General features: G+C 46.6%; 2 protein-coding genes across 2 annotated transcripts; one reads left to right on the top strand and one right to left on the bottom strand.

The window, feature by feature from the left end:
* Positions 1–13591: 13591 nt before the first annotated feature.
* On the top strand, positions 13592–112550 carry METTL9 (methyltransferase 9, His-X-His N1(pi)-histidine). Its single transcript, XM_082261992.1, has 5 exons — positions 13592–13927; positions 36481–36671; positions 41097–41306; positions 44647–44831; positions 111706–112550. Exons 1-5 carry the CDS (start codon positions 13766–13768, stop codon positions 111906–111908), a joined length of 951 nt encoding a protein of 316 aa, XP_082118118.1. The 5' UTR covers positions 13592–13765; the 3' UTR covers positions 111909–112550.
* On the bottom strand, positions 46865–81918 carry IGSF6 (immunoglobulin superfamily member 6; the record flags this gene model as incomplete). The annotated part of the gene is made up of 6 exons (XM_082261993.1): positions 46865–46989; positions 48571–48651; positions 55959–56012; positions 57474–57577; positions 60882–61190; positions 81855–81918. 6 exons carry the CDS (start codon positions 81916–81918, stop codon positions 46936–46938), a joined length of 666 nt encoding a protein of 221 aa, XP_082118119.1. The 3' UTR covers positions 46865–46935.
* Positions 112551–121341: the final 8791 nt, after the last annotated feature.

The following is a 121341-nucleotide window of genomic DNA, read 5'->3' as shown; positions in this document are numbered from 1 at the left end:
CGCAAACGCGTCGCCTGCCCCATTGCGTCACATCCTGGCGGTGACGTCAGGGAGAGGCCATTTGTGTATGGTCAACACTTGGCCAACACTGGATGAAGACTGGCTGCGGCCAAGGTCCACCGGACACAGCAGCGCCTCTGCCTGGGCCCACGTGGGATGCCAAACCCCACCCCCCCATAGCCAGCAATAAGTCCGGCGCCCCATAGTGGACTACATGGTAATTTTTTTTTTTCTTTGAAGATGATTTTTTTTTTCTTTTAAGATGATTGGGGGGGGGGGGGGGGGGGAAGGCGCCGCCGCACCCCCTATGGACCGGCCGCCACTGTTTGGGGTCATTATCATGTTGAAGGAAGCGGATCATGCTCTGCTTCAGTATGTCACAGTACATTTTGGAATTCATGGTTCACTCAATGAACTGTAGCTCCCCAGTCCTGGCAGCACTCATGCAGCCCCAGACCATGACACTCCCACCACCATGCTTGACTGTAGGCAAGACACACTTGTCTTTGTGCTCCTCACCCGGTTTCTGCCACACACACTTGACACCATCTGAACCAAATAAGTTTATCTTGGTCTCATCAGACCACAGGACATGGATCCAGTAATCCATGTCCTTAGTCTGCTTGTCTTCAGAAAACTGTTTTTGGGCTTTTTTGTGCATTATCTTTAGAAGATTATCTTTAGGATGACAGCCATGCAGACCAATTTGATGCAGTGTGTAGCGTATGGTCTGAGCACTTACAGACTGACCCCCCACCCCTTCAACCTCTGCAGCAATGCTGGCAGCACTCATACGTCTATTTCCCAAAGACAACCTCTGGATATGATGATGAGCATGTGCACTCAAGTGTGAATGCAGCCTAAATGAACTACAAGTCCTGTCTTCCACTGTGGCAGATGGCTTGTAGATTTCAATGGACTACGAGGGTGCTGATGAGCAGCCTCGTTACCCAGTCACTCTTTCTGCAGCTCTGAAACTGATAGCCTATATGGAAATGCGGGCACAAAGCTGTAGGAAGGAAATGCAGGAGCCTGGCATTGTTCCTGCAATCCACTGATCGCTGCTGCAATGCTCTGCAGACTCCTGGAAAAAATAAATATAAATACACATTTTTTGTTACCTCCAAAAATATATGCATTTATTATTTTTCTTAAAAAAGTGAACTTGCCTTTTAAGAGAGATGATTGCATATCAGTACTTTCATTTTATATTGCACAAATCCAGCAAAACTGCTAATTGGTGGTTATAGTGGACTCATTCTATACATTTTTTTTGTCCATTACCTGTACCATAACCTTGTATACACACACAAATGGAGGGAAGTACAGATAGATAATGAACATGAATATTATTTTGCAGTAGTCACTGACATTCTTGAGAACATTGATGTGTCTATTTTGTATGTATTTGGAAATGTTAAAAACAATGTGAACTTATTTTGTGGTTTAAAAAAAAAAAAATTCTATTTACTTTTTTATTTGCTGTTACTTTTGGTGAAATAAAAGTTATAAAATTTTACATTTGTGATGTGATCTTTGAGCCATTGTAAAGGTGATTCAGTGTGTAATATTATATATTATACTGTGTATAGATGAACTTGTGTCTTTTTTCAACCTGACTAACTATGTATACTGAGTATTTTTTTTTTTTAGGTCTCATGCACACAGGACATACACTGAACAAAATTATAAATGCAACACTTTTGTTTTTGCCCCCATTTTTCATGAGCTGAACTCAAAGATCTAAGACTTTTTCTATGTACACAAAAGGCCTATTTCTCTCAAATATTGTTCACAAATCTGTCTAAATCTGTGTTAGTGAGCACTTCTCCTTTGCCGAGATAATCCACCACCTCACAGGTGTGGCATATCAAGATGCTGATTAGACAGCATTATTATTGCACAGGTGTGCCTTAAGCTAGATACACACTATACAACTTTTGTGTTCAGATTTCCTTTAGATTTACCTTCAACTATGTAGTGCAGGGGCCTGCCTGATTGCATACAAATTAAAAGTGCTTAGATTTGACCTCTTCCACCCCTTCAACCTCTGCAGCAATGCTGGCAGCACTCATACGTCTATTTCCCAAAGACAACCTCTGGATATGATGATGAGCATGTGCACTCACCTTCTTTGGTCAACCATGGGGAGGCCTGTTCTGAGTGGAACCTGTCCTGGTAAACCACTGTATGGTCTTGGCCTTTGTGCTCCAGCTCAGTTTCAGGGTCTTGGCAATCTTCTTATAGCCTAGGCCATCTTTATGTTGAACACCAATTCTTTTTTCGGATCCTCAGAGAGTTCTTTGCCAGGAGGTGCCATGTTAAACCTTCAGTGACCAGTATGAGAAAGTGAGAGCGATCACACCAATTTTAACACACCTGCTCCCCATTCACACCTGACATGAGTCACATGACACCGGGGAGGTAAAATGGCTAATTGGGCCCAATTTGGACATTTTCACTTAGGGGTGTACTCACTTTTGTTGCCAGCGGTTTAGACAATAATGACTGTGTGTTGAGTTATTTTGAGGGGACAGCAAACTTACACTGTTATACAAGCTGTACACTCACTACTTTACATTGTAGCAAAGTGTAATTTCTTCAGTGTTGTCACATGAAAAGATATAATAAAATATTTACAAAAATGTGAGGGGTATATTCACTTTTGTGAGATACTGTACTATCACCAGTCAGTGTCCCTGGTCACCGCCACACCAGTTATATAATAACGCTGTACTGCATTGGTGACAGTATGTAAAAAATAAAATGTGGAACAAAAATTTTTTATTCATTTTCCAAACAATTACAACTTCAAAAACTCGCCATGCCTCTTACTAAATACCTTGAATTGTCGACTTTCCAAAAAGGTAATTTGGTGGGAATTTGTGCTGTCCTGGCAGTTTCGGACCCCAAGAAATTAGATAGACCGTCAGTACATCAGAATTGATTGATTTTCAGATATATACTATAGTTTGTGGACTCCAGGTGCAGACTGGCAACTTTTGGCCCAGAGGGCAAGTACTGTACAAACTAGAGGCCCATGGGGCAGTGACTCGGCCCCCCTCCCACTTTCCCTCACCCCCCTCCCACTCTCCCAATGCTCCTCCTGACCCCCATTCCAAGCTGAAGCCCTGCTCCAGTCATTCTCTACTTACCATCTGAATCCAGGTTCCCGACCTGGCCAGCAGGGGGAGGTTGGGGAGAGCTGGGACAGCTCGGTTGGGGCTGGCCGGGGCAGAAGAGTCTCCAGTGGGGCATGGAACCGGCCTCTGCTCAGACACAGTTTACACCATCCATGCTGGGGAGGGGGAGGCCTGCCCTCTGTCCTTGTCTTCAACCCACACTAAATAGGTCAGGGTCAGCGGCAGGGACTCTACTTCTTTTTACCAGGAATCCTTTAGGCATGTCTGTGGCAGAAGTGTCTGCTGCGATCTCCGAGAGCAGAAAATCCTGTAAGCTATCTGGCGCCTGACTTACCTCTCCTGGTGTGCCTATTCCACTCTCTTCATGCCCTACATGCCATCCGGGAGGTCACAGAGGGGAAAAAGTTTTGGTTCCCCCTGGACGCAGCTATACTTGAGGCCCTGTCTCCTGAATCGGATCGGCCGAATCCGCCCCCACGTGCTGTCGATATGGCCTCGCAGACGGATTCAGAAGGCGCTCCTGCTGCCCGCCCGCCTGGTATTCCAGAGGTGATGGTGGCTATCACAGCTTGTCAAACGCCCCTGACTACTAAAATAGAGGCCGTTCAGCTGGACGTGGGCCTGCTGCGCCAGGACTTTGATAAAATCCACTCCAGACTCGCCTCCGCGGAGCAGCGACTTGGCCACGTGGAAGACGATGTGGCCGAGCACTCAGCCGCCCTGCGGGTGCTGCACACTAAAGTGAGGGCCTTGGAGTATCAGGCGAAGGATGCCTAAAATAGGAACAGGCGCAACAATCTCCGGATTGTGGGCTTGCCGGAGGGTGTGGAGGGCAATGATCCGACGCTTTTTGTAGAGGACCTGCTGAAATTGCTGTTGCCTTCTGCCCAGTATTTGCCGCACTACATGGTGGAGTGTGCCTATCAGGTCCCCCCGAGACCAGGCACTGAAGGCTCCCCTCCTCGTACGATAATCCTGTGCCTCTTGAACTTCAGGGATAGAGAGGAGACCCTGCGGGCGGCCCGGGCTGCGGGCTCCCTGACCTACCTCAACCCCAGCCTGATGATCTTCCCCGACTACACCGTTGAGACGCAGAAGCTGCGGCGCTCCTTTGATGCTGTTAAGGCGGCCCTGCGCACCAGAGGAATTAAGTACAGCATGCTCTTTCCTGCTAAACTTAGGATGATTGATGGGGAGACCACTTGCTTCTTCACCGATCCTAAGGAGACCTCGGACTGGCTGGAGTCGCTGCCACCAAGAGTGTGAGTTGTTGGCCCCTATGTTCCACTAACTTTTGCCCCCTGTCTCTAGGCGCTGTGGACGGATCTTGTGTTTCAGCTTCCCCTCCTGTGACTTGGGGTCCCGGGCTCATGTTCTTACACTTCGGGAGATGATCCTCAGCTATCTGACTATAATTTACTTTGCTACTTCTTACATGATGCCCTGAGTCTGTCGTATGGCTCTCTGTTGCGAACCCGGGCCCCCCCCCCCTGTGTCCTTACCCGCCCATGGTGCCTGGACTTTATGCATCCCTGTATTGCTACTGTTACATCTTTCACCTTTGTGCTGCATCCCTGCTGTGCTGTTGAACCTCTGCGCCCTTGGTATACCCAGGCGATCTTGACCCTGTGATCCTGGCTCTCGGTCACTCTGCGCGGCCGCACTGAACTGGCACTTGCTGTACTTCTATTTTCCCACTAACCTTGCGCCCGTTGGCACTTGGTTTCACACCACCTGTTTTTTGTTCTTGGAGTTTGAGGATCCATGCCTAACTCCTGGGCCGGAGTCGGGGGGGGGGGATCCAGCTGTTGCTGGTCTAATTGTGTTATGTGAATCGTTTTTTTGTTGTCTGTTTTATATCGCTGTTGCTCTTTATGGTCGGTATGGTGTGCCTGCTTATCTTTTTATACTGTGTATTGTGAGGGGTTCTCTGGTGTGCGGTATGCTTCTCCCCCTGGCGACCATGGCATGGTGGGTTGGGCCTCCCATTCCTGGTGTCGCAACTCTTTCTTGCAGCATGTTCCTGGTTAACGTGATCTCCTGGAATGTGAGGGGTATGAACTCTGCTGTTTAACGCTCTCTGGTCTTCAACTTTTTGCGCAGGTTCTCCCCTCACATTTGTATACTCCAGGAAAAGCACCTGCTGGGCTCTCGCACGTTGGGTCTGAAGCGGGCCTGGGTTGGCGCTCACTACAATGCCACTTATTCCAACTATGCCAGGGGGTCAGCATCCTCGTTCACAGATCCCTGCTGTTCCATCTCTTGGAAGTCAGGACTGACCCAGGCGGCTGTTATGTGCTGCTGCATGCTACGATTTACTCCCCCAGCCGAGACGGGTTTTCTTTACACTCTCATGCAGTTAATTATTTCTTATGGTGTCTCAAATGTTTTAATATTAGGGGATTTCAATATGTCTCCCTCTCCGGATCTGGACCGCCTTCATCCTCCCTCCGCCTGGTCTGATGGGCTGGCGCGTTGGATGACCACGTTCTCCCTGGTGGATATCTGGCGCCATTTTCACCTGTCTGAGGGAGTTCACGTGCCACTCGGCCACCCACCGGATCTTACACATTGACCTAGCCCTGGCTTTGGTCGAGGCTTTGCAGCTGGTTGATTCTGCCGCAATACTTTCTTGGGGCGTCTCGGACCATGCTCCTCTTCTACTTACCATGCGGTTATCAAGTGGGTGTCGGAGGGGTGGCTGTCCAGATACTGGATTATGGAGCCCACGATACAGGTGGCTATGCCAGAGGAACTGTGTCAATATTGGCTATGCAATGCTGATCACATTGACCCCCTCGGGTTGTGAGAGGCCTTTTAAGGCTTGGCTGCAGGGTGAATACATTGCCCGCATCGCTATGGTCCTGGCAGTGCGAACTCAGAGAACTTTCTGTGTGCAGGTCTGCCATGACACAAAAGTCTCTCCTCTCGACAGCACAACGTATATTTGAATATGGTGACAAAAGCGGTGACTTCTCGTCTGGCTGTCGAGGTAACAGACTGTTTCCACCCATATAGGTCGAATCCGCTCAGTGACGGGTGACCTGTTGACGGATCAAGACGCTATCAATAGCCGTTTCAGACAGTATTACCAGATCCTCTACACGTCTAGGGCGACGTACGGTTCCCACGATCTGGACCGGTTCATTGACGCCATACCTATTCCTGAGCTGGACGAGGCCTCTAGGGACAGGTTGGATGGCCCCATTACTCTGTAGGAGCTTGAGACTGCTCTAACCCGCATGCAACCCGGGAAGACCCTGGGCCCGGATACCAATAGAATTTTTCTCCTGTTACCAGGAGTTGTTGGTGCCCCGTTTGATGGAGTTGCTCTGTAAGTTCGAGGAACTGGACGCCTGGCCGGGCCCGCTGTCTGAGGCATTGATTGTGCTGATACCCAAGCCCGGCAAGGACGCGGAAGATTGTGCCTCCTACTGCCCAATCTCGATGTTCAATGCCAATGCCAAACATTTTTGGCCAAGATCTTGGCCCTCCGTCTGGCCACGGTTATCGAAGACCTCATACATGTAGACCAGAACGGTTTTATGCCAGGAAAGGGTACGGATATTAATATCCAATGACTCTTCCTCAATCTATCCTCTATGCATCTCTATACGGGTCGGAGGGTGGTGGCCTCTTTGGAAGCAGAGAAGGCCTTCGACTCTGTCGAGTAGCCTTTTCTGTGGGGTGTGCTGCGCCGCTTCGGTTTTGGCCCTAAGTTCTTGCGGTGGCTGGAGTTGCTATACGCCAGACCTGTGGCACGGGTCCACACCAATGGTAGCACCTCAGATGTGTTCCCGCTGGCTAGGGAGACGAGGCAGTGCTGCCCTCTGTCACTGGGGCTCTTCACCCTGGCACTGGAGCAGCTGGTTATACTGCTCCGCCAGTCCGACGAGGTGCGGGGTTGGCAGATTGGCCCCTGGAGGAGAAAGTTTCACTCTACGCGGACAACGCACTCCTGTATCTAGCTGACGCGGATTCCTCCTTGCGGGCCGCGCTAGCCATCTTCGAGACTTTCGGTTGTTTCTCGGGCATTCGGATTAATTGGAGTAAGTCGGTGCTATTCCCGTTTGACCCTGACGCCCAAACCCTGGCCGCCCCTACCCCTCTACTCTGGGTCGAGGAGTTTAAATATTTGGGTGTTCGGATCACCGAGGACCTGGGGGCATACCCCGGGAACAATATACAACTTGTTCTTGCATGCCTGCGTGAGCGCTGCGCTACATGGGCTACCCTACCTTTTAAACATCTTGGGCTGCATCAACATCGTTAAAATGATTTTCCTGCCGAATTTCCTTTATGTTTTTTGCAACTCCCCCTGCTGGATTACTAACACCTTTTTTAGGGAAGTAGAAGGCTGTATTAGATCCTTCATTTGGGTGGGTGCGCAGCCTCGCTTGGCGAGGTCCACTATGCAACTCCCAATCGATTGTGGGGGCCTCGTGCTTCCCAATTACAAACTATATTTTTGGGTAGCTATGTTGGTCACCATTCGTTGGTGGTTCTTGGGCTCCAGGTTGAATGCAGCGATCTGCCTGGAGGCGGCTTGCTTGGGTTCTTTAGCTGAGCTCAGTAATTTGGTGTACCGGGGCTCAGGCGCATACTCTTCCCTTCCATTCCCCACCAGGGCGACCCTACGGTTATGGACGACAGCCTGGGCCTGCTTTCTCAAACCTAACACCTGGACTCCCTATCACCCCCTGTGGGGTAACCCCTCGCTGCCCCATCTTTGGATGCTTCCCGATCCGCAACTCTTGGCTCGGTATGGTATACAGAGATGGAAAGATATCATGCCCTTCAGGGTGCTCCGCTCCCTCCCAGACTTGAAACATTCATTTGGCGTGCCTTGCTGGGTGGGCTTCCGATATCTCCAGTTGCAACATGTGATCAGGGCCCAATTCCCTACCACCCCTGTCACGAAGACTGACCGCCTGGAGGACATGGTGGCGCAGGCAAAGTTGCCTAATCCTCTGTCGGCAGTCTATGCTACCCTGATGAGAGTGGACTCGCCTGGGTTAGAGAGGTTCTGGCAGCGGTGGCTGAATGATATACCTGACCTGGACAGGGAGGACTGGGAAGACAGCCTGGGGAACTGCTCCAGACTGATGAAAGCGTCCAGAGACAAACTTATTCAAACAAAGTTCCTGCACAGGGTGTACTACTTGCCCCAGAGGCTGCACAGAATATATCCCACTAGATCCCCTGTTTGTCCTAAATGTCTGACCGCAGAGGGTACCTACTTTCACATGTTTTGGACAGGCCCACGGACGGCCTAGTACTGGGGGACAGTAGTTGATATCCTCAACACCTGCCTGCAGCTATCTGTCACCTGCACTCCGGGGCTGGTGCTCCTGGGCATTCCAGATACTGTTAAACGCTCCAAGTACACTAGAATATTGATTTCCCTTCTACTCTAGAAGGTTTTGTGGGAGGCCCTCGTTAATGGGGCTCTGCCAATGTATAAGCTAACCTATATTAATAGAAATTGCCCCCTGAAATATGAAAAAATTTGGCAGCCTTGGCTGGACTGTTAGTTTTATTACTTTTTTTTTTGTTGTTTCATTTCCTTGTACCTGCCTTCCACACCTTTTCCACTTTGTATTGATCTGGGACGAGCCCCCTGATCTGGCTCTTGAGTTTGCACATCTGTTTACCACCTGTATGTTATGATGTACACTAGGGCTGCAACTAACGATTATTTTGTCTGTCGAATAATCTAGCGATTATTTTTCCGATTAGTCGACTAATCTAACGATTATTTTTATTTAATTTTTTTGCTTAATCTAGTGTTCCTTTTTTAATTAGCTAATTAATCCTTTGAATAACTTTACAAAAAATGATACGTACAACTTCTAATATAATATTTCAACTTTTATTAAATTTTTTCCAAAAAATATTTCAATGTGGTTGAAGTTTTTACAGTATACAAAAATGAAGTGGCAAAAATAAAATGTAAAAAGGGAAAAATTTCTGCGCTAAAGATAAAATTATATGAGTGAAATAGCATACAAGCAAAAGTGCTGGCACTGATCTATAGAAAACGATCCAGTAAATATATGCAAAAATGTGCAACGCTAAAGCAACAAGTGACATAAAATCAATAATATGACAAACAAAATTGTGTGCACAATCAAACAGAAGGCACAAATAGTCCTCAAAAGTAAAAGTCCATGAAATAAAAAAAGGTGAAAAGAAAGGGGTTGACCCAAACGTGAATAAAATAAAGTTCCAATAATAAGGTGCTACACCTGCAGTGCATCACAAGTCCCAGCAAGTATCAGATGTTCCAAGTGGTTCCTTCTCTTAAGAGACAGCAGGAAATGACACCCGTGTGTGAAGGGATAAGAGGGCTGCTTACCAGAGGTCCATGGCCATTCAAACTAATGAATTGGCCCCAAAACAGCAATAGGCATTGGCACTGGTACAGGGTTCCGAGCAAGCACTGTTCACATCCCAGATAAATATTCCTCAAATCCAGTAAGGCACCAAACAGGATCAATTGTAAATGGCATTTAAATGAAAAATAGAAGGGGGGAAACACATAGCGTAATCCAGTAAAAACAATAGGAAGGCTTTATTAAAATTACACTTACAAAAAGGAAGCAGAAACGATCGTGGAAACCAGATTCCAAAGGTTAGTGGGAGGATTGCGGCGTCCCGCGTCCTCACTGGTACAAACGAAGACGGCACGAGCAGGGGGCTTGTTGATGTCACGTGTGACTCTTGATCTTTTCATATATCTCCTGCGCCCGCTGAATGCCTGATTCTCCTCCTCTCCCTCCTGCAGGCATTCAACGGAAGCAGGAGCTATATGGAAAGATCAATTCCTCTTTATGCAGCTGTCCCACCGCCCCTAATATACAACTTCCTTTGCTGGCCCCCCAGTGCTATTCAGCACCCCCCCCCACCCACCCCAGTGCTCTTCAATCCCCAGTCTCCAGCCCCCCCAGTGCTCTTTAGCCCCCCTCCCAGTTCTCTTCAGCTCCTCCAATGCTTCCTGGCTCCCCCAGGGCTCTCCACCCCCCTGTGCACCCTGCCTCCCCTCAGTGATCTCCAGTTCCCCCAGTGCTCTCCACCCCCCTGTGCACCCTGCCCCCCCTCAGTGATCTCCAGTTCCCCCCGGTGCTCTCCACCCCCCCTGTGCACCCTGGCTCCCCCCTCAGTGATCTCCAGTTTCCCCCAGTGCTCTCCACCCTCCTGTGCACCCTGGCTCCCCCCCCTATCGGTGATCTCCAGTTCCCCCCACCCAGTGCTCTCCACCCCCCTGTGCATCCTGGCTCCCCTCCTCAGTGATTTCCAGTCCCCCCCCCCATGCTCTCCACCCCCCTGTGTACCCTGGCTTCCCCCCCCTCAGTGATCTCCAGTTCCCCCCAGTGCTCTCCACCCCCCCTGTGCACCCTGGCTCCTCCCCTCAGTGATCTACAGTCCCCCCCCAGTGCACTCCACCCCCTTGTGCACCATCGCTCCCCCCTCAGTGATCTCCAGTCCCCCCCTCTCAGTGCTCTCAACCCCCCTGTGCAGCCTACCCCCCCCTCAGTGAGCTCCAGTCCCCCCCCCTCTCAGTGCTCTCCACCCCCCTGTGCACCCTGGCTCCCCCCCGTCAGTGATCTTCAGTTCCCAGCCAGTGCTCTCCAGCACCCCCCCTCCACCCCCCCCCAGTGCTCTCCACCCCCCCCCAGTGCTCTCCACCCCTCACACTTTCCAACCCCCCTGCAATGCTTTCCAACCCCCCCCTCCTTTAATTCTCTCCAGTACTCTGCTTCCTCTGTGCTCTCTATCATGTCTGCAGTCTTTGCCCACCTCCTGTATCATGTCTGCAGTCTCTGCCCACCTCCTGTATCATGTCCGCAGTCTCTGACCATCTCTTGTATCAGGTCTGCAGTCTCTGACCATCTCTTGTATCATGTCCGCAGTCTCTGACCATCTCTTGTATCATGTCTGCAGTCTCTGACCATCTCTTGTATCATGTCTGCAGTCTCTGACCATCTCTTGTATCATGTCTACAGTCTCTGACCATCTCTTGCATCATGTCTGCAGTCTCTGACCTTCTCTTGTATCATGTCTGCAGTCTCTGACCATTTCTTCTATCATGTCTGCAGTCTCTGACCGTCTCTTGTATCATGTCTTCAGTCTCTGACCATCTCGTGTATCATGTCTGCAGTCTCTGACCATCTCTTGTATCATGTCTGCCAGGGCCGGCCTTAGGTGTTCAACCGCCCTGTGCGAGCTGATCCTGTGGCGTCCCCACCAGCGCCCTGCACATTTTTTCTTGCACTTCATTTGACTTTTCTTTTTTATGATCACTACAAACTTAGCCCCCCTTACATTAGCGACCCCCCTTACATCAGAGACCCCCCAATGGAGCCCCCCTTACAACAGAAACCCCACAATGGAGCCCCCTTACAACAGAAACCCCCCACAGAGGCCCCACTTACATCAGAGACCCCCCACACAGAGCACCCTTACAGCAGAGACCCCCCAGCCCCCACAAAGAGCCCCCTTTACATCAGAGACCCGAACACAGAGCCCCCTTACATCAGAGACCATCCCCACACAAAGCCCCTTACTTTAGAGACCCCTCACACAAAGCCCCCCTTACATCAGAGACCCCAATACAGAGCCCCCTTACATCAGAGACCATCCCCACAGAGCCACCCTTACATCAGAGCCCCCTTACATCAGAGCCCCCCACAGAGCTCCCCTTACATCAGAGCCCCTCCACACAGAGCTTCCCTTACATCAGAGCCCCCCACATCAGAGCCCTCCCACACAGAGTCCCCCTTACATCAGAGACCCCCCACACAGAGCCCCCTTACAGCAGAGACCCCCCACACAGAGCCCCCTTACATCAAAGACCCCCCACACAGCGCCCCCTTACATCAAAGACCCCCACACAGAGCCCCCTTACATCAGAGACCCCCCCCACACAAAGCCCCCTTACTTTAGAGACCCCTCACACAAAGCCCCCCTTACATCAGAGACCCCAACACAGAGCCCCCTTACATCAGAGACCATCCCCACAGAGCCACCCTTACATCAGAGCCCCCCCATAGAGCCCCCCACAGAGCTCCCCTTACATCAGAGCCCCTCCACACAGAGCTCCCCTTACATCAGAGCCCTCCCACACAGAGTCCCCCTTACATCAGAGACCCCCACACATCAGAGACCCCCCACACAGAGCCTCCTTACATCAGAGACCCCCCACACAGAGCCCCCTTACACCAGAGACCCCAGGCCCCCACACAGAGCCCCCTTACATCAAAGACCCCCCACACAGCGCCCCCTTACATCAGAGACCCCCCACACAGAGCCCCCTTACGTCAAAGACCCCCCACACAAAGCCCCCTTTTAATCAGAGACCCCCCACACAGAGCCCCCCTTACATCAGAGACCCCCCCACACAGAGCCCCCTTACAGATCAGAGACCCCCAAACAGAGCCCCCTTACATCAGAGACCCCCCACACCAAAGACCCCCCCACACAAAGCCCCCTTTACTTCAGAGACCCCCCACACAGAGCCCCCCCTTACATTTGATGCAGGAGAGAGTTTACTTACCTTAGTATGGAGGCTTACCACGAGAAGAATGGGCGGGAGGAGGAGGAGAAGGGGCGGGAGGAGGGGGAGCCGACGATCTCTCCTCTGGCGTCCCTGGCCTGGAGAGGAGGGGATCTGTCAGTGGCGGCGGATCTGAGGCTGAGTTGTGTGTGATACACAGCTCAGCCCTGCAGCTATAGAAGACACAGGCACAGCCGCACAGTGGGAGGTAAGCGGCGGCCGTGGCCTGTGTTAACCCTCTCCATGCCGCGGTCGCCGCTTACCTCCCACTGTGCGGCCTAATCATGTACGAGGTGCGATGGCCGCACGGCGCCCCTTTTACCCATGGCGCCCTGTGCGGCCGCACAGCTCGCACACCCCAAAGGCCGGCCCTGATGTCTGCAGTCTCTGACCATCTCTTGCATCATGTCTGCAGTCTCTGACCATCTCTTGTATCATGTATGCAGTCTCTGACCATCTCCTGTATCATGTCTGCAGTCTGATGGGGGGCTGTGAAATATGTGCAATAAATACTCTTGAAAATGTTAAAAAATGTTGTGGGTGTTTTTACATTTTAAACTTGGGGGGGAGGGGGGGTACCAGATATAGGATCCGCCCCGGGTGCCAAATGGTCTAGGTACGCCACTGATTTTATTTTATAATTGTGCTTCCACATAGTTTATTCCCCTTCCTATGCTGGTATTCTACCTCTGTACAACCACCAGCGACTAGTGCAAAAGCTGGCCTAGATCGGCCTCCTGAACTCCTCTCACAGCGCCCTCTCTGGCGCTTGTCGTGTATCATTTTGAAATCTTCGCCGACCACCAGCGAGTAGAGCATGGAGCTGGTCTAGATCGGCTTCCCGAATTCCGCGCTGTGATCACAGCGCCCTCTTTGGCGTTTGCCGTGTATAACGTTGAAAACTTTCCGTGTGGAAACACCGCCGATGAACAATCGTTCCGCTCTTTCTCTGGTCGCCCCCACTCTTCATTCTTGCCACCTTTTGCTCTCCTCCCACCTTGTCTGTCTTCCTCAGGCTGGTAATGTGTGCCATGGACGGGCCGGAGCCTAAGTGGCCGCTGCTCAGATGAAAGTGTTTGCATGCTGGGTGCTCACCTACGTGGTCTGCCTGGCCGCGGTGAGGAAGATGTGGAGCAGCCGGTACCTGAGGAGTCACCTGAGCAGATCCCTGTACATGAACATGCTGAGCCACAGCCAGTCCCCCCCGTACTGGGAGGGGGGCCACCAGGTGAGGGCCATGGGGGAGGGGGAGGGCACAGCATGGCTGGACTGGGCTCCTCACTGAGTACACACAGGGGCCATTATTTCTATATCTCCCTATTTATTTCTACCATTCTGGGGGCTCTGAGGGGACAACTTCCTTCATTTCAGGGGACAGACCTAGAGTGCTTGGAAATGATTGTCTTCTGAGCTATACATATCTATACAGGTGTGTGTCTGTGTATAAGGGGGGGGGGGTGTATTTAAATAAATATAATTCTTAATGGCACCCCCACGCGTTAGCTGCTATGGTGCCATTTTGCTGCAGCACCATGCGATTCAGTACAACGCGGTTTCTAAAAATGGACTTCTTTCCCCACAGGAAGGGCATTCCATTGAGATGAATGGGTTGTTGTACCTGTGACGTGCATGGGCAGACACGCTGGCACATAGGTGAACGGAGCCTAAGGCCGGCCATACAGGGAGCAAATTTCTGTCCTGCAACCGCGGGTTGCAGGAAAATAAATTTACTCAATTCCCCCATCAACACAGACAGTAATGCGGGAATCCCTCCTGCCGAGCCATTGTCTTCTCCTGGCGGGAGGGCAGAGGAAGCCATCCCCACCAGGAGAAGATATAGTAGCCGTTAGCGATAATTGTGGGTAAAACCCAGCATGACGGTTGTACCCAAGTTGATCGATCACCTTGGTACATTCAACCTGTCCATACAGGATTCAAATCGTGTATGGTCGGCCTAAGGCCTTTATCACACAGCTGGTAAAAAAAAAACAGGCGATTGGTCCATGTTTTTTACCCCCCTCGACTGCCCAACTACAAGGGACACGACAGCTGGGCGGTGCACATGTTATGAACGTGATGCTTTGCTTCGTGTAAGTGGCACATTTACTCAGCGTGCCAAGTCTGATAGGTGGCACCGCCTGTCAAACTTGCCCTTTGAGGTCAGTGGGACTGTGCTGCAACCGTGAGCTGGGTGCTTGGCTCATGGTTGCGGCACGGTATTGCCATACAAAATCCACCTTGGGATTGAAGAAAAAACAACACAAATTCTAGAGGCAGCAGAGTCACGGCTGATCTACCTCCCTTTATAAAGATCTGAGTACAGCAGTATTGCATGCTATGGACCTGGCCACACAGCTGCATTTTGGTCTGTAGTGTTTAGCTCTGTAAACCAAAACTAGGTAAATCTGCATTCATGGATTCCTTTTTACTCTGTGCGCATGTAAATGTCTGTATGACTGTGCACATGTTTACAGCGTAAAGGCCCGTACACACGATACGAAAATTGGAAGGGAAATTTCGTCCGACGAAACGATCTGCCGATTTTCGGATTGTTAGTATAGTGCTTTCGAGAGCCGATTACAGATTTTCGGACGTCAAAAACTGGATTTGCAGGCTATAAAATGTTTATCGTACCATCCAATTTTCGTTTTAATTAGTACAGTTTTCGTCTGAAAAAAATCTTAAAAGCAAGACTAGGCATGCTCAGAAACAGAAGAACACATACAAAACAATTCAACACATGACATCACTTCTGAAGTTGAATTCTGTCGTACGAGAATTTTCATATGAAAGTAACCTCTTCACTTTCGACATGGGACAAGCATGCAACAAAAAACGGATGGCAGATCGTTCGATAATCTGATCGTGTGGGGCTTAATGCCTCGTACACACGCATCAATTATTGACGGGAATTTTTGGCCAACATCCGATCGGCCGATTTTCGGCTTGTTATGCCCTGTACACACGTGCAGATTATCTGAAGACTTTTTTCTGTAGACTTACCAAAACCATATAATATGAGGTCAAACCTAAACACTTTCAATTTGTATGCAATCCGGCAGGCCCTTGCACTACATAGAAAAGGTAAATCTGAAGACAAAAGTCTTCAGATAATCTGCACGTGTGTACGGGGCATAGTATGATGCTTTCGACAACCGACTGCGACTTTTCGGCCGAATAAAATCTGGTATGCAGGCTATAAAATTTTTGTTGGCCGTCAACACAACGGCCGATTTTCCGTCAGTCAGTACAGATTTCGGCAGACAAAAATCTGATGAGCAAGATTGGGCATGCTCAGAGAAGAAAAAACACACGGAAAGTAAACCAACACATGACATCACTTCTGAAGTAGATTTTTGTTGGCCGAGAAAATTTGTGTGCAGTCTAGGCACATTCCAACCAACAAAACACCACTCTGGACAAAAGTCGGACGATCGGTCGGCCGATAATCGTTGCGTGTGTACAAGGCATAAGTCTTGGCTCACAGTTGTGTAGATCAGGAATACTTGAAAAATTGCACTCGTTCCCGACCCACAGGCAAAATTTGTTGCTTTTAGCAGATACGTGGGAATGCCTTTTAATTCTTAATGGCACTCCCATGAATGGTAAAACACGCACAAAACTGCACGGTGTCACAGCACCATGTGATTCCGTGAAACGGCATTTAAAAAAAAAAGGGCCTGGGACTTGAAATGAATGGGCTGCCCTACCTGCAGAACAAAGGTGAGCGTAGGCTCAATGGGCCGTATGTGCTGTTGCCACTACTTGTTGAATTCAGTGCTTAAATGTTTTATTACATTTACGTGATAATTTATGTTTTTGAGGTTTTTCAAGATGTGCAAAGAGAGATCACACGCACAAATCAAACTTTATATAACAAGAATACGTAGCTATAGATGCCTTCCGCTAAGGAGTCTCCTGTCTGTATGGCGTGGCTTGATAATCAAACCAGACACGTGCTAATAATGCAGCTCTGGTACAGGGTTAACCAATACAAGTTTTGGCTGTAGTATACAAAGGACTAATGGACAGTAGTAACTAAATATAATTCTTGGAGAAGTAGTATTCACGTTTAGGCTCGGTTCACACATCTGCGTTTGCAGAAATTGCATGTGATTTGGAGCGCACTGCGATGTCTGTGCGATGAAAATTCAGCCATACAGATAGTATGGCTGAATTCGCATCTAATTCAGCACAAACACACACAGGACCCTTTTTTGGGTCCGCAGCAGAATCGGATTGCATGGTGGTGAATGTCAGATCGCACTGCGATATGTGAACTGATCTGGGGGTGTCGTTAACTTTGAATTGATACCCCCAGCGATTCGCATATGGCAGTGTGAACTGCCTGTGCTGGGAATGCAATGCGGGAACCCGCAGTAGATTCGCAGGGTTCCCGCATCGCATAAGTGTGACTTGGGACTAAAGGAATATAGCCCACATACCTGTACAGGCTTGGTCGTTTGAGCCGTTCATCATGACATTCCTATAGTGTGCAGTCATGTAGAGTAACCAAACTTAGAATGCATTCTTTTGTATTGGCGAGTCAATAATAATAAAATAATATGAAATTACTCAATCACCGACATGTAAACATGAACTACATATAGGCAACTGAGGTAGCGCAGGAGCAAAAGGCTTGGCCTCAGCAAGGTTATTCTACGCCTGCACCGCCGCTGCATGAATGACTCGTTTTAGGGGGAGAACAACAACAGTATGTAATCTGTATAAACCCCTTGCATGCATAGGGCTGCAGGGTGGGGATTGGCTGTGGGCTTTAAAGCGGTAGTATACCGATTTTTGTGACTTTTACCTACAGGTAAGCCTATAATAAGGCTTACCTGTCGGTACAATTAATATCTCCTAAACCTGCACGGTTTAGGAGATATTTGCACTGCATGCAGCCGCTGACGCGAGCGGCGCATGCGCTCTGAAGGTCCGGCGGACCTTCAGAGTTCCTTGTCGGAAAGTTAATCCGCCGCGCGCATGCGCAGGAGTGACGTCATCACAGCTCCAGCCACTCACAGCGCCGGAGCCGCCGATCCCGGAAGAGACGCCGAGGGATCATGTCCGCTCCCACAGCGGTGTCCGGGGGTCCGTGTCGGGGCTTTGTTCTAAGGTAAGTATTTCATAATGAGCTAGTATGCGATACTTACTAGCTCATTTTGCCTTTGCCTTGCAGGGCTTTTTTTTTGAGTATACTTCCGCTTTAACAGCTTCCTGGCGGGATAGCCCAGGCAGGTTTGGACTCATGTCCATTTACGCCTGAGCTTATCACTAGTAATCAGTGGCTGCACAGACGCAGAATGTACACTTCCTGGCTCCTATTGACATAAACGGGTGTCTGTGTGAGCACAGATGCAAAACAGACCCCTTGTGCCCGACCATGCAAGATCCTGTATAGATGTAATATGTCTGTGTACGGGCCTAAGTGTGCCAAGTAGTGGTTGTGTAAATGCTAAGTTTTTTAGCATTTGATAGATTTTTTTTTTTTTTTTTTTGCCATCTGGGGCCCATTGGGGGGAGGGGGGGGTCCCTTTTGACCTTTAGACACAACAGGAAGTGAGAGGAAAGCTCTCCAAAGTAAGGAAAATCCCTTCTTAGTTGTTACTGGAACAAGTGTCATTGTTGGAATATTTCCCATCTATTCTGGTGACAAAAAAAGAAGGAAGTGTGTGTACATGAGAGGAGGTGCCTTCTGAGGATCCAATTGTGTCCTTCCAAAGAGATTTCCATGTATGGGCAGTGGTCAGGATGTGTCTTACCTTTCTGTATCAAACCTCTGATGTGCTGTGTTCTCAATTCAGTATCCCATGCCTAGGCAAATTGTCATATATCCCAGGAGTCTTCAGGAGGGGAAAAGGGGTTTTCACAGCTCAGCACACTCTCCTGCATGCATACTTGAACTAAGGGCAGGAAGTAAATGTTACATGAATCATTTGCCCTTACTCAAAATGGCCATGGCCAGAAATGCTAGGGGGTGTTTTTCAAAGTGATTTCTCACCAAAATAAAGCATGGAGACATGGATGGATGGGGGTGTTCGCTTTGAATATTAAAAATGAATAAACCAGTTCAGGACACAAAGGTTTTACCCTTTTAATGACCAGGGCACTGCGTTACTTTAACTGACAATTGCGCGGACGTACAACGCTGTACCCAAATACAATTGATGGCCTCCCCCCCCCCCCACAAATAGAGCTTTCTTTTGGTGGTATTTGATAACCTCTGTGATTTTTATTTTTTGCGCTATAAACCTAAAAAGAACGACAATTCTAAAAAAAAAAAAAAAAAAAAAAAAGATATATTTTTTAATTTCTGCTATAAAACATTCCCAATAAAATAAAAATTAAAATCAAAATGTTTTCCTCATTTTAGGCCAATATGTATTCAGCTACATGTTTTTGGTAAACAAAAATCGCAATAAGCATATTTTTATTGGTTTGCACAAAAGTTATCGTGTCTACAAAGCAGGGGAAAGATTTGTCATTTCTATTTTTTTTCTAGTAATGGCGGCGATCAGCGATTTTTAGTGGGACTGTGACATTGCGGCGGACAAATCGGACACTTAACTGACACTTTTGAGGGGAACAGTGACATTACTACAATAATCGGTGCTAAAAAAATATGCATTGTTACCGTATTAATGACACTGGCAGGGAAGGGGTTAACACCAGGGGCGATCAAAGGGTTATGTGTATCCCTTGGGGATGCTTTCTAACTGTGTGGGGGATGGACTTGCCCCTTTGCTGGATGAACACAGAGACCTGTGTTCCTAAATAGGAGGAACATGGGATCCCTGTGTTCATCACTGGCTGTTTACATTGGCAGACCGCCATTCTGTCTCCATGGGGAGCGATCGCAGGTGCCCAGCAGACATCGCATCCGCTGGACCTGCTAATTGGCTCCCCCCCCCATGGCCAATCGGCACGCGCTGTCTCACAAAGCGACGTACAGGTACGTAGTTTCTCGGGACAGAGTCAACCTGCCGCAGTAAAAGTATGGCGGCTGGTCTTCAAGTGGTTAAATAGTGTGTTTGATTTGGGCTAAAGTACTATCTCGATCCAGCGCTGTGCCCATCTGCAGTGGTGCTGGTCTCTGTTCCTCTCCTCATAGGACTGGCGTCACAGATGCATGCGCACTGCGCTCTGAGTGGACAGCACACTCGAATATGCTGTGCATTGAGAGAGCTGTGCTGCAATCGTAACTCTCGCACACGTGCAAGGGTGGGACTTTATCGCAGCTCAGCAATTGCAGCCCCAGAAGGTTTAACCCCCTTAATGACCAGGCCATTTTTTTGCGATACGGCACTGTGTTGATTTAACGGACAATTGCGCTGTCCTGCAAAGCTGTACCCAAATAAAATTGTCCTTATTTCCCCCACAAATAGAGCTTTCTTTTGGTGGTATTTGATCACCTCTGTGGTTTTTATTTTTTGCGCTATAAACAAAAAAAAAATCTGGTAATTTTGAAAAAAAAAAAAAAAACTATTTTTACTTTCTGCTATAAAAAAGTTTGGTGCAAAAGTTATAGCGTCTATAAACTATGGGATAGATTTATGGACTTTTTATTGTTTTTACTAGTAATGGCGGTGGTCAGCGGTTTTTAGTGGGACTGCGACATTGCAGCAGACAAATCTGACCCTAAAGCCCCGTACACACATACCGATCGTCGGCCGAACGATCGGCCGTCTTTTGTCCAGGGCTGTCGTGTCTGTTGAAAACTGCAAAAGACTGCACATGAATTTTGTCAGCCAACAACAGCCGACTACAGAAGTGATGTCATGTGATGGTTAACTTTCCTTGTCTTTTTTTCTTTTCTGAGCATGCCCAGTCTTGCAAATCTGCTGTCTGTCGGCCGAAATCTGTACTGACTGGCGAACAATCGGCCGTTCTGGTGTTGGCCAACAAAAATTTTAATGCCTGCACGACAGATTCTGTTCGGCCGAAAATGCGCTGTCGGCTGTCGGAAGCATCATACTAACAAGCCTACAATCGGCCGAATATTTACGGCCGACAATCGGTACGTGTGTACGGGGCTTTAGTGACACTTTGTGGGGACCAGTGACACCAATACAGTGATCAGTGTTAGCAAAAAAAAAAAAAATGCACTGTCACTGTATAAATGACAGGGAAGAGGTTAACATCAGGGGCAATCAAAGGGTTAACTGTGTTCCCTGGGTGTGCTTTCTAATGCTGGCCATACACTAGCTAAAATATCATTCAAACTCGTTTTTGAATAATGAACACTTGGCCGTGAGAGCAAACGATTTTGCCATCATGCAATGAATTTTGATCGATAATCAATGAACATAAATGAATCAGTTTTTAATTCGTTTGTCACATTTGCCAAGTGTAAATAGTTCTGATGAGAAACACATTCATCTTTCAATTTATTGTTCATTCGGCAGAATTTTCCAAACTGTTCCTTTCGATTTTTCAGCTCTGAAAAGTTAAAACTAATTTTCTATTTGTGCTCATTAACTGGACAGAAAAACAAAGGAACCAAAATTTATAGATTTTCAAACGATTTTTCAGCTACTGTATGGCCAGCATTAAACTCCATTCACACCTGAGCATATCATTTTCAGGCTTTTGTTTTGCGTTTTTCAGGTGTTTTTTGTAGGTGTTTGGAGGCAGGCATTGACATCGGACCAAAAATGCTTGTAATCTGCCAAAAAAGCTCATGTACTTTTTTGAGGTTCAAGCATTTTGCTTCAGGCGACAAAACGCTCATATGTGAACATGGACTATTGAAATGAATGGGATTTTGCTTGTTGAGCGTTTTACGAGCTGAAAAATGCTCGGGTGTAAACGGGGCCTTACTGTGTGGGGGGTGGACTGACTGGAGGAAGAGAGACATCTGTGTTGCTGATTAGCAGGAACACAAGATCTCGCACTCTCTCTGTGACGGAATGGTGGTCTTCACCGTTCTGTCTCTCCTACGAACGATCGGCGGGTACCACCAGACCCGCTGATTGGCTCCCACTGTGTACAATCACAGCGGTAGTGCGGCACCTGTGTCCCAGAGCCGATAAAAGAATCGCGTACAGGTACATGATTTCTCGCTTAAGGGCTACCCTGCCACAGTAAATGTATGTGGGCAGTCCTTAAGTGGTTAAAGCAGAACTAAACCCTCCTATCGTGTTCAGCCAAGGAAGCTGCCATCTTGGCCTCTGTTTAATCTTCATCTGCCATGATGCACATGTGATCAGTTATGACAACAGACATTTGGTGGTTAGATAGTTTGGTTGAGAGCACAAACAAATGTGACAGTTACATTCCTGCCACGTCCTGGAATGTAACTGTTTTTTTAAACTGTTAAATTGATGGCTTTAGTTCCGGTTTTAATGACAATTTAAAGTCCAACTACAGCTAGTTTTATTTAAAGCGGAGTTCCAGCCATTTCACTCACCTGTCCAACGGTCCAGCGATGCGGCCGCCCAAAGCCTCGATCCTCTCCCTCTGGTCTCGGCGGCGCCGGCATCACTGCTGTGGGCACCCGGCTGTGACAGTTTGCGGCTTCACAGCCGGGTACCCACTACGCATGCGCGAGTCGCGCTGCGCGTCTTGATTGGCCGGCAATCTTCTGGGACCTCTGACATGTCCCAGAAGATTGCAGGGAGGGAGGGGGAGAGGAGAACTTCCGTTCAGGGCGCTCCGAGCGGAAGTGGGAGCGGGTACCTGTCAAAACTAGGTACCCACTCCCCCCCCCCCCCCCCCAAAAAAAATGACATGCCAAATGTGGCATGTCAGGGGGTTAGAATACCTAAAGCGGAAGTTCCACTTTTGGGTGGAACTCCGCTTTAAGCAGTTACAGCTAAGTATTTTTTCTCCTTCAAAATAAAAAGGTTCACGCCATCTGAAATAAAGCGGACTATTGTAAACTCCTCTTTGTGTATAATAGTTAATTAATAGCCCCAAGCCCAGGAACTGTCACTTTTGCTGGACAGCTTGTTCATGAAATAAAAAACAATTTACTGAATGCTGTCTTTACATTTATTAACGATACGATTATCAGAATACATTATTTTTCACTATAGTGGACATATAAGGAAAGTTTAGGCCTCATTCACACTGGCACTGTCAAACGTGTGTTTATGTGCGTTTCATGTAATGGTGCCATTCCCACCGTGTGTTTACCTGCATTTAGGTGCAATCAGTTTAGTTGTGTTTAGAGAAAACATATTGCTGCATGTCCAGAATTGGGTTAGAAACTACAAACCTGCTTTAAAACAGGAGCATTTAACTGTTGTGGGAAGAAAAAAAAAAATCTTGAAAACAGAGTTCCTGAACGTCCAGTTTACATCTGTTTCTCACATTTCCCTTGTTTTTCATTTTTTTTTTTTTCTTTTTTTATTTTTTCTTATTGTTGAAGAAAAAAAGCATTGGTGAGCAACAGTATACACCAAAAATGTTTCTTGCCTAAAAAATAGCATGAACAGAGCAGATGTATAGGGGCTGGCATCTGTTTGTCTCTACAAATGGAAAAGGATTTTTTTTTTTGTATTCATATAGATTAGGATGTAAATAGACGTACATCTGTATACATCCGAACACTCCTAGACAAACATTGTGGTTCATTCTGGATCTGTAAGAAAAACTAGCAAACAGATCTAGACTTGGCACCTGTGTAAAAGAGCCCTAAAAGTTTATACTTTCCAGATAACTTCTGCATTCAGGAGAGCCAGTGTGACTGAGGCCTTAGTACTACCGTATATACTCGAGTATAAGCCGACCCAAGTATAAGCCGAGGCCCCTACTTTTACCACAAAAAGATGGGAAAAATCATTGACTCGAGTATAAGCCTAGGTTGAGAATGCAGGGCGGCGGGCATGGTGCAGGAGAATGCAGGGTACTGGCATGGTGCAGGAGAATGCAGGGTACTGGCATGGTGCAGGAGAATGCAGGGTACTGGCATGGTGCAGGAGAATGCAGGGTACTGGCATGGTGCAGGAGAATGCAGGGTACTGGCATGGTGCAGGAGAATGTGGGGTACTGGCATGGTGCAGGAGAATGCAGGGTACTGGCATGGTGCAGGAGAATGCAGGGTACTGGCATGGTGCAGGATAATGCGGGGTACTGGCATGGTACAAGAGGAGTCGGGGTTGTGGGCATACTACAGGAGATGCAGTGCTATGGGCATGGTACAGGTGGACCATGCCCACAGCACTGCATCCCTTGTAGTATACCCGCAGCCCTGCAGAATGGCAGGTAGTGCAGCTGTTTCACTTACCTGTTCCAGAGGTGCCTTCATTTTAAAAATGGCGCCGCCCGGCGCCGACACGTCATTGCGCACGCCCTGCCGCCCCTCGTATACTTTCGGCTATTCCCGGCCTCTCCCGAGCCGCGGCGGCGCGTGCGCGGTGACATGTATGCGATGGGCGGCGCCATTTTTAAAGCTTAAGCCCGTCGGAGCGGCCAGGGACTTTTTTTTTTCCTTGACTCGAGTATAAGCCGAGGGGGACGTTTTCAGCACAAAAAAATGTGCTGAAAAACTCGGCTTATACTCGAGTATATACAGTAATCATTTTCTTTCTTTATGTTCACTGGCTAAGAAAAATTCTGCATTTCTTAAATCTCAGGGCTCATACACACTGCAGCTCAATTTGAGCTTTTATTTCTCTGCCTAAAATATTTTTTGCGTGTTTTTATTGCGTCTTGTTGAGCTTATTCGAGCTTTTGTAAGCATAAGCAGTTTCACAAACCCTCCTCTCAGCTAATTGTTCCATTTTGGGTTTTTTTTTTGCGCTTTTTCATGTGTTTTTTGGGTGCTTGGGTGTCTTTTCTGCTCGAAAGCTCCTCTCAAAAAATGCGAGTTTGGTGGGTTTTTTTTTTTTCTGTCTGTAAGTCCATATGCCTGTAAACGGAAAAAGCCATAGTGTGCATGGACACATTGGGAAACATGGAGGGGAGTTTCCAGGCAGAAAAAAATGAAAGCTCAAAAGCCTGTAGGAGCCGCTTATTTGAGATTCAGTGTGCATGAGCCCTAATGATTGCCCATGTAGCCCTTATTATGGTTTTCTAACCTGCTGAGCAATCACAAAAGGAAGTTGGGTCATTACAGGGAGCACAGACAGTTCTACTTTCAATTTTTACCAGTAGACCCTGTATAGACTGATATCTGGCTGCATTTTGGTTCCTTCTGTATAATTTACACTGCAGCATCCTTACATTACATGTCTTTACATAATGAACAAAAATAGGTCAGAATCATTTTATTAGGTTCAAAATTCCAGTTAGAAGTTTTAAACTGAACTGTACCGTCAGTGTACAGTCATCAATAAAGAACCCAGTGAAATAGAAATGCCATTTTGTGTCTACATGCAAAGGAATGTGGTAGGTACATCATAGAACACAGTAAAGTCATGATCGATTGATGTATGCAGTAACAATGTGTAGGGTATGTAGGCAACATAGACCAGCAAGTGATGTTACAATGTCATTGTTTGCCAGAATATTGCTGAATGAATACACGCTGTGCTGCTCATTGTCTGGCCGAAGTGCCTCGTATTCATCACTGGCGTGCTCTACTCACCAGGAGGACACAAGGGGCATGCATACTGTCTAATCCCTTCTCCTCACTCCTCCCCACCCCCAGACTTCATCTTAATATTCATTACATCAATGACTCAACATGTTTAATATTCTCAAGCCTGCCTCCTCTTGTGGTTTTCAGAAGTGTGAAAATTTTAATTGTACATATTCTTATACTGTGTGTGTGTTTTTATATATATATATATATATATATATATATATATATATATATATATATATATATATATATATGATCTCTCTATCACACACACACATTAGGTAATGATAGCCATCTCACTTTCTCGGTCTTATGGGGTAAAAGTATCACTGGATTGAGGGCCCACACAGTAGTATAGGTTTCAAACTGGCAATAAACCATTGTTTTTTAGTTTCAAACCTGAAAAACCAAATTGCCACAACATAAATCTTACATTCGGTATAACTTACTACACAATTCAAGCCCCTTTCTAACAAGGAAACTGACCCGTTGTCTAGCTCCATATTTCCAATACTGCCACCACACAGTGGCTCTTTGCAGGCCAGCATAGCCTCTGTCTACCACAAGTATTTAGAGAGTCTAAGCAATGACCAGTACCACCTAAACTGCCTTTCTCTGGAGTTTCGACGCCTATATGTCCCGGTTCACACATATGCGATTCAGGAACCCTGCAAATCCACTGCAGGTTCCCGCATCACACTCAACTCGCAGGCAGTTCACACTGCCATATGTGAATCTCTGGGGGTGTCAATACAAAGTTAGTGAGACCCCCAGATCAGTTCGCATATCACAGTGCGAATTGTCAGTTCGGACATGAATCGGATCGCATAGGTGTGAACACCCGTGCGATCCGATTCTGGTGCGGACCCAAAAAAGGGTCCTGTGCAAGTTTGGTCTGAATGCGATGCGAATTTAGCCATACAATTGTTTGGCCGAATTCCCATCGCACAAGCATTGCATGTGATTTGCAGAGCGCAGCGAATCACATGCTATCTGTCATCGTATGTGTGAACCGGCTCACAATCTGTATGGCTGAATTCTCATTGCACAGACATCGCATGTGATTTGCAGAGCAGTGCGCAGCGAATCGCATGCAATGTACAGCTGTCATCGCATATGTGGGAACCGGCTCTTGGAGAATAATCTGTTAGAAATGTAAACAACGTGGGTTCCGTTCACATTGCCAGAACACGCCACCACCACATGCTCTGGTGAGATGCGGTGTCATTGATTCTGGTTGGCACCCCATTGCCCTTTACAACAGAGGTAGCTGCAGCACAGCATGCATTTTAGCCAAGTGCACTTCCAGGAAAGTTGCTGGTATGTTTTTGGCCCGTTGAGGTGCGTTACCAGCCCATTCATTTTGAATTGGCGGCCTAGCACAGCATGCTTTGTCCTACAAAAACATGAATGTGCACCTCAGGGGTTAGGTGTGACCCTAGCCTTGTGCGTGCATTCCAGTGAATCTCTCACAATATATGTGTGCATGTGTATCCACGCCATAATGTGCAAAGGATTTGGGCTAACAAATGCTTTAGAAAAAAAAAAATGCTATGAATATTTTTATTCATCAACCAGAAATTTCCTAGATTTGTTTTATAAATGGACAAAAGCTATATTAAATGTTACATTTTGGTATGACTATCTGTTAACATATAGTCATACCTGTTCCAATCAACTGTTTAAAACTTGCTGCTTTTCTACTATAGACTTTTAGCTTTTTACTTCTTTGTTCCTGCAAGTAAACCTAGACTGGTTTGACATGCAGACTATATGGGGGTCATACCCTTTTTTGTATAATTCCTTGTTCTTATTTCCACTGCAGATAGCTCTTTAATATCTTGGACATGTGTTTTGGGTTAATTCCTGATGCAGAATGAAGCTAAGGGTCCTTTCACACGGCCGCTCCGTGTGTCCGCAAATCATCCCATCCGTTTGCGGATGATTTGCGGACATAATGTAAGTCAATGGCATTGCGGATGTCAGCGGAATACCATCCGCTGACATCCGATTTTCCTCCTTTCAGTTCTGTTCCGTTTTTTTCGAATGGAACAGAACCCTATTTTTTCTTCCGTGTAAAAAACGGAAAGGAAGGAAAATCGGATGTCAGCGGTGTCATCCGCTGACATCCGCAATGCCATAGACTTACATTATGTCCGCATATCATCCGCAAACGGATGGGATGATATGCGGGCACACGGAGCGGATGACACAAATGTCATCCTCTCCGTGAAAAAAAAAAAAAGTCCCGCAGCGGACTTAAGCAGCGGAGCGGCCGTGTGAAAGGACCCTTAGCTTCATTCTGCTTTAGGAATTAACCCAAAACACATGTCCAAGATATTAAAGAGCTATCTGCAGTGGAAATAAGAACAAGGAATTATACAAAAAAGGGTATGACCCCCATATAGTCTGCATGTATAGTCTGCATCAAGACTGATCAGGTGTCTCGCTCCTGGTGCTGTATGATGCCAGTACCTCTTAGCAGTTGGGGGGCTAACAATCAATTTTGTCCATATTACCAACTCTATTTGCAACCCCAGGCCTACAAAGAACCTCCACTGTGATACACGGTTACCTTTAGATATTTACCTATGTACCATTCTCCAGCCCGTCGTCAGAGAAACTGCATTTTATTAGAGCCAGATATTTTAGTAGAGCATAATTCTTCCTGCTGACATCAATGATTAGACCTAATTCCTGCAACTTTTAATTTTAATAACATGCTTTTTTGGAGTAAAAATCTATCTAAAGATAGTGTTTTTTTTTTTTTTTTTTTTTTTTTTTTTTAGATACATTAATAATTTAGTTTGTTCAGCATGAAATAGAGCTTACTTTTGTAGCATGAGGTTGTATATTCTACAATATTTATATTTCTGGTAAACTCATTCAATCTGCAAGCTGAGATGACATGCATTGCATTGATGCATTCACACAATTTTACACTACCAGCAAGAATGAGTCCTTACATTTAAAGAGCACCAGTCATTTCAGATCCATCATGGCAGCGCCTCTTAGTGGGCATCAACTCACCTGCTACTGCCATGTCCCCCCCACCTTGTGTCACTGCTGCAACACCAGCCATCCCATAAAGTGAATAGGACTGTCAGTGAGTCAACAGCGGGTCAGAGATGACAGTTTGTTCTTGAATAATTATGATTTAAATCAAGCCTTTTTACTAGTGACTTAAATCATGATGCTGCACCGCTCTCTTCCTGCTCCATCCTTGGGGCGTCTTCATCCCTGCTAATCACATTCCCCATGATGATAGTGGCGCCCCGCAGCCTGCCCTGTATTGGCAGCTGAGTTGAAGCACCTGTCACTGAGAAAAGCCCAGGGGCCAGGACAGAATTTCTAGCCATGGCGACCTGGCGCCTGGGATTTGTCAAGCCCTGTAATAAATGCACCTTTTTTTTTTACCTGCAAAAAGATGTTCATTTATTATTTTTGTAAAAGGTGAATTAGCCTTTAACAGCCCTTCACACAGAAATGCACTGCTCTGTTCAGCACAAAGATCCCCTGCTAAATTGGGGCAGAATGGGACAGATGTCACTTTTATGACCTCTGTGTCAATTCAGTTTTTCTGCATTTTGACAGCGAACCTTTGCAGAACTGTGTCCAATCTGTCACGTTTAAGTCCAGAAAAATGACGTTTTTTTTTGTTTTTTTTGGATATGGACGGACTTGGGGTTAGGTGGATGTAAACAGACGCATGTCCATTTTTATCCACCTGCCATAGACTTGCATAGAGCTTCTAGTCAGGTCCTCCTGAAAGACTAATGGGTGGACCTGATCAGAAAGTCAGTGTGAAAGGACTCTTAAAAGTGTTACCTAATCCACAACAGTAAAATCAGTCAGTATATGCAGTAACTTGTTTTACTTGTTATACTCACTGTGGAACCTAAGGGGTTAATCCTCTGCATCGTGTAATAAAGGCTGTGTGATCCTGTCTTCTCTGATCCTCCTTTCACTGTCTCCAAAAAATAATCTTATATTTATAGAAGCAGGGGACGGGCTGCACATGCTCAATTTGGTGTGTATTGCTAGAGAGTTTTTACTTTTCTTGGGAGAGTGCATGTGATCAGCACAGGGCCCAATCAGCACGGTCCTGACAGAGGATCAGGGGAGAATCAAAACTCCTCCTACAAGATTTACTAGGAACTGATAGAAGTCACAAGGCTGCTATACATTGCTGATGGGAAAAGGTATTTATCCGTTTATATTTACTAAAATAATTGTATTTCCATGTTCTGTGTACTGTGGGAGACCAGTAATAGTAAATGCAGGTTCTGGATTTAGTAACACTTTTTAGTGCCGGTTCACACTATTGCGATGCGGAAACACTGCGAATATACTGCGTGTTCCCGATTCGCATCCGCAGCACAGGGAGTTCACACTGCCATATGCGATACGCTGGGGGTGTCAATTCAAAGTTAACGACACCCTCAGATCAGATCACATATCGCAGTGTGATCTGACAGTTTGCACAGCTATCTGATCGCACTAGTGTGAACCACCATGCAATCCGATTCTGCTGTGGACCAAAAAAAGGGTCCTGTGCGTGTTCGCTGCAATTGCGGTGCGAATTCAGCCATACAAACTGTATGGCTGAACTCGCACCGCACAGACATTGCATGTGATTTTAGTAGCGGTGCGCTCCGAATCATATGCGATGTCTGTGATCGCATTAGTGTGAACCGGCACTTAAGGTTATACTTTAGGATTTCTTAGGACCGGATTAGCATTTTTATAACAGGAAAGGTAAGTAATTACAAACTTTTTCTCTTACGTCCTCTGACAGTCGCCGCCCACTCATACAGTCTTCACCAATGGGTATTAACCTCTTATCCATAGGAGCAAGCTAGGCATAAGACTTGTTAAAAACAAAGTAATTTACATAGACACACCTATGGGGGCTGTCCCACTGGTCCAATACCCCCCCATCCCAACTCAGTTTGTCTTCTGCCTAGTTAGGAGTAAGATAGGCTTTCCCTGTGCTGGGGCTACAGTCTCAGCCTTCTTTTATTTCTTATGATTTTATTTCTGCAAATGCGTTTTTTTTTTTTCTTTGCATTACTAGCTGTTTATTTATCAGCGTTTTTAGTTAGTCACTTCTTCAAGATGATGACGGCGTCGCGGAGCTGGGAGTCGCACTGGTTGTCCTTGTATCCCAGGACAGAGGGCCTTATGGAATCCCAGGCCGCCATCGAGCGTTTAGCAGGCTATGCGTACGCCCTGGCCTCGCAAACGACCCATCCCTGTCCTCAGGGATGAAAGCCTGCGAGGTGGCCACCTCGCCTGGACGTCTCTCCCACGGTTCTGTGCGTTGCTAGCGTCCTGCGTTTTTGGCTGACGGCACCCCCGCCATCTGGGGTGGGAGGTTTCCCATCGATGTGAGGCACCCACGCCATCGGGTACGGTAGGTACATTTTGTGTGGGGCCTCTGTCTGGGGCTGGCAGTCCTGTGTGTCTGTGGTATCCCCTAATGTCTGTGCGGTTTTGGGGCTTCCTTTCTCCCGGTCCCTGTGGGGACTCTAACTCAGCTAGTTCACTATGTGGGGTTGTTTGTGGGGGTCCCTCTCCTATGTGACACTTTATGGTGTGTGTGGAGGTGCAGACACGTGCAGCGACCGCTGCAGGGTTAAAAACCGCCGGTCCACCATTTTAGGTGTGGGCAGCATGCTGGTTTCACTGTGGGCGCTTCTGCAGCGATGTATGTAGTGTATTTTGGCGCCTTACGGCGCCATCTTGTGTGCGGCAATGTGTTCTCCTGAGCAAATGGCGGTGGCCATTTTCCCGGAGCCTCCCATTGCTTTCTATGGGCAACCATGTTTCTCTTACGTCCTCCGACAGTCGCCGCCCTCTTCATATTCGTCACAATGGGGTATTAGACTTTGCTCCGAAGGAGTAGCTAGGCAACAGAATATGTTAATATAAAAGTTTTAACACATCCCACCCCCAGGGGGTGGTCCCCTCAGTCAATACCCTCCTACTTCCTGTATCCATACTCCAGTTTCAATGTCTAGCTTGTCAGGAGTAGCTGGATGTCTCTATGCTGGGGCATTTGTCTTTTTTGATTTTGTTTGAGTTTTTTCTCTCTGTTTGCTTAGCTGTTCATTTTGTCAGCGTTAGTTAGTTCTTCTGATCAAGAGGATTCGTGCGGGCTGGGACTCGGGCTGATCCCCCTGGTCGCAGGTTGTGGGTCAGTGGTTTTCCCGGCCTGCCATTGAGCGTTCAGCCAGGTATCGCTCCTGGCACAGTGAAAGACCCATCCCTGTTCGGTGCAGGGATGCTTGGTGAGGTGGCTACCTCACTGGACGCTGTGTGGTTTCTTAACCCCGGTTTCGTGCGTCCTGGATGCGACTCTCTTAAGGGGGCAGTAACCCTTTCTTGCCAGCGTAAGTTTTGTGGGGCAATGGATTCTCAGGAGGGCAAATTTCCTGCCACATTGGTGGGTAGCCAGGGGACTGCTGTTTCTCCCCCAGGGGGGGATTTGGCTGTGATTGTGGCTAATCTTGCTGCCCAGGTGCAAATGTTGGTGGCTGCTCAATCCACAAAAAGGTCCAGAGTTTCAATTTCCTCTGGTTCAGAGGGTGATGGTGCGGGGGCTGATATGGCCGGGGTCTCCTTGTCGGGGTCCCGTTCCTCCCTGGATCTTGTGGGGTCCGAGGTGGAGGCTGAGATTGAAGGGGTGGATAATTCTCCCCCTGGCTCGTCTGAAGACCATTGTGACGAATATGAAGAGGGCGGCGACTGTCGGAGGACTCAGAGAAAGGAATTTTACAGGTAAGATTTTACAAAAATTCAGTTTTCCTTTGTCTGAAGTCCTAGTTCAGCCTCCTGCGGTGACATCACTTTCTCTTTCTGTACAGAGGAGATCGGCAGGCTTGTGGTAACACTTGTGGGGTCTGGCTTTGCTGTTTTTTTGTGGGAATACCTCTGGCTGTCAGCTTATTCCTGTTTGGGGGTCTGCTTGCAGAATCCTTCATAGCGGTGTACTGCAGGGGATCGCGGTGCGCTTAAAGGGCCAGTACCTTGGGGGAAAAAAAGTTTTTTTATTATGGAGTCCCAGGACAGCAAATTTCCCCCAGCTTTGGTGGATGATTCAGGTTCCTCCTGAATCTTCTGCTCTGCCTGCTTTGACTGCCGCACTTGCGACTTTAGCGTCTTAAGTGGATCTTTTGATGACTGAACAGGATACTAGAAAAAGGCCTAGCCTCTCTTTCTTCTGAATCTGACATGGTTGCCGTAGATAGTGTGCCCCTTGAAGGGTCTCGGTTTTCTCAGTCTGAGGGGGAGGCGGAGGATGCGGGGGTGGATGATTCCCCCCTGGGACGACCGGGGACCGCGCAGCTATGGATGCGCTGATCATTGCCGTTAAGGAAACGCTACATTTAGAGGATGAGCCCAATCCTCCGGGAAAATGGTCCTCTTTTGGTACCTACAGATCCCGTAAGGCAGCGCAGTTATTTCCTTGCCCCGCTGAGTTCCACGAAACTGTGAATGAACAATGGCGCAACTTGAAGCGCACTTTTGTGGTGCCAAAGAAGTTACAACTCCTCTACCCCTTTGCGTCTCCTATGGATTTGCGCTGGTCTGTGGATCACACTGTGGCCAGATTGAACAGGGCCACTCTGGTACCCACCGAGGATTCTCCGGTTTTTAAGGATCCTACGGATAGGAGGCTGGAATCTCTTGCCCAACATTCCTATATGGTGGCGGGTTCCATGCTGAAACCTATTTTCGCCTCTGTCATGGTGGCTCAAGCCGTGGCGGATTGGACTAAGGTGCTCCGACGCACCCTTGTGGCTGATTCTGCCCCCCCCCCTACTAGCTTGGGGATGGTGGACCAGATTTATCAAGGGGTCATGTATTTGTGCGATGCGGCCTTGAATGAGGCCCCATTAGCTGCGCTCTTATCTAGTGTCGCAGTACTTAATTGCCACTTGATTTGGTTAAAAAGCTGGTGGGCCGACCAGACTTCCAGGAAGACGGTGTCTGACATCCCTTATGCTGGGTCTCGTCTTTTTGGAGAATCCCTGGATGAATTGGTTAAAGGTCTCACTGGGGGCAAGAGCACTCTGTTGCCCCAGAATCCTGGGGGTAAGTTTTTCCGCAGTAAGCGGGGCCCCTCCTTTAAACCAAATCAGGGGTCCTTTCGTGCCTTCAAGGCGCAGGACAAGGGGAAACCTTTCAAGGGTCGGGGTGGCCAGAGAAAGCCCTGGGCGGGCAAGCCAAAAGCCGCCCAGGCTGGTGCGGCCGGCACAGTCTGCCTCTGCCTGAAGGGGCGCCCTCACCCGTTTCAGGGGTGGGGGGACGTCTGCGCGGTTTCCTTCAACCTTGGCTGCTCCGGATTCTGGACAAGTGGGTTCAGGAAATCATTAGATCAGGTTACAAGATCGAATTCCTTTTGCGACCAGGGGACAGATTCTTTCCCTCAAATCTTCATTTGACCCCAGATCGGCGGCAAGATCTTCATCGGGCGGTTCAGGATCTACTCGCCCAGGGGGTAATCGTCCCGTTTTACTCGAATCTGTTCACTGTGCCCAGAAAGGAGGGCAAGGTGCGTCCGATTCTGGACTTAAAAGCTCTGAACCGCTTTGTGCGCGTTCAAAAATTCCGCATGGAATCGCTCCGTTCGGTGGTGGCCTCCCTGAGTCCGAGAGATTTCCTGGCTTCTATCGACCTAAAGGATGCGTATTTACACGTCCCCATGTTCGAGGGTCATCAGAGGTACCTCCAATTCGCTATCGCGGAGGAACACTATCAGTTTGTGGCGTTACCTTTCGGTCTCGCTTCGGCTCCAAGGGTGTTTACCAAAGTGCTGGCTCCTGTTCTGGCCTATTACGGGCACAGGGCATTGCGGTCTTGGGTTATCTGGACGATCTCCTGTTAAGATCGAGTGCCAGTCAGAGCCTGCTGCGCGATCTGTCCACTACGGTTCAGACGCTCCAGGAGTTCGGATGGACCATCAACGTACAGAAGTCGACTTTGTCTCCTTCGGTTCGTCTCCCATATTTGGGAATGGTCTTGGACTCCGCCCAAGCGAAGGTGTTTCTGCCGGAGGACAAGCTCCGGACCCTGCAGAGCGAGGTCAGGTCCCTCAGGGACAACGATTCCTCGTCGCTCAGGACCTGTATGCGGTCCCTGGGATTGATGGTGTCAGCCTTCGAGGCGATACCGTTTGCACAGTTTCACACGCGGTCTCTCCAAGCGGAGATACTGGCCAGGTGGGACAGGCTCCCTCAGTCCTTGGACCTGAGGGTGTCTCTGAGTCACCAAACCAGAGTGGATCTTCTGTGGTGACTTCAGTCCCTGGCCGTAGTGGAGGGGAAATTCTTCCGTCCGTTGCTGTGGACGGTGATTACCACTGATGTCTGCCCAGGGCACTTGGTCGGTGGAGGAATCATCCCTACTGATAAGCATCTTGGAATTGAGAGCGATCAGGCTGTGCCTGCTCCATTGGTCGGATCGTCTTCAGGGCCGCCCTGTACGGGTGCAGACGGACTATGCCACTGCGGTGGCTTACATCAATCACCAAGGGGGCACCAGGAGTGCCCGGGCGGCTCAGGAAGTGACCAGCTTTCTGTCCTGGGCCGAGACTCACGTCCCGGCAATTTCGGCAGTTCACATTCCGGGTGTGGAGAACTGGCAGGCCGATTATCTGAGCCGCCAGACCCTGGACCAGGGAGAATGGTCCCTGCACCCGGAGGTTTTCCAAATGCTGTGTGCGAAATGGGGGATCCCCGGATGTGGATCTGTTCGCGTCCCAGCTAAACAACAAGTGGGAAGTTTAGTGGCAAGAACGCACGATCCTCTGGCAGACGCCTCGGATGCGCTGGTGGTGCCTTTGGCACCGGTATCGTCTGATGTATGCCTTTCCCCCGATTCAGTTGTTGTCCAGGTTCCTGCGCAGGTTGGTCTTGGAACCGAAGTTGGTGATTCTGGTGGCCCCGGACTGGCCACGCCGGTCCTGGTAACGCTGACATCATTCAACTGGCCGTCGAGCCTCCGTGGCGGCTACCGTTACGAGATGATTTACTGTCTCAGGGACCGATCTTCCATCCTGCTTTACAGTCGCTGGCTTTAACGGCATGGCTGTTGAAAGCCAGGTCCTGAGAGACAGGGGTCTCATCTGAGGTCATTCCTACTTTGCTCAAGGCTAGGAAAGCCTCGTCCGGTAAGATCTATTACCGTACCTGGAAGGCTTATTTTGCCTGGTGTGAATCCAGAGGCTTCCCTCCTCGTTCCTACTCGGTGGCAAGGGTGTTAGCCTTCCTACAAACTGGTGTGGACCAGGGCCTGGCGTTGTCCACGATTAAGGGCCAGTTGTCTGCACTGGCCGTCCTTTTCCAGCGCCCATTGGGGTCTAACTCTTTGATTCGCACCTTTATTCAAGGTGTGCGTCACTTGGCCCCTCCTCGGAGGGCGCGCCTACCTCCTTGGGACTTGAACTTGGTTCTGTCCGTTTTGCAACGTTCTCCCTTTGAAAACATCAGGGAGATTTCATTGCCTCTGCTGTCGTGCAAGGTTGCTTTTCTGGTATCGATCATTTCTGCACGCAGAGTGTTGGAGTGGGCAGCCTTGTCTTGCCGCTCCCCTTACCTGGTGGTTCATAGGGATAAGGTGGTCTTGCGACCCAACCAGTCACCAGTTTTTATTCCCAAGCGACAGGGTCACATTGGGAATAAAAAAACTGCAGGACTCTTCTTGGACTACATTTACACTGTTGTGTGATTTTGTTGCAGTTGTGTGTAGTTATGCACACACTTGTGATGTGAGTGAGGCCGTCTAGTTTCCCTTTTACACTAAACTGCAGCACGTAAATCTAAATGAGCCACATAAGAAAACATTTTTTTTTGGCTGGAGCTACACTTAAAAAAAATTACCTGTTCTGACTTACAAATTCAACTTAAGAACAAACCCAAAAGACCCTATCTTGTTTGTAACCCTGGGACCGCCTGTATTACAGTTGTCTCTAGAATGGTCGGGAAAATCTTCCTATAGAGAACACCTATTTTGGGAAACCATTCCCTAATCTATCTAAAACAAATCATTTAGGTTTTACCCAGATTTTAATAGCCTCCAAACCAGAGAATTTTGTTCCTGCAGCCATAACCTGTTTGAAAACATTTTTTCTTTTTTTTTTCTCTTTTCTTTTTCTCCTTAATTTACACAATGTCTTGCCATAGTTCCTTTTTATTTCATAGTGTTTTTAAAATGCTTTGTTCTTTTACTTTTTTTTTTTTCAGTGGTACTTATGTGACACTCAGAAGTTAAGCGAAGTCCTAAGGCCAGTGTTTTCTCAGAGTTATCTAGACGAAGGAACCCAGACATTCCTTGACAGGAGTATTGAGAAATCCGGCTGGCTCTCTATCCAGTTGTATCATTCCTTCATGTCTTCTGTCTTCAGCATGTTTATGTCCAGAACCTCCATCAATGGGTAAGTGTTGCCTTTCTCAAACACCTTTCACCATGCTCACAACCCAGAGTACAACTGTAAATGTATGACTAACTGTATATTAAAGGGTATCTTTATGCCCCTTTCACACAGGCTTTCCGATCTGGTCCGCTAGTCGCTTTTTCAGGCGGACCTGATCGGATGATCCATGCAGCCCTATGGAGCAGTGGATGTCAGCAGAGTCATCTCCGCTGACACCCACTGGTAGCCGATCCAATCCTGTCTGGGAAATCCAGACAGATGGAAACCCTATTTCCTGGAGGATTGGATTGGATAACATGGGATGAAAACAGACAGGCGGTCCGTTTTCATCCGATTTCCCATAGAGGAGAGCGGTGCCCTGACAGCTCCGTCTCTGCAAAGTAAGCAGAAACGGAGCTGTCATCCGCCTGCTCAGCTGGGATCGGCGGATCGATCCCCGCTGAGAAAAACTGAGTCCGAATGGGGGCCTAAGTCAAAACCTTTTCATTTAGTTTTAATAGTTTACAGAACACACATAACCCTAGTCAAGTTTTTATTGCAAACCAGGTTCTGCCTAGGAAAATGCACTGCCTATTTGTCTTGTGACCATTGTCAGAAGGTTTTAAAAAATCCCAAATTTCTTTATCATACATTCGGGGACACAGAGTATCTTCATATGCTTTGCGATAGGGTTATGCTGCCACCTTTGGGTGATTTGGACACTAACAAAAAAAAAAAATCCCTCTCAGCAAATGACAGTCTTCAATTTTTTTTTGTTAATGTCATCTGGCTTCAGTAGCTCAAGTTTATAAAGCTCCTACCTTGTCTTTGGCTCATACAAAGTTTTACCAACAGGATGTTTGGGCTGTTTGTATTTAAGCTGTGTGCAAATACGTATAAATACAACAGCTGAACACCCAATCACAATCCCAGGTGTGTGCTATAACGGTGATAATAAATAAGAAGGGCAGCGCCTTTTCTAATCAGCTGGAAAAGTGGAATAGATTTTATTTATGATTTTATGATATCCAAGTTGTTTTTGATATCACTATCTGGTTAGCTTTGGTGCACACAAATATTGTATATTAGGCTGAGTCGAATAAGTTCTGTACTTATTTATTATCAGTAAGGTTCTGTTCTGGTTTAGTTTTTTTTTAGGGCCAGTTGGTTTGTTGCAGCGTTACCCTCTCCTCATATTCATTGCTTTGGCACATCTCTTCCTAATAAATATGAAGATAGTCAGAGTCCTGAGATGTATGATAAAGAAAATTTTACATTTTTGGTTCACCTGTAAAATCTGTAAGAAAGGTTCCGCCCCTCTTCCTTTTTTGTTTCATGGCTTGCTACAAAAGCAGAAGTCTTGCCTTGCTGGGAGGGGTTATGCCTAGGAGGGGATTTTCTGTTTTTTGCTAGTGTCCAATCACCTAAAGGTTGCAGCATAACTCCATCTTAGCGCCCATTCACACTGGCGCGACACGACTTGCTGGGGCAACCTGTGAAGTCTGTGCACCGCGACCTCTGCGCGACTTGCACAGACTTCATATCATTGAAGTCAATGCAAGTCGCCTCCAGGTCGCCCCAAAGTAGTACAGGACCCTTTTTCTAAGTCGGAGCGACTTGTGTCGCTCCTATTAGAACGGGTCCTGTACTACTCAATGGCGAGCGACCCACCGCGACTTTTCAGGCGACCAAGTCGCCTGACCAGTCGCGCTAGTGTGAATGGGGTCTTAAGGATTTTACAGGTAAGTCAAAAATGTTGATATTGCTGTCTAAGAGTGGATTTCCCCTAATTTTAGAGATGGTCCTCTCTACCTTCTTGTCCTGCCTTTTTATAAAAAAAAAATAAAAATTTGCTCATAGATACACTTAAGGTTGTGTTTTGCAGTTAATTCTAGTGCAGACATATGCTTACTGGAAATAGTTCTGTGGTCCAGGCTGGCCAGGAACACCTCTGCATCCTATTTATTTCTACTCTTATTGATGGTTTTTTTTTTTTTTTTTCTTTTGCTGAATGTATTTAAAACGCGAAGAGCTGACTAGTCAAAGAAACAGTCCATATTTTGCTTGCTGCTTTCTTCTGCCACAGGGTAACAAGATGCTAAAAATTTGAACGCCTTCAGCTAAACTCTGGAGTCCTACAAATAACCCCTGTCCCCATAACTAATCAGTGGCATTAAAAAAGCTCAATCTAATTGCCATTTTCCCTAATCATCTTCCAGGACATCTACCTGATCGATGATTTGCTCCACCTTCCACAGAAAGCACAAACCAAAAAGTGGTTAAAGGCTCCTCCAACCCCTTTGTCCTTAGTTTGATTGTGGGGGAAGGATAACTGCGCTAACTAATCAGTAAAGCAGCAACTTAAATTGTGACAAACAACTAAACAAATGTGGAAAACGTAAGTTGCGCTAATGAGTGATAGTGACAAATATAGACATAAATTATGAATGTATATCAGATCATGGATAAAAGTCCACATAAACTGTCCAAAAACTAGAAATGTCCAAAATATCAGGAGTTGATCCAGAAATCCGGAATCATCAAATGGCAATTAAACCACCAGATATATAATCTCCTTACCAGATAGAGGAAGGAAATTCGCTCTAAAAACACCAGGTGAGATGGGTCCAGCAGTCTCTAGTTCAACGGACTTATATGGTTTCTCAGAGTGATGTATCAAATACATGTGAAGAAAAAATAAACTTCCATAGCATAATACTGTTTTAATTGTAGAACACCAAAACTGTGAGCCACCACCAAGCTAATACGGAGTAAAGGTGAGGAGACCGATTACCACACCAGTATCAATCCTGCTTACCAGATGGTAATAGATGAACAGCGGAAACATAACCAAGTAGCCACCAAGAAAGTGAAGTGAAAAAACCGCCACCAATAACACTGTCGCTTACCAGATGTTATAATTGTGCAAGCCAAACTGTCACAAAGGATGATGTTGAGAGTGTAGCCTCAGATATCTAATGCGCTGGTGCAAGTAGACAGCCAAACCGAAATGAAGCCTACCACCAAAAACACTGCCGCTTACCAGACTCAAATGGTTAACAAGCCAGACAGTCTCCAAACGTCTTCAAAATTGTCCAGATTTCAGACCGATTCTTCCGAGTTGAAATAGACCAAAAAGGGGGACAGAAAGCGCTCGATAGTGTAAAACCAACAAATGTATTAAATTAAAAAAGAGAGCAACTTACAAATGTAAAAGTTTGAGAGCGTGGGTAAGTTACGAGCCGCCGGCCGGTCGGCTCCTCCGCCCGTCCTCAGACACAGATGGACGGCGTGCTGACGTCATCCATCTGTGTCTGAGGACGGGCGGAGGAGCCGACCGGCCGGCGGCTCGTAACTTACCCACGCTCTCAAACTTTTGAATTTGTAAGTTGCTCTCTTTTTTAATTTAATACATTTGTTGGTTTTACACTATCGAGCGCTTTCTGTCCCTCTTTTTGGTCTATTTCAACTCGGATCAATCGGTCTGAAATCGGGACAATTTTGAAGACGTTTGAAGACTGTCTGGCTTGTTAACCATTTGATTCTGGTAAGCGGCAGTGTTTTTGGTGGTGGGCTTCTTTTCGGTTTGGCTGTCTACTTGCACCAGCGCATTAGATATCTGAGGCTACACTCTCAACATCATCCTTTGTGACAGTTTGGCTTGCACAATTATAACATCTGGTAAGCGGCAGTGTTATTGGTGGCGGTTTTTTCACTTCACTTTCTTGGTGGCTACTTGGTTGTCTTTCCGCTGTTCATCTATTACCATCTGGTAAGCAGGATTGATACTGGTGTGGTGATCTGTCTCCTCACCTTTACTCAGTATTAGCTTGGTGGTGGCTCACAGTTTTGGTGTTCTACAATTAAAACAGTATTATGCTATGGAAGTTTATTTTTTCTTCACATGTATTTGATACATCGCTCTGAGAAACCATATTAGTCCGTTGAACTAGAGACTGCTGGACCCATCTCACCTGGTGTTTTTAGAGCGAATTTCCTTTCTCTATCTGGTAAGGAGATTATATATCTGGTGGTTTAATTGCCATTTGATGATTCCGGATTTCTGGATCAACTCCTGATATTTTGGACATTTCTAGTTTTTGGACAGTTTATGTGGACTTTTATCCATGATCTGATATACATTCATAATTTATGTCTATATTTGTCACCATCACTCATTAGTGCAACTTACGTTTTCCACTTAGTTTGATTGTGTTTCAGACTGTCCAGGAGTACACATGGTAAAGGTTGTTTTGTTGTTTCCCTGGGTCTTTAGTACTCTTGCAGAAAACTTTAAGGAGGCATTTCTACATATCTCCGGCAGCAACAGAGGGCGGTGAGGGGAGTGCTTTGAAGTTTTTACTGCTGGTTAGATTCATTCTAAGGTTTTATTTCAACACTTTTTTCCATTTTAGTTTGACTTATACTGTTTTCTTCACCAAATAGGTTGCTGGGTAGGGGGTCTATGTTCGTCTTTTCCCCAGAACAATTCCAGAGACTTCTCAAAATTAGCCCAGACTGGAAATCCCAGAGGCTTCTGGACTTGGGAGCAGGGGACGGTGAAGTGACAAAAGTTATGAGTCCGCACTTTGAGGAAATCTACGTGACCGAGATGTCCCAGACTATGATATGGCAACTTCAAAAGAAAAAGTACAGGTATGGTTTGCATTTACAGGTACTGTGCATGCCTGTACAGTATGGGGGGGGGGGGTGTAACAGAGTTGTGTGAGCACAAGCTTGCACCACTCTTGCAAACAAAAAAAACCTGCATGCTCTGATCTCTGCCTTCATCATGCCCCGCTCAGCTCAGAGCAGGAGGAGGAGAGTTATTAACCTTTGCAGGCTTCGCTTGTGTTGTGTGATTATTGCACAAGCAGAGAGTGGGCTGTGAGCAGTCAGCTAACAGCTCACATCCAATACGACAAGGTCACTCCTGGTGGGAGTCTGTGGCAGTTTTCTATATGAAAAACTGCCAGATTCCCTTTGTTAAATAAGGGCAGACCTGATAATCATGCAGCCTATTTAAAAAAACACAGTTTTCCCCCTTTTCACACCTGGCCAGTATTTTACTGGCTTGAATAAAGAACTCTAAATGTGTAAATATATTAGTGGGAAAATTTCTTAAAAAAAAAAAAAGTGAAAAGTCATGTAAATCAGGAAAAGTGGTAAAGTAAAACAAGACTTAGGAGCATATTTATAAAGTAATGAATTTGACATTTACCAAACAATCACAGCACGTGAATCTTCCCCTCGTGTGTGTTTCAAGGCTAATTCAGGAGGGCTATTAAGCCTGTCACCTTTGCAGAGTCACTGGTAGATTGACGTCTTTCCACCTCAAGGTTGAGTGCAGGCAGCCCATAGAAGTGGATGCACACAGACTGCATGGACATAATTACACACGGGAAGGAACAGATGCACCGATCCAGGCTCATCAGCTGCTGCTATATGCACGAAGCTGTCAATCGGAATCTGTAGACTCCTGCCACTGGGATTTGTGTCATGGCTAAACTGCCATGCGAATGGTGCCTTTATAAATATGCCCCTTTGTGTCTCCTTAAGAAAACTTTAATGACTTCTTTATAAACAGATTAAAATCCATTATAATTACCACCACAGCAATTACACATTAAAGTGTTACTAAACTAAAAGTTTTTTACACAACAAACATGATATACTTACCTGCTCTGTGCAGTGGTATTGGACAGAGTGGCCCCAATCTTCCTCTTCTGGGGTCTCCGGCTGAGATCTTGGTGGCTCCTCCTCCTCCTTTTTTGGACTACCATAGCCAGCCGCTGGCTGTGTGGAGAGTGTAGTCTGCGTGCTCCCAACCTGTGTGGCTCCATAGACTTACACAGCGGGACTTGGGCCCGCCCCCCACTTCCTTTTCACTACATCTGATTGACAGCAGCAAGAACCAATGGCTCCTGCTGATGTTTGAATGCTGTGTGAAGAGGAAGTAAGGGGAGAATAGATGCAGCCGTGCACAGAGCTGGTCTCTTCTCCCCTCTTCTTCATACAGGGTAAAAAAGGGCACAGAGAAACTGAAAATGTTTTTTTACTTTAAATGCAAACAATGCATTAAGGTAAAAAAATACTTTTGTGTTTATTTACACTTTAAGTTGCATGTTAACCCCATTCAAAAGTAAAATGCAGGTCTTGCTGGACCACATTTGATAGTGTTGCACTACCCATATGAGGAGACTACGTTTTAAAAAGCTGACTTGGATACATTTTGTGAAAAATTATGCAGTGTGCACATTGAAGGATACTATTATAGAGACAGTGTTCAGCATTGAGACTTCTGATCACAGCTCTAGTATATTTAGCAGTATTTCCAAGGGTATTATAATGTCATGAGAAGGGTCCATTGACCTGTGAGTGGATCATTCCACTGATGTTAGCTTTTAGTAAACTCTGAAGAGTTAAAACACCTATACGCTTGCAGTTGAGGGCCAGTAAAAACATGGTTGAGCTGTTTAGGCTACAGATGGGGGGAGTACACATGTTTTCCATTACAGCGCAGCATCTGCCACAAATTGCACTTCAGAGGGTGAAACTTGTGAAAATTACCTGTTAGGGACAGACAGGTAATAAAAGGGTGGTGGGTGGAATTTAACTTGTTTTTTCTGATTTCTACCAAGTGTCTTCTGAATACTGAAGAATAAAGTGACCCCAAGAGCCTATTGGCTAGTATTCTTCCTATTCTTCCTAGGGTCATGGGCACAGACTGAGTATTTGGATCTGTTCAACCAACCCACCACCCACAAAGTCTCCAGCTCTGGGTATTCACCCCCCCGCGCTATGCTGTGTAGTTGGTTGTTAGTATGGAATAATCCTCTCTCTAGACTTGCTGTGGTGCTCACCCTGCTGCTACACAGCTACAGTGGTAAGGTGAACTCTGATGGAGACGCTGTTGTGGGGAACCCTAATGTAAAGGAGACTCGAATGGAGTACTAGATGTAGGGAGGATTCTGATGTAAGCAGGGGCACATTGATGGTGACCCTGCTATAAGGGGGACTGTGATGTAAGGGGGGACCCTCATGTAAGGTAGGAATCTGATGAGAACTGATGTGATGGGGTGGCTTCTGATAATAAGTAATTTCTTAGAGCGTCTTCATTCATTATTTAATTTAACTTTTTTTGGACGCAAAAAATGGGCCGTGGGCTGTGATGGGGAATGATTTTTAAGTCAAATCTGTACGCATTTGATGCATCTCAGCAAGGCATTAACATGCTAGTTTGCCATTAGCCTAACAACTCCATATCCCAATTGTGCAGAGTATTAAGGCAGTGATACACCTGGCTGTTTATCAACTATTGTTTTGCTGCTCTGGTTAACGTTTGTTAAAGAGTATCAGCAACTGTACTGATTATCTTCTGAGCTTTAGGCTGGCCATAGGTGGATTAAAATTTGGCCACTTCAATAAGTATCCATCTTTGGCCAGCCTAACAAGGATCCCTAGAGGAATCGCCCTGCCACGCCCCTTCTCCCCCCTAACCACCCCTCCCCTGCCCCCTTTTACAATAAGTGGTAAAAAAAATGCCATCTAGTATTTACTGATCCCGAGAAAAGTGCTCAGGTAGCAAACGGTTACGCAACCATATACCTATCTACTGGTTAATGCAGTCTTTGGTAAAGGTGGTTAGCGGGCTGATATTTGAATACAGTTGTCCCTTCAGATATCTTATTTTTCCTTCAGTTCAAATTATGTAAGTAGTGCCTAGGCATTTGATCGTGTGACTGGCCAGCAAGGGACCCTTTCCCTATAGATTCACTCTGAATTGCTTTTAATTCTTCATTGTACTTTTCTGAGTGACAAGTAGAGAAAGAAGCATTGCTGATGGGGCCACAAAGTTCAGTAGCTTTTACACTCGCTGAACTCGTTTCAGCCAACACCACCGGTTTTAGTCTTTTGGATATTGATACTTGACTTTATTTGTGTTCTTTTGCTAATGTAGTGAGGTTAGTAATACGTATGCTTTTTCTTTTGGTAGAGTGCTAAATATCGATGAATGGCAGAGGACAGGATTTCAGTATGACATCATCAGCTGTTTAAACCTCCTTGACCGATGCCACCAGCCTGTCACTTTATTGAAAGAAATGAGAAGTGTCCTTGAACCAACCCGAGGCCGAGTTATACTGGCCCTAGTCCTGCCTTTCCACCCTTATGTAGAAAATGGTAAGTGTCTGGTGTGTGTTTTCACTTAAATTCATAGATTGTGCTTCTATTCATCATATAATAAAAAATAATCTTGAGGTCATTTCCAATTTCAAGACAAAGCGATTCAGTCTGTTTCTGTTTTTGACCTTGACACAATTGCAAGCTGTGAAAACCTGAAGGTTTGACTTCCATCTGTGTATCAAGAGCTGCTGTCAGCACGCCCAAAACACACAGTAGACTCAGCAGCAGATTACACATTGAGATCTGCTGTCTTGGTGTAATGTACAGGGTTCAGCTGTCAATTTGACAGATAGTTCCACTCTTTGTATCAGGGGTGTTGACAGGCTTGCGGGCACACAAGCTTTCCTATTGGGACCTATGGGAAAAAAAAAACTGCACATGCCATTGCCTAGTACTTTTCACCTAGGCTGGTTCAGAAGAGGATTGAAGCATTTCACAGTGTAGGCTTTAGCCCCCAAACTGAGTTGCATGCTAGTCTCAGGCAAGTAAAAAGGGTGTTTAGCTAGAAATGATGGGAGCCGTTAAGATTGATTTGTTAAGGACTCTTTCACACTTGTTCGACTTGTCCTGCTACTTGGGACTGCAAAGTCGGAGGACAAGTCGTACCCCATTATTTCCATTGAGTACCATTAATATTTGTGCGACTTCAAAGTAGTCCCTGCACTACTTTGGTCAGATTTTGATGTGACTTGAGGTCCATAGATCTCAAGATTACACAGGCATTGCTTCAAGTCACGTTGAAGTGGCGCGACTTTCAGGTCGTGCAAGTGTGAAAGGGGCCTTAGTGCCATATTAAATACACAAAAAACAACTACTGTACAATCAGTGTTGCTAAATGAACCCCACTATTATTCTGAGACTAGGTTATGCTCATACTATTTATTGTTAGGAACCACAGTGGTGAACAGTTCAAGTTCAAAAACTGCTGAGAACTAAGAAAAGTTAGAGGATTTTCGGTATTGTAGTCATCATCATGACCTGTATCGCTAACGATAAGTTTAGAGCCCATGCCACCCCTTTTGAAAAAGTGATGTGCGATGGGTTGCTTTTTAGAGGTGTTCAACAGGCAGTGAAAAGGCGATATGTCACCTCCTCACTGCCTGTTTTAGCCCTGTAAATGCCCCACCGCTGCATCCTGATCCCATTTACTTGACGGGGATATACTGTGTTTTTTTTTTCACAGGCTTTTGCAGCTTTTTTGGGGGTGTAGTCAACAACTTATTTTTTTACCACCCCCTGACCCAAAGGGTAAACATGCTCTAACACTGCTATCCAACTTTACGTTGTAAGACAAACATTGTGCAAAGAAATAGGCTGCTCCAGTAATGAGCAAATATGAAAACCCTGATATACATATTCGGAGTACTGTAATTACAAATAATACATTCTGGGAAAATGACAGTATCTAGAAGTTTGTTTTTTCTATGGTACCCAATATAAAGGACTTTTGCTTAACTTATCCCTCAGTCCCCCAGCAGCCAGGGCTAACCTCTTCTTCTGACACTCAAAGTTGTAGGCAGGCCCTTTGCATCCGTACAATGCAGGATGACTGGCCCTGCATTGTTCGTGATGACATCAGAGCTCTAAACGCTGGCTGGGGCGCCCAAGGGTAGAGGCTTTGGGGGACCAGTCGTAAGGAGAAGCCGCCTGCAGGAGCTAGGTATAATGTATGTAAAAGTGTTCTTTACTGCTACCCTAGACAAAAATGAGCATTTCATTCTTGGTGTGGTGGGATCCACACTGCAAGCATAGATTTTTTTCATTTTCCACAGTTAAGCTTTAATTAAGCAAATCTTTTTTACTTTTCTAAATAAGCATTGAAGAAAATTTTGACTTGTTACAACTGTGAATAGGATATACATTTTAAAAATAAAGAGCCCACTCTCTGAAAAGTAAAAACTTTGCTATTTCACAAAATAATTAAATAAAGATTAGGCAACAAATGCTAATGGCATATACAAATTAGTTGCACACTCCATCTCTTTTTCACTCCATGTGCTTAGATCCTTTTCTGGGCTTGACCCTTTTAGGGATTTAGAAGACGCTTAGTGGGGCATCCTCTCCAACAAGCATCATATTTAGAGTATCTTCCTTATGGCTTTCAGTGCGTATAACTTGTATTTTGATAGATGGTATCATTCTCTATTACCTGATTCTGGTAAAATAAAATAAAAATATATTGGATGCAAACATGTTGTCGATTCTAATGCACTAAAGAGCTAGGTCTTTATCTGTTCAAAAAAAATAGAGCTAGGTGTTATAAACTGGACTTTCATTATTGTCAGTACTTAATGAGTTAAAGAGATATTAAAGTCTCATTTCTTAAATAGCAAACATATACTTACCTGCTCTCTGCAGTGGCTTTGCACGGAGGAGCCCTGATCCTTCTCTTCTTGGGTCCCTCTTCAGCGCTCCTTGCCCCTCCCTCCCTGTTGAATGCCCCCACAGCAAGCAGCTTGCTATGGGGGTAGCCGAGCTGCAGCTCTGTGTGTCCATTCAGACCCGCCTCCTCGCTCTCCTGATTGGCTAACTGACTTTGATAGCAGCTGGAGCCAATGGCACCACTGTTGTGTCTTAGCCGATTAGCAAGAGTTCTGGACGGCTGAGGCATTTGTGCATATCGGTGGATATGCATTAAGATAAAAAAAACCTTCTGCCTTTACAACCCCTTTAAGTGTTGTTCTGTAATGTTTCCTTATTCAGATGGTTTCTTTAACTATAGCTGCTAAGCCCTGCCACCTCTTCCAGAAGTTGGCATCTTGCTTTTTTTTTATCTTTGGCTCAGTGTAATTTTATACATGCCCATAAATACCCTGAAAAAGTGAGTTAGTGTTCTTTACAACAAATTACTGAGCACTGGGTATGTTTTTATCCAGCAGAATCTCTTTGCTATCCAAGGTCATAACTGTGCCAAGGCACATGGTATTTATGGTCACCAGGACCCTAAATTGCAACAGAGATTTGATTTCTGATTGGTTAATTGCTGCTGGCAGTAATCGCAAACCGGAGATCCGACATGCTGGTTGTACCCAAGTCGATCGATCGGTGGATTGATTTGGGTACAATCAGCCTACCCATAGATGGATCAAATCTCAGCCAGTCCTTGCTGCAACAGCCGAGATTCGAACCATCTGTGGCCAACTTTACATCTTAATATTCTCTGAAATCTTAACCTAATGCAGCTCTGTAATCAATATTGCATCATCAAATGTATTTTTTAAATACGATTAGTGCAGTATCTGAATTTGACCTGGTATCAGCCTCTTGCAGTCCCTGGTGCGTAAGAGTTAGAAGCAGCACAAGGAGCCAATCAGTTCATATATAAACAAGAAAATGCAGAGAGCCAAAAATATGATCTCATCTCTGTGCTGCTTCTTCTTTCACTGTACAGCCACAGGCTGGGATAGGTCCATGAAGAGCTCTGAGGAAGTGGGTTGAATGATGCTGGCCATGGGACTGGAACATCTCAGGCTAGTTTTGTTTTTTTATTTAACAGGCTATTTGTTTTTATCTTCTTTTTGGCTAGCATTCTGCTTTAGGGGGCTGCATACATGAACTAGCAGAAGGATAATTCAGATAAAATGGCCAGTTCATAAGATTTCTTTTTGCAACAGTGCTGGGCAGAAGTAAAGACCTCTGCTCCCATTTCATCCTGTGAAGATGCTTTATTTATTTATTTATTTTCAGTATTATTTTTCCATGGAACGAACCTATATATTTTGTAAATGTGACTTACCTGTCTCTGTGTTTTTCCATCATATCTCCTATGGTATTCCTGTGCTATTGCCTGGAAAATCCTTCTAGCTTTGTAGTTTCTCTGTAATGCAAAAATAAATATATTTGCATATTTACATAGTTGCTAAGGTTCATTAAAGCATTTGTTACCCCAAAAAAATAAAGATCCCATTCCTTTAAAGCATGTTACACAGTACAGTGCTTGCGCTGTGTAATTTGGCCCCCTGTGTCACCTGAAATACCTGGCTGATCCTGCCAGTTTCTGCCCTCCCCCTGTAAACTGACCATGATGTATCATGGCTGCTGAGCCCTAACACGTGGTCAGTGTACTTGCCTCTGTCAGCCGCAGCCCTGCACTGTCCTACTCTGTCTCCCTCTGTCCTCCTCGCCTCCCTGCTTTCTGCTCCTGTGTCAGGTGCCCTCTTCCCCTCCTGCTGCTGAAAAACCTTTTAATACCTTATATAATCATCTTTTTTTTCTAATGCTAAGTGTGGTCACTGTGTGTTATAAATAAAAAATGCTGGCTTTACCTGATTTCAGAGCGATGCTCGGCCATCACGTGACCAGCCGGCTCTCTCCTTCTCTCCTGACTGACGTCAGCGGGGGAATCTCGCCCCCACCCGCTGCAGCTGTCAGACAGAGAGAGGCAGTGGGTCACGTGACGGCCGATTGGCGCTCTGAAATTTTTTTTTTTTTTTATAAAACACAGTTACAGGAGCGCCTAGCATTAGGAAAAAAGAGTATTATATAAACTTAGCAGTGTGGGTTAAAAACCACTTTAAAGACACCTGTCCATCCAATTCAAGCTGTGTGGGTGTGTGCATGTGGTTATGTCAATAATAATAATAATTCCCATATTCCTGTATATTGCGTTCGCTAAGATGGCGATCTAATAGATTTTTAAACTATTGACACTCCCCGCTGACACCACTGAGTGTGGAAGGGAGTTCCATATCCTTACTAGTCTGAATGTACAGAACAACCTACTCAGTTTAAGCTTAAACTGCTTCACCAGTTTCAATGAGTGGCCGCTGTCTTTTTAAGCTCCCTTAAACTGAATAGTTTCCTCCCTATGCTAGAATCATCACTGAGGTATTTGTACAGTATATCGCTATCTTAAATCTTTTCAAGTGTCTCTTCTCCAGGGAGAATAGGTTTAATGCTTGTAGTTGTTCCAAGTAACAGAGGTCCTCCAGTTCCCTTATTCGCTTTGTTGCCATTCACTGGACTCTCTCCAATTCCAACACCTCCTTCCTGAGGACTGATCACCAGAACTGTATGGCATACACAATATACGGCCGTACCAGAGTCTTGTAAAGTGTAAGAATTAGTTTTATCTTTTGAGGAAACCCTTACTTTCTCTTACGTCCTCCGACAGTCGCGTGGCCCTTTCGGGGTCTCGCTCTTCTCAGGACCCGCAAGAGTCTGAGGGGAAGGCGGAGGTGGCAGGGGTGGATGACTCCCCCCCCCCCCCCCCCCCCAAGGGTCGCCCGAGGAACGCGCAGCTATGGATGAGCTGATCATAGCAGTAAAGGAAACCCTACATTTGGAGGATGAGCCCACTCCTCCGGGCGTTGTGTCCTCTTTTGGTACACACAGGACCCGTAAGACGGCGCAGGTTTTTCCTTGCCCCGCAGAGTTTCACCATAAGGTGAATGAGCTATGGCGTAATTTAAAACACACCTTCGTGGTGCCTAAGAAGTTTCAACTTCTCTACCCTTTTGCGGCTACTACGATGGCGCGCTGGTGTGTGCCTCCTCAAGTGGATCACACGGTAGCCAGATTGAACAAAGCTACCCTGCTCCCTGCTGAGGACTCTCCGGTGTTTAGGGACCCTACGGATAGGAGGCTGGAATCTCTTGCCCGACACTCCTACATGGTGGCAGGTTCCATGCTCAAGCCTATTTTTGCCTCTGTGATGGTGGCTCAGGCTGTGGCGGATTGGACCAAGGTGCTCAAACGCACCCTCGTGGCCGATTTTGCCCCTCCCACTACAGTGGAGATGGTGGATCAGATCTATCGTGGGGTCATGTATTTGTGCGATGCAGCTCTGAATGAGGCCCCTTTGGCGATACGCTTGTCCAGTGTCGCTGTGATTAACCGTCGCTTAATTTGTTAAAATGCTGGTCGGCTGACCAAAAATCCAGGAAGACGGTGGCTATCCCCTATGCAGGGTCTCGCCTTTTTGGGGAATCCTTGGATGAATTGGTTAAAGGAGTCACTGGGGGTAAGAGCACTTTACTGCCCCAGAACCCTAAGGGTAGGTTTTTCCGCGGTAAGCGGGCTTCCCTCCTTTAAACCTACTCGGGGGTCCTTTCCTGCCTTCAAGGCGCAGAACAAGGGAAAACCCTTCAAGGGCCAAGGTGGCCAGAAGAAGCCCTGGTTCGGCAAACAAAAATCCGGCCAGGCTGGGACGGCGGCTCAGTCAGCCTCTGCCTGAAGGGGCGCCCTCACCCTTTTCAGGGGTGGGGGGACATTTGCGCGGTTTCCTCCAACCTTGGCTGCTCCGAATCATGGACAGGTGGGTTCATGAAATCATTTGGTCAGGGTACAAGATCTAATTTCTTTCCCGGCCGGCGAACAGATTCTTTCCCTCAAATCTTCATTTGACCCCAGGGCGGTTGCAGGACCTGCATCAGGCGGTGCAGGATCTCCTCGCCCAAGGGGTGATTGTCCCGGTGCCTCATCGGGGCAGGTTTCTGGGTTTTTATTCAAATCTGTTCACTGTGCCCAGAAAGGAGGGCAAAGTGCGTCCGATTCTGGACTTGAAAGCGCTGAACTGCTTTCTTGCGCGTTCGAAAATTCCGCATGGAATCACTCCGCTCGGTGGTGGCCTCCCTGAATCCGGGGGAGTTCCTGGCCTCTATAGACCTGAAGGATGCGTATCTGCACATCCCCATTTTCGAGGGTCATCAGAGGTATCTCCGATTCGCTATCGCGGAGGATCATTACCAATTTGTGGCGTTACCTTTCAGTCTCGCTTCGGCTCAGAGGGTCTTTACCAAAGTGTTGGCGCCTGTTCTGGGCCTTGCGGTCTTGGGATATCTGGACGATCTCCTGTTAAGATCGAGTGCCAGTCAGAGCCTGTTGCGCGATCTGTCCACTACGGTCCAGACTCTCCAGGAGTTCGGGTGGACCATCAACACTCAGAAGTCGACCTTGTCGCCTTCGGTTCGTCTCCCGTATCTGGGAATGGTTCTGGACTCCGCTCAAGCAAAGGTGTTCTTGCCGGAGGACAAGCTCCGGACCCTACAGAACGAGGTCAGGTCCCTGAGGGACAACGAATCCTCGTCACTCAGGACCTGTATGCGGTCCCTGGGGTTGATGGTGTCAGCCTTCGAGGCGATACCGTTTGCACAGTTTCACACGCGATCTCTTCAAGCGAAAATCCTCGCCAGGTGGGACAGGCTACCTCAGTTCTTGGACCTGAGTGAGTCGCCAGACCAGAATGAATCTCTTGTGGTGGCTTTAGTCCCCGGCGGTGTCGAACGGAAAATCTTTCCGGCCAATTCTGTGGACGGTTATAACCACGGATGCCAGCCTGTCGGGCTGGGGTGGCGTTCTGGGCAACCCGTCTGCCCAGGGCACTTGGTCGGAGGAGGAATCCTCCCTCCCGATAAACTTTTTGGAGTTAAGAGCGATCAAGCTGTGCTTGATCCATTGGTCGGATCGTCTTCAGGGCCGTCCTGTACGGGTGCAGACGGACAATGCCACTGCGGTGGCGTACATCAACCACCAAGGGGGCACCAGAAGTGCCCGGGTGGCCCAGGAAGAGACCAGTATCCTGTCTTGGGCCGAGACTCATGTCCCGGCGATCTCGGCAGTTCATATTCCGAGTGTGGAGAATTGGCAGGCAGATTATCTGAGCCGCCAGACCCTGGACCAGGGGGAATGGTCCTTGAACCCGGAGGCGTTTCAAATGCTGTGCGCAAAGTGGGGATCCCCAGATGTGGATCTGTTTGCGTCTCGGCTAAACCACAAGGTGGAAAAGTTTGTGGCAAGAACGCGCGATCCTCTGGCAGACGCCTCGGAGGCGTTGGTGGTGCCTTGGCATCAGTATCTTCTGATCTATGCCTTTCCTCCAATTCAGTTGTTGTCCAGGTTCCTTCGCAGGTTGGCCTCGGAACAAACACTGGTGATTCTGGTGGCGCCGGACTGGCCACGACGGTCCTGGTACGCAGACATCGTTCACCTGGCCGTCGAGCCTCCGTGGCGGCTGCCATTGCGAGAAGATCTCCTGTCTCAGGGACCTATCTTCTATCCTGCTTTACAGTCGCTGGCTTTAACGGCTTGGCTGTTGAGAGCCAGGTCCTGAGAGACGGGGGTCTCTCTTCAGAGGTCATTCCTACTTTGATCAAGGCTAGAAAAGCCTCGTCTGGTAAGATTTATTAGCGTACATGGAAAGCTTATTTTGCCTGGTGTGAGTCCAGGGGTTTCTCTCCTCGTTCCTACTCGGTGGCGAGGGTGTTGGCTTTCTTCAGACTGGTGTGGACCAGCGTCTTGCGTTGGCCACGATTAAGGGCCAGGTATCTGCACTGGCTGTTCTTTTTCAGCACCCTGTGGCGTCCCATTCCTTGATTCGCACCTTCATTCAAGTTGTGCGTCACTTGGCCCCTCCCAGAAGGGAGCCCTTACCTCAATGGGACTTGAACTTGGTTCTGTCCGTGTTGCAACGTTCCCCGTTTGAAAACATCAGGAAAATCTCGTTACCTCTGCTGTCTAAAAAGGTTGCCTTTCTGGTGGCAATCACTTCTGCTCGCAGGGTGTCGGAGTTAGCGGCGTTGTCTTGCTGTTCCCCTTACCTGGTGGTTCATGGGGATAAGGTGGTCTTGCGCCCTAATCCATCCTTTTTGCCGAAGGTGGTTTCGGAATTCCACCAAAATGAGGACATTGTTTTACCTTCGCTTTTTGTGAACCCTAAGCATCCAAAGGAGGTTGCCTTACATTCCTTGGATGTTGTCCGGGCGATCAGGGTTTACCTGTCATCGACTGAATCCTTCCGAAAATCGGATTCTCTCTTTGTCCTTCCTGAGGGACCTCGGAAGGGTATGGCTGCGTCTGCAGCAACCATTGCCAAATGGATCAGACAGACCATTGTACAGGCCTATTCGTTGCGGGAACGGGTTCCTCCATTCCCTGTCAAGGCTCACTCTACCAGATCGGTGAGTGCGTCCTGGGCCTTCCGGCATCAGGCCTCAGTGGCACAGGTGTGCAAAGTGGTGACTTGGTCGTCAGTGCACATCTTTTCAAAATTCTATAAAATTGATGTTCTGGCGTCAGCTGATGCCTCCTTTGGCTGCAAAGTTCTCTGTGTGGCAGTGCCATAGGGAACCCTGGTTTGGCGGGTCCCTGGCTGTTGGAGTTCTTTATCCCCTTGGTTATTTGTTTTCCTGGGTTGTTGCTCACGTTGAACTCTTTTTTTGAGGGCAGAAAGGTTACCTTTCTGTGCATGTAAGGTTCCTTTGTCTGATGTGGGTACTGCGTTGCTTTTCTGGCGGTTGCGTTGCCCACCCCTCATGTCTACACTGCTTTGGGACGTCCCCATAAGTGAAGACTGTATGAGTGGGCGGCGACTGTCGGAGGATGTAAGAGAAAACTGAATTTTTGTAAAATCTTACCGTAAAATTCCTTTCTCTGAGTCCTCCGACAGTCGCCGCCCCCGCCCCTCTTTGGGTTTTTTTTATACACTATCACTGCTTGCGACCAAACTGAATTGGGATGGCTATTGCAGGGGAGTATTGGACTAGAAGGACAGCCCCCATGGGTGTGACTATGTAGATTTATTGTTCTTTTAAAAGTCTTATGCCTAGAAACTCCTGTGGAGATGAAGTCAATACCCCATAAGTGAAGACTGTAAGAGTGGCGGCGACTGTCGGAGGACTCGGAGAAAGGAATTTTACGGTAAGATTTTACAAAAATTCAGTTTTTTAAAGTGGTTATAAAGGCTCAAGGTGTTTTACCTTAATGCAAAACCACTTGTGTGCGCTTGTCGGCTCTACCGGGATAGCGGTAGCTATTGGCCCCAGTTACTGTCAATCACAGCCAGTAAGGCAATAAAAGGGTGGGGGTGGACTGAGCCGCGCTCAATGTGTGAATGGACACACAGAGTAGCAGCAGGAGGGAGGGGCCAGGCGCGCTGGCGGGGTACCTGGGAGAGGAGGATCGGGGCTGCTCTGCAAAAACCAGCAGGTGTGTATAACATGTTTGTTATTTTAAAACAAAAACAAAACAAAAAACTGCATTTAATATCCCATTAATGCAAGCTAATATTTGGCTTGCTGCTGCTTGGCGTTGCATGCTATGAGCCTGTGGTCTACTTGGACCCCCATATTTTTTTTCAATCCTGGATTCCCCCAAAGGTTCTCCCACTAGAGAGCAACTTGCATTCATATGTTTAGCCCCCAAAGCATTACTTTACATTTTCAACATTAAACCTCACTTGCCATGTCGTTGCCCACCCATTTATTTTATTGAGCTCCTCCTGTAAGGTTTCCATATCCTGCTGTGAAGTTATTGTCCTGCTTAGCTTTGTATTGTCAGCAATCACTGAGATTGAACTATGTATGCCAACCTCTATATCGTTTATAAATAAATTAAACCGATTTGGTCCCAGGACAGAACCTTGGGGTACTCCTCTTACCATGCCAGACCATTGAGTGCTCGCCATTTATCACCACCTTTTGAACATGCCCCTGTAAGCAGTTTTTCTATCCATGTGCTTTCCCTATGGTCCATGCCGACCAAATTAAACAATTATGGGGAACTGTATCGGATGCTTTTGCAAAGTCCGGATACACCACAGGCCTTCCTTTATGCACATGGCCGCTCAGTTCCTCGTAGAATGTTAAGATTGGTCTGGCAAGAATGATCTTTCCTAAATCTATGCTGAATACCACTAATGATAATTTTTCATTAGCAAATTCTTGGATATACAGTACCTCATCACCCTCCAATAATTTACATATGATCAATGTTAGACTCCCTAGCCTGTAGTTTCCAGATATATGTCTCTGCCCCTTTTTTTTTTTTTTTAACTATTGGTACACCCTGTGGTTTTCAACAATCAGCTGGTAATATTTCAGTCAGTATTCTGTCCAAAATAAAATTAGGAACAGCGGTCTGGCTATAATCTGGCTAAGTTCTTGAAGGATTCTCAGGTGTAAGCCTATCAATCAGGTTCTGGTGATTTATTTGTGTTATTTTCACTAGGACCTGATTTTTTTGTTACATAGTAGGTGAGGTTGAATAAAGACAATAGTCCATCCAGTTCAACCTGTGTAGGTGTGTGTGGCTGTAATCATCTCGCATACCCCTGAATGTTCTGATCCTTGATGGCTTACACATGACTGTTAGATCTTGTCATTTAAAAGCAATACAGTTTTCACTTACAACAGTTTGATTCATGTCCTTGTCTTGTTTCAGTTTGCAGAACTTCCCCTTTGACTAGATAAAAAAAAAAAAAATAAAGATTCAGCATTATTGATGTGTGTACATATTTCCTAATAATTTGTAGTTATTTACTTATTAAATAAAAGTAAATAATAAAATATATAAAATAAATAAAATATTGATCTGAAAGTACTGTATATCTCTAATAATGTTTGTAGCTTCTAAATTACTTTTAAAATAATTTGCGGTACAGTAGTAGCAAGGGTGTCTTTTTAAAAGATAACACTACTTTTAGTAGAGTTATCCTTTATATTATTATTATGCCTTCCTCCCCTTCAGCATGGGGATAGCCTTTTTGTAGGCATGAATGGGAATCCTATAGTGCATACGCAGCCCAGCCAGGAGTATTTTCTTGACAGTTTTATGCGCAAACAGTCGGCCATAGAACCTTTGCTATCAGGAAAATGTCATGAACTTGCACAGGTAAACGCTGATGCAAACGTGCTTGGCATTTACACAAGTACATGCAGCCAGGCACTTTTGTGGCTGGCTGTACATGCCACCTGCAGCTTACTCAGGCTGGGGGGTTCACACTAGAGCTCCCTTGCACCTGCAAAGGTCCATGTGCCTGAACCCTAAGAGGGAAGAGGAAGTGATGAGACAGGATGTGATGCAAAGAAAAAAACCTTTACATGCACGTGTGCAAATGTACTCTTATGACCAATACTATTTTTTTTTTTTTTTGTTCTACTGGTATAAAATTTCTGTGTTTCACATCGGTTTGTTTACAGCATTGCTCTGCACATCACATAAGTGTTGTTTTTGTGTAAACAGAGTACATATTACTAACTATTATTGTCTAGTGCAGAAAAAAGCAGGTTTCTGCACATAATGTTTTATGAACTTGAAATCGCTGCTAAGGAGACACCAGTGTGTGCGTGTTCCCAGCCAGTGTTGTGTGTGTCCATTGGCACATACAATGCACAGCAAACCATGCCCATGCTTTCTCCTTCCAGCAATTTGATTGACAGTAGCAGGGGCACTTAGCAGGGGACATCGCTCTACTGCCCTCAATACCCCCTATAACCCAGATTGGGGAAGTGACAGTTTGTGGAAGACCCATCGGCAGTGACAAGGGACTGCAGGTAAGTATTTGGAGACAGGGGGACCTAGAAAAGTACTGGGGCAGTTTCTTTACCTCAATGTAGAGAATTCATTAAGGTAAAAAAAAAAAAAACTAGCATTCAGTACCACTGTAGAATTTTACAGATTGTATTTTATTTTCTTCCTCCTTTTCATTTAGATTTTGTGATCATAAGTTTTTATACTTTTGCTGGTTTGTATTTTGCCCCAGAATATGGCACAGAATTGCTTTGATGTATAGTAATATCAGATATGAAATTGTGTTATATTTCAGGGCAACATGACAGTTTGACATGGTCTGGCCTGTAGATTAAAGGGATCTAATGGTTGGAAAGTCTCAGCATATCTAATGTGAATTAGAGAATGACTTACCCTGTAAGCATAGTACGAAAATACTGTAACACAGTATACAAATAGCAGTGTGCAAATGACAATTAAAGATTTATTTCCTGCTGTAAACTTTTTTTTATTTTCATCTGCAATGCAAAAGACATGAATTACCAAAGATTCATCATTATTTTTAACTTCAGAAATGTTGATATAGTGGTTGTAAAACCTTCTTTTTTTTTTTTTTCTTTAATGTGTGACAAAAACCCTCTGTGCACAGAGCCCCCCACTGCCTTATACTTACCTGAGCCCAGTCTTGATTCAGGGCTGAGCTCAAGAGCAGTGGTTTCTAGACTTTCTCTCTCCAAGCTGGACAGGGAAGCAATAATGAGGAGAGAGTGCGGGGCCAAGCTGCACTGCGTGTGTCTATGGATCGAGGCCGCTTGAGTGCCTCCATACGGAAGACCATTGCCAAAACCATCACACAGAGCAGGTAAGTATGACATGTTTGCAAACATAAATATTTTTTTTAAATAACAATCACTGTGTTTGGGTATTACATGGCAATCAATTTTTTGGTAACAATCTGACCTTTTCCTTAATGTATGTTAAGTCAAGATTAAAAAAACAAACACTTTAGCTAGTTTAAATCTTTATGGTTATTCTAACTATGCCCCCTTTTTATCTGCCAGTCTTCTCCTTTCTGGTAAAGCTTCCTTCTGCTGTGTCAATACTATCCATAGGTTCATACCCCTGGTAGTGTTAACAGTAATGCACAATTTGTAGCTAACAAAGGGAACAGCAGGAAGCCATGTGAAACACACTTCTCGAATATGCCTGTGATGTCACAGGCTGATCCTCATATCGTCCTGCCCTTTTCCTCAGTGAGTGTTAGTGGTTCCCGTGTGGAAAGTCACTGTAGGCACATCCTGGGTAGCAGGACTCTAACCTGCTGATTTTTTTTTTTTTTTTTTTTTTTTTTTTTAGAGCAAGTTTTCATCCCCCTTTCCACCACCTTTTAATTTTGACAGGTACTCAGGGTTGGGTGCATGGACCCAGATGCACTGTTTTTCAGTGTGCAGTGACAGCTGTTTTACTGCATTGTAAAACCTCTGTCACCGCAAAGGCACACAAACAGTTTCCTATGTGTCCCATTCACACTGCAACGTAGACTATGGCTGCGCTATTATGCAGACATGCTGTATGTCATTGCAGTGCGCCATACCGAATCGCATGGCATTGTACAGCAGCAAAGCTCATTGTGGTGCGGTACAATGCTACGAATGAAGTATACATTTTGTACACATCAAAAAAAAAAAAAAGTTTGTACAAAAAAAAAAAAAAAAAGGGGAGCTGTGTTTTTTTTTAAGTGTATGTGAATGCTAATCATGATGTTTTCCTCAGGGTTCTGTACCAGGGGTCATCACTGAATTGCGCACCACACTGCTCCTGCTGCAGCCGACAACTGCCACAGTAAAGCACTCCAGCAGCTCTCTGTTCCCGTGTTGTGAATTCCTGCACGGCCCGGTTCCTAACAAGGCACACACCGTTGCCGATCTGTGGCCCAGGGGTTGGGGACCCCTGCTACAGAACATTGAGGAATACATCATGGTTAGCATTCATATACAATTTTAAAAAAACTGCAATACATATTCAATTTTGTTGTTCGTGATTATTTGCACCTATCTGTGCATTAGAACATGGGAACAATGAAGAATTGGCCAAGTGTTTCCAACTGTTTTACTCATGAAGATCTAAGCCCTATTTAATTTAGTGATTTTTAGAGCCTAACTCCAGCCAATCTTTTTGTTTGTTCTGCAGTTGGGAAGAGTCTGTCAGATCTTCTGTATGACCCTATTTGGGAGACATCCCCTTACTGTGCAGGCTGTAGAAGCTGAGGGTTTTTTTTCACCAAGCAGAAAGGCACAAACAGCAATAAAAGATTTTAATTTGTTGTAACCCCTTCTCTTTTCTCTAAGGAGATTGTGTTTTGTGTCTGTCTTAATCCTGTTGAAAAAGTTTTAAAAACAAAATCAAAAGATTTCACTGGAGTTGGGCTTTAAACGGCACAGGAGCCACCCAAGGGGGAGCGGGTACCAGGTTTTCACAAGTACCTGCTCCCACTTCTGGCTCCGTTCACGGCAGTAAACTAAGCCAAACATCCCCCCCTTCCTTTCCCTGCAGCCTGCCCTTGCACAAATTGCAGCAGGAAATCTTGCGGCTTTACTGCCAGATTCCCTTAGTCAAGATGATGGTGACAGCACCTGATTAGCCGATTGAAAAATCTGCTCGGGTGAGGACACCGCTTTATACCTGGATAGGTAAGTGCCCTAATATTAAAAGCCAGCTGCTACAGTATTTGTAGCTGCTAACTTCTAATTTTTTCTAAAGAAGTCTGGAGCTTCTCTTTTAAGAGTACATTTCTCTCACTTTAAAGAGATTTCCATTCACTTACTCTTGTGTCTACTGGAGAGGAAGTGAAGAAATATATAATAATAGTTTTCATTTTCAGGCTTTTCCCCTTTTTTCTGTTTTAATTGTGCAAATAAATTTCCAGTCCTGGGGTAACACTCTGTGGTTACACTGTGCCTATGGAGCAGCAGAGCTGTCACTCTAGGCTGCTTTCCTGATTTGAACCACAAACCCCTTCCCCATGCTTTGTAGCTCACTGTGAAAGCCGATCGTATTGTTTGAGATCTTCCTTTGGTGCACAGGGAGTTACAGGGACACAAGAATACTAATGATGCTACCACGTCGAAGGACTACTAGGCTGCAATTTGTACAGTTTTTGTTGTAGGGTTTAGATTCTCTTCTCTTACCACCAGAGGGCATATTTGTTCATTTATTAAAAAAGGAAACTGATTGTTTTTTTTTTTTTTTTACCCATTTAGTATGTGCCAACATTTGCGATTGATCAGATATGTTCAGTTTCTTACATTATATTAACTAAAGACATAATTATATTCTCTGGTAATCAGGAAGGTCTGGGGGACCTTCCCCCCCCCCCCCACCCCTAAAGCTCAAAATTCTCAGTGCATGCTCATCTCTTGTCTAAACGTCTCCATGTCCTTTTGTAAAATTAACTAATTATTATTATTTTTTTTAATTTTACCTAAAGGAGTTGTAAAGACAGAAGTTTTTTTTATCTTAATGCATTCTGTGCATGAAGATAAAAAGCCTGTGTGAATACGCGAGATCCAACACAGATGTCATCAGTGGGCGGGCACACAGAAGAAGAAGCTGGCTAGTGATTTTTTATTTTTTTAATGGGTTAGGAAGGGGGGGGGGCACAAGCAGGGTCAAACTAGTGGCAGAATGCAGAATAGATGCTTGTTATAATAATAGGTCAACTTGTGTCACTAGAGAGATTAGCAGTGTATTAGGAGGGGATTGGCGATGGGGAGGTCTACTTTAACAAACATAGATCCTTAGTGACTGATCGGAAACTCTTACCTATTACCTCAAGTGTCGTTCCTTCTCCGATATTCTGTGATGAAGGTTCCTGAGTTCTGTGTGTTATGCCACAAAAATATATCCCACTGTCCTGCACGGTTACATTTTTAATTTCTAGATTAGAGTCTTTGCGAATGAACCGATGACCATCTTTGGGCAGGTTTTCATGACTGGAAACAAGATAACGAAACCAAAATACCTCTATATCATTCTGGCATCTTTCAGGTTTATACTGACATGATAATGTAATATTTTCCCAACTCTTGGTTACTTTGTATTTTTCTTGTTCCACCTGACAGCCTTTGACACCTGGTGGTGAAAAGAAAAAACATTCTTTTACATGGGTGAGCAGTTGTAAAGTTAGTCATAGATGGCTGATTGGACATGTAGGCATGCTTACCAATTGATCTGTCCCTAAAAGTACCCCTTAAGTCTTATATTTACCTGTACCTTTTTTTTTTTTTTGCTATATGTTCCACCCAGAACTACAAAGCCTCGTGCAGTGCAGTCTGCAATTACTCCCATTTTAAAGGGCATTTACAGCTCATTGCATTGCCCAGCCACTTGGAGGTGCCACTTGGTATGGCATACCATTGCCTCTTGCTTAACTTTTGTGTGTCTTCTTGTATACTGTAAGATCTTTTAAATGTGTTTTTATATGTGCTAAGAATAAGCAAATATGAGAATTTAGTTCTTTAATTACAATTTGTCTCACTGTGAGGCAACTTAAAGGGTAACTGAACTTTTATGGGAAAAAAAGGATTATAGCATATATACAATTGCGAGACAAGTCATATTGTAATTGAATGTTATTAAAAATTGCATTTCCTCTTTAATCTGTAGCTCTGTAATTTTCTGTAAAACGCAATGCAATATGGCTACCTGGAGTGTTCTGTGCACAGCATGTGTGATTGGCTTACTGATTTTCTCAGAAGTCTGCTCTAAGATACAAGTCAGATATTTGGCTTCCCCTGCAACAAAAATTTCATTTTTAGTAGGATCCTCCCAATAGGAAATCGCATCTAAAGGGATGCAGACCCTGCAATTTTCCTCATTGGAGCAGCTGATTGATAATCATGAAACTACTCCCGCTAGCCTCACTCAGCACATGGGCACAGAGAAACAATCAATGAATTCTTCTGAATAACAAAAAGTAGGAATCTGCAACAGTTTGTTAAAATTCTTGCAATGTGCATGGATCACCCAGAGAGGAATGTTTTTTTTTTTTCTTTTTTTTTTTCTCAACAAAAGTGGAGTTACTCTTTAAAGTAGCTGACCCCATCCCCCCCCACCCCTGGAGGGTTTTGCAGTGGATGTGGGCTCCTCCCTGGGATGGTCGGACCCCCCCCTGGGGTGGACATACCTTTTTAGGTTCATAGAGTCCCTGGAGCATATTTCACTACCTGATCCTCTCTCTGAGGCTGTGGGGCCCTCTGGGTCCCAACAACTGAATGCACTGATGGTGGTCTTGGAGTCTTTTGGTGTCCAAGGTATATTTGGTCCCGAGCAAATGGGCCAGCAAGAAACATCCCCCGTCTTCACCTGTTTTATCTGTCTCATCAGATCCAGAAACTGATTTGGCCCCTGCGGATGCAAGTTACCCTTCGGGGTTTGCGTCCACGCACCCTGTGTGCTCAGATAGTGAGGATGATTCCTCTGCTCCTTTAGCCGTTAGTGGATGCACTGATTGTATCAGTGCGGGAAACCTTAAAGAAGGAGGATGCATCTAACGCAACATGGCAGGCTGGGGTCACCTTTGGCACCCACAGGTCCCCTAAAGCAGAAAAGGTGTTCCCCTTTCCCGCCTTGACAATCTTATCACAAAACAGTGGGGGTGCCCGAAACGCACCTTTGCAATCTCTAAGCGTTTTGCAATGCGGTACCCCAATGAGGATCCCCGCTTTAATAAAAAAAATGGGCTTCCCGGTTGACTAAAGCCATGGTCATCCCGGTTGAGGAGTCCCCAGTCTTCACAGACCCGACTGTTAGGAGGTTGGAGGCCTTGACCCACCATATGTTCACTGTGGCTGGTTTGGCATTTATACCAGTATTTACTATTGCCCTGGTGTCGCAATCTATGACGGAGTGGGCAAAGCTTATACGCTGGACCTGGAGGGGGGTACAGCTCTCCCCTGCCTTTGCCAAGCTGGCGGATAAAGTTGGTCCAAGGGCTACAGTTGCTCTGTGACGCCTCTTTGGATGCCGCTCCCTTCATTTCTAGATTGTCTGTCTCAGTGGTGGTCCTGCTGCGTATTATCTGGCTGAAATGCTGGTCTGCGGACCAGGCTTCTAAGAAGACCTTATCCGATCTTCCATTTGTGGGGGATCGCCTGTTTGGCGGTTCCTTGAAAGACATCATCAAAGGCCTCACAGGGGGAAAGAGTACTTTTCTTCCTCAGGCTTTCAAGGGTAAGGAATCCCGTCGCAGACTGGGGACTTTCTTTTCGGCTTACAAGTGGCCTTTTCGCCCCTCGCGGTCTCAAGACGAGGGATCTAAGCCCTTCAGGGCCTCCGCTGGGGGTTCTAAGAGGTCTTGGTCCAGCAAGTCACGAGCAGCTTCTGCTGGTTTCGGGATTCGTGGACCTCCCTGATCCAGGACGAGTGGGTCCACTAAGTCATTCACTCCAGCTACAAGATTGAGTTTCTATCATATCCTCTGGAAAGGTTCTTCCCTTCCAACCTGCACTTGTACCTAGATCGCATTAGGGGATCTCTATGTGGCAGTGCAAGACTTGTTACTTCAAAAGGGGATTGTTCCGGTTCTGACATTGGAACATTTTCAAGGTTTTTACTCAAACCTGTTTACAATTCCCAGGAAGAAAGGCAAGGTGCGTCAAATTCTGGACCTCAAGGCGCTAAACTGCTTTGTACAGGTACAGAAGTTCCGAATGAAATCCATTTGCATAGTTGTGCGTCCCTACATCGGGGGAATTTCCTAACCTCCATCGACCTCAAGGACGCCTACCTTCACATCCCGATGTGCCACCCACCAGCACTTCCTCCACTATTGTGGCGTTACCCTTTTGTCTCGCCTCCGCTCCTCGGGTTTTCACAAAAGTATTGGTCCCGGTGCTAGCATTGCTGCGTCAGCGGGTGATAGCGGTACTGGGGTATCTCGACAGTCTGCATTTGCGAGCAGAGTCTTCGACTGCTTTGTTGGCCAAATTGAAGATTACTCTGCGAACTCTGAGGGAATTCAGTTGGTTTCTGAATCTTCAGAAATCTGCTCTGGTTCTGTCCACAAGCCTGAACTATCTGGGTCTGACACTGGACTCCGCGTCAGCCAGAGGGTTTCTTTCTCTAGAAAAGCATCAACAATTGCAGGAGGCAATTCAGCTTCTGCTGTCCAGCCGCCAATCATCTCTTCGGACTTGCATGCGGTTGCTGAGCCTGATTGTGTCTACCTTCGAGGCAGTTCTGTTTGCACAGTTCCACACAAGATCTCTGCAAAAGGAGATTCTGTAGAAATGGAACAATGATCCTCCGTCTCTAGACAATCTGATCCTGTTGAGCCAGAGTACAAGGGGGTTTGGTGGCTTTGTTCTCCAGCACTTCATCAGGGAAAATCATTTTTTCTCAAGTAGTCTTCCAGGACAGCCCATGAGACCTAGGGCTCCTCCTACTAGGACAGGAAACCCATTCCAATCAAATAAAAGGTGTCGCCCTAGTCCTCACCTTCAGTATTAGTGTTTCCTCCGGACGGGGGGTAACATGTTACTAGGAACTGAAGCCCCGGGTCTCATGGAACTGTCCTAAAAAGACCGGGATTGAAAGATGCATCTTCTCCAGCCCAAGTGCGGTACCCTGATGGGGGCTTACCACTTTGTCTCCTGTATCTCGTGGTCCATAGGGGCAGGACCGTGGATGTCGTCAGTGGAATTGCAGAGGGAGTCTTCTCCGTTCGTGGCGGCGTCCTTGGAGCAGCACAAGCTTTGTACCCGTGACGCCACCAATTCAGCAGGGAAACCTGCAAGTTTGAATTTGGCACCACGAGCGGAGGGGGCGGAACGCCGGCATTGCTCTCTGGCCCCAGGAAGCGGCACAGGTCACTTCCGGCGCAGCGGCGACATCCGCGGGCGCCTGAAACAGTAGTTACGATTTCCTAAAAGGTGCGAACAGGAGATATCTGGGCCACCGGTGTAAGGTGAAGACCCAGCACAGGCTGCGGACCACCACACAGAGCAGGATGGATTCCAATACAGCATCAGCTCAGGCGGTAGAGACAACTCTGGCACCGGCACCTCCCAGGTAAGAGATGGGGATTTTTCCCTTCCAGCATATACCTGTGGTGGTCTTATACCTTTTTTCCTTCTCTTGTAAGTTAAAATGGGTCGGTAGAAGGGGGCACTATTTCTTTACCCTATACACACTGTGTGGGAGGGTGAATTGGGGTAATAACTAATTGTGTTTTTGTTATTATAGGCCAAGGCTCAGGACAAGGTCCAGGCGCAGCCCCCCAAAAAGAAATGTGCAGTTTGCGGGACCAAGCTAAGTTTCACTTGGAGCAAAACAGTGTGCTGCACATGTATAGATAATCTTGTTAAAGATGACCCTACTGTATCCACACAAAGGTGGTTGACTTCAGTTAGGGATGAGCTAACCTCAACTTTCAGTTCATTTAGGACCGTTATGGATAAGTTACAAACTCCAGGACAAGTCCCTGTGCTATCCCAGGTCCCTACATCGGTGTCTAAAACAACACAACAGGTGTATGAGGAGGACACTAGGGAAGAATCGGAGTCCCCCCATTCCCCATTTGATGAGTCTGGATCAGGGGAGGAACCCAGAGAATCCTATGGGGGTTCTAGATTTAAGTTATCCCTCGATTGTAGATGAACTACTAAAAGCAGCGTATGTCACACTGGAAATTGAGGAGGAGAAGGTGCAATTATCTAAGCATGATCTTATGTATGTAACTTATAAGAAGAATGCTAGAATTTTCCCTGTACATAGCTCCTTGCTAGATACAATCAAGTGGGAATGGGAAAATCCTGAAAGGAAACCATACTTTTCTAATCATTTAAAAAGAAGGTTTCCCTTTGATGACGGCAAAGAACAACCATGGAATAAAATTCCAAAACTAGATGCACCTCTTGCCAAAATTTCAAAAGGTATTGATTTGGCATTTGAGGACATGGGTTCACTTAAAGACCCAATGGACAAAAGGACTGACATCATGTTGCGCAGAGCTTGGGAGGCCTCGGTCATGAGTCTCAAACCAGCTTTAGCATCCACCTGTATAGCCAGACATTTGGAGTTGTGGCTTTCACAGATTCAAACCCACTGATTAGCTGGGACACCTAGGGATCAGATTGTTAAATCCTTCCCCCTTTTGTTTCAGGCAGTGGGGTTTTTGGCTGATTCCTCTGTTGAGTCAGTTAGAATGACAGCCAGAACCTCAGCCCTGGCAAATTCAGCCAGGAGAGGTCTCTGGCTTAAATCATGGTCCATTGACGGTGCTTCTAAAGCACACCTCTGTAGTCTCACCTTTACAGGGGATCATCTCTTTGGCCCTGGATTAACAGAGGTTCTGGAACGTACTCCTGATAGAAAGAAGTCATTTCCAGAAAATAAAAAATTCCCATATACCAGCCTCAGGCCGGGTACAAGAAACATTGGACCGGCCACAAAGGTAGGGGCAGGGGGAACATCTTGTTTAACCCTCCTCAGCACCCCGCCAAACCTCAATGACTCCTTTCCCAAAGTGGGCGGAAGATTGAGGGCCTTCCTCCCACAATGGAAGAAAATTACATCAAGCCCATTTATCCTAAATCCAGGGTTCATACGGTCCTTGAAAACCTGGAAAAGTTTTGGAATTTGTAGATGACACTTTCCAGGCCTGGAAAGGTCATGGAAACTTAGGAAACACACTAAGGTTTTGGAAAAGTAATGGAATTTACTGGGGAGGAGCGGGGAGCGGATGCTTAATTATTTTAATTTATTATTTTATTCCCTAATGTTATTTTATTGCCAGTGCCACATACTATTTACTTCGCCTTCCGGGTCCGCGCTGTTACTGGCCAGCAGCCGCCGAGGAGATGATCGTGAACCAATCAGGCAGCGGGGAGGGCCGGCCGCGGTTTGCCTGGAGACACTGACTGGCCAGCAGCAGCAATACCAGCCGGAAGATAACAAACCAATCACAGGCAGCGGAAGCTTCACTGGAGGGCGGGCCGGCCCAAAACCTTTTTGTTTTGCTGTTTATTTGGTCTGCAAAAAGGTCCACTTCTGGAAGACCCCACTTGGCTGCAATTTCTGCAAAGTCCTTTGGGTTGAGGGACCAGTTGTCCCGACCAATGCCGCCGTTGGACCTCAATTTGTTGTTGCCAGTTCTCCAGACGCCTCCCTTTTTAAGACATTTGGGAGGTTCCCCTGCTTGCGTTATCCCAGAAGGTGGCCTTTTTGGTGGCTATCACTTCTTCACGCTGTTGGAGCTGGAGGCGCTGTCTTGTCGTTCACCTTACCTGGTGGTTCGCAAGAATAAGGTGGTTCTTCGTCCATGTCCGTCGTTCCTTCTGAAGGTTGTCTCTGATTTTCATTTGAATGAAGACATTGTGTTGCCTTCCCTGTGTCCCCAGGTCTAAGCATCCTAAGAAGAAAGTTGCTTTGCATTCCCTGGATGTGGTTCAGGCAATAAGGGTGTACCTGGCAGCTACGGAGTCTTTTAGAAAGTCAGACTCCCTATTTGTCCTCATGGATGGACCTTGCAAAGGATTGGCTGCTTCTGCTGTGACCATTTCCAAATTAATCACTCAGACTGTGATTCAGGCTTATTTAATTAAGGGTCAGGTTCCTCCTTTCCCTGTTAATGCGCACTCTACTCGGGCACTTAGTGGCTCCTGGGCCTTCCATCATTAGACGTCAGTGCTGCAGGTTTGCAAGGCTGCTACCTGGTCGTCTGTGCACATGTTCACAAAGTTTTATAAGGTGGATGTGTTGGCATCTGCAGATGCTTCCTTCGGCCGCAAGGTTTTGCAGGCTGCTGTTTTAGAGGACTTGTCCTCTTTGAGGGTGTTGCATATTTTTTTTGCGGTGAGCTCCAGTTGTTGATAGTTGAGCTCCATGTTTCCTGTTTGGCTAATGTTTAGCCTTGCGGAAGGTTTTTTTTCTTACTGTTCCCACCCCTCATGTTTGACACTGCTTTGGGACGTCCCATATAATCATGAAGATGAGGCGCTGTGTCAATGAACAAAAGAGAAAATGGGATTTTTGACTTGCCCTAAAATCCGTTTCTCTGATGTTCATTAAAGGAACACAGGACCCGCCCCTCTATGAAGTTGGGCTTTTTCTCTTCTGACCCTGCTTGTAACAAAACGGAATACCTATAGCAGAGAGTGGGAGTATACCCCCTGGGACTGCTCTATAGGCTTAGTCAAGTTTCTGTCTGCCTAGTGTCCTACTCCTGTAGGTGGCAGTATAACCCATATAGTCATGAAGATAAGGAGCTGTTTCAGTCAATGAACTTCAGAGAAATGGATTTTACGGTAAGTCAAAAATCCAATTTTTACCCCCCTAAATCCAAAGTAATATGCCATTCTGATCTTTGGATATCACAACTTTATCAGCCGGTTATTACTGGTTCCCTGCACCTGGAAACGCTGATGGAGAGAGACACTGATGGTAGACTCATTTTGAGTATATGAGTGCTTTTACAAGTTTCCCTTGGAGTGGATCCCCCCCGAACACTGCAAGGGTGTAACCGCTTGTTTTGTATAGAGGATTAGAATAAGGTGAAATACTTGCCTGTTTCTGCTTACGACAGATTATTTTTGCTTCCTGACCAGTCACAACTCTTTGATGTCATTTGACGTACAATGACATGACGTACAATTAAAGGTTAGGTAAAGGCTATAGGTGTAGGACATTTATGTACCTCCTGTATAAAAACCTGCCAGAGATGGAATCATCCCATTCTGCCTTGTTGCTAGGACGTTGCTCGGATGTTGCTAAGACACTCCCAGCTATTACTGCTCATCTCCACCATCACAGGAGCAAGTTCTTAAACCTCTGCACATAGGTGGTTCGCTATTTCCACTCTCTCAGCATCTCTGACCTCCAAAGGTACTGTGACAGGGGAGAGAGAGCACATGTGAAAGGACCTGAATCAGCTGGTAATGTCTTAGCAACATCTTGACAACAAGGCAGAATGGGATTATGCCATTTCTGGCAGTTTTTTAGTCCGGTTTCTGGAGGTACGTAAATGCCTACACCTATAGCAATGGCATTATTTAACTTTAGTCAAAGCGGCACATATTTTTATATATAGGTACCCTTTAACTGCATAAGCAATTGTTTGGTAAATGTGAAATAACCCTCTAGTTTTTCTGGAGGCTTTAAGGCATACAGTCCCAAAGAAATATATAGTCGCTACTGGATAAAGGCTATTATATCTATGGGTGTAGTGCAGCCGTCACTAAATGGCGGCCCGCGGTCCAGGAGCGGCCCGCACGAGGCTTCCGCCCGGACCCGTCAGGCCGCCACCGTAAGTAATCATTGGTTTGTTGGGACCGCGGGTGTCCCAGCAACCAGTGACATACCGTGTGTGCGCCCCGCCCCCTGCTTCTTTCTTCGGCTCCCTCCCAGCCAGCCGCGAGTTGGGGCGTGACGTCACGTGCGTGCCCCGCCCCCCTGCTCCTAACTGCAGCTCCTGACTCTCACACTCAGCCTAGCCGCGGGACATCACATGCACGCCCTGCCCCCCTGATGTTCGCTGCTCCTGGCTCCCACATTTTTCGCTCCCAAAGGTATGTGGGGCACAGTTTTATAAAATGCAGACTGATGGGCAAATTTTTTTAAGGGGCACACATTTGTGTCCATTAGAGTGCCCCATAAAATAAAATATGCCTATTAGAGTGCCCCCTAAGATAAAATGTACCCATCAGCTTGCGCCTTATTTTATGTTAAGGGTCACGCTGATGGGCACATTTTATGTTAAGGGGCACTCTAATGGGCATATTTTATGTTAAAGGGCACTCTAATGGGCATATTTTATGTTAAGGGACACTCTAATGGGCATATTTAATGTTAAGAGCAACACTGATAGACACGTTTTGTTTTGCCCATCAGCGTGCCCCTTAACATAAAATGGTCCCATTAGAATGCCCCCTAACATAAAATGTGCCCATCAAAGTGCCCCCTAACATAAAATGTGCCCATCAGAATGCCCCCTAACATAAAATGTGCCCATCAGAATGCCCCCTAACATAAAATGTGCCCATCAAAGTGCCCCCTAACATAAAATGTGGCCATCAGAGTGCCCCCTAACATAAAATGTGACAATCAGCGTTCCCCTTATTTTATGTTAAGGGTCACGCTGATGGGCATATTTTATGTTAAGGGGCACGCTGATGGGCAAATTTTATGCTAAGGGTCACGCCGATGGGCACATTTTATGCTGGGGGCATGCTGATGGGCAAATTTTATGCTAAGGGTCACGCCGATGGGCACATTTTATGCTGGGGGCATGCTGATGGGCAAATTTTATGCTAAGGGTCACGCCGATGGGCACATTTTATGCTAGGGGGCACGCTGATGGGCAAATTTTATGCTAAGGGTCACGCCGATGGGCAAATTTTATGCTAGGGGGCACTCTGATGGGCACATTTTGTGTTAAGGGGCACTCTAATGGGCATATTTTATGTTAAGAGCAACACTAATGGACACGTTTTGTTTTGCCCATCAGTGTGCCCCCTTACAAAATGTGCCCATCAGCGTGCACCCTAACATAAAATGTGCCCATCAGCGTGCCCCCTAACATAAAATGTGCCCATCAGAGTGCCCCCTAACATAAAATGTGCCCATCAGCGTGCCCCTTATTTTATGTTAAGGGTCACGCTGATGGGCAAATTTTATGCTAAGGGTCACGCTGATGGACACATTTTATGTTAAGGGGCACTCAAATGGGCATATTTTATGTTAAGAGCAACGCTGATGGACACGTTTTGTTTTGCCCGTCTTTCTGAGTCATAGCACAGACTTCAGATTCGGACCTCGGCCCAAAGAAAATTTTAGCGACCGGACCTCCTTGAATTCTAATTAATTACCCCTGGTGTAGTGTTTGGCCTGTACAGTTGCACATGTTTTTGGTCCAGAGAATTCTCACGACTATTACATAATCTCTGGAAGTATACATTTGTACAGAGTCACATCTTAGCAGTGACAAATTCAAATTTTTGTACATAACTCTATATACTGCATTGCCCACATAAAAGTGAATTGGCCATCCTGCTTGGACAGGATAACATCCTCCTTTTTATACATTTTCTTTTTATCATCATAATATACACCCTCATTTGGCAACTTACTAATTACTATGTTCTAATTGCGCAGTGTTTTATATGTAGTTATAACAGACGGGGAAGGAAAATTTAGCTAAGCTATGTTTTGGAAATCCTGCGCTTCTAGTCCGGGAACAATGAAGAGAAGGCAGAACAATGAGATCTAGTTACATTGAGCTGGAGTGTAATACACACTCCACAAAGGTGATAAGATTGCAGAATTGCCTTTCTCCCAGATGCAGTTATATTCTTGGAAAGCTGTTCTTTTGATAAAAAGTAGAAGTATTCCCTCTTACAGAACTCCTACATTTTATTTATTTTTTTTAGAGCTTGCTAATTATTGCACACATCCATAGCTTTCATTTTATACATGTCTTCAAATGAAAGTTCAGTGAAATTTATGCTTATCATGCTGCTGTGTTTAAGAGGAACTATACTATATCTGAGCACCACAAAAATGCTATTTCTCTATTGTTCATTGACAGACGCAGCTTCATATCTTCTTGACCATTGGGTTATGCTGCCCCCTACAGGAGTAGGACACTAGGCAGGGAAAAGCTTTACCACACCTATGGGGCTGTCCTTGCAGACATAAACCCACACACTCTGCTACAGCCCTCAGTTTGTTTCTGCCTAGTTTAGGAGTAGGACCTAGTTCCCTGCTGGGACTTCGGTCTTAGCTGTTCATTTTTGGGAACTTTTTTGTAATTTCTTTTAGTAGAGTTCCTGGAGAACTACAAGCAACAGCCGGCTGGGTTTCGGACTGGATATTCTAGATCCTTAAGGTCTCCCAGCCTGGCCAGCGTGTGTGAGCAGGTTATAGTCCAGCACTAGGCGGGGACGAGCCAGCGAGAGGACCGTCTCACTGGGACGCAAATGACCTGGAACACCCTGAGTCACAACGTAACCCCTAGCTGGCAGCACCCCCACCCCGGTTGAGAGGTAGTCTTTTATATAAAGCAGTGCCCACTTGATATCGTGGTATGGTGATTAATGTCCCGCCACTTCTGTGACGGTCTTTGGGGGGACGTGGGCCCCTCTGTGAAATAGTCAGACCTTCGGGTATCCCTCGGTTCCCCTGGCCTCTTTATTATATCAGCCCCCCCCCCCCTCTGCTTTCCCTCCCCCTTAACAGGTCCCTACCTTTGGGGGGGGGTGGATATATTGTGGCCGCAGCGACTGTTCGGCAGGGGGGCATCTTTCTGGTGGGGTCTCCTCCTGGGGACCATCCAATGCCTTTGTCTGCTGACCCCCCCGGGGGTCCTGGAGACCGCGTGGCGTGGGATTGGGGCCACCATTTTGATCTGCATTCATGTTAGAATCTCTTCATTGTAATGCATGGGCAGCCATTTTCTTAAATTTCCCCATATGAATGCATGGGGTGGCCATTTTCTTGTAGTCCACGGTGCTGGACAGCAAAGGCAGTCACTAGATGCACTCTAGGCATGACCCAGGTTTGCTTTTAATTTCCTGTGTCAGATCGTTCTTTCTGATGTACAGATAGTTCCTGTAAGCATCCTGATCGGTTTGGTGAGGTTTTTTGGGGTCTCTGTAGGTTTTCCTCACACACACTGCTGACAGACTGTGTTGGGCTGGGACTTGTTGTACCGCTAGTGCAGCGGTGCGATCGCGTTTTTGCGAATTTTTTAAAGCATCAGTTCCACACGAGACCCTTACAGCGGGAGATTCTCGTAAAGTGGAACAAGGATCCAAAATCCTTGGATAAATTTATTTGGTTGAGTCGCAACACAAAGGCTGCTCATCTATGGTGGCTTCATTCGTCAGCACCACGCCAAGGCAAGTCCTTCCTTCCGTTGTATTCGACGGTGGTAAATACGGACGCCAGCCTGTCTTTTTTTCAGGAGAAAAAAAGATTCACAGACAAATGCTATACAGGGAAATGAAGCTCAAGCATAATGAATTTACAGTTGCTGAACTTTTGTTTTTAAAACTGTTGTGCAACCAATCAGATGTTCCTTTTTTATTTTCATAACTGCACTAGGAAAATGACTGGATAAGGTACAAGCAATGTATTCTCTCTGTGGTGCTTCCACTCTACATTATCAGGCCAAAGCCTAGATTTAATGGCATATTATGAGTCATGGCTGTGTTCCTATCGTTTAAGGACAAGTTTAGAGAGAGATTGTGTCATAAACGCCCAAGATGATTTTACAGTGGTTATTTCTCTTACGTCCTCTGACAGTCGCCGCCCACTCATACAGTCTTCACCAATGGGTATTGACCTCTTATCCATAGGAGCAATCTAGGCATAAGACTTGTTAAAAACAAAGTAATTTACATAGACACACCTATGGGGGCTGCCCCACTGGTCCAATACCCCCCTGCAATCAGCCATCCCAACTCAGTTTGTCTTCTGCCTAGTTAGGAGTGATCTAGGCTCTCCCTGTGCTGGGGCTACTGTCTCAGCTTTTTCTTCTGTTTTTATGATTTTATTTCTGAAAAAAATAGTTTTTTCTTTGCACTAGCTTTTTATTTTATCAGCGTTTAGTTAGTCACTTCTTCAAGATGATGGTGTTGCGGAGCTGGGAGTCGCACTGGTCGTCCTGGTGTTCCAGGACAGTGGGCCTTATGGAACCCCAGCCCGCCAGCGTTTAGCGGGCTATGTGTTCGCCCTGGCTTCGCAAACGACCCATCCCTGTCCTCAGGGATGCAGCCTGCAAGGTGGCTACCTCGCCTGGACGTCTCCCCACGGTTCTCCGTGCATTGCTAGCGTCCTGCGTTTTTGGCTGAGGGTGAGAGGTTTTTCCGTCGATGAGAGGCACCCCACGCCATCGGGTACGGTAAGTACACTCTGTGTGGGGCCTCTGTCTGGGGCTGGTAGACGTGTGTGTTATCCCCTCATGTCTGTGTGTTTTTGGGCTCCCTGATCTCGGTCCCTGTGGGTTTGTGAGGGTCCCTCTCCTATGTCACTTTATGGTGCTTTTGGAGGTGCAGACACGTGCTGCGACCGCTGCGGGGTTAAAAACCGCCTGTCTGCCATTTTAGGTGTGGGCTGCATGCTGGCTTCACTGTGGGAGCTTATACAGCAGTGTATGTAGTGTGTTTTGGCGCCTTGCGGCGCCATCTTGTGTGTGGCAATGTGTTTTTTGCTGAGCACATGTCGGCGGCCATTTTTACCGAAGCCTCCCATTACTTTCTATGGGCAACCATTTTTCCTTGGTCTAAAATCCTAGTTCAGCCTATTGTGGTTACATCATTTCCTCTTTCTACATAGAGGAGATCTGCAGGCGTGTAGGTAACACTTGTGGGGTCTATCTGGCTGTCTTTTTTGTGGTAATAACTCTGGCTGTCAGCTTATTCCTGCTTGGGGGGTCGTTTTGCATAGTCCCTCATAGCAGTGTACTGCGGGGGATCGCGGTGCGCTTAAAGGGCCAGTACTTCATAATAAAAAGCTTTTTTTTTTTTTTTTTTAGAGTCCTAGGACTGCAAATTTCCCCCAGCCTTGGTGGAGGGTTCAGGTTCCTCTGAATCCTCTGCTCTGACTACTCTGTCTGCTGCACTTGCGACTTTGACGTCAAAAGTGGATTTTCTGATGTCCGCACAGCGTACTGGAAAAAGGCCTAGGCTTTCTTTTTCATCTGATTCTGAGTCTGACATGGTTGCCGTAGGTAGCGTGCCCCTTGAAGGGTCTCGCTCTTCTCAGTCTGAGGGGGAGGCAGAGGTTGTGGGGGTGGATGATTCCCCCCCTGGGACGGCCGAGGACCGCGCAGGTATGGATGTGCTGATCCTTTCCATTAAGGAAACACTACATTTAGAGGATGAGCCCAATCCTCCGGGGATAGTGTCCTCTTTTGGTACACACAGATCCCGTAAGTCGGCTCAGGTTTTTCCTTGCCCCGCTGAGTTTCACGCAACTGTGAATGAACAATGGCGTAACTTAAAGCGCACTTTTGTGGTGCCCAAAAAGTTTCAACTTCTTTACCCCTTTGCGTCTACTACGGATTTGCGCTGGTGTGTGGCTCCTACTGTGGATCACACTGTGGCCAGGTTAAACAAGGCCACTCTAGTACCCACGAGGATTCTCCGGTGTTTAGGGATCCTACGGATAGGAGGCTGGAATCTCTTGCCCGCCTTGCTTGCATGGTGGCGGGTTCCATGCTGAAACCTATCTTCGCCTCTGTAATGGTAGCTCAAGCCGTGGCGGATTGGACCAAGGTGCTTAGACGCACCCTCGTGGCTGATTCTGCTCCCCCTACTACACTGGAGATGGTGGACCAGATTTATCAAGGGGTCATGTACTTGTGCGATGCGGCCTTAAATGAGGCCCCGTTAGCTGCGCACCTATCCAGTGTCGCTGTGCTTAACCGTCGCCCGATTTGGCTGAAAAGTTGGTCTGCTGACCAGACTTCCCGGAAAACGGTGTCCGACATCCCCTATGCAGGGTCTCGCCTTTTTGTTGCCCCAGAATCCTAGGGGTAAGTCTTTCCGCGGTAAGCAGGGCCCCTCCTTTAAACCAAACCAGTGGCCCTTTCGTGCCTTCAAGGCGCAGGGCAAGGGGAAACCCTTCAAGGGCCAGAGTGGCCAGAGAAAGCCCTGGGTGGACAAGCCAAAAGCCGCCCAGGCTGGTGCGGTGGCCCAGTCCGCCACTGCCTGAAGGGGCGCCCTCACCCGTTTCAGGGGTGGGGGGACGTCTGCGCGGTTTCCTCCAACCTTGGCTGCTCCGGACTCCGGACAGGTGGGTTCAGGAAATCATTTGATCGGGTTACAAGATCAAATTCCTTTCGCGACCGGCGGACAGATTCTTTCCCTCAAATCTTCATTTGACCCCAGATCGGTTGCAAGATCTTCATCGGGCGGTGCAGGATCTGCTCGCCCAGGGGGTAATCGTCCCGGTGCCACATCAGGACAGATTTCGGGGGTTTTATTCGAATCTGTTCACTGTGCCCAGAAAGGAGGGCAAGGTGCGTCCGATTCTGGATTTGAAAGCTCTGAACCGATTCGTGCGCGTTCAAAAGTTCCGCATGGAATCACTCCGCTCGGTGGTGGCCTCTTTGAGTCCGGGAGATTTCCTGGCCTCCATCGACCTGAAGAATGCGTATCTACACATCCCCATATTCGAGGGTCATCAGAGGTACCTCCGATTCGCTATCGCGGAGGAACACTATCAGTTCGTGGCGTTACCTTTCGGTCTCGCTTCGGCTCCAAGGGTGTTTACCAAAGTGCTGGCTCCTGTTCTGGGCCTATTGAGGGCACAGGGCATTGCGGTCTTGGGATATCTGGACGATCTCCTGTTAAGATCGAGTGCCAGTCAGAGCCTGATGCGCGATCTGTCCTCCACGGTTCAGACACTCCAGGATTTCGGATGGACCATCAATGTTCAGAAGTCGACTTTGTCTCCTTCGGTTCGTCTCCCATACTTGGGAATGATCCTGGACTCCGCCCAAGCGAAGGTGCTTCTGCTGGAGGACAAGCTCCGGACCCTGCAGAATGAGGTCGGGTCCCTCAGGGACAACGAGTCCTCGTCGCTCAGGACCTGTATGAGGTCCCTGGGTTTGATGGTGTCAGCCTTCGAGGCGATACCGTTTGCTCAGTTTCACACGCGGCTCTCCAAGCAGAGATCCTGGCCAGATGGGACAGGCGTCCTCAGTCCTTGGACCTGAGGGTGTCTCTGAGTCGCCAAACCAGATTGGATTTTCTGTGGTGGCTCCAGTCTCCGGCTGTAGTGGAGGGGAAATCCTTCCGGCCGTTGCTGTGGACGGTGATTACCACGGATGCAAGCCTGTCAGGCTGGGGTGGCGTCCTGGGCAACTTATCTGCCCAGGCCACTTGGTCGGCGGAGGAGTCCTCTCTTCCGATCAACATCTTGGAGCTGAGAGCGATCAGGCTGTGCCTGCTCCATTGGTCGGATCGTCTTCAGGACCGCCCTGTCCGGGTGCAGACTGACAATGCCACTGCGGTGGCTTACATCAACCACCAAGGAGGCACCAGGAGTGCCTGGGCGGCCCAGGAAGTGACCAGCATTCTGTCTTGGGCCGAGATTCACGTCCCGGCGATCTCGGCAGTTCACATTCCGGGTGTGAAGAACTGGCAGGCCGATTATCTGAGCCGCCAGACCCTGGACCAGGGGGAATGGTCCCTGCACCCGGAGGTGTTTCAAATGCTGTGTGCAAAATGGGGATCCCGGACGTGGATCTGTTCGCGTCCCGGCTAAACAACAAGGTGGGAAGGTTCGTGGCAAGAACGCGCGATCCTCTGGCAGACGCCTCGGATGCGCTGGTGGTGCCTTGGCACCGATATCGTCTGATGTATGCCTTTCCTCCGATTCAGTTGTTGTCCAGGTTCCTTCGCAGGTTGGTCTCGGAACCAATGTTGGTGATTCTGGTGGCACCAGACTGGCCGCGCCGGTCTTGGTACGCTGACATCATTCAACTAGCCATCGAGCCTCCATGGCGGCTACCGTTACGGGACGATCTACTGTCTCAGGGACCGATCTTCCATCCTGCTTTAAAGTCGCTGGCTTTAACGGCGTGGCTGTTAAAAGCCAGGTCCTGAGAGACAGAGGTCTCTCCTCGGAGGTCATTCCTACCTTGCTCAAAGCAAGGAAGGCCTCGTCTGGTAAGGTTTATTATCGTACCAGGAAGGCTTATTTTGCCTGGTGTGAAGCCAGGGGCTTCCCTCCTCGGTCCTATTTGGTGGCAAGGGTGTTGGCCTTCCTACAAACTGGCGTGGACCAGCGCCTTGATTAAGGGCCAGTTGTCTGCACTGGCTGTTCTTTTTCAGCGCCCCTTGGAGTCTAACTCTCTGATTCGCACCTTTATTCAAGGTGTGTGTCACTTGGCCCCTCTTTGGAGGGCGCCTCTACCTCCATGGGACTTGAACTTGGTTCTGTCCGTTCTACAACATTCTCCCTTTGAAAACATCAGGAAAATTTCTTTGCCTCTGCAAGAAGTTTGCCTTACCTAGTGGCGATCACTTCTGCCCGCAGAGTGTCGGAGTTGGCGGCCTTGTCCTGCCGCTCCCCTTACCTGGTGGTTCATAAGGATAAGGTGGTCTTGCGACCTAACCAGTCTTTACTTCCAAAGGTGGTTTCTGACTTTCACATTAATGAGGACATTGTTTTGCCGCCGCTCTGTGCGAATCCCAAACATCCTAAGGAGTTTGCTTTGCATTCCTTGGATGTTGTCAGGGCGATCAGGGTTTACATGTCGTCCACTGAATCCTTTTGGGAGTCGGATTCTTTTTTTGTCCTTCCTGAGGGACCTCGGAAGGGTATGGCTGCGTCTGCGGCGACCATTTCAAAATGGATCAGACAGACGATTGTACAGGCCTATTCGATTAAGGAACTGGTTCCGCCCTTCCCTGTGAAGGCGCACTCTACCAGAGCGGTGAGTGCGTCCTGGGCCTTCCGGCATCAGGCTTCGGTGGCCCAGGTGTGCAAGACTGCGACTTGGTCGTCTGTGCACACCTTTTCAAAGTTCTATAAACTTGATGTTCTGGCATCAGTTTGGCCGCAAAATTCTGTGTGCGGCAGTACCTTAAGGGGACCCTAGTTTTGCAGGGCCCTGACTGTTGGGGTTGTTTCCCCCTTGTTTATTTGCTTTCCTGGGTTATATCTCCAGTTGAGCTTTTATGTTACCGGAGGATACCTTTCTGTTCACGTAAGGTTTCTTTCTGTGCTGTGGGTGCTGCGTTGCCTTTTCTGACGGTTGCGTTTCCCACCCCTCATGTCTACACTGCTTTGGGACATCCCATTGGTGAAGACTGTATGAGTGGGCCGCGACTGTCAGAGGACGTAAGAGAAAACTGAATTTTTGTAAAATCTTACCGTAAAATTCCTTTCTCTGAGTCCTCCGACAGTCGCCGCCCCCGCCCCTCTATTGGGGTTCTTTGGACTTTAACTGCTTGCTACCAAACTGAGTTGGGATGGCTGATTGCAGGGGGTATTGGACCAGTGGGACAGCCCCCATAGGTGTGTCTCTGTGAATTACTTTTGTTTTTAACAAGTCTTATGCCTAGCTTGCTCCTATGGATAAGAGGTCAATACCCATTGGTGAAGACTGTATGAGTGGGCGGCGACTGTCAGAGGACTCAGAGAAAGGAATTTTACGGTAAGATTTTACAAAAATTCTGTTTTTTAGGCTCCTTCCCTGACACCTGCTATACAGTTTTTTCATATGCACACATATTATGTCAATATAAGGACCCTAGAAAATAAGGCATTCTTCAACAATTTTGTCAACCGAACCTTTTTGACCACTTTATCACACCTCTGCAAAATAAATGCCTTGTAGGCTTCTTTTTGAAAACAATAGGCCAACACCAGTGTGAGTGTTCTAAAACAGTGTTTCTCAACTCCGGTCCTCGGGGCACACTAACAGGCCAGGTTTGCAAGAAAAATGAAATACATCATCATTTGCTGCTCAGTGATTGCAGTATTCTAGTCTGCATCTCCCCAAGGGAATACTTAAAATCTGGCCTGTTAGTGTGCCCTGAGGACCGGAGTTGAGAAACACTGTTCTAAAATTATAAAGTCCCTTTAATTTAGAATCCCTATTTTTAATGAGAACATTTGTGAATGTCCCTGACTGGTTCTTCCCAGAGGGATGAACTTCCAGTTTTAATTTAAAGCCAAGAAATGTAACCTCTCTTTGAAGGCTTTCTGACATCAAAAGATGCAGCAAAAAGATGCCACATCTCTGAGAAGTGTTAACACATTAAAATATTTTGCTGAAGAAAGTGGTTGGTCAACTGTGGGACTTATGCCCCGTACACACGTACCGATTGTCGGCCGTAAATATTCGGACGACGACCGATCGGCCGATTGTAGGCTTGTTAGTATGATGCTTCCGACAGCCGACAGCGCTTTTTCGGCCCAACAGAATCTGTCGTGCAGGCATTAAAATTTTTGTTGGCCAACACCAGAACGGCCGATTGTTCGCCAGTCAGTACAGATTTCGGCCGACAGACAGTAGATTAGCAAGACTGGGCATGCTCCGAAAAGAAAAAAGACAAGGAAAGTTAACCATCACATGACATCACTTCTGCAGTCGGCTGTTGTTGGCCGACAAAATTCGTGTGCAGTCTTTTGCAATTTTCAACAGACACGACAGCCCTGGACAAAAGACGGCCGATCAGTACGTGTGTACGGGGCTTTAGTTTTCTCAGGGTCTATCCACACAGAATACATCACATTCTGCCCAGATCCTGAACAAATACTCACCACACAACAATTAAGAAATGTCTACTAAACATACAATATGCTACACCTACATCCACCTGTCCTGCTTGTCCACTGTTTATACATCAGCAGTGAATATGGTGTGGGTGCACTGCTTTCTAGGGTAGTGGTGCATTGCAGTAGTGAACAAGAAGCTCATGGAGCATACTCAGAGCAGACATCAGCTGAGCTAGAGTCATATTGAGCACAAACAACACACATGAATCACATGGAGCATTATACCAAAAGCAAAATAAATAACTCTGCCAGGGGATATAATGAAAACAAAGCAACCTTCCAAACACGCTAAGCAAATTAGACATTTTTCTAGAGACATGCTAAGCATACGGAGCACCCTGCTAGCATATGTTATGCCAAGAGTGTTTGTTTGCTAGGAACATGTCAAACATATTGAACACTGCTAGGGATGATCATATAGGGCCCTGTACCAGAGTCATGCTGGCCCAATGGTTTATGGTGTTCCCTGCCAGGGACATGATAACCACGTGAAGGACTCAGTATGCTTCACATTTTGAACAAACTGGGAACTCTGATGCACGCTGTCCATATAAAGCACACTGCCTGGGAATTGCTGAGCACAAAGGACACTCTGCCAAGGGTCGGCTGACTGCATTTGACACTTTGCCAGAAACACATGTATATGAAAATTTGAATTCTTTTTAGGTAATTTATTAGCATTTTATGTGCTTGTACATTTTTCTATGTCTTAAAAACATCATTTTTGGCAGCTTATAGACCACATTCTAACCTAAAAGTGGCTGTGCAACCCCCTCCCCCACCCAACATATAGTATTATCAGCTTCGTAACTTTTGCTTGAGTTAATGTTTTCTAAGGATACATAATACAGCAACTGATCAGACAGGTACAGAACTCTTACCAAAAAGCCTATGAGTCACATCAAAGGGCTCAGGACTCCAAACCCTTCTCCTACTTTACTTTACTTAGACTCAGTTCAAAAGGCTCACCTTTTAGCTCAAACACTCTTGGAGGTTAGACTGTAAACTTCTCAATTAAATATTACTTTGAATGCTTTAAAAATAACTTGCCATGTTATGCCATTTGCACATTCTCATTTTATGGTGTAAAGGGAATAGTTGAAGACTGCTTGTCCATGCTCTGGGTTGAGTCTTGCAAAGTCCCATAATTTACTTCATAGGGGTACAAGCAGCCTTGAAATACGTTATTCATATCTCAAAAGATAATAACATGCAGCAAATAAATCCTGCATTACAAAATTGATAAAGATAAAAAAATGTTTGGCTGTTGCATGCCTATAGAAGTGTTTTGCTATTTTCTGGTAATGTGTAAAAGACAGTTTAAATGGAAAATGCAAACTGCTCCAAAGAATGGTGCTTTCTATGCATAGGATAACAATTTCAACTTTAGCAGTCAGGTGATGAAATTGATACATGGGTTAGTGGACTTTTTGCTATTATTATTGCATTTTGTAGTACCATAATATGTAAGCAGAAATATATGTGATGTACTGTACTCACCACAGTAGTAGTATAGAAGGATTATCTTTAGAAAAAGGAGTGTACCTAGTCCTGGCTTGTCCATTTCTCATCTGACTTGATTCTGCTGAATTGAAGGAGGAAGTGAATCTGAGGAGCAGCAAGCGTGATAGACCGATGTCTTGGTGTTGGGACACTTCCTGACTGCGATTAGAAATCTAAAATATTTTTTGATGTCTTACTTCTCTATTATTCTGAGATTCCTAACTGAGGATCCATATATTAATAGAGTAGTTGTATAAACTTAGTATATAACTGTTGCCAATCTACTATTAGAACTGTACAATAATGTTTTCCAATTCAGGACACATCTTCTAAGACACACGGCTATTGTAAATGCAAATTGGCTAATAGAATAAGAATTGGTCTACAATGGCATTTAAGCCAGCCATTAATGGATCACAATTCAGCTGGTTCATGTATGGACATGCTGGTTCTACACAAGCTGATCTTTGGATTGACTTGTGTACAACCACCTTGTCAGGGTTTTTACAAAATTATCCGTGCAACCGGCAACACTGATCATTGTATTTTTTTTTTTATTTTTTTTTTTACTCAACCTGCTGCTTGATCAGCCCTGATGAGTGACCTGACGATCACTGTCTGCTCCCTGCAGGAGTTTGGGTGGAACATCAACTTCAAGAAGTCCGCTTTGAAGTTGACTCTGGATTCAGCTTTGGTGAGGGTCTTTCTCCTCCCGGACAAGCTGCAGAAGTTGCAGGTTGTTGGCAAACAATCTGTCCTCTCTGCGGACTTGCATGCGGGCCTTGGGTCTGATGGGATCGACCTTCGAGGCGGTTCCATTTGCTCAGTTCCATACCAGACCTTTGCAAAGGGAGATTTTTGTCAAATGGAACAAGGATCCAAAGTCCTTGGACACTTTGATTCGGTTGAGCTGCAACACAAGATCTGCTCTGTTATGGTGGTTTCATTCTCCAGCACTATGCTAGGGCAAGTCCTTCCTCCCGTTGTTTTGGATAGTGGTAACCACGGATGCCAACCTGTCGGGCTGGGGCAGGGTACTGGGGAAGCTCTGTGCCCAGGGAACCTGGACAGTAGAAGAGTCCAAACTGCCGATTAAATGTTTTTGAGCTTAGAGCAATAAAGCTTTGTCTGAGCCACTGTCCGGTTTGGATTCAATTGAACAATGCCAAGTCAGAGAATATATGGATTCCTGAATATTTGAATGAGTTTACCCTGGGTATAGGACAGGTTGTTGAAACTGGCTGCCCTGATCCGCCATCCAGTAGTAATAAAGCAGACTTTGTCCAATTAATGGTAAGGCCAGAGAAATGCAAGAATACTGTAACCATGCACATGACCGCTTCCAATGATTGGGTGGTGTCCTGAAGAACAATAGCATGTTATCAGCATACAGCATTATTTTTTTGTGCAAGTCTCCAGACTAGTGCGGACCAAGGCCGCCAGTGGTTCAATCTCTATTGCAGATAACAATGGGGACAGGGGAACTCCTGTCTAGTGCCCCGGCCCAGGGCAAAAATTGGTGAAGACCTGCGTGCACATCTAATAGCTGCCCTAGGGGCATGGTGGAGCAATTTAACCCACTCTATAAATCGACTTCCAAAGCCAAATTTAGCTAGCACTACCCACAGGTATTGCCATTCAACACTGTTAAATGCTTTATTAGCATCTAATGACCATTGCGCCCTCTGTCCCATGTTATCAGCTGGTGTTTGAATAGCCTCCTGAGATTCACAGCAGTGGATTTCTGAAGCATAAAGCCCGCTTGATCAGGATGTAGAATACTCAAAATGGCTTTATTTAAGTGAATAGCCAATATCTTAGCTAATATTTTAATCTCTGTCTGCAATAGTGAGATCGGTCTATAGGACCCTGGATCCAGGAGGTCCTTTCCTGGTTTCAGAAGCAGAACAACGTTGGCTCTTGTCTTGCCATAGACTCAGGGAGGTTCGCAGCGTAGAGTGCAGCATTAATTGCCTGCAACAGATGTGGAAGGATGGCCTCCCCATAGCTGGTATAAACCTCCATGGGAATGCCATCATTCCCTGGAGCCTTGCAGGAAGGGAACGAAGCAGCCACTGTCTGCAGTTCTTCTAGTGTCAGAGGGGCATCTAAGCTCCGTCGCTGGTTAGGCAATAATGTGAGAAGTGTTATGTTGCCCAGAAAGGCATACAATTCTACCACAGGAAATTGGTTTCGGGGACTGGTATAATGTGGTATAGTAATCTAGTTCTTTAGTGATTTGTTGGGGGTGGATAACTATGCGGCCCTCACTGAGCGTATAGCCCCTATAGAGGTAGAGGACTGGTGGGCTTGAGCTATCTTGGCTAGCGGATGACCCGTTTTTTCACCCACCCCCCCCCCCCCCTTGTAAAATACCATGCAAGAATATTTTTTTTTTCCAGAGGCGGAGGATTTCAACCGATCCAGAGAGTCCTGGGCCAATATCCATGCCTCCCTTGTGGATACGGTGGAGGAAGTTATATAGTGTAGCTCTAGATGTCGCACCTGGCTTTCCACCTGCAAAATAAAGTCAGAGGAAGATTTTTTGACTGCATTCATTTCAGAAATAAATACCCCTTGAAGATAGGCCTTGAACGCCTCCCACCTCAGTAATTTGTTGCCTGATTGGGCATGTATCGTAAAGAAGGACTGTATCTGTGTAGCAATGCGTTCATGTGGAAACAGGTTTCAACCAGAAGGCATTAATTTTCCAAGGGGCACTGTGGAGTGACGAAGGGGGTCTGCCATGAAACCACACTACCAGTGGGGAGTGATCAAACACCCCTCTCGGTAGGTATTCAATGCGAGAAACAAATGAGGTGACCTGGGTGTTATCATAGGTCAGTTCTGGAGATCAACCCATGAGATTTGGGGAAGCATGAGAACTATTTGTCTGGGGGATATTTAAAACGCCATATGTCAACCCACCCCACTTCTGTTAGAATTTTACTCAACGCCATGATCCTACCCCCACTAGGTCCAAGGATGGGCAGGTGTCTAGCTTAGAGTCGAGGTAACAATTGAAGTCTCCCATAATTATTAGCAAAGTTTCAGGTTTATCAGCCAGGTAGGGCATGAGCTCCTTCATCACTCCCCTTGAAAATGGAGGAGGAATATATACAAATGCTATCACTACAGTAAGAAGATATAGTTTGCAGTATAAGAAGACCTATCGACCTGAAGGGTCCACCTTAAAGTCCAATTCCCAAAATGCCAGTTGCCTGTGTATCAGGACACTCACACCGTGCGAATATACTGTGTGCGTTGAGTGGTATTGTTTAGGAGTCCATGAGTAATTAAGAAATGACACTGAGTCAGGGGTTAAATTGGTCTCCAGGGGACACACTATGGCAGGCTGGAATCTGTGTAAACAGGAGGATATCATTAGGGCTGAAACAACTAATCGACTAAATCGATAATAATCGATAATTACAATCGTTGTCAACGATTGTCATTATCGATTAGTTGCTCCGTCTATTAGTTGTGCTGCTTTGTGAAGTTTCCCCGCCTGTCAGCGAGCTGTCTGCTCTGTGAAGCCGACGGCTGCATTTACTGTCTCTCTCTCTCTCTCACAGCTCTGCACTTCCGTGACTTCCCCCCTCCTTTCCTCTCTGCCTTTCGTCTCCGCCCTCTTGCTGAAGTCAGTGAGGGAGTCAGTGAGTCAGCAGCTCGAGGTGAGGCAGGAAAGAGGACAGAAGCAGCAGAACGTGAGTGCCGAGATTAGAGCTACAGTGTCCTGTGACTGTACATGCAATGCAGCCCGCCAAAAAATATAATAAAAGCTTCTCCAGATAAAAGTTAATATTCCTTATAAAGTGCAATATTCTAATAGAAAAATACGTGATTAAAAACGTCCATATAGCACATAAAGGGGGTCTTTCTATGCTGCCTATTTCATATCTATGGCTGATATGGATGTTTTTATTCACTTATTTTTCTATTATAATATTGCACCTTATAAGGAATATTAACTCTTTTATATAGATAAGCATTTATTATTTACAGTATATAGGAGCTTAATTAAGAAAAAAAAAAAAAAGTTTTGGTATAAGGCTCGGTTCACATTTGTGCGATGCGGGAAGGCTGTGAATATGCAGCGTGTTCCCGCATCGCATCCGCACAAGAGGCAGTTCACACTGCCATATGCGATACGCAGGGGGTGTCAATTAAATGTTAACGACACCCCCAGTTTGATCGCATATCGCAGTGCGATCTGACAGTTTGCACAGAATCGGATCGTACAACTGTGAACCACTGTGCGGTGCGATCCGATCCTGAGGCAGCTCAAAAAATGCCTCATGTGCGAGTTTGCTGCGGATGCGCTGCAAATTCAGCCATACAAAGTGTATGGCTGAACTCGCATCCGCACATGAGATCGCATGTAATTTAGGATCAGTGCGCTCCGAATTACATGCGATCTCGCAAACCGCACAAGTGTGAACCGGCACTAAGTGCTGGTTCACACTACTGCGGGTGCGCTGATTCGCACTGCACCCGCACAAAAGTCGCACATGACCCTTTTTTTCAGCCGCATCAGGATCGGATCGCACAGTGGTTCACACTTGTGCGATCCGATCCTGTGCGAACTGTCAGATCGCACTGCAATATGCGATCAAACTGGGGGTGTCGTTAACATTTAATTGACACCCCCTGCGTATCGCATATGGCAGTGTGAACTGCCTCTTGTGCAGATGCGATGCGGGAACAGGCTGCGAATACGCAGCCTTCCAGCATCGCACAAGTGTGAACCGGCACTTACACTCTGTTTGCTCATTATTTTAAATAAATGAATAAAAATGCATATTGAGTTTTTTTATTATTTTATCCGATTAATCGAAAAAAGAATCGGCAACTAATCGATTATTAAAATAATCGTTAGTTGCAGCCCTAGATATCATTGTCCTTTTCAGGGGATCATGAACCCCATGGATGCTCCAGGACACCTCTGGAATGTCAGCCATGGAAATACCAACACATTGTTACATGTAAATAGATAACCCATATAATACCAGCATTTCCGTCAATCCAATTCAGCATATGAAATAGCCTAAGCTTGCATGTATAGCTGGGTCTCCTGGTAACTGACAGAAAGTAAAACATTAGTGCATGGGTCCATATCAGTAACCTGTGTGAATGAGAGATGGGAATGCCTCAGGGGGGCACAGAAAACAAACAGGACATGTTACACTGAGGTGGTTTAGTTCCTCCAGCGACTATTTGTCTATGTGTAAGGTTGATAGATTAACTCCGGCCGACCTAACAGAGGCGGAGATGAACAAGAACTTAGCATTTGCAGTGGGAAAGAAAAAACAAAAGTGGGTGATATCCGTATAGAAAAGACAACTGTCCTTCCAAAGCAGTAGTAGGTATGCAGTTGAAAAGCTCTGCTGTGGCAAGTTGAGTTCTCATTATTCAACTCGGGGAAATGGCCCTCCGTTTTCAAGGGGGAAAAAAAAGGTACACAAAACAAATGATTATATTCTGCTGAGCACATAGGACGGTGGTGTCAATCAGTTGTCTTCCCCACCAGTCAGTCGATTTCTCAGGTGCTATTCATTTAGATCGAGCCAGGTGGCTGCAAAAGCAGCGGATTCAAAGAAGTGGATGTATATAGATGTATGTAATCCCCCTTTAAAACGACTTTTACCAATGGAAACTTATTCATTTTATTTTTTTGCTAGTAAATACCTTCTTTTCTCTAGCGCTCATCGACAGACGTAGTCCTCGGTGATACACCACCTTCGGGTTATGTTACCTCCGCAGGAGCAGGACTAGACAGGAAATTAAAAAGCTCTGGCCACACCCTAGGGGCAGTCCCAGAGGGTATATCCTCTCTCTCTCTGCCTCAGCAAATCAGTTATTTTCTGTCTAGTTAGGAGTAAGGACCTAGACACCTTGCTGGGATCTTAGGTCCTGGCAAGAATTTTTTCTTAAAGGATTTTTTTAGACAGCTTTTTCTCCAGTGTTCCTGTGAGATCTTCAAGCAAGAAAGCTGAACTGGGCGACGGGCTGGATGTTGAGATCCGGTGGTCACCCCAGTTCAGCCTACGAGCGCGTGCAGGCCATAGCTCCGCGCTGGGTCGGCCGCGACAAAGTCCCATTAAAAGGACTGAACCCGCGAGTTAAACGTCTCGCTGAAACGCCAAAGACCATGAGTCACGGCGTTCGTATCGGTCGACAGCCCTCCCGCCCCGGTGGAGAGGGGTACTGTCAGGAGTTGGTGCCCGCCTGGTTCCGGTATGGTGAGTAGTATGTTCCCCCTTTCCCTCTGACGGGTTTTGTGGTGAACGCGGGCCCCTCTCGGTATGGTAAGAAAGAGTCCTTTCTATCCTATAACATGTCACAGATCCTCCTACTTTGAGTGTGATTTTTTGTGTACAAAAAGCCAGGAGGCTTGGTTTGGGAGCTAACAATCTATTGTATACATGTTTAAAAGATGTAATCTGTGGCATTCTGGGAATCTTATGGGTTAAGTATAAACTACCTACCAGTCAGAAGCCACGGACATGTAGACTGCCTTCCAAATCAGATCTCCAGCTATTAGCAGGCCTCCCGAACGGCCATGCGGTCCGCCAGGGGCCGATACCGCCAACCACGCCATATCCCCAGGCAGAGACAGTGTTGTGTGCAGCACACCGACATTCAGCAGGCCGCCGCCATTTTTTCTTGCAGGATCGCACGAGCCGCCATTTTGGCGTAGCCTCGTGTCTCCAGCATGGGGGCGGCCATGTTTGAGGTGATCCTACACCTCGTGGAGCTTGGGGGAGGCGCCGGAAGGCGTGCAGAGGGGCGGAGCCGCCTCCTTTCTTCCTGGGCAGCCAGCCAAAAGACTTCCTGTTTGTCAAGACAGCGCTGTAAGCTGTTGCAGTTTAACTCTGAGCATCAAGTGGTGAGCCTGGGGGTCTATCTCTCTCTCTCTCGATCGATAGGGATCCCTAAGCAGGTAACACTAAGGGGCTTTTTTGTGGCGCTGGGGGTCAGAAAAGAAAAAAAAAAAAAAAAAGTTTTTTTCTTTACTTTTGAATTATATTATCCAGGAAGTAACTGGAGTTATTATGGACCCTGCCACACATATTCCCCCACCTGTTTCCCTCGAGGGGGCCTCGGGACCCGGTGCACAGAGTATAGAGTCATTTACAGCAATTTTGGAGTCTATGGTGGCTCGGGTGGAGGCGGCCTGTCAGGGACGGGGGTCAAGGAAGCGACCCCCGCCTACCCCTATACCATCTGACACCTCTGACTCAGATTCAGAGATGGTCACGGCAGTTGCAGGTTCCTCTGCAAGGGCTGTTATCCCAGGTAAAGCCCCCTCAGACAGTGAGGAGGACGCTTCTTCTCTTGCTATAATTCAGGAAGAAGCATTGGTGGACGCACTAGTTGTGGCAGTGCAAGAAACCTTAAAACTTGAGGCTTTACCGGCAGAGGCAACTGAAACAGAGAGGCCTTTTGGGACTAATAAGCCCATCAAGACGGCGAAGGCTTTTCCTGTACCTAAATGTTTTGGTAATCAGATTAAAGGAGAATGGGAGCATTCTAAACGTACCTTTACTATTTCCAAGCGTATTGCTAGACGCTATCCGTTTGAGGAATCCATCATTAAGAAATGGACGGTACCACCAGTCGTGGATCCGCCTATTTCCAGGCTGAATAAAGCCACGGTTATTCCAGTGGAGGACACTTCGTCCTTTAAGGATCCGGTGGATCGAAAGATAGAAGCAGAGTCCCGCACTATCTTTTCTCTGATAGGGTCAGCATTTAGACCAGTAATCGTTATTGGTCTAGTTTCCCAGACACTTACGGAATGGGCGAAGATGGTACGCCAAGATCTTAGGGGAAAAGATATTCCCCAGGAGACATCTGATTTGATGGAACAGATCATACAAGGGCTACGGTTTATCTGTGACGCAGCCTTGGACACTACTCCCCTATTAGGGCATGCATCTAAGTTAGCAGTGATCCTCAGACGTGTGCTGTGGTTAAAATGCTGGTCAGCTGACCTAGGTTCCAAAAAGACCTTGACCAATCTCCCCTTTCAGGGGAATCGTCTATTTGGAGCCAACCTAGATGAAATCATTAAGGATGCCACTGGGGGCAAGAGCACTTTTTTGCCACAGGCTGCAAAAGCTAAGGGACCTCGCAACAAGCGAGGACCTTTCTTTACCGCCCATAAAGGGCGCCCGGCTGGTACTAGCGGGAAAGGCAAGACTCCTCCAGGAGGGTTCAAGAAGGGGACCAACCCAGCCAAACCCGAAGCAAAGGAGTACACAGCCTGAAGGTGCGCCCCCACCCGGTTTCAGGGTGGGGGGACGTTTTCACCGGTATTCAGGACATTAGATCGAGCATCAACCACTACTACCGGTGCGATTCTTCCCTTCCAACATTTAAGTACCACAGGAAGCGGTAGTTACCGTTCCCTGAAAAGATCTTTTCCTTTACCTTTTCCTAAGATTAGTCCCGATACCTCACAGGAATCGGATCTGGTTGACCAGATAGGCCAAGTAGCCTCTAGTCGGGTGACTTCGGTCCCTGAGGTTCAACCAGAAAAGATCACTTTTCCTGATAACTATCAGGTATCTGATAAATGTGTGGGAACAGAAAACGACCAGACTTTCTCGGATGGTCGGGGCCAGATAGCTCTAGGGACGCCTGGTTCAGATCCAATCAGCGCCAGTGGTCCTAGAAATTCTAGGCTGGCCTCCTCAAGCCGGCCTGGCCGACTTGGACATGTTAGTCGCAGACGTTCCGTGGGAACTTCGTCTCAGGGAGTGTCTGTGGTCTCAAGGACCAATTTACCTTCGTGCTTTACAGTCGCTGGTTTTAATGGCCTGGCCATTGAGACCCAAGTACTGAAGGACAGAGGTTTGTCTACTTCAGTCATTCCTACCCTTATTAAAGCAAGGAAAGCGACTTCCAGCAAAGTCTATTATCACACATGGAAGACTTATATTGCGTGGTGCGAATCTTTAGGATTTCCTCCACGTACCTATTCGGTGACTCGAATATTGGCTTTTTTGCAACAAGGGGTTGAGCAGAAGCTAGCCTTGAGCACCATCAAGGGTCAAGTTTCAGCATTAGCAATCTTCTTTCAGAAGCCTTTAGCTACCAAATCCTTGGTGCGGAATTTCATCCAGGGGGTGCGGCACCTGGCTCCTCCAGTCCGCGCGCCCTTACCGCCCTGGGATCTTAATTTGGTTTTGTCGGTTCTACAGAAACCTCACTTTGAAAACATCAGGGAGATTCCCTTGCTTACTCTATCCCAGAAGGTGGCTTTCTTGGTGGCTATTACTTCTGCTCGCAGGGTGTCAGAACTGGCTGCATTATCATGCCAGTCACCATACCTAGTGATTCATAGGGATAAGGTAGTACTTCATCCTAAGCCATCTTTTCTTCCCAAGGTGGTTTCAGATTTTCATCTGAAGGAAGATATTGTACTACCTTCCTTGTGTCCTCAGCCCAAGCATCATCGGGAACATGCGTTGCATTCCTTAGATGTGGTTCGGGCAATCAGGGTATACCTGAAAGCTACGGAATCATTCCGTAAGACGGATTCACTTTTTGTGATCACGGATGGCCCCAGAAAGGGTTTGCCTGCATCTGCCGTGACCATTGCCAAATGGATTAGACAAACGGTGGTACAGGCTTATTCTATTAAGGGTCAGAGTCCTCCGTTCCCTGTTAGGGCGCACTCCACTCGGGCGCTCAGTACTTCCTGGGCCTTTCGCCATCAGGCGTCAGTGGTCCAGGTATGTAAGGCGGCCACCTGGTCGTCGGTACATACCTTTACAAAATTCTATAAAATTGATGTGACGGCATCGGCGGATGCCTCATTTGGCCGCAAGGTTTTGCAGGCCGCAATTTGAGGAGACCGGTGGTCTACCTCGAGGGTTTTTTTCTGTTTGAAAAAAAAAAAAAAAAAAAAAAATTTGTTTTCTCTTTTTTTTTTTTTGGTTGAGTCTCATCATTAAGGATGAGCATTGTAAACTTCTAGTTGGCACCGGTTGGGCCTTCTAGATTGGGATTTGATTTCCATTTTCCCACCCCTCAGTTGTGATACTGCTCTGGGACGTCCCGAAGGTGGTGTATCACCGAGGACTACGTCTGTCGATGAGCGCTAGAGAAAAATGGATTTTTGTAAAATCTTACCGTAAAATCCTTTTCTCTTAGCTCATCGACAGACGTAGTCCCCGCCCCTCTGTTTTGGAGTTGGGTTGGGTTAAATTCTCTAAGCACTGCTTTTTCACATAACTGATTTGCTGAGGCAGAGAGAGAGAGGATATACCCTCTGGGACTGCCCCTAGGGTGTGGCCAGAGCTTTTTAATTTCCTGTCTAGTCCTGCTCCTGCGGAGGTAACATAACCCGAAGGTGGTGTATCACCGAGGACTACGTCTGTCGATGAGCTAAGAGAAAAGGATTTTACGGTAAGATTTTACAAAAATCCATTTTTCTCTTTATTCATCCTCTCCTCACTTCCGGGTCCGGTCGGCGAATGCGTCATTCGGCGATTCGCAGGGGGTGCTGGCATGTTTTTCCTGGCATGAAATCTCTCATTATTACACAGGAACTGATCTGTACTGTTTGTATTGAGGCCGTGCATTGCAGGAGGAGGCGGGGTGGAGGCGGGGCAATGCACGGCCTCAATACAAACTGTACAGATCAGCTCCTGTGTAATAATGCAAGATTTCATGCCAGGAAAAACATCCCAGCACCCCCTGCGAATCGCCGAATGACGTAATCGCCGACCGGACTGGGAAGTGAGGAGAGGATGAATAAAGAGAAAATAAGGTATTTACTAGCAAAAAAAAAAAGTTTCCATTGGTAAAAGTCGTTTTAAAGGGGATTACATACATCTAAAGTTACTAAAATGGGTGGAACTCCACTTTAAGGATACCTTCACGCCATTATATTGTATATTAGCCTTTTCTCTAGCCAATATGATTTCCCTGTCTCTGTAATTCTGCATACAAGCCAACATAGAATGAGGGGGTTCCCAGGTGGTAGTGGTCTTGGTGCGGTGCACCCTCTCCACGGAATAGAGAGAGGTAAAGGCCTCTTTGCCAAAGATCTCGATTAGCCATTTTTCCACAAAAGCCGTGGGGTTCACGTCCCTCCACGATGGGAACATTATTACAGCGGAAACATTTGCCCTTTGTTTGCAGCGGAGACCTGTTGGACCGCCATGTTGGCGTCTCTCTCAATAGAGGGGAACTGGTCCTCCAAGTCGCTGATTCTACCCTCAGTTGCAGTGATACATTCTGTAAATTTTCTGCTTATCCTGACGGAGGAGGTATACCTCCTCGCGCAGACCCCCAAAACTCTTTCAGGTCATCTACCTTGGGGTAGGCTGTGTGTGCTCATCATTGCCTATATGCACTTGGTCTGAATTTAGGTCTTTTTAAGCCCCTGCCAGCATATCATCCACTTCCAAGATGGCTGCCCCCTCCACACATCCCTTTTAGATTGTAAGCTCTAACGAGCAGGGCCCTCTGATTCCTTTTGTTCCAAATTGTATTGTAACTGTAATGTCTGCCTTCATTTTGTTAAGCGCTGCGCAAACTGTTGGCACTATATAAATCCTGTATAATAATAATAATATCATCCACTTCCAAGATGGCTGCCCCCTCCACACATGCTGGCTCAGGAGCTAAAGAGGAATCCAACCCCTCTGAGGCCTGTATCCCAGCCTTACTGGACAGTTTGTGTATAAAAGAGTATATCCCATGGGTCATCATGTGGACAGGAAGCTGATCAGAGAGATCCCCCTGTCACAGGCAAGCAGGCTGGGGTTGTTTCTTGTCAGAGAGAAGGATTGTAGGAGGATAAGGTGCGGGAGCCTAGTGAAAAGTGTCCATTCACATGCCCATGCCGGCCACGCCCCCACTTTAAGAAATGTTACCTATCATTTATGGTGTATTTATTTTAGCATGTTCCCCTGTTTCCTCCCTATTTGGGGTTTTCTGCAATTTTAGGGCACTGCAGTTAGGAAAACAATGTTGATGGTGTTTTCAGACAACCTACTTCTCTATAGATCTGCAGTCTATATTTTAGACCTTATAATTTGGTCTATTTTTTGGATGCTGTCAACTTAGAAAAAAAAAAAAAATTACATAGGAAGACTAGGCCAGCTTAGGGGCCCTCCTATATGATGATGTGAAGGGAAAGTCCCTTTCGTAGTCAAGATAATATTGCTTTATCCAGGGTATTTTTGTGCACTGTTTAATCAACCCTACCAAATGTTGACTGGATGTACCAAATGATACAACGCTTTCCAGTGCAAATGCAGAGTCTAAGGCTAACAGCATAATGCAGCAATTTCAAGTGCAAATCAAAAATCCAAGGCTGCCTATTATATACAGTACTTTTTAGTACAAATCTGGAGTGTGAGGCTACCAATTAGATATAGTAGTTTCCAGCACAAATCCAGATTCTAGGGCAGTTTCTAAAAACTAACAATATAACATACCTGGAACAAACTGCACTCTGTGTAGATAAATAGGTTTTTGTTTACATCAGAACTGCTTCTCTCATGCAAGTCAGTGGAAATCAGAAAAAAAAGCTTGATGTAGGTGTATACAGCTTAGGCCCCATTCACACTAGTGCGACTTGTTCCGCGATTTTGGACCGCAAAATCGCATGACAAGTCGTTTTCCATTATTTTCAATGAGCCCCATTCATATCAGTGCGTTTTGAAGTCGCACCGACTTCAAAGTAGTTCCTGCACTACTTTGCCACGATTTTAATGCATTTTGAGGCATATAGCCTTGCCCATGCTTTCAAAATCGCGGCAAAAATCGCGGCAAAATGCGTTGCAATAGTGTGAAAGGGGCCTTAGGTGGTTAAATGCATTTGTCACTGAGTTTGAATAATCTCAAAAGTGTCAAACTTATTTTTCAAAGCAGCCTAAATGCATCTGATATAAAAACTGCCTTAAGTACTGACACAAGCTTTAAATATGACTACTGTATTACATTTTCATTATGTTTACTGATATACATGTATATGACCTTGGCCAACAGGTGCCACTAAACATTTCTAACTGCTAAAAATGTATTTTAAACCAAATTTACCAATGTTCAACTCGTATGTGGCTCTCCTGCTTTATGAAATTACACTACCATTTATATATTCTTTTGCAGCATGTAAGATCCATTTATTATATGATATTATGAAGAATCCTGAAATTCAGCATGGATAGTGAAAAAATAGATCAGACAGCTTTTGCTGTACTTGTGTAGAACATAAGTGTTTAAAGATCAGTTGTTCTGTGATTATAGTTTAGACCAGTGGGGCTCAATCTTTCTAGGTGTGAATTGCTTCAAATAAGGTTTGTTCAGATGGGGAATCAGTGTACAGGCACAAACCATGCCTACTGTGATTCTATATCCATTTGCAGACTGCCCCACACAGATACACTGCTGTGTATTTGATACCTGATCAGCATTTCCCAGTAGGGGGCGTGCGTGCATGCCCGCCGCCCTCGGCTGTGCTGTGATTTGTTGCAGCACAAGCCAATGACCAATGATTTATTGCCGGTACTTGCTGATCATCGCTGTCATTTAGGGAAAGGAGCTCTGTGTTATAAACAACACAGAGGTCAGAACACTGACAGGAAATCTTGCTGTTCTTTTATTCCCTGCAACGCAGGGGAAAAAAGAACAAGATTGCTTAGTAAAAGAAGCACATAACACAAACAGTGACCATTGTTGGGAACACATTTAACACCTTGATTGTCTTGCCACTAGATGTTAACCCCTTCCCAGCCAGTGTCATTAGTACATTGACCGTGTATAGTATTAGTACTGTATTACTGTCACTGTTGATGCCAGTGTACCCCCCAGCCAGTGTCAGATTTCCCGCCATACTATCACAGTCCCACTATAAGTTGTTGATCACCGCCATTACTAATATTAAAAATAAATAAAAAAATAAATACAAATTCCAGTATCTATACTAGACACTATAACTTTCATGCAAACCAAATAATACACACTTGTTGGGATTTTTTTCCCCAAAGACATGTAGCAGAATATATTTTGGCCTAAATTAGTTAAGCAATATGATTTTTTTTTTTTTATTGGGTATGTTCTATAGCAGGGGTCTTCAAACTATGGCCCTCCAGTTGTTCAGGATCTACAATTTCCATCATGCCTAGTCATGTCTGTGAATGTCAGTTTTACAATGCCTCATGGGATGTGTAGTTCTACAAAAGCTGTTGTTTGAGGATCCCTGTTCTATAGCATAAAAAACAAATAATAATGCGCTAAAAAGTCCTAATAGAGCAAACCACACAGCAGTAGACAGTCTGCATGCAAAATTATAACAAAATGTGAGGCTCTAGTGTATCCTAGATAACTCTAACAAATGTGTATAGAAATAGTGAATAATTGAAATTATCTCTTATCTAAACAAAGGTAATAAGTCCAGACGGATGTGAAAACATGAATCTTCGATAAGTGATCCAAGTGTATATTGAGTAACACTGTGAATAGATCAACCACCTCCAACATCAAGGAGGCTTACCGGAACAAATGGACCCAGTTTAGCATAAGCCTATTGGGTCAATAGAGGCCGTGGTGGGTGTATATACACCTAGTATGGAAGGGTAGAAGGTAGTTGCAATCTTTCACACTGCTTTCCACTTTGTTCGCCACACCCCTGAATGTTCCACTTCCACCAACAATGGAGACAGCTTGGTAGGGGGACTGCCAAGTCACAATAAGGCATGGATAAAGTCTTCTCCAATTAGATGAATAACCTGGAGGAAAAAAGGCAAAAAGCCTCCACATAGTGTAAAATCATACAGTAAGGAGTTTATTGAATGTTGAGAACACTTACAATTATATGTAGATAAAAAAGCACTTTCAATACAATTTTATGTAGACCACATGGAGCGTAATGGCACAAATGGAGCTCGACCCAACGCATTTCTCTAACAAGACATCATCTGGGGTATGCAGCCATTAAGGTCATTGCGTATATATAGGGAAGATGACCCCAATTTAGACAAATCACCTGTAGCAGCTCGGGACATAGATGGAAAGTCCTGTCTCTCCTGTAATAGGCAGACAAGAGGGCTTCAGTGCATGAGTGGCAAGCCTCGCTTTGGATGTAAAGCGCGCATGGCAAACGTCACCCGAAGTGCAGTTGATACATAAGTACCAAGCCTCGCTTTCAATATGAGACGCGGGTTGGTATGCCTCGTTCTCAATTTGAAACGCACATGTCAAATTGTCCAGTGTTTCCCAACTCCGGTCCTCAGGGCACACTAACAGGCCAGATTTTAAGTATTACCTTGGGGAGATGCAGACTAGAATACTTGCAATCACTGAGCAGAAAATTATATCACCTGTGATGTATTTCAGTTTTCTTGCAAACCTGGCCTGTTAGTGTGCCCTGAGGACCGGAGTTGAGAAACCCTGAAATAGTCAATGAACTTCTGTATCTAGAGCTGGAACTCCAAGCCTCTATCTGAAACGGGAGGAAATGCATGTCAAGCCTCTGAGTATGAGGCACTAATACCCTCACTTCCTCTTACAGACTTCATTTTAATTACACTGGAAATAATTATTGTCTCAGTGCCAAGTGAACTCCGATGGCCAAGACAAGTTTTTGACAAATTGGTGTATTAAATTAAACTAATATGCATTAAAAATAGAAAGAAAATTAAATAATAATGAACTTTAAATATAAAATGTATATATTTAAGAATGAAAACGGTATTAATGAACGGTAATACTTCAGGTGACCTGTCCCACTGGGGTCACATACTATTACGTGTGTATATCCAAAATAAAAAGAAGCTATTCTTAGTAGGGATGCACCAAAATGAAAATTTTGGACCGAAACCGAAAATGCAGGATGCCCTTGGCCGAAAACCGAAAACGAAAATGACTTTTTTCCCCCAAATTATTTAAAAATATTTTTTTCTATCATTTTATTAATAAAAAAAATATTAGACTTGAATTTAATGAATCTGTCATTTATTAGATAGAGGCATTCCGTATCTCAAGCTCTTCCATCATACTGTTGTGCAGTAATATCGATTTATGATTAAAGGCAGTACACTACAATCCTCTATCTGAAATGAGGGTGCAGTGGAACCTTGGGGGAAGGCAGTATTTCTGCTATTAGAAGAAGAATAATGAAATACTGTACCTAAATCTTGCTCACTTGATGTTTTCTAGACCGGCTGAGAGAGAGAGAAAATGTGTGGTGCAGCGAGATGATTCTCTGACTGTCCTGACTCAGATCGGGCACATTACTCGGGGGGGTTCAGCAGTGCTGGTCAGTAATGGAGACTCACCTCGGTGTTGGGGGTGTCCGGTGCTCGCAGCTCTACACTCACCAGCTACCTTATCAATGCAGCCGCATATCGCCCAGTAATCCCTGTGGGGTAGTGACAGTGCTTCGATCACATGCCCCGCATACCGCCTGTTGTTCTCCATGGACTGGTAGTGTCCGGTGTGAGCGGTGTGCCGCCTCCTCCTCCTCCTGACCCCCCCCCCCTCCGCTCAGCGTAGCTGGTTCTCATCAATACAGGTGAGCTGTATGGGATGGAGCAGCTGCGGAGGACCCGGTCACCCGGGACTGGGATCAGCACAGGAAATTCTGCGGAGAATCTGGGCATGGACCTGGCCCGGGAATAGAGAGGGCAACAGCACAGCACCGGGCAGCCAATGTAATGACAGACGGTCACAGTGTAGGACTTGGGATGGCGCAGAACTAGGACGTCACTGGTTGCTAGCACACACTAAAGCGCCCAGCGGAGGAACAAAGCGGAGATACCCGCCTGACAGGAAGGTGTTAGGCTCAGCTATTAGCGGCCGCTCGCTCGCCCGCCCGTGTACTTCATCTGCATTGCGTCCAATAATTTTCGGCATCTTTGATCCGTTTTCGGCTGAAACGGGATAGGCCCATTTTCGGCCGAAAATTTCGGTGGCCGAAATTTCGGTGCACCACTAATTCTTAGATCGTACGATACACCGAAGAAAAAAATTTAATTATTTTACAAATATAAAGAGAACTAAGCTTTATTGATAAAAGCATTGATATCCCACTTTACGTTCATACCGAACAGAGAGTAGGATCGCAGCTCGTAAATCCAAAACTTCTCAAGACGTGAGGCCCCCCTAGTGTTCGCTCCACCCCTCCAAGGAGGAACATCCTTGTCAACAATGATAAATTCTGTACCCCTCGGATCAAGATTATGGTATTTACTGTAGTGTTTGGATACACTATGGTTGATCAAACCTTTTTTGATATTGGCTGTATGTTCATAAATCCTTATGGTAAATGGACGGATGGTTCTGCCTACAAATTTACCACAAGGACACAGGCCTGGACTGGCGATAGGGCAAACCGGGCATTTTCCCGGTGGACCGGGGCTGGAAGAGGCTGTGACATGCAGCCAGGGTGGATGTGCTATATAACGGAATGCAGAGCCGCCGGTCATGGGTGGATGGATGTGTCTTTGCCACCTGTCCAAAGGCGATACCTCCAATGTCCGCTATGTCCCTGAGAAATGCTGCAAGGTAACACACACAGCGCTTAACGCTGCTCACCTCTGCCCCGCCCATGTGGCAGCGATTGGTTCCTTCCATCACCTATGTGCACAGCTCCTCCTCCAGTAGCAGTTTACTGGTTTTCAGGCACTGTTTACGGGAAAGCGGCAGGTGAGAGGAGGGGGCGGGGCTTTCCTACAGCGCACATTTCCTGCTTGGAGTGAGGGCGGGAGGAGGATGGTGGTGCCGCGGTGACGTCACATCTCTGAGAGGAGGACAGGTGTGTTGGCACCGGTGGGGGATTCTGACCAGGAAGAACACCGCTAATGGCTTTTATCTCGCTCTCTATTATCATTGCCAAAAGCGCAGACATTCAGTTTCAGTGGATAACAATGAATTGAGAGAGCTTACAGGAAATGTCTGGGAGCGGTAGTGACCTTCTGTATTTACATACTGGCCAGTCAGGCCCCATTTACACCTGAGTGGTTTGTAGCTCGAAGCTATGGAAGACTCTGCATAAAAAATGTCTTTGTTTTAGAAGGTACCTTTTCTGGGAAAATTTGCTCCTCCAGGCTGCATTCACACTGCAGTGGTTTGTAGATGAGTATGTTTATGAAATGTGCAAAAAAAACGTGTCATGCTTGCAGTGTCGTTCGATGACACTGTGTGTGTTCAATGACACTGTGTTTAATGACACAATGTTCAATGACACACAAGTGGCATCCCCAAACGTGGCAAAACACGCAAAGGTGTATGAGCTACTTTGTCACAGCCCATTAAAATGAATGCCCTATGGTTCTCTATGTATGGAGCACAATAAAGCACATAGTAATCAGATTGTGCTTTAGAGGCCATCAAATCCTGGGTACTCGTTTTCACATGTGGATAGAGGTGAGCTCAGGTATAATCAGATGAAAGAACACAAGAAAGATGCGCTAGCCTTGAACATTATTTAAGGTGCCATTTATTGAATATATAAGAACAATGTACTATACCAATGGTCTCAAACAGGCCCAGACTGGCCATAGGGCAAACCGGGCATTTTCCCAGTGGGCCGGGGCTGGAAGAGGCTGTGACATGCAGCTAGGGTGGATGTGCTGTATAACGGAATGCAGAACCCCTGGCCATGAGTGGATGGATGTGTGAATTGCAGCCAGGGCCGGCTGCAGCCAATGTATGCTGAAGGAGTCCTCCCCATGCCCCCGCCCACGAAGCCGCTCCACCTCCATGGCAACCTGAGCCACCGCTGTCATGGTCAGGGTTCGCGCATGCGCCTCTCAGCCGCCGGTCACCTGGCAACCAGGATGCCAGACAAGAAGGGACGGAGAGGCTGAGGCCTTCCACACCACCACCTTCCGTATAGGCGGCTGCAGGACCTTGCTGGCTTTCATGTGTGGGAAGGGGATTTCAAACCCGCCTCCTGCACATGAAAGCTGGGGAGGTGCTGCAGCCGCCTATAGGGAAAGCGGTGTACCTGGTGAACACCCACCTCTCTTCCCTCCCACTTCTTTTCCCGCTGGTGAAGGGGTTTGAATGAGATGCACCAGGGCCAGACTTGTGCATCTGGCATTTTGACAAAGGTAATTATGCTCTTTTTTTTTTTCTCTTATGTGACAGGCAGTCTTCTAATCAGCCGACTCATGGCCAGGCTTTTCTAATCAGTGTGCACCTGCTGTCTCTAAGCAGTGGTGTAGCATGGGGGGGGGGGCAGCTGGGCTTTGACCCTGGGTGCAAAATTTAGAGGTGCACCGTCCCAGGTGTGCTGCCCTTGATGTCATGTCAGATTCCGTGGCGGTGGGAGCATGGCATCGCACCCCTCCCATAGCAGCCACGTGCCTGGTTCAAGCTAAAGGGAAGACCGTTCTACCCAGAAAGTGGACTGTGGATGAATTATTTAACATGCTTAGGAAGAACTACTAAAAGTAATACTCAAAAATCCAGTTATAAAGCAACACTCCTTTATAACTGGTTCTGTGAGTGATGCTTTATAACTGGCTCTGTGAGTGATGCTTTATAACTGGCTTTGCAGTACTAACAAAGCCAGTTGTAATGCATTATCCACAGAGCCAGTTGGAAAGGAATTTTTCCTAATAACTGGCTTAATTCGTTAATTTGTGAGTAAAGCCTAGTACACATGGGCCGCATGTCGGCTGGCTTCAGCCTGTGTGTATGGCAGCCAGTCTGACAGAAGCTGGCCATTCGGCTGGTGGTCTGAGGTGTGATAGTGCAGGAATGGGGGTGATCTGAGGTGTGAAGGTGCAGGAATTGGGGTGGTCTGAGGTGTGAAGGCGCAGGAATTGGGGTGGTCTGAGGTGTGAAGGCGCGGGAATCGGGGTGTCTGAGGTGTGATAGTGCAGGAATTGGGGTGATCTGAGGTGTGAAGGTGCAGGAATTGGGGTGGTCTGAGGTGTGAAGGTGCAGGAATTGGGGTGGTCTGAGGTGTGAAGGCGCAGGAATTGGGGTGGTCTGAGGTGTGAAGGTGCGGGAATTGGGGTGGTCTGAGGTGTGATAGTGCAGGAATTGGGGCTGATCTGAGGTGTGAAGGTGCAGGAATTGGGGCTGATCTGAGGTGTGAAGGTGCAGGAATTGGGGCTTATCTGATGTGTGAAGGTGCAGGAATTGGGGTGATCTGATGTGTGAAGGTCCAAAGCTCAGTTGATTTCTTGCTATTATTCAAGTGGTTTACAGCATTTACTTTATTTGAAGTTGACATTTGTTTTTTATGTATCTGGCACTCCCAATTTCTTTGAAAACATTTTTCTAACCCTTGATTAGAGTAACCCTTATCTTGTGCTGCTTCATACTATTTTTAGGACTCAACCATCAAAACAGGATTTAACCACTTAAGCCCCCGGAAGATTTTACCCCCTTCCTGACCAGGGCCCTATTTTGCGATTCGGCACATCGTGACTTTAACGGACAATTGCGCGGTCGTGCGACGCTGTACCTAAACGAATTTGACGTCCTTTTCTTTCCCACAAACAGAGCTTTCTTTTGGTGGTATTTGATTACCTGTGCGATTTTTTTTTTTTTTTTTTTTTTTTTTTTTTTTTTTTTTTTTTTTGATCATGCGCTATAAACAAAAAAAAAAAAGCGTAAATTTTGCAAAAATAACAATGTTTCTCTTACGTCCTCCGACAGTCGCCGCCTCTTCATATTCGTCACATATGGGGTATTAGACTTTGCTCCGAAGGAGTAGCTAGGCAACAGAATATGTTAACATTAAAGCTTTTAACATATCCCACCCTCAAGGGGTGGTCCCCTCAGTCAATACCCTCCTACTTCCTGCAACCATATCTCAGTTTTAATGTCTAGCTTGTCAGGAGTGGCTGGCTCTCTCTGTGCTGGGGCTTTCTGCCCCAGACTCTTTCTTTTTTAAAATTTTGTTTGAGTTTTCTCTCTACCTTTACTTAGCTGTTATTTTTGTCAGCGTTAGTTAGTTCTTCTGATGAAGAGGATCATGCGGACTGGGTCTCGGGCTGATCCCCCTGGTCGCAGGTCGTGGGTCAGTGGCTTCCCAGTCTGCCATCGAGCGTTCAGCCAGGTAACGCTCCTGGCACAGTGAACGACCCATCCCTGTTCGGTGCAGGGATGATTGGTGAGGTGGCTACCTCACTGGACGCTGTGCGGTTTCTTAACCCCCATTTTGTGCGTCTTGAATGCGACTCTCCCTGCCTCATGTGCAGCGGCTTGTTCGCCTGTGCGGGTCCCCCACGCCATGTGAGGTAAGTGTATTTATGTGGGGACCTGTCTGTCTGGGGGGGTGTCAGTCTGGGACTGTGTAACCTGCCTCTATTCACACTGCTTGTCTCCCTATCTCTCGGCTGCGTGCTGTGGGCTGCAAGGGGGGGGGGGAGCTGTGTGACACTGTGTGTGTCAGCCTGGTCAGTGTGTGAAGCTGTGTGCTGTGGGGCATGTTTTTTTGGCATGTTTGGGCATATACAGCGATCGCTGCGGCGATCTGACATGTATTCTGATACTGGAATGTAATGTGTGTTTTATTGCACTGTGGAGCGGCGGTTTCGGCGCCAAACGGCGCCATTTTGCCTACACTCGCTCCGGCCGCATGTTTTACATGCATGGCGGCCATTTTCTTGTAGCCTCCATAGGCTTACATAGAGCGCCCTGGCAGCATCACTTCCTCTTTCCAGGAACACCGATCGAGGCAGCAGCAGCGGCGAGGGTCTCCTCAGGTTTTATCCTTCTGTTCTTGCTATCCATTGCCTGTGTTCAGTTTGCATATTCCCTGCGGGGGTCTTATTGTGCTTGAGTGTGGTGCGGTGGGCTGCGCTTGCCGCGCTTGCTTAAAAGGGGCAGTTAACCCTTTGTTGTCTGGCATTACAGGGGCAATGGATTCTCAGGAGGGCAAATTTCCTACAGCCTTGGTGGAAAGCCAGGGGACCGCTGTTTCCCCCCCAGGGGGGGATTTAGCCACTATTGTGGCTGGCCTTGCTGCTCAGGTGCAGATGCTGGTGGCTGCTCAATCTACTAAAAGGCCCAGAGTTGCTCTTTCCTCTGATTCTGAGGGTGAAGGTGATGGGGCTGTTATGGCGGGGGCCTCCTTATCGGGGTCCCGCTCCTCTCTTGATCTAGTGGGGTCCGAGGTGGAGGCTGAAGTTGAGGGGGTTGATAATTCTCCCCCTGGCTCGCCTGAAGAGCTTGCAATCATGGATGAGTTGATTGCTTCCATAAAGCAAACGCTGCGTTTGCAGGATGAAGTGTGTCCCCCCGCCGCCTTGGCTTATGGGACGCAGAGAAAACGCAGGACGCCGCAGGTTTTTCCCTGCAATGATGATTTTCAGCGCGCTGTTAAGGAACAATGGCGCAATCTGCGCAAACCTTTTGCGGTACCAAGTAGATTCAAGCTGCGTTATCCTTTTTCGCCTTCCACTGATGAAAGGTGGTGTGTGCCTCCCCCAGTGGATCACGCAATTGCGGTTTTAAACAAAGCCACTGCGATTCCTGCAGAGGATTCCCCTGTGTTCCGTGATGCCACGGATAGGAGACTGGAGTCTCTTGCCCGTCCTACTTATTCTGTTATGGGTTCTATGCTTGAGGCTCTGTTTGCTTCTCTCATGGCGGCCCAGGCGATCGCAAGTTGGACGCAGATGCTTAGGCGCGTCCTAGTGGCCGATTCGGCCTCGCCGGCGACCCTAGATATGGTGGATCAAATCCACCAGGGTGTCATGTATCTGTGTGATGCGGACCTGGACCTGGTTCCGTTGGCCGCACGTGTGCACAGCGTGGCGGTGTTGTCTCGCCGCCTGGTTTGGTTGAAATGTTGGTCGGTGGACCAGTCTTCACGTAAGACCTTAGCCAATCTACCTTATGATGGGTCTCGCCTTTTTGGGGAGTCCCTGGATGTGTTGATTAAGGGGATCACCGGGGGTAAGAGCACTCTCTTGCCCCATTTCCCCAAGGCTAAGGGAGCTTCTGGGAAGAAGCATGCTAATTTTCGGCCCCCTCAGGGGTCCTTTCGTGCCTTTCGGCCGCACTACAAGGGCAAGCCGTTCAAAGGTCAAGGCTCTCAGAAGAAGCCCTGGTCTGGTAAACAGAAGTCCGGCCAATCCGGATCTGCAGCCCATAACAGTTCGGCCTGAAGGGGCGCCCTCACCCAGTTTTGGGGTGGGGGGACGCTTGCTCGGTTTTCTTCAGCCCTGGTTGGCCCGTGTGCGGGACAGATGGGTTCAGGAAATCGTTCGATCTGGTTACAAGATCGAGTTTCTCTCTCGGCCGGAGAGCAGATTTTTTCCCTCAAATCTTCAACTGTCTCCAGAGCGTTTGCGGGACCTGCACCTGGCGGTGCGGGACCTGAGGGCTCAGGGAGTGGTGGTTCCGGTGCCTCATCGGGACAGATTTCGGGGGTTTTATTCCAATCTGTTCACCGTGCCCAGAAAGGAGGGCAAGGTTCGTCCAATTCTGGACTTGAAGGCTCTGAACCGCTCTGTGCGGGTTCGCAAGTTCCGCATGGAATCCCTGCGGTCGGTGGTGGCTGCCCTGGTTCCGGGGGAATTCATGGCCTCTATCGATTTGAAGGATGCGTATCTTCACATCCCCATTTTCGAGGGTCACCAGAGGTTCCTTCGATTTGCCATTGCGGAGGATCACTACCAGTTCGTGGCGTTGCCTTTTGGTCTCGCCTCGGCTCCGCGGGTCTTCACCAAGGTGCTTGCCCTGGTTCTGGCGTTATTGAGGGCCCAGGGCGTTTCTGTCCTGGGGTATCTGGACGACATTCTGGTTCGGTCTGCGACCAGCCAGGGTCTGGAGAAGGACCTGTCTGTCACGATGCAAACTCTGCAGGAGTTTGGTTGGACGATAAATTTTCCAAAGTCGACACTGAGTCCGTCGGTTCGTCTTCCCTACCTGGGAATAATTCTGGACTCGGTGCAGGCGAAGGTCTTCCTGCCGGAAGACAAACTCAGAACTCTCCAGGAGGAAGTCAGGTCCCTCAGGGACGTTCCGCACTCGTCTCTGCGGACGTGCATGAGATGTCTGGGATTGATGGTCTCAGCCTTCGAAGCGATTCCCTTCGCCCAGTTTCACACGCGGGGTCTCCAAGCGGAGATCCTGTCCAGGTGGGACGGGCGACCTCAATCTCTGGATCTTCAAATCTCGTTGAGTCATCGCACCAGAGGAAACCTTCTGTGGTGGCTCCAGTCCCCGTTGGTGTCCGGGGGCAAGTCGTTTCGTCCTGTCTCGTGGACGGTGATCACCACGGATGCCAGCCTGTCGGGCTGGGGTGGTGTTCTGGGCGTTCTGTCCGCCCAGGGGACTTGGTCGGAAGGGGAGTCTTCCCTTCCGATCAACATTCTGGAATTGCGTGCGATAAGTCTGTCTTCATCGCTGGACGGACCGGCTGCAGGGCTGCCTGGTTCGGGTGCAGACGGACAATGCCACGGCGGTGGCCTACATCAACCTCCAAGGGGGCACCAGGAGTGCCCGAGCGGCTCGAGAAGTGGCCGACATTCTGTCTTGGGCCGAGACTCATGTCCCGGCGATAACGGCGGTTCACATTCCGGGGGTGGAGAACTGGCAGGCGGACTATCTGAGTCGCCAGACCCTGGATCAGGGAGAATGGTCTCTCCACCCGGCTGTCTTCCAGATGTTGTGCGCGAAGTGGGGTCTTCCAGATGTGGACCTGTTCGCGTCTCGTCTCAACAACAAGGTGAGAAGGTTCGTGGCAAGGATGCGCGACCCTCGGGCAGACGCGTCGGACGCGTTAGTGGCCCCGTGGCATCAGTACAGGCTGATGTACGCGTTTCCACCGATTCAGTTGCTGTCCAGGTTCCTTCGCAGGTTACACTCGGAACGCAGCATGGTGATTCTTGTGGCACCGGACTGGCCTCGCCGGTCCTGGTACGCAGACCTCGTGAATCTGGCGGTCGACGCCCCGTGGCGTCTGCCTCTTCAAGACGATCTACTGTCTCAAGGACCGATTTACCATCCTGCTTTACAGTCGCTGGCTTTGACGGCCTGGCTGTTGAGACCGAGGTCCTGAAGGAGAAGGGTCTCTCTCCAGAGGTCGTTCATACTTTGATCAACGCGAGGAAGTCTTCCTCGGGGAAGGTTTATTACCGTACTTGGAAGGCCTATTTTGCCTGGTGTGAGTCCAGGGGGTTTTCACCCCGCACGTACTCGGTTTCCCGTGTGCTGTCTTTCCTTCAGACGGGTGTTGATCAGCGTTTGGCGCTGGCTACGATAAAGGGTCAGGTGTCTGCGCTGGCCGTTCTGTTTCAACGTCCCGTGGCTTCCAACTCCTTGGTTGGCACCTTTGTTCAGGGTGTGCGGCATCTGGTTCCCCCTAGGAGGGATCCTCTGCCCCCTTGGGACTTGAATCTCGTTCTATCTGTGTTACAACGTGCTCCTTTTGAACAGATCAGGGAGATCTCGTTGTCTATGTTGTCCAAAAAGGTCGCCTTTTTGGTGGCGATCACTTCGGCTCGCAGAGTGTCGAAGCTGGCGGCTTTGTCCTGCAAGTCTCCGTACCTGGTTATTCATTTGGATAAGGTGGTCTTGCGACCTAATCCTTCTTTTCTTCCGAAACGAGTTTCGGAATTCCATCTTAATGAGGATATTGTCTTGCCTTCGCTGTGCGCGAAGCCTAAACATCCAAAGGAGGTGAGATTGCATTCTCTGGATGTTGTTCGGGCGATAAGGGTTTACCTTAAATCGACTGAGTCTTTTCGAAAGACGGACTCCTTGTTTGTTCTTCCAGAGGGTCCTCGGAAGGGCATGGCGGCTTCGGCCTCTACCATCGCCAAATGGATCAGGCAGGCCTATGCTTTGCAGGGGAAGGTTCCTCCTGTACCTGTGAAGGCGCACTCTACTAGATCTTTGAGTACGTCTTGGGCCTGTCGTCATTGGGCTTCTGTAGCCCAGGTGTGTAAGGCGGCGACTTGGTCGACCGTGCACACTTTCACAAAATTCTACAAAGTAGATGTTCAGGCATCGGCGGATGCTTCCTTTGGCCGCAAGGTTCTTAGTGCGGCTGTTCCCTAGGGTCCCTTGTTGGGGACTCCTGGCTGTTGGGATAAGTTTTGTATCCCCTGGTTTTTTTGTCTTTTCCTGGGTTGTTGCTCCTGTTGAGCACTTGTTTTTTACTGTTGCCCAGCTGGTTTCCTTCCTTTGGTAAGGTTCCTTTCTTTGATGCAGAGACTGCGTTGCCTTTTCGGCGCGGATGCGTTTCCCACCCCTCATGTTTGCACTGCTTTGGGACGTCCCCATATGTGACAAATATGAAGAGGCGGCGACTGTCGGAGGACGTAAGAGAAAACGGAATTTTTGTAAAATCTTACCTGTAAAATTCCTTTCTCTGAGTCCTCCGACAGTCGCCGCCCCCGCCCCTCTTTTGGGGTTTGGTTGTATACTCTACTGCTATTCCACTAAAACTGAGATATGGTTGCAGGAAGTAGGAGGGTATTGACTGAGGGGACCACCCCTTGAGGGTGGGATATGTTAAAAGCTTTAATGTTAACATATTCTGTTGCCTAGCTACTCCTTCGGAGCAAAGTCTAATACCCCATATGTGACGAATATGAAGAGGCGGCGACTGTCGGAGGACTCAGAGAAAGGAATTTTACAGGTAAGATTTTACAAAAATTCCGTTTTTTCACATTGTTTTTTTTTATATGAAATTCCCAACAAAAAAATGTAAAAATCAAAATTTTTTAACATTTTAGGCCAATTTGTTTTATGCTACCTATGTTTGGTAAAAAAAAATCGCAAAAAGCGTATTTTGATTGGTTTGCGCAAAAGTTATTGCGTTTACTAACTAAAGGAAAGATTTTTGTCATTTTTGTTGTGTTTTTTTTTTTTTTTTTTTTACGAGTAATGGTGGCGATCTGCAATTTTTTATTTTTTTGCTGGACTGCGACATTGCGGCGGACAGATCGGACCCTTGACTGACATTTTTGACACTTTTGGGGTTACCAGTGACATTACTGCAGTAATCAGTGCTATACATATGCACTGTTACTGTAAAAATTACACTGGCAGTGAAGGAGTTAACTTTATTGGAGAGGGAGGGGCTAAGTGTGTCCCTAGGGGCGTGTTTCTAACTGTTATTGGCTGTGGCTACTAGTGTAAGAACAGAGATCAACAGTCCTACATAGTAGAACCGTGTGATCTCCATTCTTACACAGGGAAGAATGACAGGCGGCTTTGTTTACATTAGCCGCCTGCCTTTCTTCCGGTGTAACGGACGATCGCGAGTGCCCAGAACACGCGTGGGGGGGGTCCGTGACCGCGCGGGAGCGCGCCTCCGGTGGCGCGCCCTCGCTCCCTAGAGCCTCACAGGCTAGCGATGTAGTCGTCCTACGTCGCTTTGCCTGTGAGGGGCTGACCGCCGCTGTAAATAGTCGTGCGGCGGTCAGCAAGCGGTTAAAGTAAGAAAAAAAATAAACAGCATCATATGTCAGCTCTCATCTAAATGGGACCCAGTCTGTCAGATTAAACTAAAAAAGGTACCGTAATCTAATACACAAATCCTGTCATCAACTGTCCCGACAAACGCCGCCCCCCACCACGCCCCCCTGGGCTGCTCAGTCTAAAATGCCCGGGCCTATTTTTTGTCCCAGTCCGGGCCTGCAAGGACATGTCAACAAATTCTTAGTAGTACATTTAAAAAATTTGTTTTATGCAAGAACTGCGATTAGTGGCGGTAGATATAAATTGTGTCCTAACTTTATCTCGAACAATATGTTGACATGTTACACTTTTTGCAAGCATAGTAACCAATCATTTGATGGAAAAATTAAGATCTAACTCAGCCTTTCTCAACCTTTTCAACACAGAGGAACCCTTGAAATAAATTTCTGGTCTCAGGGAACCCCTACTAAAAATTAAAATTCTACAACTCATGACACATTAGTGTAACAGACAGTGGGAAGAATGCTCCTTACATCATCATTGGGAAGAATTACCCCCTTACAGATAGCTAAAAGGAACAATGGTGACATTGGAAACTTATCTGAGAGGCAGAAATTTCCTGTTGCTCAAGGAACCTGTAGCAACCTCAGGAGGAACCCTGGTTGAGAAACCCCAATCTAAATGGAGGATTTATGATATTAGGGGGAATTTTGATTTGTAGAGATGGAGCCCCCCTATATATAATTTTAGCTTTCTCTGGCAGCAAGGGACATAATATTCGGTCACTCTTCAATATATCCCAATGTTTGTTGAGAATTTGTTTAACATGTCTATGTTGGACTGAAAATGACGTAAAGAAAGACCATTTGAAAGTATCTTTCTTTTTTTTGGCGAGATTTGTCAATTAAAGGAGAACTCTTGTCAATCTCAAGAGTTCCCTGTATTTCTAAATCCAGCATTACTTGATCATACCCTTTGTCTATAAATTTCTGTTTTAAAACTAGGGCCTGTTTTTTAAAATCCTGGGTTTCAGTACAGTTCTGCTGTAGACATAAAAATTGAATATGAATGACGGACTGCAAGTTTTATGGTGACAACTGTCGGTAGGAATAAATCCATTACGATCAGTAGGTTTAAAATATGTCTTAAACCTAAATTGGCAATTATGTATTTCAGTTTCCAAATCCAGGAAATTAATCATCTCACAGCTGGATTCACATGTTAGTGAGATGCCTCTATCATTCATATTTAAAATACCAAAAAAATCCTCAAGGGATTCGTTACTGCCATCCCATAGCAGGAGGATGTCGTCTATATATCTTGCCCACAGCACCAAATTGGACCTCTTCTGGGAATAGATGACATCCTCCCACTTGGTCATGAATAAATTGGCTAAGCTGGGTGCTAACTTGGCTCCCATGGCCACTCCTTTTTTTTGTAAATAGGTCAGGTCGAGCTTTATTTGTGCCATTGCGGTCCATGTGGTCTACAAAAAATTGTACTGAAAGCGCTTTTTTATCTACATAATTGTAAGTGTTCTTAGCCTTCAAAAAACACCTTACTGTATGGTTTTACACTATGTGGAGGCTTTTTTGTTTTTTCTTCTGGATTATTCATCTAATTTGAGAAAACTATATCCATGCCTCATTGTAACTTAGCGGTCTCCTACTTAGCGGTCTCCAGTGTTGGTGGAAGTAGAACATTCAGGGGTGTGGAGAGCAAAGTGGAAAGCAGTATGAAAGATTGCAACTACCTTCTCCCCTTCCTTACTAGGTGTATATACACCACTGCCTCTATTTTCCCCATAGGCGTATGCTAAACTGGGTCCATTTGTTCCGGTAAGCCTCCTTGATGTTGGTGGTGGTTGAGCTATTCAGTGTTACTCAACATTGAACATTAACTTGGATAACTTATCGAAGATTCAAGTTTTCACATCAGTCTGGACTTTGTGATTTGTGGAACTTTTTTTCCTTTTTTCTTTCTCTTCACTCCTAAATGTCACCGTACATTCAACATGTACCATTGTACCAACTTGTAGCTCACTGCATTATATGCATTATTTTTTATTACCTTTGTTTAGATAAGAGATATTAATCATTTCAATCACTCACAATTTTCTATACACGTATATTTGTTCACTAGAGTTATCTGGGATACACTAGCGCCACACATTTTGTTATTTTATATGTTCTATAGCAGAAAAAAAAAATATTGTGTTTTTTTTTTTTTTTCAGCATTTTCCATCCTTTTTTTTTTTTTTTTTTTTCCCCCAGTTTATTGCAAAAAAGAAAAAAAAAACATACGTGTTGCATGACTGTGCAATTGTCAGTTAAAATAGCATGGTAGTAAATAGCAAAAAATGCTCTGGTCATGAAGGGGGTAAAATCTTCTGGAGGTCATGTGGATATTCAGTTTGTACACGGTTCCCAGCATACATTGCAGATACCTAAAAATATTTTTTTATGCTCATGTTTCCTGACAGGTGGGAAGTGGGAGAAGCCATCAGAGATCATGCAGGTAAATGGAACCATGTGGGAAGAGCAAGTTAACAGCCTGGCTGATGTCTTTGAGGAAGCTGGATTCGCTGTGGAGACCTTTACCCGACTTCCATATTTATGTGAAGGAGATATGTACAATGACTATTATGTTCTGGATGATGCTGTCTTTGTTCTTCGGCCTGTGTAGACTTAATACCTGGGGAATAAGAAGACCCCCAAGGTTCCTACTGAGCCAGAATGCTGAAAAATACGACTTTTGTAGGAAAGCAAGAACTAATTCAAGGACCGCTTTTTACTGTATGTGCAACAGAACCATGCGTGTAATGCATATATATAAGTGTTGTATGTGTGTGTGTGTTTCTGTATTTACAGAATTCCGGACAGGAAACCTTTTTTAACCAAATCAACCGTGCTACCTTTTCAACAAAATGTGAACACATTTTTATGTGACTGGGATATTGTGTGCTGATGAAAAAATGTGCCATAACTTGTTCGTTAAAGGGTTACTAATCTAAAACCCCACCTGACTTACAAAAATAATACAATGAAGAACCTCTGAGCTACTACCATTAACTTGTGATGGACTCCCTGGGGCACCCTCTTGTCCGACATCATAGAGAATGTTAACCTACCGATCACTTACACGCATTGGTACATCAGGTTAAACGCCTACAGTCCAAGCCATCCTTCAGTACTAATTTAAGCCATGGCCAGAGAAACTTACCAGCCTCCAGAGTGTAATGTGGAGACGATTGAAGCCATTGAATCAGCGTGAAAGCCAAGCAGACAGCATTTTCAGGAGGTCAGCATTGAATCTTTCTCAGCACAGGTTTCCTTTCAAAAAGGGACATGGATAGAAATATAATGTAACAAATATGGATTTGCTGACTTTGCAGGTTTCCAGGCTATTATACTTATCCCTACCTTATGAATTACTGCAAGGAAACAAATATCCAGGACCGGTATCCAAGCCTTGGCTTCAGTCTTATTTAGGCAAAATTATTATTATTTTTTATTTTTTTTTGCCAGGGATAGAGTGGATAACTGTTTCAAAGAATTGAATTGCTGTTTGTACCCATCTGAGGACATTCACCCTCTCTGGTGCCCAATGCCACATGGACAACAAATCTGTCCTGGTGACAACTGTTTAGGCGGGAATTTCTACTCTCTCTTACTTCCTGTTATAGTTATAACCATTCTCTACCATGTCTAAAGTTTTGACTTGAGTGGTGAAACAAGGAAAAACCTAACCTTTTAGTCACAGTGATGTTTTTCAACACAGATAGGCTGTGGAAGATATGAGTGACAGAGGGCATCATTGCTATACAATCGCATTACATGCAGCCTGTTCAGTCTGAGTTTTTCTTGGTGCAGTTTTCTTTTTATGTGTTGGCTTGCTTTTTCCGTCATGGTTTTTAATATATTTCATATTCCTATCTCACACATTATATTAACACACTGTTCGATAAAACTCTAAATCATAGTGATGTTTTTTACATTTTTATTTATTCATCCTGTTCTACTTATTCATTATCTATATTTTATAGAGACCACCAATTATGAAATATCTGCATCCCTATTTCACACCTAAAACTCCAATATATTCACTTGTGCATGGGGGCTTCAGACTCAGGGGAGTATATCTGGGTTTTATTTATCCTATTCATTATTTTAAAATCTATTTGTTGTTTTTGATAATGTAAAAAACCTATACATGATATTTCCATTAATATTCTCTGAGGCTACTAATAACCTATTGTTTTACATTAGCCGTTTTAGGGCAGGGAGTTACTTACTACACTGTCTTCCTATAACTCATATTTATTAAAGGGTTACTCCACTTTTGTGGGACAACCAATAATATAGTGCATACAATTTCTACACACATTATATTGTAATTACATTGTATTAAAAATTGCCTTTCCTTATTGATCTGCAGTGTTGTAATTTTCTGTAAATTGCAATGCAATTTGGTAACCTGGAGGCTTTCTGTACACCTCCCCCCCCCCCCCCCCCCAAGTATAAATTCCTACTTATATGATTGGCTTACTGACCCCCCCAGAATTTTTCACTAAGATACAAATTTGATTTTGGGCATCCCCTGAAATAAAGATGTAATTTTTGGTAAGATACTCCCATAAGGAAATCTCGTCTAAAGAAATGCAGATCCTGCAGCAAAAGCTGATTGATAGTTATGAATTCACTCCCATGCGCGTTTATTTTCCACATGGACATAGACAACAAACCTATATTTCTTCAGTATAACGAAAGGTAGGAATCTGCAGCAAAGGTTGTTAAAATCACTGCAATGTAGATAAATCACCTGAAGGAGAATGTTTTTTTCCTCAACAAAAGTGGAGTTACTCTTTAAGAAGTAAATAACTGATCACATTTATAATTCAAATCCCAGTTCAGTTTTCTTCAGATTAAGCCTATTGTGTACTGTTTGGTACACATCTGGAATTCCTATTCCTCAGTGGGAAATAATCAATCAGCATTCAATCAGCCTGAGCTGTTTTTTTTTTTTTTTTTAATTTTTGGCCTGGATACAGCATATACAGTATCTAAAAAAGATATGCCCATTAGTACCTAAACCCACTGCTCTCTGCACATTCACCATAACACACATTCACTATACATCTAGCGCTCTGAAAATCAGGATTTGCATAATAATTTGCATTGCCGTCTGTTCATACATTTACTGAATGTGCTGGGCGATTCTAGGCTACCCTAGGTGTCCCTAAGACCGTGTTTACTTAAAAGGATATGAGGATATCAGTGGTGTGTCAGCAGTTTTCTCATGCTCTGTATATCTTCTTTAGCTCTGACAACTTGCTGAAATGACTGTTTGTAATGGTATCCAAAGCTGTCACGATTAAGCCAAGTTGCATTTTAGGTTCATTGGCTTTTTTTTTTCATAGAAAAACAAAAAATCAACTATTGCAATAAACGGTCAACGTGAGAACAACTGTGAAATGTCAAACTGTTCGTTGTGATCAAGCTTGATTGCTAGTGAAAAGCATGTCTTTTAACCATGACAATAAAGAGTCCCAAGTGTGGAATTTACATTTTTGGTGTCAGATCGCAAAACAGCTAATGTTTTCTGTTTATCATGTTGTAACTCATACTTTAAATAGGGAAGTGTAGATGACATGTCATCAAAACTGTATAGGAGCCAAGTATAATTTTATAAAGAAGTTGTTTAGATGGAGGGATGTGTCCATATACACATACTGTCAAACAGTTATAATTTCATGATCATTCACATGTTAAGTAAATACCATTGATTATCTTATTACAATGGCATCTGAAAGTCAGTGGGATATATTAGGCAACAAGTAAACATGTTGTCCCTGAAGTTTGTGTGTAAAAGGCAGGAAAAACGAGCATTGCCGTTTTTGTGCGGGGCTGTGTAGGTGCAAACTTGTCAGGGTGTCCATACTGACCCAGGTCCACATCCAAAAGCACCTACAATAGGGATGTGAACTTCAGAACTGGACCCCGGAGCAGTGGAAGAAGGTGGCCTGGTCTGGAATTGTTTTCTTTTACATCATGTTGATGGCTGGGTCCATGTGTGTCCCTCACCTGGGGAAGAGATGGCACCTGAATGCAGAATCGGAAAAAGGCAAGTTGATGGGGGCAGAGTAATGTTTTCGGCAATATTCTGCTGAGAAACCTTTCAAAGCCGGTCATGAGGATTTTACTTTGACACATACTACCTACTTTGTTGCCAACCAAGTAAACCGTTTCATGGAAACGGTATTCCCTGATGGCAGTGGCCTCTTTCAGCAGAATAATGCAACCTGCAATACTGTAAAAATGGTTTGAGAACGGTGTGAGCAACACGAGATTGGGATGTTGACTTGGCCTCAGTTGTTGGCTTTGAAAGCTTTGTGATCTGTACATTGTTCAGGACCACAATCAAAGGTAAAAAAAACGTTCACGTCCTCTGACAGTCGCCGCCCGATGGTATTAGTCTTTGCTAACGGGTAATGGCATACTCTGCAGGAGCAGGCTAGGCAGATAATTATCAGGTTAATACAAAAAAACTTTTGTACCTCAGCACGCCACTAGGGGGCCATCCCACAGCCGTTACCAGCTACCCATCTGATATTACTTCAGTTTCATTCTGCCTAGCGTCAGGAGCAGAGCTTAGGTCTTTCCCTGCTGAGACCTAGCGTCTTGGCTTTCTTATATTTTTTCTGAATTTCAGTGTTTTTTCTTTCCACACTAGATTTTATTTTCTCTCACTATAACTAGCTAGTCAGGGATTCCTTTCCTGGAGGACTACAAGTGACTGCAGAGCTGGACCTCGGACTGGGTAATATAGATCCTTATGGAGTCCCAGCCTGCCAACGAGCGTCGCAGGGTCCTGGATACGCCCAGGCCTCTCAACGACCGTGCCCCTCCATATGGGGACGAGCCGGCTGAGCTGCGCTTAGCAGAGGATGTCTCAACCGGATCTCCCGCATGTTGCCAGCGTCCTTCCATGGCTGACGGCACCCCTACTTAGGGTGGGAGGTCTCCTGTTTTTTGAGCGGTGCCCGCTGCTGGACTGCTAAGTACTGAACCCCCTTGTCCCTGGGGATGTTTGGGGAGTTGTGGGCCCACTCTTGGGGATAGCAGGGTGGACGGTCTCTGTAGGATCCCTATTCTGGCCAGGTTGGGGTCCACCCCTCCCTGCCCCCGTTGGGGGCGCTGTATGGGTATGCTGTGGGGGGTTTTGCTGACAGGCTGGGGATTTTTGCTCATATCTCGGCATTTATTAGACCAAATCGAATTCTGTTTTTTGCTAGAGTGTTTTCACAAGAGGCCTCATCTGTTAGTGCAAATTGCGGGGGGGGGGGGCGCAGAATCGCAGATTTTAAAGGGCCAGCGTCCCTTTTTTTAAATTTTAAGGCAAAATGGACTCCCAGGAAAACAAATTCCCCACAGACCTAATGGCCTCCTTATCTGCTGCCCTTGTGACTTTAGTGTCCCAGGTGCATCTGCTGATGTCAGAACACTCTTCCAGAAAATGGCCTGTGCCCTCCTAGTCCTCTGACTCTGAGCCAGAATTGGTTGCCACGGACGATGGTCCCCCTGAGGGGTCCCTGTCCCCCGCTTCTGAGCGGGATGAGGAGGAGTCTTCCCCCCTCAGTAGCGCGGTAACACGCTACGATAGACGCTATCATTAGCGACCATTAAGGAAGCTCTTGTTCTTGAAGGTGAGCCATCTTAGTTACGTAAGACTTTTGGGTTCGACTGACCCCAGAAGTCTGGTCAGGCTTATACCTGCCCGGAGGAATTTCACAAGATTGTGAATGACCAATGGTGGCGTATTAAGCATATGTTGGTAGTGCCTAAGCGCTTTGCAGTCTGCTATCCTTTCGCGGAGGCGGTAGAAAAACTTTGGACGGTGTCCCCAAAAGTGGATCACAGTGTGTCTCGGCTGAATAAGTCCACCTTGATGCCAGTGGAGGATTCCCCAGTTTTCCGGGATCCGGTGGAAAGATGGGTGGAGGCACTCTCCCGTCACATTTATATGGTGGCATGTTTCCTGTTGAAACCTGTTTTTTGCCTCTGTGATGGCCTCTCAGGCGCTCACGGTATGGGGCAAGGGGCTTCACAGCACCCTGGTGGCAGAGTCGGCTTCGCCGACTGTCCTTGCAATGGTTGATCAGCTCATCCAAACTGGAATGTATCTGTGCAACGTGACTTTGGACGAAGCTCCCTTGGTCACACGGGTCGTCAGCCGTGGGGATCGCGATCTGCCGCATTACATGGTTGAAGAGCTGGTCGGCTGACCACGCGTCCAAAAAGACGGTGTCTGAGATTACCTATGAGGGGGGGGTCGTCTTTTTGGGGAAAATCTGGACCAGTTGATTAAGGGGCTCACAGGAGGTAAGAGTACTCTGTTGCCCCAGGTCACCAAGGGTAAGTCCCCCCATGCGCGGCGGGGACCCTCCTTCAAGACTCAATGTACTTCCTTTCGTGCCTTCGGGACGCAAGAGAAAGGTAAACCCTTCCGACCCCCGGGTGGCCAGAAGACACCATGGTCGGGTAAGCCGAATGCCGGACAGTCTGGCTCGGCGGTCCAGTCCACCTCTGCCTTAAGGGACGCTTTCACCCGTTGTTGGGGTGGGGGGATGTCTGCGTTGTTTTCAGGAACCCTGGTTGTCCGGCATTCAGGACAGGTGGGTTCACGAACTGATTAGTTCAGGGTACAAGATCGAATTCCGATCTCGCCCCGCAGACAGGTTCTTCCCGTCCAATCTCCAGCTGTCTCCCGATCGTCTCAGAGATCTCATGGGGGCAGTGCACGATCTGCTTGCTCAAGGAGTCATTGCGGTCCTCGGTTACCTAGACGACCTCTTGTTAAGGTCGAGCTCATGTGTGACCCAGTCGAGCGATCTGGCAGTGACGGTTCAGACACTCTAGGAATTCGGGTGGACCATCAATTTTCAGAAGTCAGCACTGACTCCCTCAAATCGCCTTCAGTATCCGGGGATGGTCCTGGATTCTGCTCAATCTCGGGTCTCCCTTCCGGAGGACAAACTCAGGACTTTACTGGAAGAGATCGGGCCCTCAGGTTCAGCAATCTCTCCTCTTTGCTGACCTGCATGCGAGTTCTGGGCCTTATGGTCTCGGCCTTCGAAGCAGTTCCATTTGCTCAATTTCATACCAGGACTCTGCAAGCGGAGATCCTGGACAGGTGGGACAGGACACCTCAGTCCTTGGAAAGGAGAATTTCCTTGAGTTGCCTGGTGAGGTTGGATCTCTTGTGGTGGCTCCAGTTGCTGTCTGTGACGCAGGGCCAGTGTTTCCAGCCTCTGTTGTGGACGATTCTCACCACAGATGCCAGCCTGTCGGGCTGGGGAGGAGTTCTGGGCACGCTCTGTGCCCAGGGGAACTGGTCGGCAGGGGAGACCTCGGTGCCGATCAATGTCCTGGAGCTCCGGGCGATAAAGCTTTGCCTATTCCGGTGGTCATCTCAGCTTCAGGGGTGTCCGGTCCGGGTGCAGATGGACAATGCCACAGCCGTGGCATACATAAATCACCAGGGGGGCACGAAGAGTGCCCGACGGCCATGTAAGTGGCCGAGATCCTGTCTTGGGCCGAATCGCATGTACCGGCCAAATCGGCTGTTCACATTCCACATTCACATACCTTCTGTGCGCCCGGTGGGGGACCCCAGACGTAGATCTGTTTGTGTCCCGTCTCAACAAAAAGGTGGAAAGGTTTGTGGCCAGAACTTGCGATCCTCTGGCGGGCGCCGCGGACGCGTTGGTGGTGCCTTGGCACCGCTACCTGCTGATCTATGCCTTTCCTCCGATTCAACTGCTGTCCAGGTTCCTTCGCAGGGTGGCGTTGAAACGGTTGTCAGTAATTCTAGTGGCCCGGGACTGGCCTGGACGATCCCGGTATGCGGACATCGTCCAGATGGTCGTCGAACCTCCCTGGCGGCTTTCGCTGCGAGACGATCTTCTGTCTCAGGGATCGACCTTCCATCCTGCTGGCTTTAACGGCATGGCTGTTGAAAGACAGGTCCTGAGGGATAGAGGCCTTCCGCAGGCGTTAATCCCTACCTTGTTAAAGGCTCGCAAAGCCACTTCAAGGAAGATTTATCACCGCACCTGGAAGGCGTATATCGCTTGGTGCGAGGAGGATGGTCTTTATCCTCGTTTCTTCTCGGTGGCGAAGGTCTTGGCCTTTCTACAGAAGGGAGTTAATCAGCGTCTGGCGCTGATTACGGTCAAGGGTCAGTTGTCGGCCTTGGCAATTTTTTTTTTCAGCGACCGCTGGCGTTGCATTCTTTGATCTGCACCTTCATTCAAGGGGTGCGGCACTTGGCTCCCCCAAGGAGGGCTCCTTTGCCTCCCTGGAATCTGAATCTGGTTTTGTCGGTGTTACAAAAACCTCCTTTCGAGAACATCAGAGAGATTCCTCTGTCTGTGTTGTTACAAAAAAGTGGCCTTTTTGGTGGCCATCACGTCGGCTCGCAGAGTGTCTGAATTGGCGGCCTTGTCCTGCCGTTCTCCTCCTTATCTGGTACTTCATAGAGATAAAGAAGAACAGAGGCGCCTCTAAGTGTAGACTTGTATATACATTTATTGGTAAAAATATGCACTCACATCTGTAAGCAGGTGCTCATAAAAAAGACCCATTCTGATGGTTCCGAAGTAGGTGGGTGGTGAACGCTGTCATCCGATCCATGCAGCCATCCTGCTGGGACCAAGCCCTCCTCGCCGTGGCTGGCAGTGACGGCGGAACTGGAAACAGGAACAAGGCTCAAGGTATGTCAATAAAGACGAGGCTTGGTTAGCAGTCAGATGTGGATGACGTCATAAAGGTGCGATGCGTTTCCAAGCATGCGTACTGCCGGGGGGAGGGCAGCTGCGCTCCTTCACAGCAAGACTAGAGATAAGGTGGTTCTGAGTCAATCTTTTCTTCCCAAGGTGGTTTCTTCATTCCACCTTAATGAGGATATTGTGTTGCATTCGCTGTGCACACGGCCCAAGCATCCTCAGGAGTTTGTTTTGCATTCTTTGGATGTGGGCCGGGCGGTCAAGGTCTACCTGTCCGCCACGGAGTCAATTCAGCAGGCTGACTCTCTAATTGTTCTTCTTGAGGGATCTCGGAAGGGATCGGCCGCCTCCGCAGTGACCATTTCTAATGAATCAGACAGACGATTGTTCAGGCCTATTCTATCAAGGGTCAGGTTCCTCCTTTCCCGGTAAAGGCTCATTTTATTCGAGCTGTTAGTGTCTCTTGGGCTTTTTTTGCCATCGGGCGTCTGTGGCTCAGGTGTACAAGGCGGCAATATGGTAGTCCGTGCACACTTTCACAAACTTGACCTTTTCGCATCTTCGGATGCTTCCTTTTGGCCGAAAAGCTTTGAGAGTGGCAGTTGTTTGAGGGAACATTCATTTTAATGTCTTTCCTTGTTGGGTTGTTTTTTCTGGGTTTGTTCCAGTTTTTTTCTGTGGGCTCAGGTTACTAGCCCGGTTAGTTGCATTACCTTCTTATCTGATTGCGTTGCTTTCCCACCCCTCATACCTGCACTGCTTTGGGACATCCCATTAGTGAAGGCTTATACCATCGGGCGGCGACTGTCGGAGGACGTAAGAGAAAATAGAATTTTTGTAAGAACTTACCGTAAAATTCCTTTCTCGAGTCCTTTGACAGTTGCCGCCCCCACTCCTCTGTTTTTTGGATCTGGGGGTTGTTGCCTTCCGGTACTGCTTGCTACGAAACTGAAGTAATATCAGATGGGTTGTTGATAATGGCTGTGGGATGGCCCCCTAGTGGCGTGCTGAGGTACAAAAGTTTTTTGTATTAACCTGATAATTAATTATCTGCCTAGCCTGCTCCTGCAGAGTGCGCCATTACCCGTTAGTGAAGGCTAATACCATCGGGCGGCGACTGTCAGAGGACTCAGAGAAAATAATTTTACAGTAAGTTCGTACAAAAATTCTATTGTCCGTCCACAGACGCATGAGCTGAGTGGTTTATGCTCCTCCCATCAGGAGTAGTCTAGGCAGTAAAATATAAATACACACGCCCAGGGGGCTGTCCCTCCAGGCATAAACCCCCACTGCACAACCCAGCACATTAGTTTGTTTTCTGCCTAGAGCAGG

Source organism: Pelophylax lessonae (genome assembly GCF_965119305.1).
Source record: "Pelophylax lessonae genome assembly, chromosome: 6".
NCBI lineage: Eukaryota > Metazoa > Chordata > Amphibia > Anura > Ranidae > Pelophylax > Pelophylax lessonae.
Note: the sequence above shows the minus strand (reverse complement) of the source record. Positions and strands in the feature narration are given on the sequence as shown.

What these genes read in the sequence shown, in the direction of transcription:
- METTL9 (XM_082261992.1), top strand. Translation starts at nt 13,766, where the DNA reads ATGAAAGTGTTTGCATGCTGGGTGCTCACCTACGTGGTCTGCCTGGCC. An exon ending in TCCAGAACCTCCATCAATGG is followed by an intron (nt 36,672 to 41,096) that starts GTAAGTGTTGCC and finishes TTCACCAAATAG; the next exon opens with GTTGCTGGGTAGGGGGTCTA. An exon ending in CTTCAAAAGAAAAAGTACAG is followed by an intron (nt 41,307 to 44,646) that starts GTATGGTTTGCA and finishes TTCTTTTGGTAG; the next exon opens with AGTGCTAAATATCGATGAAT.